General features: G+C 41.0%; 5 protein-coding genes and 1 long non-coding RNA gene across 6 annotated transcripts in view; 5 read left to right on the forward strand and 1 right to left on the reverse strand.

Moving 5' to 3' along the window:
• The first annotated feature begins 1201 nt into the window (after window positions 1-1201).
• SYTL2 (synaptotagmin like 2) lies at window positions 1202-50125 on the forward strand. Its single transcript, XM_065729969.1, has 20 exons — window positions 1202-1275; window positions 11284-11730; window positions 20579-20727; window positions 23530-23665; window positions 28798-28870; window positions 29442-29541; window positions 30461-31321; window positions 32104-35847; window positions 36683-36781; window positions 37726-37779; window positions 39002-39049; window positions 40349-40443; window positions 44021-44140; window positions 45067-45236; window positions 45603-45705; window positions 46090-46260; window positions 46798-46876; window positions 48105-48204; window positions 48554-48759; window positions 49716-50125. The coding sequence occupies exons 2-20, from the start codon at window positions 11630-11632 to the stop codon at window positions 49859-49861; spliced, it is 6555 nt and encodes a 2184-aa protein (XP_065586041.1). The 5' UTR covers window positions 1202-1275; window positions 11284-11629; the 3' UTR covers window positions 49862-50125.
• A 1532-nt stretch (window positions 50126-51657) lies between these two features.
• On the forward strand, window positions 51658-52389 carry CCDC89 (coiled-coil domain containing 89). The gene is given in 1 exon segment (XM_065730373.1): window positions 51658-52389. A coding segment is annotated over 1 exon segment (732 nt).
• A 9135-nt stretch (window positions 52390-61524) lies between these two features.
• CREBZF (CREB/ATF bZIP transcription factor) lies at window positions 61525-62597 on the forward strand. The gene has a single exon (XM_065729967.1). The coding sequence runs from the start codon at window positions 61541-61543 to the stop codon at window positions 62393-62395; it is 855 nt and encodes a 284-aa protein (XP_065586039.1). The 5' UTR covers window positions 61525-61540; the 3' UTR covers window positions 62396-62597.
• Window positions 62598-66269: 3672 nt separating this feature from the next.
• On the reverse strand, window positions 66270-71260 carry LOC136044801 (transmembrane protein 126A-like). Its single transcript, XM_065730328.1, has 4 exons — window positions 71112-71260; window positions 68108-68301; window positions 67299-67413; window positions 66270-66773 (listed from the first exon to the last, which is right to left on the reverse strand). The coding sequence occupies exons 1-4, from the start codon at window positions 71243-71245 to the stop codon at window positions 66569-66571; spliced, it is 648 nt and encodes a 215-aa protein (XP_065586400.1). The 5' UTR covers window positions 71246-71260; the 3' UTR covers window positions 66270-66568.
• A 3271-nt stretch (window positions 71261-74531) lies between these two features.
• DLG2 (discs large MAGUK scaffold protein 2) overlaps window positions 74532-144179 on the forward strand; it is a 1006374-nt gene continuing 936726 nt past the window's right edge. The window contains exons 1-2 of the mRNA XM_065729952.1: window positions 74532-74738; window positions 87215-87346. Of these exons, the coding sequence (XP_065586024.1) occupies window positions 74720-74738; window positions 87215-87346 (151 nt within the window). The 5' untranslated portion in view covers window positions 74532-74719. The remainder of the gene's footprint in view (window positions 74739-87214; window positions 87347-144179) is intronic.
• LOC136044609 (uncharacterized) lies at window positions 113788-130478 on the forward strand. Its single transcript, XR_010621833.1, has 3 exons — window positions 113788-114012; window positions 114225-114354; window positions 129915-130478. It is a non-coding gene; the product is annotated as an uncharacterized LOC136044609 (long non-coding RNA).

A 144179-nucleotide genomic window follows, 5' to 3' on the forward strand; every position in this document is an offset into this window, starting at 1 on the left:
GCATGGGCAGCCCGACACAACCACCAGCCCCGTTTCCATGGGATCCGACACTTTTATCCTCATATCCCTTTGTTTTGCCGCACTCGTTCCTCTCCGAACCACCTCTACCTCTCATTTTCCCCCACCTTTGTCTTCTGAATACCCTACTGTACGTTTTGTGTAATATGAAAATCTGCTCTTAGGTATATAGAGAAAAAAAATGTTTTACTGCATAACCTCACTGTGCAGAAGGATTTAGATGAAAAAAAAAATAAAAATAACAACACACACAGACTTTGGGGCCCAGGAGCTGACTGAAGAGTGAAAATTGAGGGTTGATCACAGAATCATAGGGTGGCTTAGGATGAAAGGGGACCTTTATTAAGATCACTGAGCTCCTGCTTTGGGCAGGGTTGCCACTCACCAGACCAGGCTGCCCGGGGCTCCATCCAACTTTGGACAGCCTGTGTCAGGACCACACCATTTACCTGCAGAGTTGTGTCTGTTTTGGTTTCTAAAGGTGATGTAACAGGTTGTGTCACACTGCAATCAAAAACATGCCAGCGGTCCTAACAGTGCTGGAGACCTTTGCCACCTGGAGCTTCCCAGCAGCAAGGAGCTGCTTTTCCCTATGTTCTAAGTCAGAATTCCTCAATTAAAGAGGAAATTGTTTTGGGCGATGGGTACCAGACCCATCAGTTCCGGCTCCAGCCGGCAGGGGCCAGCCGTGGCACAGCTCCTGCCCCATAAAGGCTCAGTCTCAATACTGCCGTCCCTTTTCCACTTTGGGATTGCTGCTGTGAGAGGAAAAAAAAAAAAAAGAGGCAGCAAACACAATAGAAAAGTACATTACGTGTGCCAAGAGTGTCAGAAGGGTCCCCACTTCTAATTAGTGTACCAAGCTCTGTTTTTCTGTGTGCACTGAGCAGGGCTGCAGCCTGGATTGGAATAAATATTACACTGCATTCAGCTGAATAAACAGGATGTGTGGGTAAGGGAGGCCCTGGAACCCAAATTATTACTGGGAGTAACTGAGCTGTGCGCTTTACCAAGGCCTCCAGTTCACCTGGATGCGCGTTCATGGAAACGAAGCCCTATTAACATCCAGAACTTCAGCATACAGGGCGTGCCCTGCTCCCCCTTGGGGCCGCCCAAGGAGCCGCCCTGCTCTGCGGGACGCGCCGCTGCCATTGGCGCGGCCTGGGGCCGCCTCCCACCGCCGCCGCCCTCGGCTCAGTCTGGCGGCTGGCGGCTGGGATGAGCTGACTCTGTCTTGCTGCTGATCGTTGGGATGGGGTAAGCCGCGGAGAAGGCGGTGGGGTTTGGGAAAGGTCGCTTAAATTTGGGGGCTGACTGTGGAGTGGCTGTGCCAGTACTGCTGAGCGCTGATCGGGCTTAAAGCTGGAGAGTTTATGGCTGTGCAGCGACGTGGAGCTAGCTGATGCCTTGTGGTTAGTGCTGGAGGTTATGGGTCTTGTTGGCATTAGTTCCTGAGCTCAAGGTAAAGTGCATGGAAGTGCTTTCGTCAGAGATACTGGAATAGAAGTGAGAGTGTTATCATAGAATTATAGAATGGCCTGGGTTGAAAAGGACCTCAAAGATCAGCTAGCTTCAACCCCCCTGCCATGGGCAGGGTCGCCAACCACTGGGACCAGGCAGCCCAGAGCCACATCCAGCCTTGCCTTGAATGCCTCCAGGGATGGGGCATCCACAACCTCTCTGGGCAACCTGTTCCAGTGCATCACCACCCTCTGATTGAAAAACTTCATAACATCCAACCTAAATTTCCCATCTTAGTTTAAATCCATTCCATTGTCGTATCATTATCAACCTGTGTAAACAGGTTTATGATATTCATTAATGACTATCTCTTTTGCTTAGTGTTTTGTGCACCTTGCTGCCTCCCCAGAAGAAAGTGGTGTGATCTCATCTGCTTCTGATGCAGTTTGTATTATCTTGGGAAGTAAGCCTTACCCTGGTCTTGCCAACATCTTAGTTATTTTGCAAGATTATTCTTGTTCCATCAGATTTATCTTTTGTTCTGCAGGTTTATTCAGCTTTCACCACACATCTTTCCTGCTTTGCTCTTATCTTGCAAATTTTACTGTTTGCACATTTTCCTGTGTGCAGTTTGGTCAAGTGTACTACAAGTCTCCATCCATTTTCAGCTTTGTATATTTATGCATAGCTACATTTTAAAATACTACTAGTTACAAAAAGCATGTATGTTGTTATAAGTGCTGTATTTTAGTGTGCTTATGTCCAGGTTTAAAGCAAGACATCTTGGTCTACTTTTACCTTTTGGGTGCAGCAGGCCTCTGCTTTGGCTGCATCATTGAATTTTCCAAAGCTGTCACTGGACCTATCTCATGGTAAGAAATCTTCCTCCCAGCATCTCTTAGAGCCCAGGCTAATGTAGTATCAGTTTCACTATCAGGCTTTTAAAAATCTGTGAAACAGGTCATTGTGTTCTTGTTTACCAGTGCTGACAAAGACCAAAATAAAAGTAAATTCTGGGCTGCAAACACACACTACTGGCTCATGTTAAGTTTGTCATCAGCCAGGACCCCTAAGTCTTTCTCAGCAGGGTTTTCAACCCAAACTGTTTTATGATTTTAAGTCCTAGGCAGGAGTCTATCAAAGAACCTAAAGCAGTGAGCCTTTGACCTTCTGTTGTGGCCCTGCTCACACAAAGCTGTCTTTGCAGAATTTGCAGGTTGCCTTTATTCCACCTGGGAATGATTAGAGGACTTCCCTGGAGATTAAGAGACCTGGATGAAAAATGAGTATCTTGAGGTTGATTTTCCTTTCCCTCTGCCCAAGTACAGCTGGATTGCTGTACAGCTGGGAATGCAGGGCTCGTTGAGTGAGAATGAGGGCCTGGAGAGAAAGTTTGGTTTGGTGGCCTGACTGTGAGGGAATAGACCTGGGTTCTTGTTTCTGCTTGCAAGGTTGCAAGATATCTTTAACTGACTTTTAGTTAGATAGCCAATTTAATCCTTGGTAGTGCAATCTTAGGAAGGGTTAAAAGTGAACAAAATGAACCCTTCACAGACTGGCATATATTTGGTAAATGAGGGGATGTGTGTTTGAATCCTCTGGAATTAAATGGTTCTGAGGCTCTGGTTTCCCTCTCTTCTTGAGGGTGTGCCATAGCCACTGGGCAGTGCCTTGCATTGCTATCTTCATAAAGAATGAGCCACTCCTGCAAAAATAAATACCTTTGTTAGGCAGAAGTATTAAACTTCAATCTCCATCCTCACAAACTCCACTCCTTATTTTGCTCACTGTATCTGAGAAACGATTTCAATCACAACCTGCTTCTCCTTTCCCATCCCTGTGCCTTTCAGCAGGATTTGTGTGTCAGATCCCATTTGTACAGTACATCTTGACATTGTACCACATCAGTGCAACTGCAAGCTGCTGCAGAAGCTGTTCCCTGCTTCTCACCTCTCGTGTGGAGCAATTGGATTTCGATCTCACTGTGCCCTTTTAGGTTTCTTGTGCCACGGTGCTGACTGTGCCTGGAACCATTTACCTCGCTCTGGCTATGAGCATTAATGAAATGCCTACCAACCTGGGAAAAGACTGTTCTGCATGCAATTGTTTGCTCTGCTGGGCTGGGCCATCTTGTGAGTGAAGTTTTCATGGCTGATGGACTTCCTGTTATTACTGCAATTTAAGATCACTATTAAGGAGGACTGATATCGCTGCTTGCTGATTTCAGATCTTAGCCAGAATGATTGCGGTAGCAGAAGGAATATTTATATTACACAAATTTCTAGTGCACAGCAATATTTTGAACTAGACGATGAGTGATTTCCATCTTAACAGGGAGCTATAGTAAGCTTCTTTTAATGCACCTATTTAAAAAAAAAAAAGTAGAATGGTAAGGGTTGAAACTGTGTGCTCTCTAAGATTCCTTCCAACCCAAACCATTCTGTGATTCTACAGAATCCTCATTGCAGAACTTAATTCTGGTCCTTCTGACTGCACTCTATTTGCAGGCTGTAGGCTAACTTTTCTTGAACCATTTTTATTTTTAGCTTACCCAGAAGTATCTGACTTTTCTCCCTTCTCTCTCCTTATCTCACTTACTGTTTCCATTCCTTTTCCACTGGCACCTGATTTCTGCTGGTAATTGGGTTCTGTGTAAAAGCCTGCTTTCAGATAGGTGTGTGCCTCAGGACTGCATTAACTGACGCACGTTTTCCTGGGCGCCTTCAGATTACATCAGTTATTAGCTAGGTAATTTTAAGCTAAGAAATGTGCTTGAGTGAGTGTCCGAGGTTTGTGGTTAGTCTGTCATCTCATGAGAAAGGACAGCCAAAGGGCTTGGTTTGTTGGCAGGCTATTTGTACAGTAAATTAGACTAAGCCATAGTTACAAAAAATTGGGTGGCCAAAAAGTTGGGGGCCTGCAGTGTCAAATTAAAGAGTGGTTTAGATGAGTAGGGGTTGGTTTTGAGGCAAGGATGATGTGAAGTGCTGCCATCCTGATTTGGCTCCAGCTCTCTCACCACACTATCCTGTGTACCCTCCTGCAGAGGAAATGTGCTGTCGCCAGCAACCTGAGCAGCAATGCTCTGGTGCCTGAAAGAGACAGCCTGTCAGCCTGAAGGTTCCTAGTTTTACAAACACAGTGAGGGAAAAGCAGTATGTCATAATGCTGTCCTTGCTCAACTAAGGAGCTCTACAGTTGATAGATGAGTGAGAGTAGGAAGAGTCCCTACTTGCAGAGGTCCTCTTGCTTAGGAGGCCTTCTGTGTTAGCAACATTCTGGACTGCACAGTGACTAACAGAAACTGCAGTTCAGTGTTTGTTTTCTTATATAAGAGATTATTTAAGCAGCAAGTAGGAAATGTGTCACTCTTCCCAGCAGCCGTTTGATAGGAGTAATTGTTCATTTGCTGTACTGCTTTGCTTACTTGCAGTCGTCAGCAGTACTGTTTCCAGACCAAGGGTCTACGTATGTGCTAACACAGGAGAGCATGAGATGGGGGAGAGGTAGGTATTGGAGGCTTCAGCAGAGCTACCCTGAAGTTCTCATCTTCTCTCTATTGGAAACCACTTAACTTTGATTTGCCTAAAGCTAAAACTTACTAAAAACAAGAATACATTTTACACCAGTTTTTTTTTAATCACTTTTTTTGATCATCCATATCAATGGAATTAACGTAGAAAACGCATCCTAGGATTTGAATCTGTAGATACAATGGGGAAAAGTTCCAGAGGAGCTGACCATCACATACTGAAGTGTGTCAGATAAGCACATATATGGTCAGAAGATAACTTCCTGCAACATAACCAGTTTGCCTCCAATCTCTTAAATAATGCAAAGTTTTATTCAAATCTGTTTTCAGACAAGGCATAAAAACACTCTGCTGAGCAGTACTTTTTGTGGGTCTGATGCCAGTGCTTGAATAGAGAATGAGACAGTGGTGATAGGAGCCTGTGTCTTGTTAGTCTTCCTGCTCTCCTTTTGGTGGGAGTCTGCTTCCTCTGTAAAGGGAGATGAGAATCACTGTTTACAATAAATAATGCTCTGCCTTCAGAAGTCCTGATGACTGAGCCATTTTCACCATGATATTTCAAGTTCCTTTCCCTGAGAATATATTTGCAATCTTTGGTAAAGAGAATTATCGCCTAGAAGAATGTAGTTCTTGCATATGAATAATTATTCATTCAGACAATATGCTGGTGCGTATGTAGTGGTATGATGTGCAAGGAAACACAACCAGAGCCTCACAATTTATAATGAAATACACACATTATTGTTGTTAACTTGCTGAAATTCCTGTAATTTTCAAGCTGCTTAGTAAGGAACTCAAGATCTTGTGAGTAGTTTTGTACTTCGGACAGTTCAGAATCAATGGCTTGGCATCTGTAGTCAATCTGATGAACAGTGGTCATAGGAAAGGCACCACTTGGTTGAGTTTCTTTTAGGTTCCTCTTTATGAACCTGTTATTCCAGGGACCACATCTGTTTGAAACCACTGGCCTAATCACTGTGTACCATAGCAGGTATAGAGATTCACATTCCCAGTCACTGCTGCCAATATCCAAGTCCTGTGAAAGAAATGGCAAGCTGCCATGCGTTATTAGAGGGATTAGGCTACAGCCAAAACAAATTTCTTTCCTCTTCCAATTTTCAGTTGTTAACTTTTTTCTACTCATCGTTAACATTTGTGCTCTCTCGTTCAAAGTACATTTTGTGTAAACCAGAATATTTGCCTGTCTAATATCAGCAAGGCTGTCAGTAAGACTGTTCTAAGATTGCAGCTACTCTGCAGGATAAAAAACAACAGGACTCTCCTTGGTTCTGATAAGGTTTGTTGCATATCTTCTCTTGTTTCCTCGCTGTGGACACCTTGAACAGTTGCCTGATACTGTAATTGCAGATAAGTAGGTTCTGTTCTTCATCTGTGTATTAATATTGCACAGGAGAGCATGAACGTCTTTAACTGAAATAAAATAAAGCATTTCTGTGTTTGTCAGAGCAACTTTAATATTGCCCTGTTGGATATTCCCTAGATCTGCAAAGGTCCTGGTTCCACCACCAGCTTCCATGTTGCAACCAGCTAGATAAAAACTTTCTTGCCTCCCACTGACTAAACACACGTGTTGCTGGTAAATACTGCTCTTCAGGTTAATCTCTGGGGTTGCTGGAGCTATGATATGCTGTGTACATCTAGCTGTTATCATTTTGAAAAGGCTTTCATAACATCTCGTGAATGAGTGTCTGGATTGGCTACAGATATGCATATCTCACTGGAAGGCCTTTTTTATCCTCTTGAGAATTAAACTGACAACAAGCTGCCTTGAGCGTGTTTAAGCTTAGGCTTTAACATTGCAGGCAGCCATGTTTTAGACTCTTGAATAAAAACTTAAGTTCCTCTTGAGAGTTAATTGGTTTTGTTTCTTCATTACTCTAACCTCACTCTGTAGTCCCCTGAACTTCTGTGCAAATATGTTCATGACTATCTTAGACAGTCTGTGCTCAAGCCAACACTGGCATTTAGTTCAATTAGCTGTTCTTCCTCCAAGAGATTTGCCTCATGTGTTTCAAGAAATTATATTTTCTAAGCCTGATTTATTGTTATTATTTTTAAATACTGTTACTGCCTCATGTGACCTCCTAATGGGAGCCAGTCCTGCAAAGCTCTCGTTGCTCCTTGTGTTTCAAAATAAAGGATTTCCTGAGAATGAGTGCTGAGGACAAACTTAGTTACCTCTCTTCTGAGAGTGAGTTCCCTTGCAAATGCAAATTGTTATGTTGCACAATTCTGTTTATCTTTCTTCCTCAGCTTCCTGTTGCCCTGTATCTGGATTTCCAACTCATCCTAGCTGCTAGTGCTGATATGTTGGAGCTGGGAAGAAATAACATCAGTAAAATGTGTAGCTTGCAAATGCATAAAACCAAGAGCCAAGGTGATACTTGTAACTTCGAGCTTGATTGTATGGAGGTACATACAGCTGCAGGCTGTTGATCAGCCAGGCTGTAAGGGAAGCTGTTCTGCTGGAGGAGTTGGCACAAACAAGGGTGCAGAATTAGGCCAAATTAATGGATGGGCTGTCACCTGCTTTTTCCTGTTAGAAGGTGCTGGCTGCAATACAGATTCTCTCAAGTGAAGCTTTAGGAGCTTAGGCCTAGTGTACAAGGAGCACAGAAAGTAGTTTTGAAATGTAAATCTAAGACATGCCGAGGCTGCTGGTGTAAAAGGAAGCACTGGATTGTATTGGACTGACTGACTGGGGTTTTCCTGCTGGGTTTCTGATCCTGAAGATGAACTTAATGTCAGTCATAACAAACCACGCCAACATCTTCCTTACCACTCCCTCATTATATCCCGTATATACACACTGAGTGAAAATGTAAAAATCCGTGCTATGATTGTGGTATCTCTTAATGTGGCATAATGTTTGGCGTGCAGTATTTGAACTGAGGTTTGTTTTCCAATGTGGGAGAAAGCAGGGGAAAAATAAAGGCTTGTGCAGGGCCAACAAAGCAGTCTTACTGTTACGTGTTCTAGACAAAAGCAAAGCCTCACTGGAAGGCATGGAGACGTACAGCTGCCTGAGGAGGTTTTGAGAAAACTTTACAAGGCACCATTTTTGGATGACTGCCCGACCTGAAGCACTTGGCAGTTGTAAGCAACTTAAAGAGTTGAGGGCGGGGAGAAGAACAGTGCATCTCAGGCCTTATTTTTACTACCGAGGCATAAAAACTTTCATGTGTGAATTACAGAAAGCGTGATTTCAAATTCCTGTTTATTACAGGGAGTAGAAACCTTCTATGAAAAGAAAGATTTTTGGTGTGGTTTCATTTGCATTTTAGGAAAAAAGAATTGTGCCACATGTCCCAGGTCTCACAAGTGCTGGTCTACAACGTAAGATGGCAGATTTTTCTCCAGAGGTCCATCGGTCTGCTGGTTCTATCAGTTCCCATGATTTAATCAGTCTGTTGTGGATCTTTCAGTCTTATTTGAAACAAAGGTCTGAAAGCTTTCTTGACAAAGGAAAATGCTGAGGCCTCTCTGTTTTTTTTCTGGCATGTGCAGGATCTTTAGGAAGAAGTTTATAAAGAAAGAAGAAGAAAATAGAAAGTGGAAGAATTAAACTCTGAGTGATTTGATCAGGTGAATTCAACTGGATAAAGGCATTGATTTATTTTTTGTCTTTGAAATTTGGCTGTAGGTCTCCAGCAAGATCTCCAACTCTAAGCCAACAGTTTTTACCATCAGTGCTTACAATCTCCTGCAGGAAGCCAGCCTTGCAGTAACCTGTGTCAGCAGGTCTCCTGAGGCTTGCAACGTAAATCACACACGCAGAGGTTTTCACCTTCTTTTTGCAGGGGCTGTTTTGCCTTCAGTTTGCCTCTGGCATGGTTCCAGTGATGAAAGACTTGTTATCACAGTACAGACTGTATCACACTTCAGTATACGGATGATGCACATTAAAGGAAGAAAAACTATTGCTAAGTTGTTTTTCCTTAACTGCTCATCCAGTGAGATTAGGACCCAGTTTTTCAGGCACCCAGACATGCTTTAAATGAACCATTATGTTGTTATATTTGCAAAGAAATTGAAGAGGTCTCAGCTGCATCACTTACGTCTAGGCATGTGACCAAACACTAAATGGCACTGCAAACTTAGTTGCAGAATCCAACCTACAGAGTGATGGCATGTGGGAAGGTCAGTCCCAGCGTGCCTTGCTTTGAGCTCCCTTTGGTCTGTTCAGTGAATGCTGCCCAATTGTTCTTTTAGACTTTTGAATTAAACAGGCACAAGGATCACTTGCATGATTTTAATCTTCATTAGGTCACTACAGTGCAAGTAACCTACAAGGCTGTGCTGGTAGATATTCTTTATTAAGAAGAGTAACACCAGTAACATCATCAGCTTCTCTGCTGCCTCTCACTGGATTTGTCACTGAGGATGCTTCTGAGGCTTGCATTGAATTTAGTATTTTGTTTTGTTTTCTCTTGCTTCGTTGTATCAGTGAAGCAGTTACACTGAAGCACTGGAAGACCCTAGTGCCTACATAGCTGACTCTCCTCCTCCAGCCTTGTTCTTCTGAGTTTTTTCAGGAAGACGTTTTTGCCTTTGGCGCTTGGAATTGTCATGTCAGTGATTAGTCCACTGCTTTTTCAGAGAGTACCACGGCCTCTAAAGCAGAGACAAAGCACTTTTTAAAACCACTACTTAAAGATTCAGTTTGGTTTGGATAAAGCAGTGAGATTCATGTTACTGCACAGTTTCTGATTCCATGTATTCAAGACATTTCTGTAGCCATTATTTTGATTTCATTGCATATGTTCTGTAGAGCAGTGATTAAGCCTACGTGGGGATCATATTCCTGACATAATTATATGCTATTACTGGTAACATTCTGTGAGTAAAAGTTAAATTTCTGTCTTATAAACTAAATTGGAGCCTGTGGAAACCATAGATACCCTGAATTTCCTTCCAAAGCTACGGGCTGGTACAAAGGAAGAGAAAATGATTCAAACTTCAGTGTATGTATGGAAACAGTCCCTTCCTCTTGAGCTCAAGTCAGAAGAATAGAGCTATTCTGACTCCAGCCAGCAGCTAATAACTGCTGCTTAAAGGTTTTACTGTAAGAACCTGGCTTTGCAGCCTGGTACTTGATCCTTCAGTGCTGTTAGTTTTGGGTGGGTCAAAAGTCTGTTGTAGAATTCCCATTTGGAAATCTAAAGAAGTAATCTCTTAAAATTGCTTTTTGTTCTGAGATTAATAAATAAGAAATGTTTATGAGCAATAAACATTCTTCTCACAGGCAGGATAAAATCCTTCAGAAAGAGGAGTTGCAGTAACTGGAGATCTTGCTCCTGAAGTCTTCAACTGGAGCATACAAGTTGCTCTGCGTTCCCAGCCTCCTCCCATCTCACTGCTGCAACACGCTTGGCTTGGCAGCCTTCTGATTGCTTCCTTAAGGCTCTTCCTCCAGGGCTTGTGATGGCTGCTGCCTTTCTGATCTCCTGGAAGGAGAGAGGCCTCTTTGAAGACTCAGAGTGGGAAAACAGGTGTGGAGGGCAAGGCTCACCATGTGCTAGGAGTGGAGCGGGGTCTAAAAGTTCAACGGCTTGTCCTTACAGGATAGTCCTTCTGCTTTGCTTGGTTGGTGGCCTGCCAGAAACAAGTGGCCTGGAATGTGCTAATGCAATCACCATAAACCAGCATGGCAAGCTCCTGACTTTTAGCTTAAATGTTAACTGGTTCGTGGTTATTATTTTAGTTTTGTTTTTGTTACTTTTTCTCACTCAGCCTTTTCACTGTGAATCAGGACTGCAAGCAGCAGTGAATTTTTCCTCAGAGATATCTGGCTCTTGCTGATCCATGTATGATAACAGTTGGCACACATTCTTGTGTGCCCTTGTACATAATGTCTGTGCTTGTGACTACATGCTTTTTTTTACTTTAACTGGATACATGCTAGTGTCCTTGATTTTATTTTCTTTTCCTTCCTTCTCTTGTCCAGATTGCTCTGCTGACTTTAGGAGCAACTTAAAATGCACTTATTTTGAAACTGTCATTTAAATGACACTTGGTTCTGCGTTTTAGAGTGTGAGTCACTATTCTGAAAAGCAGTATATTTTCCTGACCACCTTGTTCTAGAGGCCTGTAAAACAGGTTGGACTTGAAGTGACCACTTCACAAAGTGGTTTAATCACACTGAAAAACTTGTTTTTTTTAATTAACAACAACAACAAATAAAGCCTACATGATCTACTTCCCTAATAGTAATGTTACACTTGTTCTTCATTGTGTCTTTTTTTTTTTAGGGAATGTTTTGGTTGCTCCTGAACACTGGATGTGCTGGGTCAAGGAACTGTTACTCCAAGAAGCAGAGCTGAGAGGACAAGTTGAGAAAACATCATGGCAATGGCAAGCAGCAGTGCACCACGTTCCCCATAATCTTTAATCTAAGGAAACATGCACTTACTCAACTGCAACAGCACGATATTTGTGTTTTTTTAAATCACTGATAGTCTCATGGTGCAGCTTTCTCAGTGCCTGCTGAAAGCTTCTGTTCTTTTTCACCTTTAAGAGAGACTATAAGTCTGTGTTCCTCAGCAGGATTTAAGATCTCCCTGGTCCCTTCGCCCCTGCCCACACACACACGACGCGATGATTGACCTGAGCTTCCTAACAGAGGAGGAACAAGAGGCAATAATGAAGGTGCTGCAACGAGATGCAGAGCTTAAAAAAGCTGAAGAAGAGAGAGTCAGGTAAAAAAAACGTGGCACCCTGTGTTGACCGGAGGAGACCTATACAGTTGATATACTGGCTTACATGGAGCACAGGAGTAGAAAAAACAGCTGTGGTTGAGAGCCCTGTATCCCATAGTGTATGTGAATCAGAGACACTTACTCTAGATTTAGTTTAGTTCCTGGATGAAGTGCCCCTGACACACAAATGGTTTATTACTCTTTAGAAAGCTAATTGTTGATTGGGATGTCTACAACTCTTTAAGGGACAAGAACAATTTGAGTGCATCTGAACGGAACTTCTAGATTAGTTTCCTTGGAAATAACTTAGTTTGCCTATGTATCAACACTGAACTGAACCAGTGTGTAATAAGCAGGAGTATTTGCTTCAAGAAATGCACAAGTGCCCCAGATAAACAAAAAACTCAATGTAGATGCAGGCAGCAATATGTCTAAGTGAGGAATTTATCCTTCAAATACATAGAGCATTGGTGCTGTGGTCCACAGGAGGTGCCAACATTATGCTCCATTGCCAAAAGAAGTCCTTGCAGGCCACGGCTAATGTAGAAAATTGCTCCCTGTTTTCTTTGTGGTGTGACACATGGAGCAATGGGTTGCTTGGAACGTTGTATTGTGGAGTGTTCTGTGTGCTGGGAGGTTTCCCTACAGCTACCATTAGGGTAATTGCCATGAATAAGATATGAGCACTGAAAACAGCATTGTCTAGATTACTTGACTTTGAGAAATACATTTACACCACTACACGTAGCAGTTTAGTGGTGGTTTCAGGTAATACAAATAGCTAACTGCTCAACAGCGAGGATTTTTTTTCAGTCAGTCTCAGTAATCAAAATGAGAAGAGTCCAGTAGCAAAAAAGCAATCTTAGATGCTGAAATGTCAAAGTAATGCAAACTGATGTTCATAGCTCTGTGCTGAAGCTGGAGTTTTTCCTCATTGATTCCGTAAAAAGGACCTCAAGGATTTTTTAACAAAAACAAAACAAAAACCAAACATTTGGGAAAAGAATCCTCTTGGGAACAATAAATCCAAAAAGCCACTCTTCGTAGTGGTCTCAAAAATGCTGTCAGCAAGTATTTTTGTCTGTACTGCTTTGCTATTGCCATTTGTAATTGTAGCTCAAGAGGGTGTGGTGGAAAATGCAAAGGATTGCAGGTTGAAGTAGCCTGTAATCAGCATGTTCCTACAACAGAATGTCTCTTCTGGTTTCTGAATATTATAACTTCTGGAAGCTTACATCTGAAACTCATTTTTCTGGGTAGATGTGGCACATGGAGCTTACTTCTTAATTCAGAGTGTTGTAATCTATATATTTTATACATCTCCAGCCAAGGAGATATAATATTTTGAATTCTACAGCATTCTTGCACACCTGGAAAATTCCAAGAGCTGGGATGGAATATCATTATGCAAATATCATACCCTGACAAAGAGTGGTTTGTAGATATTCATAATGGAAGTCTTTTAATGTGATCTTTTTCCCTCTAGAAAGATATTCTGAGGTTTGAAGGGCGTTATAATCTGTTCCCTCTGTGGTGTCTGTGCTGTCTTCCTGGAGTGCTGACAAGCCAGTAACATGACAGAATCCTCTGTAAGCACCTTGTTAGTGGAATTTTACAGATCACCTGAAGGAGTCCCTTCTCTGCTCACAGCTCCTACTACTGTGTGTAGTAAAGCTGTGTCAGTTAGGCTCACCCAACTAGGCAGCCTCTGCAGGCTGTCTGCTTTAAATCCTGATTTGTTGAGTGCTATAAGAGATGTTCACCCCATCCTGCAGCTCCTTTTGTGTTGGTTTGAATCAAGCCAGTAGTCTTAGGAACAGCATCATTTTGGGAACAGCATGCCTGCTTTCCCTCTGAGATCTCATAGGTTCATAGGTTTATAAGGTTGGAAAGGACCTACAAGATCATCTAGTCCAACCATCCTCCTATCACTATCCCTACCCAACTACTAAATCAAATCCCTATGAAGGATTCTATCTCCCCTGAAGGAAAGAGGATATTGGTATTTTCTTCTCATGGGCAAAAGTCATGGGACTTTTTATAAGGGTAGGTAGCGACAGGACACGGGGAAATGGCTTTAAACTGGAAGAGGGTAGATTTAGACCAGATCTGGGGAAGAAATTCTTTACTGTGAGGTTGGTGAGACACTGGAACAGGATGCTCAGTGAGGTTGTGATTGCCCCCGCCCTGGAAGCACTCCAGGATAGGCTGGATGGGGCAGTGAGCAACTTGAGCTAGTGGGAGGTATCCCTGCCTAGAGCAGGAAGGCTGGAACTAGATGATCTTCAAGGTCCTTTCCAACCCAAACCATTCTATGATTCTATGACAAGGGTCATGAAGAAATCTCAGTTTACAAAAGGTTGTGATCCAGCAAAAGCAGTGGACAATTCATCCTCTTTCTTTCCCTTAAGACAAAAAGATACCTCTCTTCACCCCATTAACCCAGGAAGAGATGCACTGTTGCTAAGGAAGGCAGAAATGGCATAAACAGAAGAGCTGAATGATGGTTGATCTATTTATTGCCAGCGTCCTTATTCCTATCCAGGAATTTTTGATATACCCAGTTTCAGCTGAGCATTTCCTAGTGGTAGTTTCAGTCTAGCCCCTAATTAATTCTCCTTACAGCTGCATAGGTTGGAGCTCTGTCTGGAGACAATAACATGGAACAGAAATACGCCTGCATGTGAAGTTTTGGGCTGTGGTTCAGGGACTCTTCTGTGGCAGGATGGTGGGCCCCTGGCACCAGCGTGTCTGCGGCAGAAAGTTGTTGCGGTCGCCTTCGGGACACAGTTCTGCTCTGCAGCTCTCAGCCCTTCCCTCCCCAGCAGAACCTCCTGGGAGCACTGCTGTGGGCTGTGCTTGGGGTCATTTGCTCCTTGTGTAAACTGAAGGAGGCTCGTGATAGGGAAATGTTGGTGTGGAATTGTTTGCGTGGTGGATGGTGACAGTTGTGTGCCAAACCCCTTTAGTACACACACTGGCATGGCAATGGGTATCACTGAGGCAGCTTCAGGGGCCTGATTCTGTTGGGTGTTACATGCACTGACTTTTCTCCTGACCATCAGTTGGAGTGGGTGGCTGTGGAAACCCCTGTGCAAATAGGTTTTTGATTCTGTTCTGCTTTAATAGCCATCCTATTCAGTCACTTAGTGAGACAGTGTTCCTTACATAGTTACTTCCCAGCAGGAAGTGTTCTTCATTTACTTAAGTATTTTAGAGGATGGATTTCCTGTTATTTATGGCAATTTTGAAAGCATGCTTAACAGAGGCAAAGATGTTTTGAACGGGGATACCAGTTCAAGTTTAAAGAGCTGACTGAAGACTGAAGAGTCTAGAAATGCTGTCATACAGCTGCTGTCAAAACTCATCTTCTGTTTCCTGAAAAGAATTACCTGCTTTTTCTATTCTGTCTCTCAAGTACATCTTCCAAACGTTCCAGAAGAATACTAGATCTAGAATAGCTAGATCTTTAAAAAGGCTCACCACCTTTTTTTTTCTTTTTTCCTATAAATTCCTTTACATATATATTTGGACTATTTCATAAAAATTTGCTTATCTGTAAATTACTGGAAAATAACGTGGAAGAGGTGTGAGATGTGTGGCTCACTGGCAACTCCACAGCACAGTTTTTGTGCATCCTTTCCATTCTGTTCTGACCAGTAAACAGAATACGCTTGGTGTATTTGACTGAGGTGTCTTAGACAGCCCAGCATCCTTTCTGATCCATAATGAATTTCTTGGAATGCCTGCTTGGGTTCTGGATCAACACTGTCCTTTGATTTCTCTAAACCTGGACCCAAGGAACTGCTAGCAAAAAAGGGTAAATGGAATTTATTTTGTGTGGTACATGATTTATAACATATTAATTGTAACATGAAGCTTATTTTGAGCTTGACAGCATGACTAACTGTAGGAAAAAAAAGAGTGCTATCTGCAGGTGGCGTGGTAGAAGAGCATGTAAGTATGAAGGAGTTGGTATTCAGTAGACAGTATATATATGGTTCAAATGAAACATGGAGGCAGCAGGCTAATGCACAAGCTGGCATCTTTTGGTTCCAGGTTCTGGTGGATACCATCTTTCAGTTAACAACTGTTACAGCTGTGTACTTTCACTGGTTTGTCTCTAAAATTAATCTTGTCTTAGAAGTGTGTAACTATGCCATTCTGATGCTCCATGTCTGAATTTCTGTGTGTCTTCCCTTTCTGCTTAGAAGTAGATGTTGTTTTGTCTTTTTACTCATAAGGAGTTGTGCTGTTACAGCCTGGTTAGTTTTGCAGGGATTCAAAGGAGAGATGATGATGATGATCAAGATTTTCATCAGAGTACCCATGAGTAGGCCTAACATACCCGAAGTAATGGAAAAGCATGCATGACTACAAACAGAACCTTTTTCTTCTGCTCTTGCCTACTTCTGCCTACACAAAACATCAGCACCTAGAGAGACCCTAAAGGCAAGAATTCGAGGTGTTGCTGAGATACCACGGTGACAGGGATGGGGAAAGGCTGGTTTGCTTTATTCTTATATTTTTGAATAGCCTTCAACCAAAATAAAATTATATTGCACCTGTTACTTAAACCAATCAAATAGTAATAGATTTTAGAAACTTGTGTGTAGCGGCTATGCACAAAGAAAAAAAACATATACCCACTCAGGTCTGCCCATTGTAAGTGTTTCGGGTGTAGTTCTCAAACAAATGCCAGAGCAGACTTTTTTTCTGCACCTTATTGAGGCACGAGCAGACTGAAGTGGCACATTCATGCAGAATGCAGTGCTTACACAGTTCCTTTTGACTTGTAAACCTTTTATGGTGGTTTTTTTTCCCACATCTTCAGAATTGAGTGCATGAGACGCTAACATTAACGAATAATAAAGCTAAATTAAAACTAATAACGTCTTTCTTTAGGCCAGACAAAAACTCTCATTTAATTAAATGCTTCCTATTTGACCACAAAAAGTCCCCAACTCCAAAAATCTCAGGTTAAGCGGTTGATTGAGACATAAGGCAAGAAAAAGTTACAAAGATGTCAGCTGTCCCTTCTTGCAAATTCTGTACTGCTTGGTGACTTGGGCTATGAGTAAGGGGGCAAGGAGAAGGAATAAACAATGCTGAGAAGATCTGGCTGTACAGTATTAGATACAGGTATGCATTACTAGACATGTATATATATATATATATATAAGTAATAAAAAGAAGAAACTTAAGTTATTATCACTTTGCTTTAGGATGCAGTGAGCTCTCATACTGATCTACAAAGTAGAAGATAAACTGTTGTGGATTTGCTGATATAGAGGTTGACACAGACAGATGATATCAGAGCAGATTTCCTGCCTTGAAGGGGTGGTTTAGCCCACTGTCATATGTTTCAGAGATAGGGGGAAACAACTCATTACATATATGATATATGGAGTTTGCTTGCCTGCAGAGTGCCTGGGAGTTGCTTTGCATGCAAGTTCAAAGTAAAGCAATTCTTCAGGTACTTAATAACCAGATTTGGTCAAAAATTTGTCTTGCCATCAAAGATGTTCCTTCTAGACCTAGTGGAAAAAGCCTATTAAGTAATGGGAAAATTCCAGCCTCGCTTTAGAAAAGGATTTTAGGATGAAATTCCTTTTGACTTATGTACCTTCACTTTCTTCATTTTAAAGTTGCTATAGAAGAGACAGGCATTAGCTTGATTATAACTCCAGGCTTTCTCACTCTAAAATCTGCAACACAGGGTAACAGGCATTTTAAGAGACCACTGAGGGACTTCAGAAGAAATGCACGTGTAGTGCAAAGTCATTACTGCATTTTTTCCTCATTGCAAATTTGGCAAACTGAGCCTGCAATCTCAAGCATCATCTGGATGCCAACTTGTTCTTTGATCACCAAGAGAAAAATAAGGTAATGACAACTCGGTTAGTCTTTCCGTGGAATGGGAAGCTGGCTCAGAATCAACTGTTGGCTTTTAGTTCAGTTATGGAGCTGGGAGGCAAACGTAGCAGTGGAAAACCATAGCTGCAGTCTGACTTTTGCACAATTCCTTTCTAGGTAAACCACAACCTAAATCTAATAAATGGCAATGAAATGGGCCCCCGCAGTGCAATCAGTTTGATTTTTAAAGTGCTGAAGTTTGCTCGTAGCAGAGCTTGAGAACTTAAGCAGTGTCATAAAAAGTGTAATTTGTAAACTCAGCAGCTGTTTTTGTAACAAGTCTATGATGTGTTGGTGTGCATAGACTTCTCAGAAAGTTCTTCTTCCTGCCAAGAGCTGAAGCTAACTGTTCTGACAATGAAAACCTGCCTCCTTATTTGTGGTAGATGAATAGCTCTAATGTTTGTTGCTCTTAGTTTCTCAGGAGGCTGGACTGGGAGGCTAAATGATGAGAGGACAACTAAGTCAATCTAATAGAAGCCAAGTGCTTAGGCTACCAAGGCGAGAAAACAAAAATAGATTCATAGGCTGGTTGTGATGAGCTTCCATCAGCTCCTTCAAAATACAAGCTCCATCCACAGGACACATTATTTATGACAAAGGTACTGGGTAAATTGAGAACATGCTTATATTTGGAAGGCCCTTTGAGTTTGTGGAATTAAAAGTATGCTGACTTCCATAGGTAGCAAGCAGGGCTGGGAGCACAGCATCCGATGCTCCTTTCCCACCAAAATAACATGGCAATAGCCACAGGTGACGTGCAGTCAGAAGCTAACAAGCAGGTACGTGGAGAACCCTGGGCTCCTTGTGCAAACCAGCTGCTTCTGTAGCTCTGTTGAGCTGACTTGTGAAGGTCTCCTATCCCACCCTAGTTTTAGTGGATGAATGCCCGGGGTAGAAGGGCTTAATCAGGCAGACAGAAGGCACTGAATGCTTCTCCTGTGACTCAGAACTTTCCCACTTGAGAACCTTCCTTGGTGTGTGTTGTCATACTGCCCTGAAGCACTACCTGGGGTCAGAGCTCTGCAGGCTTGCAGGCTAAGCAAACAGCTGAAGTCCAGGCCCTAACCTTAAGGAGCACGTGACGTGAGAAGGCAAATAATACAAGGGAAAGAAGGTGAAAGGGAAAAGCAGTCATCTGTGTGAAAGCTCTTGCAGGCCTTATTTCCACTACTCCTTCTGTCTTTGTTCATAAGTGGGCTGAGCAGTGACGAGCTGGCTCGTAGCTGAGCAATGTATTTGCTTGAGGACAAGGGGAAGCTACTGCTGTGTTCCTGCTCCAGCTCGGAAGATCTGCAGCTGATGAGAAGTGCCTATTTTGACTCTGAGAAACGCAGAGTTGTAAGCAAGAGGGAGGGCCAAATTTTAAGTTGTCTAGTAATGTCTATAGACTGCTGAATCTTGGCACTGAGAAGGCCAGTGGTGACCTTGACCTGGCAACCTCAACTGTATGTAGCTGGTTCAAGCTGAGGAGCAGTCTGGCACCTGCTTAGGACTATATAAACGCCTTAATGTCTCCGAGTAACTTGTAGATTGCTTTACTTTCTTCATTTGGCTGTGTTTTTAGCTTGTTTGCTGAAGAATCATGAATGGAGAAAGTAGATTAATTCTGACTTTTTTTTTTGTCTTTTTTTCTTTTAAGTACTTTCTAAACCTGTGTAGTAACTTTCCTGGACTGCAGTTTGTCTCCATGCCACGTATAACGCATATGCCTGGTGTGTTACATGCCTAACAAGGAAAGAAAACTATCTCTCAAATTGTTCTCAGATCCTTATTCTGTTAATGCATGGCTCAGATGAGTGGGGTGACACTGCTGCCTTTCTCTTAGGGAAGGCATTCCTTGCGTTTGCATAAGAATGTATTAAAAAGTAGTAGCATCCATCCAGTTCAGTTTTGGAGAGTGTGTGTACAGCAAAGGCATCTTCTGAGCCTCAGAACAGCTCTGGGCTCCATTTTGGCACAGAATTCCTGTGCTGCCCTGCTAGCTTATCTCAGCCTTAACTTTGGGAAAACTGGCCTTTGGAGGTATGAAGAGAAGATCTGTCACTACTGGGCTGCCTTGGCTTGCAGGATGATGGGAGCAAGACATCTTTTTGAAGTTACTTCAACTGATGCTCTGAGGGTTGAACAAATGCAGTGTTAAAGGGACTTAATCTTTCCAATTATGATTTGTAGGTTTACTTCTTCCATAGGTCAGGAAGGCTAAGGTCATCTGCCTTAATAAAATAAGGAGAGTAGCAGGTTATAAGATGGAGACAGCACACTGAGACGCCTTTTTTTTTGACACACTGCACCTCTAAGCACTTCCAGAGTAGAACGCTCCGGAAAAAAACCATCCGGGCTGTAAGAAATGCCAGCATTCAGAGGACAATAAAGCAAATTGCAGAGTAGAAAAGAAGAAAGTACACACTTCGTGTAGCCTTAAGGACAATTGGCTTCGTTTCTGCTATGAAGCTTTGTCTTGGTCATCTTTATAGTTCAGATCAGTGTTCAAGTAGTCTCTGAAGTTAAATTTATGTGTAAGAAGAATACTACTTGTTGCGTTTGTATATTAATGTATGTTACAGTGAAGTGTGCCTTTGTGGCAGACCACTAAGAGTCCATTACTGCTGCATTCAGGCTTTCTCTTTTCTTTTGGACATAATAAATCATAAATACTTTGGTTGAATTTGGTTATTATGTAGTCTGATTTCTGCAAGAGGTGTTTTGCTGAGTCGGTTAAAAAACAGCAAGATGAAGCAGGAGAAAAAATACTAGCTTATATTTCTTAGTACTTTTTGCCACTTCCTTCCCTGTACCTCTTATCTTGCATTCAGTATTGGTATGTTTAAACCACATTTAGCATTTTACTTCACTGACTTTTATACTTTTATTCTGCCCGTTGCAAGTAAGTAAAATGTGAATTTCTCATTTATTTACTTATTCTCCTCAGGCACTTACCAGAAAAAGTCAAAGATGATGTTCAGCTGAAGAATATGAGTGGGCAGTGGTTTTATGAAGCAAAGTCAAAGAGGCATAGAGATAAGATCCACGGAGCAGATATTATTAGAGCTTCCATGAGGAGGAAGCCTGCTACTCTTGGTAAGCATTTGGCTCTTGCTTTGTTTTGGAAAGGCTGGAATGGAGGTGATACTCTTACAACAATGTCAGAAGTTAGTTATGTAGGTGAAATGCAAGAGTGTGTTAGTCTTATGAACAGGAAATGGTTCATAAGAAGGATTTTATATGTAATTTAGAGTGTTGACTTTCCTCTCACCAAGAAGAGCCTGGCTTTGTTGTCTTTACACCCTCCCTTCAGGTTTTTATAGATGTTGATAAAGTTCCTCCAAGCCATCTCTTCTCTAGGCTTAAGATGTGCCAGCTTTCTCAATCCTTCCCACTAGGAGAGATGTTCTAGTCCCTTAGTCATCTTCCTGGCTCTTGTTGGAGTAGGACACAGTATGGGCACAGTATGTGATAACTGTTATCAGGAAGGACCTGCTTGTGGTAATCTGCAGGGCTAAAAGCTCTCTACAGTCCTGGACTCTTACTACATTTTTGAAGCCCTGTAAGTAAACTCAGAACATATAAAGTATCAAACTGAGGATATTTCCTCTTCAGTACAACTTTTCCAGATTTAAGGTGCTCTGTTTGAAATCTCTGAGACTTAATATTTAATATTGTATTTTTAAACATTTATTGGAGAGGGGGAAAAAAAGTGGGCATATTACATGTTTAATATTAGAAGTAAATTTAGTATATCGTTTAGAGAGAAGCAAAACAAAACTGGAGGACGTGAGAGCTGCTGTAGTGGAGCACACCAAATGCTCATCTCCCCAGCATCTGGGTGCCAGGCAGCACGTGTAGACCCTGTGACCAGCACCAGTCTGCAACCATTTGCACCTAAGGATTTTTGCATTAAAGGAGGAATTCCTGGTTTTTGGTTGTGTATGTTTGTGTTTGTTTTCCTATTAATTTGTGCATTAAGTTCCATATGACTTTAAGGCTGATGCTGTTAACATTTACTTTCCTTAGTCTCGAGGCATTTTAGAATGGTTTTTCATGTAAGAGGTGAATGCTTCCTTTCCTGGTTTTGAGCTGATCACCATTAACATTATCCCCCGTAAAGAAAGTGATCAGTCTGTATTCATAGAAGCATATGTGAAATAGCATGCAAGATTTTATAGATCTGTTATAAATCTCTCCAGCATCTGGCTCTCTAATCTGAAGAGTACTGGTTTATTTTTGATGTTCTTTGTATAGGAAGTGATTTATTTCTCAGGCCCATGTCCCCTCTTAACCTCCCATAGTCCTAAATCGTTTCGACTTAAAGGGCAAGAGTTATGTCACCCGTACTAGACTGCACTGAAATTTGTAATCTTAATTTCTTTTTTAAGATCTGTGAAGGAATTTTTGTTCATGTGTGTGCTAGTGAAGCAAGTAAAATACTCCTTGTTGTTGGGGATAGACTACAGCTGCTACATTCTGTAATTTTTAAACTACAATTTAGCATAGTTTTCTTGTAATGAATCCCACTTCATTACACCTTCTCAAATCCTATACTCCCAGATTTGTTTGGGTAACAGCAGTTTACTCACCTTGTGATTACTGTGGGGCAGCTTCTGGATTTTTCACTCAATAAGAAAAGGCCTGAAACAGAATGAAAAAAAATTCACAGGTGGTTAGTGAGCAGTGTTCTTCGGTTTTGGACTTCTGAAGGTTATGAAAGTCAGCTGTAAAGCTCTAGCTACAGTATATAGAAACTCTTACAGGTTAAAGTACTTCTAGATGCATCTTGAAGGAAAATTCAATTCAAAAATTACTTCCAATCTTACTGCTTGAACAAAGGGGCACGCTGTTACACTAAAAACAATGTGCAATTCCTTAGCTTCAGTGACTCATTACATATCATGATAATTTTTGCTTGCATTTATGGATAACAAGAATGAAAATCTTGCTTCTTTTGCACACTAATTTCTAAATTGCTGCAGAAGTACAAAAAAAAGGAGAGGAAATAATGTAACGTTTTGATTCTAAAATGAATTATTGGAATTGGACTCTGTCTCACTTCAAAAAGAAATGTAAGTGTATGAACTTTGCCAAATGAGGTGGAGATTCTGGATTTTATACTTCCCTTCTTCCCATCCTGGGATAATTTTATGCATAAGGGACAGATACCTATTTAAATGAAAATCGTGACCAATTTACTTCTGCAGAAACGGAGTGTCTCACTTGATTTACTGAACTTCAACTTGATTTTCAGTTTTCTGTGCCTTTAGTTTGTTTCCTAGGACACAGAGGTTTTTGGTTTTTTTTTTTCTTTTCTTTTAATGTATATCTAACATCAAGAACAACACGATCATTCTAGTGCTGCCTGCAGACTTTCTGAGGATGCCCTCAATACTTCTGTCCACGTTGCAAATGAAAATGATAAATACAGATCTGAGGGGCACCGCTCCTTGCTGGTTTCCATCTTTTCACATGGCCATTCAACCAATTCCTTATCCACTGAACAGTCCACCAGTCAAATTCCACTCTCTCTCCAGTCTAAAGACAAAAGGGCGTTGTGTGAGGTCATGTCAAAGGCCTTCCAAGTAGATGATGTTTGTTGCTATTCCCTTTACTGCCAATGCTGTCACTCTGTCACAGTAGGATTGCTTTAATTTGTAAAGCAGGTGTTCTTGGAGTAATAATGTGACTTCATTAGAGAAATATGTGAAATTTGTAGTAGTATTAAAATATATCTATATTCTTTACAAGGCACCGGATCGACTTCTGTACCTGATTCAAGTGCAGTGGGCTTCTGAAATAGCTGTAGGACTGAATGTAAATACTTCTGTTTGCTTGTTGTGAAATATTGTGTGAACACTTGGGAGATAACAGTATCTCTCTTTCGTGCCTTAGCTGAAGTGAGTCAGAGCAAATCAAACACAGCAAAGAACAGCTGGGTGAGCAGTGTTAACAAAGAAGACTTTGTGCTGCCAGAGCTACATGGCATTGTGGAACATCAAGAAGAAGAAGAAGTGAAATCTAGTTTGAGGTAAGCTGTCTGCACAGTCACAATTAACACAAGTGTGCCAGGACTGGTTACACATGTTAGCTTTAAGTACCCTTCGAGTATTCTCTTATTGCAGAGGTCATCAAATATTTCCCTGGAATGGCCCAAGGAATCAAATCATATGAGAACCTGACAATTCGTAGTTATACACAATTAGTTGATCTGCATTTGAATGCAGCCATATTTGGTTTACATCTACAAGGAGAAAAATGCCAGTAGTGTGTAGGATGGTCCCACAGTCATTTTCATGACATCATTCTGTTTGACTCCCAGAAATGAGACCAGGACTTTCTGGTTAGAATAGCAGGCTGTGATCTATAATGTCCCCGTATAATATGGGGACAATCACTCTGCCTCTCTTCATCTGATCACTCAATGAGACTAAGCTATTGATTCAGCCTGAATTTTAAGCTTGGATCATACAAGAAATTGTAGATTGGGATATTGTTTTAGGATAGATTTTCCACGTATTCAGTGCACTTGAGACCTCTCAGGCTTTTTTAAGAAGACTGAGCATACTTCACATGGGAAAGAACCAGAACGTTTGGATACTTGAGGAAAAAAATGTAATACTACCAAGAAAAAGAAATCATTCTGTAAGGTAGAGGCTCTGATTAAGAGCTGGATGTTAACAGTCAGCTTGAGTATGACTGAGTGGCTACAGTTGTTGCAGGAAAGCTGGATGAAAAGTGTTAGTTTGTTCTGAACTAAGGAGGATTTTTTTTGTATTCAGTCCCTAGCTCAATTCTGTAAACATCCAAACCAGCTCTGTTTCGTTTTGAAGCATTCTGAATTGACTTCTGACAGTGAGAACTATATTTTCTCTAAAATATTTACGTGTAGTAATTCATTTGGTGTGTTGAGAAGCTTTCAAAAAGGCTGCAGTTAAAAAGGAGAATAGAGATCTCCTAGCTGCAGTGGCAGCAGGTGGATATTAATGTATATGAGCAGCCAGATTCTCAAAATCACTGAGGAAACAAGAAGTAGGTTTTAACAAACGTATCTACTGTTTGTTCTTTTAGTCAACAGAGTGAGGTAAAATCTGGAGCTGCCTTTAGGATGACATTTACTTCTGGTTGTGCCACTGGTTTGTTCTGTGAACTTTCATCTTCTTGTCTGTCTTCTGTGTCCTTCTCTGTACGTCATCTATTTTTTCTTTGCAGCAAGGCTTGTCTCCTACTGTGCACTTGTACAATATCTAGTAGCAGTTCCATCTTTCACTTTCGTGGTCTGCAAAATGGGTACAAACATTCACGATGAACAATACCAAAGATTGATGTAAGTCTTAACAACTCTGGCTTGCTTTACTGTTCTTTCTTAGCCTTTACATTTTGTTATTGGTGAACTCAGAGCCGTTTCTGTCCTATCTGTGTCTGATATTATACTGAAAGGTCAAACACCTTTGGCTAAAAACTTGCCCAAAAATGGAGTTGTACAGTAATGATGATTAAGTTTCTTTTGCACAAGAAAGCACTTAGCTCCCCTCCCAGGTTGGCAGATAACAGTGTTCACTTTTACAGAATGTGGGTAAATTTTTTGTTAGCTTTTATCTTCAGGAGATTTTAGAATTATTTCTTGATGGACAGCAGAAGACAGGCTGCTGTTTAATGCATCTTTTATAGTATTTTGAATGCTCCCTTCCACATAAGGAAAGGAGACAATCCTTTAAAGAAGTACAATGTTACGATGTTCTTCTTACCATTATAGCTCCACAGATCTTTTGACTGATCTAAGAGTAATAAACTTAAATTACTAAGGCATTCTCATTAAAAAAATATCTAGCATAGTGAGGTTTAAGATCATGTAGAAAATGTGTTTGGAATGTGACCAATGCGATTGTGATCTTTAACTTGAAGTGATTTGATGATTTATTTCAGGTCACACCCATGTGAAAAATGATAATTATTGTCCAGGATCCTCTCCTGCCCTTTGCTACAAATTGTTCCATCCAGTGGCCTGGATGCTTTCTTTATGAGTGCTTGTACTCACCAATAGCTGAAGATATTCCCTATAAAGCAAGCTCACACAGTCCAGGATTCACAATCCTGTTGGAAGCACACCTCAGGGAGGAATCTGTAACACATGGGCTGGACACTTCCATTTACTTTGAATAAATACTTGATTAGATGTCTCAGATTATTGGTTACTAAAATGTGAAAAGCTGAAGCAAGCAAATGCAGTAAGATGAAGTGAAGTTCATTGCTTATGGTTTCGGTCAGGCCTATTTCGCTGTAGCTGAAGTTAGTCCATACAATATCGCAGGTGGGAAAGTACAGAAGGTGCCATAAGTTTCTGAAATCCTCCTTTCTGTTCTCTTGATGGTGCACTGATGTGATGTGGCTGTATGCCTCCCAGTAATGGCAGCAGCTGATTGAAATGGAGGGAGAAGAACGATCTTGGGAAATCAGCCATCCTACCTGCTGGGGGCAAACGGCAAGAAGGGACATTTGGTTCAGTCTTTAGGATAGCAGAGCCACAGGGGATTAATTTCTGTTGTCTCATCTTCTTGCAACACAAAAGTCTCAGGATGGCTGAAATTAAGAAGAGGAGATCAAATATTGTACTGGATCTTGGTATTCCATATAGTGCGTTAACAGTGTTCACATGCTACACTGGATTCAGGCTTTTAATACGTTTTTAAGTGCTATTTAAGAGTAAGTCTGTGGTACTTCTTTTTTTTAGGTTTGTTTTTGGTTTCCCCTGCCCCCTTTCTTTCCCTAAGAATGGGCTTCAGATCATCACTGACTTGCAGACTTTGCTTAAGCTAACAGATGCTAACCTCAGGTTTGGAACCAAACATCTGCTGTTCTGGATCCTGTTATTGAACCAAAGCATTTCTAACTAACGTGGATGAAGTTAGTTGAGTTCTGGTAGCTCTGTGTGAGCACAGAGGGTTAAGCAGAGCTCTGAGGCCAGCTCAGTTGCTCTTCTGTCAGAATGCTGCTATGTTAGCTGCAACAGAAATCAGGCCACAACTGTTTTCTTAAAATTAGCATGGGAATCTTCATTTCCACACCCTAAATATTAAAACCCTGTAACAAAGCTATGACCTTCCTTTCTGGGAGGAGGGGTGTATTATATCCCATATTGCTTTCCTTGCTTACCAGAGGTCAATTGTGGGAAGTGCCTCTGGAATTATAACTTTGCACTGAAGGAGTTTTGATGGTGTGACTCAGACTGTCAATATTACCTCAGTTCAGGGATACCATCTGTCTATATGCTGATTCGTGAACAAATGCAGTGTTAAAGGGACTTAATCTTTCCAATTATGATTTGTAGGTTTACTTCTTCCATAGGTCAGGAAATATTGAATAGGTGACAAGTTCCTGTCTGGACCCACCTGTGTCTACATGGAATTTGGATCTGTGCAGTTTTTCACCACTTGTTTGCTGAACTGCACTGTTTCAAGTCCGTAGTCCGGCAGTATTTGTTAGCATGGCTTCATACACTGCCTTAGACTAGCCTTGTGAATGCAGCATATCTAGAAATAGTTTGTTCAACTTTCCCATCTGTACGAGCTGTGCACAAACTCCTCTGTTCAGACCTTGCACTGAGAAACTCAGTTATAGGATCTTGATTTTTTGTTGTCGTTAACTTCCTCCTATTTTCCCCGGCCTTACGCTTTCTTTACAGCAGCACTGTCAGTACATAATAGCAAAATAACACTTCAAGTTTTCTATGGTAGGTGTGAAGTAACATTGCATTAAACTGTTGTGGATTGTGTGTGTTCAGTAATTGTGATAAAAATTATCTCCCTGCCTGTAAGAAAGCAGAGGTAAGGTCCCTTCCAACCCAAGCCATTCTACGAACTTGTAAAACTGAAGGCAGAAGAACCTCTAAGTTTCTTACACCCAGAGTACATAAAAGCATTGTCGTTGTTTAAAAGAAGGAAAGGGTTGAGTCATGTTTGTCCTGTTGAGTAGCAGATGGTCAAGATGACACATTAAGTACAGGAGCACACAGGTGCTCATAAAAACAAAAGCACAAACTCCACCTCAGGAAAACATGTTCTTTAAATATGTGATTTCAGAATTATTATTTTTTTCTTTTTTAAGCTGAGGATAGAAACTGAGGTGCAATGATATTTTTGAAAAGGTATTACAAGTTTTAACATTGAGCTCTATGAGAGCTGTCTGTTTCTTTTCCTGTTTAGGAAGTGGGATGAATAAAACCAAAGTAATATTTCCTACCTGGAAAGTAGTCCTTTTTCCTGCCTTATACTGTTCTTGCACTCATCCCCCAAATTACAAGTGAGTTAATGCTAGGATTTTCTATATAGATATACTGAAAGTGGTTATTAAGAGAAGACCATATTTAAACCCACATCAAAGTTCCACGTCAAAAAAACCAAAACAACAAAAAAACCCAATTTTTCATATCTGGGTAATTTAGATTAACTCAATACATTAACAAAGTTTGAAAGTTTTGGGGAAAAAACTTGCATCTTTTTGCAGTCAGTCATTAACTACGTGTTGATATAATATAGGGGAGGTTTCTTAGGCTCTTTTAATCTCTCCATACTTGAGCTATGCTTAGTCAGAATCACAACAGCTTCATCTGTGAAATCTGTGATTTGATGATATCTTAATCGAAGGAATATTTTGTGAGGTGTTCCTCTGAGGGGATCTCCTGCTGTCTGTGGCATGTCACCTCTTTACTATAGTGGTGTGGGAGTTACCCTGATTTTTCCTTCTTGGACACTTAGCAAAACTCAATCAGATTTAACAGTTTCTTCTACTTCAGTCTCAATCCTAAAAGTAAAGATATAGGACAAGGATAGCTGTGGTAATAGTGATGCTGTTTGGAGAGTGGCTGTATTTACATAAAGCTTGCTTAGAAAATTCTAAAAGATAACAAAAAATGCAATTTTTGTACTGCCAAGTAGAAGTTGCACTGAATTCTTTAACAGGGAAAGAAATTTTTGCAAGGAGATGAAGCAGCAAGAACTATCTCCTTGCTATGAAAGGAGCTTTGCTTCTGAATGCGATGAGAACACCAAATAGCAAAACTTAGCACTAAGAAGCTTTATTTCAGCATGTACAACTGAATATCAGCTTTTTTTAAAGGGTTTGAAGTAATGCCCTGTTTGCTGAAGTTGTTATGTTTCTTTGCAGTTCCAACCCAGTAACCACTTTGTTAGACAAGGCAGACAGAAGATCTGTGAAGGCAGCAGTATCAACAGTAAGGGTAAGACTGGTCTTGAACCTAAAAAATGTAATCTTTTACATCTTGTTATGTTTCTTTGCTTGAGTGGTAATGATAATTTCATAGGAACAAAGATAATAGGCTTGAAAAAAATTTTTTTTTTTTGTTTGGGGGGAGATGATGGAAACCACTAAAATTTCAGTCCTGAAGTGCTGTTATGGCTATGTCAGTGTGTGTCTGTGCTTGACCTTGTTTCCAACTTCTTCAGGCACTGAAGATAAGTGTTACTCTCTTTAATATCTCTAAAGTACAGAAAGAGATTTACTTATTTATTTTTATCTAGCAAGGATTTGGAATTTTCAGCTGTCTTAAGTGGTGTCTTACCTCTGCTGTTGGTAACTTCAGGAAGAACAGGATTAGGCTGTTGCTGGCATTTCTTCTGGTTCTGTGATTCCGATGTATTACATTTCTTGTTATGTATCCAATTTAACAGTGCTTTTCAACACTGCTGACAGAGTAGTGAGGCAGAAGAAATCACTGAACGTTCATTTATTCTGCCAAGAATAAACTGTACAACTTGACTCCAATTATCATGTTCATTCCTTTTTTTTAGCAAAGGAGAAATCCATTTAATTCCACAGTATTGAGTGATAATTTGAATTGTGGAGAATCAGAAAGCAGAAGAGCCATTCTACCTCAACTATCAAATCAGGGTAAATATTAACATGACTGAATTTCTTGGTGGTTGGATATGGAAATTAATTTTACTTCTGTTGCTTCTTATTGTAGGTGAAACAGATTTTGATACCTTAAACTATTCTGTTTCTCAGCTAGTTCATTTCAGACATCATGTAGAACATAAGTAACACTCAGGAAATAACTGTTTCACACATTCCTTTTAAAAGTGTTCTTGTCCTGAATCGCTAGTAGAGAACACAGCAATCCCATATTCAAGGTCAACAGAAGAGTCAAGCCTGTCTTTTTTCTTCTTGTTGTGTTTCCTCAGCCCAATTTATTTTAGAATCACACATTTCCTGTAGAATTTTCTGCAAGCAAGTAGATAAGTGATGATTTATCACAGTACATGCATCTGAATTTGTAATTTACAGGCTTATACATGTCATTTACTCTCATGTATCTGTTATGAAGCTTGCTAATAGAGAAGGGAAATGTGCACATATGGAATTTAAAAAAAGTCTTCATGTCCCTGCTGGGAGGCTGTTCTTGTTTTTTAACTTGTTCCAGGTGAAATTGAAAGGAAACAGTAGTCTACAGAAAAACTTATCTTCTGAACCTGAAAAGATGCTTGCATATTCAAAATCTGCCCCTTCCCTGTCAAGTTTAACCCTTACAGGAATTCTGCTGATCAAAAATTTGATGTGCTTCCTACCTTTGAAATTATTATCTTTTTCCTATTCTAAGAGTATTAATTAACTAGAAGATTTTCACCTGTTAATGTTTCCTGTTAAAAACAAGTAAAATCAACACTTATGTTGAATTTCCTCCTGTGTTTTGCTGCGTTTTTAATCAGTATAATCACTTAATTCTAGATCTGCACTGCATCATACTGCTCTGTTTAGGCAAATGAATTTTGTGTAAAGTCATGATTTCTTCTCTATATACATCTTGCAGAAATTTTGTTACCTTTCGAAGAAAGCCAACCTAAAGCAAACCTACTCAGTGATGAAATGGAGACATCTAAGAAACCTTCTGAAGAACCTGCTGAGGAATCACAGAAAGGACCAGTTAAACGTCCTGTCCCCAGAGCTAGAAAATTAGTTCACAAAGTAACTAATCCTCTGCCACAGGGAGAAGACTTTATTCCAAAACCAGCAAAACGGACCCAGGGTGTTAACGGTGTTGGTACGCTGCCCAGGGGCATTCTGAAGCGCAGTTCAAGTTCCAGCTCCACGGACTCAGAAGTTCGTGCTAATCAGCTGTTAGATGTTCAGAGCAAGAATGGTCCTCCTACCATAACTATTTTAGAAGGGGAAGCTGACAGGAATTCTCTTGTGGAAGAAGCAGAAGATTCCACACAAATTTCATTAGAAAAATTAAAACAAGTGAGGTTCTCTTCTAGCATAGGAAAAGGAAAACATTTGCAAACCCCACAGCTGCATCATGGAAGAGAAACACGAGAGTCTGATTTGTTAAAATCCAGTGAAGTAAAGACTAATGAAGATGATGAGAATAAATCAGATTTTCTTGAGAATAGACAAACTTCCACTGTAAAGCCTCCGGAAATCTATTCCTCATCTCCACAAGTGAAAATGATAGATAGTTTACAAGAAGATATGTCAGCATCCAGTCCTCATGGCACTAATAAATCAGTCTCCCTTGTTAATCAAACACTGCAAACAAAGACTGTTTCTCCTAAGAAACTTGGAACTCCAGAGAAGATCCCCGCCAATATCCTTCCGAAGAACAAAATTGAACAGAATGTTGATCAGATGTGTCAAAATAACTCCAACAAGTCTCTCAAAAACTTTACTGGTAAGAAACTAGTAGGAATGAAGAAGAAAATGCAATAGTGCATCACCCATCTACATTTAAGTTCAAATTGCTAGTATCTAAACACTTAACAACTAAGAAACATAAATGTTAGGAACATGGTGTATTTTGTAGAATTTCTAAAGCACTTGAATTCTAATTCTCTGATGTGTTGAAAATTTTTAGATGATCTTCTGTTGGCATTCTTAATAGATCACTATCAGATCTGAGCCTGGGTGGGTAGGCTTTTTTATTTTGTTTGATGAACGTGACATAATAGCACTTGGATAAGCTTCCTCTATTAAAATTTGGTAGATGTGTCTGGGTGGGAACTGAAGAATTCCTGCTGTACTGCTGTTGACTGTCCTTAGTAGTAATCCAGTTGGAACTTGAGGATTATTCAAGTGACTGAACACAGATATGCCGTTCCTCCCGTTCCACTAAAACCTCCCCCTTCATTAAAGCCATTTTCTTTAGAATATAGATAACCAATCTTATCACCCCTGAAATAATATGACTAATTTTCCAAAGGGAAAAACCCTTTTCCAATAGGATTTTTTTATCACTCTCTTGCATGTGGTATGATTCTTTCCAAAACCACGAGAGAGTTCTTTCATCTACTAAAATTTTCAATAAACAAACAAACAATCCTAAAAAAACCCAAAATGAAACAAACACCAAAACACCCCTGCCCCAATAAAAACAGAAAAGAGATCTTAAAGATTAAAAATTTTTTCAAGTCTTGTGTCTAATTCCTAACTCTGATAAGCTTGTTTATGTCGTAGATGAACATCTGCATTCTGTTGAGTCAAAAACACAAGAACTGTCGGATATAAATTCTGCAGGTCTTCAACAAGGTAAGCCTGATCTTGTTGAGGAACGAGATGCTAAAACCGTTTTCAAACCTGGCAAACATTCTGATGAAATTGTGGAAGTGGCTGATGAATCTGTATCAGAAGCCTTAGACTGGTTTCAAAGAAGTTCCAGTACTGAAGATGGGAAACCCAAATCAGCCAGATCCCATGGCGGGGAACTCAAAGAAGGGAAATTTACAACCAGAACAGTTCTTCCCAAAGAGCACTGTGGAACTAGCATGGATAGAAAAATGCAGGCTAGCGAAGAGTCACCATTTGGAAAGAATAAACAACTGAATGCTATTTCACCCAGCACATTTATTTCAGAAGATACACAGTTGATAAAAGAGAGGAGGAAACCTAAGCAGGGTGAAGAGAATGAGAAGCAAAATGAGAAATCCCTAAGTGAGCTTGACTATACAAGAATTGAAACAAAAGAATCTGATGAAGAAATCAAGCAACAAAATCAAGTAAATGTCTCGAAACATGACGTAAACACATTACCCGCTCACAAATGTGTATTGGAAAAGGCAGTAAGAGCAAAAAGAAGAATTAGGGAGATCAGAGCATTTTGGGAAAGGCATGAATCTATCCCCAGTCATGGAGAGAAAGAAGTTGGTATCCATGCTAATACATCAGGTGGTGGTGCACTGGAAGGGCTCAAAGAAAGTGACAAAGTAAAACCAACTGCACTGCGTTTACCTTATGTGTTAGATGATCAGAGCAAGAATACATTAAGTGCTGAATTAAGATGTGCAATCCAGGCTTCAAAAAACAAACATCAAAAGTCTTCTGAGTTTGGGCCAGGCCATACAGTTAAAAAAACAGAAAGACCACTTCCATATGAGGGTAAATTTAATGAATATACAAAATTGGCGGAAGACAGTAACTTGCAGTCAAGACTTGGTGTCACTTCAGCTTCCCCAGAAATCAAAGATAATAAAGATGGGAAGGAAGCATTTAAAGGAAAAGTCGCTGCTTTTTCCCAACAGAAGTCCAGTTTTCAGATTTTGTCTTTAAAAGAAAAAAATAATGAGGTGTCCAAGAATCGAATTTCAAGTCCTTCACAGTTTCAGAGTCTGAGAAACTTCTGGGATACGGGAGTTATGTTACAAAATAGCAGTGATAGGGGAGATGTTTGTTTGCCAAATAATACTATTCATAATAGTACTTTTATAACCTATGACAGAAAATCAGAGGAAGATAAGGGCAGAGAGAATGTGAGCAAACACGAGTTAAGCCAACAACAAACACAAGCATCTGAGAAAGAAAAAACAGATAAATCAGATTCTGTGGTATGCAAACTGCCTCTGGGATTTCGTACTTCGAGAGGTTTGAGTGTGACACACACCAAAAATAAAGATACTGTCCAGCCAGTCAAAAAGCCGATCGTGTTTCAACCCTTGGAAAAGATAGGTTTTCAAAGATATGAAGGTAAAGAACGTATAGATAATAATGTTCTTTCATCAAAAGAATATCCTCTCAGAGAATCTCAGAGGTACTCTGAGCAAAACCTGCCCAGAGAAATCATTGCATATCAACCTTCTGAATTAGGTGAAGGGATGAAAACATCTGATACTGTGAATAATACAGCACAAACTAATTGTAGTGTAGATGTAACATGCCAGCAAGATACTGGTCTGCCTGAGGATGGTAATGAGATGATAGAAAAGTCTCTTGCCCCCTCCAAGGTCAATGGCTTGAGTTCAGCTCTAGAAAAGCTGGTAAAAGAGGCCTCTGAAACGCCACCTCCTAAACCAAGACATCCAGACAGTACAGGACAGAGGACTGCTGAGATGCAAACTAAAAACACAAAGTATGAGCAAGATGAAGAGTCACTGCAAGAAATCAGTGAGACCATAGAAAAGTTTGTTGTTCCTTCCAAGCTCAGTAGCTTGAGTTCTACTCTAGAGAAGCTGCTGAAGGAGGCTTCTGAAACACCACCTCCAAAACCAAGACGTGTGGGCATGACAGCACAGAGGACTGCTGAGATGGAAGTTAAAAACTGGCAGCATGATGGAGAATCACTGCAAGAAATCAGTGAGACCGTAGAGAAATCTGTTGCCCCTACCACTATCAGTGGCTTGAGTTCAGCTTTAGAAAAGCTGGTAAAGGAAGCCTCTGAAATGCCACCTCCTAAACCAAGATGTACAATACAGAGGACTGCTGAGATGCAAACTAAAAACACAAAGTATGAGCAAGATGAAGAGTCACTGCAAGAAATCAGTGAGACCGTGGAGAAATCTGTTGCCCCTACCACTATCAGTGGCTTGAGTTCAGCTTTAGAAAAGCTGGTAAAGGAAGCCTCTGAAATGCCACCTCCTAAACCAAGATGTACAATACAGAGGACTGCTGAGATGCAAACTAAAAACACAAAGTATGAGCAAGATGAAGAGTCACTGCAAGAAATCAGTGAGACCATAGAGAAGTTTGTTGTTCCTTCTAAGCTCAGTAGCTTGAGTTCTTCTCTAGAGAAGCTGCTGAAGGAGGCTTCTGAAACACCACCTCCAAAACCAAGACGTGTGGGCATGACAGCACAGAGGACTGCTGAGATGGAAATTAAAAACACTGCCTGGCAGCATGATGGAGAATCACTGCAAGAAATCAATGAGATCATCAAGAAGTCTGTTGCCCCCCATAAGGACAATGGCTTGAGTTCTCTAGAGAAGCTGCTGAAGGAGGCTTCTGAAATACCACCTCCTAAACCAAGGCGTGCAGATGGCACAGTGCAGAGGACTGATGATATACAAGTGGAAAATGTGACTTGTCATCACAATATTGAGTTGCTGCAGGAAACTGAGAAGCCCATGGAAACATCTGCACTGTCTGAGGCTAAAAATAAAGTATTGGACATTAATTTGCAGAAGGTACTGAAAGATGTCTGTGAAACACCAGCTTCTACACTAGAAAATATGGATAAAAAAATGCAAGGTAAAATACCAGCTAGCCTTAGTGTGTGTACACCACATCAAGACGAAGATCACCCTCAAGAAATACTAGAAATAATAGAAAAAACTTCTGTTTCAAATAGTGAAAAATTCAAAGAATTCAGTAGCTCATTAGAAAAACTTCTTCAAGAAGCATCTGAAGCTTCGTCTCCGATATCCAAAGCGTTAAATAAACAAGAAAAGTTTGAGAATAGGGTGTTCCCCTCACAAACAGAGACTCTAGTCATGACAGTGTCACAGCCTTACAATAATGCTTTACGTAGCTGTCATAAACAGATGAAGACAGCTGCTAAGAGTGGAGTTCCAGAACAAAATGGCAAAGCTTCAGCAGATGATCTTGCAACTTCTGAAGTATCTGAGCTCCTTAAAATAAATGAGGCTGTTATTAAAAAAGAACAGAGAAACGCACATCCAATAGATCTTCCTCCCTTGCAAGGAGAGACCAATACAGTGATCAAGCCATTCAAGATAAATGAAATAGGAAGGAAAGATGAGAGCGCATCCCTGAATACCTCTGAAGATAATTCACAATTAAAAGAACCATTGAAATTAAGAAGAACGAGCACACCTCTTAAAGATGAGAGCAGTTCTCAGCTAGAAGGATCTCAGTTCAGCCTGGCCTTTCAGCGTGAAGATAATGATGAAGAAGATGGTGACAGCTTGAATTTGGGATCCAGGTTTTCAGATGAAATCTCTGATTACTATTCTGGAACCGGCAGTTCGACTCGTGAGCCATTTCATTTCTAAAATTCATGGTGCTGGGTTGTTGAGCATGGCTGCAGTTTTTCTGGTAGTCAACTTGAATCTTTAACTTGAAACTTTATCTAAAAATCTATGTGATACCTATTTCATAATTGAATGTTTAGGTATTTGTTTTGGAAGGATGAGAAGAACTAAATAAGTCCTTTAATTGGAGACTGATAAATGTGGGATGTTTGGGTAAGCCTTTTTGGCTGTAGGAATTTAGGAGCATGAGTCACTCATATCAGTCTTCATGCTTTTACGCTTTTGCTCCTCCCCTGTGACATTTCTTTCAAATTAATAACACTGTACCACTCAGATACTGATATTTCTTCTAAATACCCTGGATTAAAAGAAGAATTAAAATCAGTGCCTGACTGAGATTGTTCTTTAATTTGACCAGCTAGTCTTTGAAGGTAAATACTCATGGAGTGGCTGGATATTAAGAAAATGCCGATACTTTCTGCTGTTGAATTTAGCATTGCATTGCTGCCTGTTACACAAGAAAATGATCATATAAATGAAGCAAGCTATTTACCAGAACTTTCACTACTTTGTTAAGTTGGCAGCTCTAGTGTGATAGTTTAATATTTTTATTTAAGCTCCTGAGAATTGCTCTGTTTACTTGGAGAATCTGAGAAATCTGTGAAGATTCCAGGACATACCATGTTTGGATTTATTTAATGTTTTCAGTGCATGCTTTTGCTCCAGTGCCTTTGCTCCAGGTCAAAACAGATTCCCAGAAGAAATTGGTGGTCTTTTTTTAAAGTGGCTTGTTTAAATCTGTGTGTGCAGTGTTCATATGTTTTGTCTCGTAACAGGTTCAGAAGAATTAAATCCTGTTTTGATGGCTTTGAAAAGGAGTGCAGATAGGAAAATGCCTTCCAAAAGTCTAGAGGACATTCCATCAGCCACCTCAAGTGAGCACAAAGCTTGTGTGTGTCTCCCATGACCTCTAGTTTGGCTTGAACATGCTTATGCTGTTTTTCCATGCAACTTTGCCAACCAGTATTTTTATCTTACTTTGTTTCTCAATAAGCAGTGTGAAGTTGGTTTTGTAAAACTGAGTTTTGTTTTTTCTCATATGGTTTAGCTTTCAGTTCTTAGTGTTCCTTTTGAAACAACACTGGTCTGTGAAGCAGACATCTTCCAAAAATGCACCGTTAGGCAGTGATGAAGATTCTCTTGAATGGTTAGAAAGTTTTCAGTAGTGAAATTATGGACAACCACCCAAATCAGTAATGAGCTAAAACTGTAGTTCTGACCTGGCTCAAACTAGTAGTCAGTGGAAGTATAAAAAATTGTCTTAGTTTATTAGGTTCACCTCTACTAGCAGTTAAGCTACTAAGCTCACATTAAGAGAATGGAATGAGACAAGATTGTACTTAGAAATCATTCCTGAGCTCTCTCTGTAGCCTCCTAAGATTATTATTATTTATTAGTGTTACAATTCATGTCTGCGTTCGCCCTGCTCCTGTGTTTTCATGTTTACCTCATGTACAATGGGGAAGATGTGAACTGCAGTGTGAAGGTGTGGATTTTGAAAGATGTTGGCTACTGTTGGCAAATTAATCTTCTAAATCTATTTATGCTATTGCTCACTTCTGACTAGTTCCAGGATGTAGGTATGCACTAACACTGTGGTAACAGCATGCTGATAAGGATATGTCAAGATGATACTGCTTCGTGGATGCAGAACTGAAGTAGGTGTTCCGAGTAGAAAACATCTTTTGAATTAGCCATGCCTGTGGCTCTGCTGGTTTTTTTCCTTTTCTTTTTGTCTAATTCTGATTACCACTACAATCTATTTCATTGTACTGAACAGCAAGTTTTCTAACCATTTGTTAATTTTTTTCCTGCACAGATAAAGGAAAAATAAATATTCCAAAGGAAGAATTAGCTCTTAGTGATGAAGATGGTAAATATCTTGTGTGTCTGCATGGAAGTTTGTTTTCCAATATTCTCTGCTAGTGAAAGTCTTGTGAAGCCAAGGGTTATATTATTCTTTGAAATTAGACTAACTTCAGCATGGCTTAAATGCTTTTGTGGAATTTTCTTGTGATGTTTTATTCTTCAGTACTATATTTAGGTTACGTCCTGTGATATATGTACAAACTATGTGCCACCTACCAGCATGTTATTTTGGCCTTTGGTCATTCAGCCTATGAAACAGTTTCTGAAATTATTTAAAGCTTTGAAAGCTAGATTAGTTAAAAATCTGAGTTTAGTTAAATGTTGAATTTCTCTGTTCATCTGCTACATTAGAAAATGCAAAAAAAGAAAAGAAAAAAAGCCCTTCAGAATACATCCATTGAAAAGGATCTCTCTTTGCTGCCTCAATCCAGTGAAGTAGGATTAGTTTAAGAAAAGATTACACTGGATCACGCACTGTAGATAACACTGATCTATTAATGCATTACAGATGCCTTACTGTTAACTTTTTCTGTGTTCCTTTAGAAATTTGAAATCTAAGCAAAACAAAGGCAAACCTGCTTCGAGATCGTGTAAAGTTTAAACATGCTGGAGAACCATTAAATAACATTGAAAGTGCTGGAATACAACACACTTCTTTATTATCTGCTGCAGTGTGGCACAACCGTTTTGAAAACAGTTGTGTAAAGTTGCACTTTTCATGATTTAGACACTTCAAAGCATTTTGAATGTTTATGGTATATGATGTAATAGAATACATGCAATATCCAGTATGTTAACAAGCCTTAAAAACTGTACTTATGTACATAATGTTGCCTTCAGATGGGAAACATTATTGAAAGTGCATGATATATTCAGTATGTAGATGCTTGTCTGAAAAGGGTGGCTTTTTTTAGTTAAATGTGTTGTTAAATACAATTAGTGAAGTTTTGAAAAAATGATAATCCCAACCAAACTGTAACTGTACAGATACAGTAAGGCAAACTCTCTTGAAAATAATATTCATCATTTTGTTTTGCTGAGCTACCCATTCGTGTTCCCTTTATAGTGATTTAGCTCCTAAAAAGAGGAGAACGATGCAGAACATAAAAATTCATGTGGGTCTAGAAAAGTGGAGGCTTTTCACACATAAAACATGTTGATGTTATTTATAAAACTGTAAAACTGTTTGTGCTACTGTTGACTGTTGTCGATGCTGCACTGAGCAGGTCTGAAACCTGATCAGCATCAAGAGAGGAATGAAAATACAGCAGGAAGTGAGTAATAGGACCCTTCAAATTGACAGTGGAAATGTTTCTCCACTGATATTTAAACTAACATATTAACAATCACTTTTCTTTTTAACAACTAACAAGTTACACATTTAGACTAGATTACTGTTGAATGGAGTAACTGTGTCTAATTGCATACTGCCAATAATTGACGTCTTAACCACTACTTGCTTCAGCAGCAAAAGCTTTGGAAACAGCTTAACTCTACGGAAACAATCCCAGCATCTGTGTGGTGTTAAAATGTGGACAACAGGCCCGTGGTCCTGTAGCCAGCTGTCCCATGCCAAAAATTTCTCTGTCGTGGGATATTCGGTATTAGTTTATTTCACAAGGTGTACCTAGTGTGAAGAACTGTAGTACTTAGAGTTTTAGTGTATCATTAAATATGAGTGTGGTTAGAGCATGAAAAATCTGAGAATTGTGAGCTTACAGTGAATCGGATCTTTGAAAGTCTACTTTGTGCAGTGAAATCAATGAAGAACACAGAAGTGCATTTTAGTAAAGGTGTAGCAAAGTTTGAGCACTGGAACAGGCTCCTCAGAGAAGTGATCGTGGTACCAAGGCTACCAGAGTTCAAGAAGCATCTGGACAATGCTTTCAGACATAGGGTGTCTGAAATAGAATTTCTGGTGGTTCTGTGTAGAGCCAGGAGTTGGACTTGGTGATCCATGTGGGTCCCTTCCAACTCAGGATGTTCTAGGACTTTGAATAGATGGGCTGTAAGAAACTGCATCATTGAGATATGCTTTTAGAATTAACTAGGAATTTTTCACACTTGAGACCTTGTTCGAATACAAACATTGTTTGATTTACCCGAAGATTCTTAGTGTCATTAACTGGACTAAAAAATAGAAGAACACTGTTCAGCTGGTAGACCGACTTCTTACCAAGAATATTATGATGACTCTAATGTCAACAATGGTAAGGTTGGTACATGAGTACACTTATCCTTGTTCTAGAAAGAAAAGCTGGAAGGTAAACTGATGACATTTGATCAGAGTTTACTTTCAGCACCAGGATTATCCATCGCTAAGCAACATGAACATTTTATCTTCTGACAGACTTAAGTTTTATGGCCAGAGTTACAGGAGATGTCAAACCAGATCCTTCCTAACAGAACATCTCTGAGTTCTGTGGAAGAAAGCTTACAACTTAGATGTAAGGTTTTCTGTGCATGTGCATGTATTTCATCTGAGGTTGGTTGTTTTTAACCATGCTCTGCTATGGAATCTCTCTCTTCTGATGTTCAAACTTTTTTTTGAATCTTGAATTGCTGCTCTTTAGTCTCCACAGTGCCTTCACAGCCTGATAAGCCATTTTCCAATCCTGAAAAAGTCAAGGGACTGAGCAAGTCAGTGCCATCATTCCTACAGGAAGAGGTATGTAACATATCTTGAAGAACTGTAATTGAAACTTTCATTGCTGTGGCACTGTGTGTTTGCCAAATAGTGCTTTCCAGGTTCTGCCTAGTCAGTTTACTACTTGCTCGTAGCATGTAGTTGTTTGCAGTGTAACAATCAGGATGATCACAAGCAACCTGTAGCTCATTAACCTTTCAGACACTTCAATAACTTTTACTGTACAGCTCTACATAAAGAGTATGTTTTGTCTCTGAGATTGAGTGTTAGTGAATGTTAGCTGTTATTCCCAAAGGCAATTTCTCATCTTAAAATAACAGGTCTTTTATCTTCAGAACATGCATACATGAATATATTTGTTTTGTTGAGAGCCTAAAATGTTTCAGTGAGTTTGTAAGACTGTAAGTAACGGCACCATCTGGTGACCCCTCTCAGAGGGGTAATAGTTGGGATGGAGGTTCGGGTACAATGTGTTTGTAAATCTTTTAAATTATTGTTTAATGTCATTTACTCAGTATGATTTGTAAGAGTGTGGTGTGGGCTATGGAATAAGCTCTGAGGCCATATTCATAGTTCCTAAAATGACACTAAATTTTGAAAATGATAAGCTATTGGAACCTGGTCTGTGCCTTTCAAAACAGCCAGCAGAGAAAGGTGTTGAGTCTGAATTTAAACCAAGCACCAATCTCTCAACATAAATGTCAAAAATAGGTAGCTTTGTAGATAACAGAATAGAATCATTGAATCTGAGAATCACCAGGGTTGGAACAGACCTCCAAGATCATCCAGTCCAACCATCCACCTACCACCAATATTTCCCACTAAACCACATCCCTTAGTGCAACATCTAAACATTTCATGAACACCTCCAGGGACAATGACTCCACCACCTCCCTGGGCAGCCTGTTACAGTGCCTGGCTATTCTTTGGGAGAAGAAAATATTCCTTCTATCAAACCTGAACCTCCCATGCCACAACTTGAGGCCATTCTCTCTCACTCAGTTGCTATTTAAGGGGGAGAAGAGGCCGACCCCCACCTCACCACAGCCTCCTTCTAGGGAGTTTTAGAGAGCTGAGCCTCCTCTTCTTCAGATTAAGCAAACTCAGCCTCTCCCTGTAAGACTTGTGCTCCAGACCCCTTGCAGCTTTGTTTCTGGACACTTCTTTCTTCTTCAGCATGCATGTGAATTTTAATACAAATTGTGAATACAAACAAATGGGTTTTTTTTCTTCTTTTTTTCTGAAAATGTGACTGAAAGGACTGAAGAGGCAGGATCAGGAATACGCTGTACCCTGCCTTCTTCTACTCCTCCCAAGATATGAAACATCCAAAATATGTTGATACGAGTTTAATTAATCTTACCTGAAGCACAGAACTTGAACACAAAGACACATTTAGTGTCTGTGAATTACACCTTGATTTAAAAATGCTCTAAAATTACAGCGTCCTAATGTTCCTCCTGAGAAAAATGCACAGGAAATATTTATAGGGTTATTTTAACACTGTAGCAAGGGCCAACCGAAGGATTAGTATTTCAAAGACTGTATTAGAGTTGGGATACCAAAGAAGAAATGTGTAACTGGGTGACTAAAGGCAATCACTTACAGCATCTGTAAGAAACCAGTTAAAAAGCTTATTCATGTGGGTCATGTCAGTCATGACATTTGTCATGTCAGTCTGACAAATACTGGAAAGCAAAAAGACTGTGTAGAGTTGATTTGACACAGCAGAAAGTGCAAGGATGCTTCCTTCTGCTAGTCTAAGAAATCCAGTACTCAAATCGATTTTTACTGCCCCAGATTTATCTTTAAAAGGTTCTGTAATACTTTCAGTGCTGTGAGTTTCATGACCCAAGACACATGCAAACACACATGCATACACTCATGCACGTATTTTATAAAAGTGTATCTACAGATATATGTATGCAAATATAAAGCGTGTATCTATCAAACCGCATGGACATGTACCATATGCTGGTTCTGCCTTCAAGTTCATTAGCACCTGTGTACACACAGCAAATAAAAAGCATGAAACTGTGAATGCATAACAGAAATCTGATAGATGTAAAAAGCTTAGTAATAAGCATTGTGGACAGCATGTGATTGTAAACTTAACACTCACTACTGTGCACTGGTACGGAATTATTTTAAAAATAATTAATTCTTCTGATAATAAAACACTGTCTAATTAAAAAGGGAGTTATAAAGAAACCAGTGTGTTATCCTTCTACCCAAAGGAGATAACCTAAAAGTTAGGGGTTCTTTATTTGTGAATAGTAACAACATCCTTACGTAACATTTCAAGTTACCTTTTAAAAAATAAGTAAACATCACATGCAGTCACCCCAGTGATTAATAATTCCTTGCCTCTGAACTTCCAGACATTGCAAAACCTCCACAAGATGACTTTACTCCCATTCAGAGAGCATATTTAGCTGATGCAGGACAGGACTGGCAGAGAACAGAACTGGGCTATATAGTCCTATATAGTCCTATAGCTTCTGAAGACTTGCTGCATGGAAAATAGATTAATGGTCTTAGGCAAACTGTATGTCCCTGCTTGACAAGAGGGCTTAGGATTTTCCTGTCGTTTTCAAAGAGTGCATGTAACAGGGCTGATTATCCACGCTGCTTAACTCCCTGCATTTATTTTGACCGGCCCCAAGCACACTGGAATGATTTTCCTTTCAAGGAGCCATGTTTAGAGTAGATGGCAGTCCATGGCCTTGGCCTCAAACCTGGGCAACAATCCTGGTCTGCTTTTACTTAGCAGCATAGCTATAGCTGGAGAAACAACAATCTTGAACGCTTATGGAGACTTACTCAAAAGTGTATATGCTAGATCCTTATTTCTGACGGTATTGATACGTGTAGAAGTTGTTAGTCTGCATTTGTTTGTCGGATATCTATGGCAGTGATTCATCTGCATAAAGGAAGGGCAGAAGCCCAGTAAATTGTTGACATATGGAACACATCAGGGAGATGATGTTTTTTTATAGCAGCTTGCATAGGAAAGCTTATGTGGAAAGAAGCACCAAGTCTTCTGCTCGGTGATGGCACGGAGATGCCATGAGTGGGATTGTGAAGCACACTGCCTGATGGTGACCAAGTAAACCAAAACTGTAGGTTCTCGATGTAAAAGCAGTTCCTTGCTTGCTGTCTTGCAAAATAAGGATCTTTTCAAAAGCCATTTGCTTCATCCAGTGCTGTTTTACTGTGCATGTTACCTTGCAACTAATTGCCTTCAAGAAACTGTAGAATTGATGGTACCCTCTGTGTAACATACAGGGTCTGGTGAAAAACCTGAGCACTGTCACTTGTGTAAGTTTATGCACAGCACAGTGAAGTAGAGAAGTTGAGTTTAATTGTCCCAATAAAATGAACTTTGTACTTTCCATTGCTATTTGAGATTTAAGAAAAAACAAAGCAAAACAAGTTGCATTATTGCTTTAAAAATGTTTTAGTGTACACTGTTAGAAACTTTAAATTCTGTTTTTCACTGAGTCCCAATCTGCATTATTAAAATTGTTTGCTTTTTTCATGTTCCTTGTAACAACAAAGAACGTACACAGACTCTCTTTCTGTGGTGTTTTTGTAGAGTGATGACAGAGAGACAGATACAGCATCAGAAAGCAGTTATTCCCTTGGCAGAATCAAGAAGAGTCCCAGCTCTCTAACCAATCTTAGCGGTTCTTCTGGCATGGCCTCCTTATCCTCTGTATGTACACAAATCCTTGTTTTATTGACACTTCATTTTTTGCTAATCTCTTCAGAATTGTTTTTGCTTCCTTCTTCCTCATATATTTATTTCCCTGGCATCTGCCTCTTTCCTTCCCTCTCTGTGTTCTTTCCATTATGTGAACCCTTGCTTGGAATTGCCTTTAAAAATAAAGATTACTGCTATTTCTTTGTTTTCTAATGGTATTCTGTTTGGGGTCCCACTCTGCAGCATACTCTGTGTACACAAAGAGGCTCTTACCCTACCAGCTCAAAGTTGTAATGAAAGTGGGGAAGAATTTGTATAGAATAAATGCTTAGAAACGGATTAAGGGCTAGAGGAGAAAATAAGGGAAAGAATGAGAATATTGCTGTGTAGGATGAACTAAATAACCAATTTTAAGGAAAAAAAAAGAAAGGAAAAAACAACATACATCTTTTTGTTTCTACCTGTCCAGGGTTTCATTTCCAAGTGTGTTTTCTCTGGCAACTAATTCAGGCACATAAAGACTGTTGATTTCTTTGTTGGTATTTTCAGAAAGTACGTTGTCCTAAAGATGTAGGCTCTGCTTTCTACAAAGATCAGCTGTACATGTAGTATCTCAAGGATATGATCTCACACAACCTCTCAATGTATAACATCCTATCATTTTTTTTTTTTGTTCTACCTCAATGTAATAAACAAGATCTTTGGTTGTTGTTGAAAACTTGGCCTTACGCCTTTTAAGGCTCAGAAATAACATTCTTCCTTTTGCTAACCTGCTTGCTAAGGAACACTTGTCGTAGTGTCTGCTACATTTCATAACTACATCTGAAGGGTCGTAGTTAATTTCTTTGCTGTCTGAATCCTGGATGTAACTTCCGTTCTCTTGAAGCATTTGGTAGAAATGCCAAGCCAGAATATTTTTCTCCTTGTATGTGATACAGGTGAGCGGAAGTTTAATGAGCGTCTACAGTGGAGACTTCGGCAGTGTTGACGTGAAGGGGAACATTCAGTTTGCTATTGATTATGTAGAACAACTGAACGAACTCCACGTTTTTATTTGCCAATGTAAAGACTTGGCAGTTGCAGATGTCAAGAGACAGCGTTCAGACCCGTAAGTACAAGTACAGAGTATTTTTTTCCTAGTGTAACTTTTAAGGCGCAAAAGAGAACTGCATTTTCCTTCCAACAAATACTTGTGAAGTAAACAACCAAGTAAGTGGAGGCTATAACATGCTTTTCATGTCTTGCTACTCTGAACTGAATACAGAATTGCTGTATAAATTGTTACATATCTTAATGTGGGAAGCTCAAACTTCTAAGAATATGAAATTCTATTTCAAATTTTAACTTCAGAGATTAAAAGGAACTTATTTAAGTGGATTTCTTTTACTTTATAAATAAATACTTGTGTATTTTGGAATGGGAAGTCGGAAGGGGTGTTTTCTTCCCCCTGTTAACCAATATGTTTACATTTTAGGTATGTGAAGACCTACCTGCTTCCAGAGAAGTACAAGTTGGGCAAACGGAAGACCTCAGTGAAAAAGAAAACTTTTAATCCAGTCTACAATGAAATACTGCGGGTATATAGCAAACACAGATTAGGCATGAAATACTGTGTGCATAAAGTATGAGAAATTCGAACTTTTCAGATTCAAATGCTCTCAAAAGAGATATTTGTGTTAAGATGGATTGCTCAACAGGTATACTTGTGTTTTTCCACTGATGGTTTCTAGTATACTCTGAATACAGCCTTGAGAACATTGACTGTTGTACAATCCTTGCAAACAAACTCAAGCTACTTAGGATCTTATGATCAAAAGTATATATAAGAAGATATGAGAAATATTAAAATATGAAGAGAGTTTTGTTTTGAAATGAAGTGAGTAGTTACATATGTTATAAACTCAGACTTTTTCTCTAATTGTGTCTCTTTCATTTTCCCCTTCATTTCTCCCTTCTGGCAGTACAAAATTGAGAAAGATCTCCTCAAGAACCAAAGCCTTAATATCTCTGTCTGGCACAATGATACCTTTGGGAGGAATAGCTTCCTTGGTGAAGTGGAGCTGGATTTAGGAACTTGGGACTGGAATGATAAATCCAACAAGCAGATCAACTGGTTTCCACTCAAGCCTAGGGTAGGTTATTAAGGATGAGTTAGCTGTTTTATATTTTCTGCTGTGTATGTGAAAGACCAAATCTTTATTTAGGCTTGATCTGCATCTTCTGTGTTTTTTTCAATGTGAAGAAGTGAGGTGAATATTTGGAAGCGACACATCCTTGTGCCTGTTAATAGATAACTGCTGCTGAGGCTGATTTTTTGATAAGACAAAATATTCCTGCAGAAGTGAGTTTATGAAGTGCACTTTCCATCGCACAAAGAACACGTCTCTTATGTCCCACTTCTAAGTACACAACAATGGAAGAGAAGTGCTCTCAAGGGCTTCTGATCTCTCCCAGGTCTTGTTCACCATTTCAATGGCAGAACTAGGTATCTGAGGCACTGTCAAGTGGTTAAACTTGCCCTAAATCTCTCGTGTGCTCTAAACTGAGGGAAGACTGAAGGAGAAGAAAACAAGAAAAGTTATCACGTACAAGTCAAGCTTGTTTACTGTGCAAAGTTTCACGGGTGTGAACTGCACTGTTTGAGATGTGTGTTTTTTAAAAAATTTCAGACATCAACGATGGCTTTTGAACTAGAAAACAGAGGGGAGATGAAACTAGCCCTGCAGTATGTTCCACAACCTGCTGGAGGTATGCATTGCTTCTTGGAGTTTGGCAGGCATATGGAGTTATAGGAGGGGGCAAGGGGTGGGTTGGGTGGTGTCCTGGTTTTATGAGTATACCATATCATGGCATCACGCAGCAGGGTGGCTGATGCTTAAGCAAAGTGCTGTGTGCACTTTCTGTGTGCTGTGCTTCTAGCAGACACAGCTATTTATTTCACGTAGTTCTGGCTCTGGGAGATTCCAGGTCAGGGGGGGGGAGTTCTCATCTTTTCCAGGAGGCACTGAGGGTCTGCCAGTAAAGACTCAGACTGACTCTCCCGCTTAATTTTGATTCACTTGATTTATTATTCTCAACTGTTGTGTATTATCTCACCTTTCTTTTAATAAAGTTGTTTTTCCTATCTCAATCAACATTTTTTTTCCTCTTCACATAAGAAGTTCCACACAAACGTACATGGGAACTTCTTATTAAGGTAACAGAGCACTGGCACAGCTGCACAGAGAGATGGTGGAGTCTCCTTCTCTGGAGACGTTCCAGACCCACCTGGACTCCTACTTGTGCAGCTTGGGCTAGGGAGCTGCTCTGGCAGGGGGTTGGACTCGATGATCTCTGGAGGTCCCTTCCAACCCCTACAATTCTGTGATTGTGTGATTCCTTTCTCCCCTTCTCCAGATTAACACTTCAAATCGTGACAGGTGTGAAGTAGCTATATAAAATTTTTCATCAAATTCATGTCTTGTTTTTACTTTTTTTTTTCCAAGAGAATTAGGTCACTCTAGCCATTAATTCAGTTTGAGGATCACTTCAGTGTCTTCTACTACCTACAGAAGAAATTATCCGATTGTTGTAGCATTAGATGTTCAATACATTTAATCCAGTCTGTATACTTACATTTTGTTTTCTCTCCAACAGTTTTGGAAATTATGAAATCATCAGACAGTTGCTGTGATTTGTTAAATAAATAATTACAACGCATTACATTCAGCAATAGTGGAAGTAGAAAGGAGCACTGAGTATTCAGAAGGTCGCAGTTTTTAGTTGTATGATCTTTTGGGTTGTTCTTGTCTGACAATTTATAACTGGCTGGGCTGACACTGGAGCTAGGTCAGGTCTTTAATCCAGCCAGCCAATCGATAGGAAGCATATATATTAAGTTCACAGAAGAGCTCATTTGAAAGTGCAAGCAATGGTAAAGCAATGGCTAGGTACCTACAAAGATTAATCAGAGTCAGGATTTTATGTCATTTTACAGGAAAGAAGGCTCTGTCCACTGGAGAGGTCCACATTTGGGTGAAGGAATGCCTTGATCTTCCTCTTCTGAGAGGCAACAGACTCAACTCTTTCATTAAGTGGTGAGAACTGTGGTTGAAGTCATCAAAAATGGTGGTGCAATAATGCCATGGTTGATCATTTCTAATCTTACCTTCTATTTTCTATATTAAATTAAAAACAAGCCCACAAATACTTCATTACTTTCTGATTCTTCTTTATTGTAATGCAAATTGTCCTGCAGGGCTCGTAACTTCAAGACTAAGAATATGACCTTTGATTTCATCTCCATGATGCTGAAGCATTTTATCTTCAGTTGCTTTGTGACATGAGAAAGAGTGTTAATCAGTAGTTTTTGTTTATGGAATACATTTAATGCCAGTTATGCTGTTAACTTGCAGTGCAGACTGACAATATTTTTTCTTTCTGAAGTACGATTCTTCCAGATACCAGCAGAAAAAGCCGCCAGAAAACAAGAACAGTGTCAAAAACTACAAACCCAGTATTCAACCATACCATGGTCTATGATGGTTTTAGACCAGAAGATTTGAAAGAAGCCTGCATAGAACTCACAGTCTGGGATCACAACAAACTTGTCAACCATTTTCTGGGAGGTCTCAGGATAGGCCTTGGCACAGGTACTAGAAATTAACAGATTAATCCTTAATTTATAAAATTCTCAACCCTTTCTACTCTTTTCATTTATTTATTTTTTAATAACAGCCTTCCAGACATTTATTTAATATAGAGTTTCATTTTGTGAGCTATCTATTCTTTGTCACAGATCCTGCCTTGTCAGTCAGCCCTAATACTACTTCCATTTACAAGTTAGAACAGATGTAGTAGAAATAAACCTTGGTCCTTAAATCATACCTGGTCTGGTTTGAAGTACAAGAATATGCTATTCCTGCACCCAGAATCTTGATAACATATCACAAACTTCTGCATGCAAAAGCTAGATAGGTGGTGTAGAATCAGCACTGGGTGGAGATAAAAGGATCAACAGGGAATGCGTCGTAAGAATGAAGACTTTGGATATGGAAACTTATCAATGCAAATACATTTTTTGCAGAAAGGCAGTGTGAGATTAATGGATAGAACTGCATGTTTTTCCCAGTTGCTGTACTTTGTCCCTTTCTGGCCCGAGGAGAGACAATGAATTTACAGTCTTTTAAAGCAAAAGCAAGAAAAAATGTGATTCAGCAGAACAACCTAAAATACAAGGGAGGGCAGTAAGCATCAAACTCAGTCTTAACTACACAAGAACACTTCTCAGTATAAAACCAGTGGGCATATTATTTTAACCTCTCTCAGATGTTAGTTACTGAGATGTTAATCTTTCCCCTTGGGACTGTGACAAAAAGAAGAATAACAAGGAAAAAATACATATATACCTGGAGAAAGATGATGAAGTTTGTGTGCAGAATTGTCATTAACTGCATTTGAAGGAACTGTTCAACTGTAAAAATAATAGAATTAGACCTTGAAAGCACTGTCTAGGGAGGTGAAACTGTTCGAGGAGACAGGCAAATCTGACTGTCAGCTCTCAGCTCTCAGTCATAATAAATGATTAATGTTTCTGACATTTTTCTAGGCAGAAGCTATGGGACTACAGTAGACTGGATGGATTCTACTTCAGATGAATCCGCCCTGTGGGAGAAGATGATAAAGTCACCCAACACATGGGTGGAAGATACACTACCTCTCAGGATGCTAATGGTTGCAAAATTGACAAAATAAGTGCTTTCTAATTGCTAGTGGCAAAAAGAATTCTTGGGAATGGAATTAACAGGTGTGGTGGTGAAGCTTGGAAGGGGAACACAGCAGCTCTTTTGATAGCCTGTGTTCTGTGGCTGTTCTGTTTCTGTGCTATCAAGCATCACTTCGTATTTCAAACCAAACTTCTGCCTGCAGATTTATGGAAATTTAAGGGGCTATTTCTTATTCATTGAAAATACACAGAAGTGGCATCTACAGGTGGCGTTTTGTTCATGCTCCTCAGCATCTGTCTGCAGCTGAGTCCTCATTGTGCTACACTGGATCTCTCCAGCAAGGACTATGCAGAACTAATGTTTTTAGAGTCCCTTCATCTGTAGTTGTACTTTTATATGATATAGAAGTTGCTTCTGTAATGGAATAAACACTACATGAAGTGGAAGTGTTGATAACTTATTCTGCAAGGTGCAGAGGACTGTTAATTCCAGTTTAATAGGAAAAGTTAAGTTCATAAAGTTTGCTTTTTTATTTGTTCATCACCTTGCTCAGACATCGATGTTGCTTTTAAATGCTGAAGGCGTTGGAATCAAACTTCTTCATTAAAGTGCTACTCTAAAGGATCTATAATTTCCAGTCTTAACAATGATTAACGTATGGGGTATTTATTTTGTAATGTGTACTCATTATCTGTGGGTGTATCTATCAGCTTGCTCTGGCAAAAATCGTTTCTCTGTTCTTCAGCGCCACCATTAGGAGAACGCTGGGATTATGGCAGTCCTGGTGTAGAGCTGTGCAGCCTGTGAAACGAGGCAGGAATTTGTCACTTGTAGAAACACATGCCACTAAAGGAAGATAAATGCATAAAATGCAAAGTGTATTACTTTTTTTTTTTTTTTAATAAAGGCAGCCTTAAATTAAATTAAATCTAAATAAGAATTTGTTTATTAAAACTCAGTGCTTTGTTGACTATGCAGTGTGAGTACGATGAAATGCAGGTGGAAAATGCTTCTGAAAATAAATGCACATTTATTTGCTGCAGCTGCAAGGTTCTAGAGGTCAGTACAATCCTGCAACTAAGATTAGGGAGGAAAGAAATGGCTCTTCACAGCTCCAGCTCTGTTGCTTAATTTAATCATAAAAATGTCAATGCTCAGACTCTTTGGTATTTGTTACATGGGTAAAAGGAAAGGTGGTTTTCAGCCTGCTGGGAGCACCCATTCTTTAATCAGCTAGGCAGTCTGGAGATTACAAATGCCAACAGGAGCTGCCAGCCTGCATTGCTTATTGCTCAACTGCTACAGATTCCACTCTGCTCCTCCAGAATCACTACCCATTCAGGGGTGGCTGTCTAAGAATACAAAAGCAAAGTAACTGCTGTACCATTTAAGTACAGACCTGTTGTTCTGAAGAGCAGTAAGCACACTGGCTCATACTTACCAAGAACAATCACTGGCTTCTCCGATATTGATAAGCCTGCACTGAACTGTTGCACCGGCGTTGGATGTGCCATCACTATGGGAACTCAAGAACCAAACAGTGTATATATAAGGACTCCGCAAAAACAGGAATTTTTTGAATGCCCTTGGGAGCATTAGCAGCATTTGTTTGCTAAGAACTACTGTCAGCAACTTCTGGATGAAGGCAGGAGTTTCGGAGTGACCCATTCCTTCTCTCCAGCGTGCTTGTCTTAGAACTGGAGTCCACAGAGGCAGGGAGGGCTGCAGGGCTGCTCTTGGTTTTTGGGATTCCCAGTCCACCAGCTTTGTGCAGTGCTGGGAACGCTTCAAATCTGCTGAATGTCATTCAGAGAACTGATCCCTATGAAATGTTGTTTCGTTGTGTGTGACAGTGTCTCCACGGCCCAGGAGGACAGAGAGGCAGTGATTGCCAACCATACAAGTGATGCAGAGATGGGCAAAGATGCAGAAGATCTGACAGAAGACCTGAAGGCACTCTGTGGCATCCCTGAGGAAAAGAGAGAGAAGGCTCTGCTACGGGCATGCCTGGAAGAGCAGCATCACCTCATCTGTTCCCTGAAGAAAAAAGCAGACGATGCGCAGAAATGCGGCAGGAGCCTGGAGCAGCTCAACGTGGAACTGGAGAAACTGAGGCTAGAGGATGCTGTGAAACTAAAAACCCAGACCCAGTGGATTCAGTACTTGGAAGATTTGGCCAACAACCATGAAAAACTGATCTACTCCAAGGACGAGCACAAGAAACAGAGCACACAGCTGAAGGAGGAAAACCAGCACCTGCGGCAGGAGAAATAAACACTCTTCGGCCAAGCAGCGAAGGACAAGGAGGCAGGAAAACAACTGTGGAAGAAGCTGGAGATGGCAGAAAGAGCAAAATGGAGAGCAGAGGAGTACACTGTCAAAGAAATGGCAGCAAACTATGATCTGAAGGTTCAGGAACTCCAGAAAGAGGTGAGAAGCAGCCAGCAGGCATACAGTGAGCTCTCGCTGCAATGTGATGCTTACAAAAAGCACAGTATGGATTTAGTCTGTAATGCACTATCAGCCTTAAATCCTTCTGCGAGGACTGGTCTGTAGACTTTTATTCTTTTTGTTACAGTTTTTTATAACAGCTCTGTACCATTATACTCAAGCAGGGGTTGTTGAACTAGCCAAACCACATCGTATCTGTAATGGGAAAGATTAGGGGGGAAACTTTAAATATCAATTAGGTTTTATTTGGTCCTATCATCCAAAAAGACAGGGATCTCATTGAAAGAGTCCAGTGGAGGGATACAAAGATGGTACAGGATGCGGAGCACCTCTGCTATGAGAGGCTGAGAGACATGGGGCTGCTCAGCCTTGAAGAAAAGACTCAGAGGGAATCTGATGCGCATATCTAAGGAGCAGGAGGCAAAGGGACGAGGCTGGACTCTTCTCAGCAGTGCGTGGCAACAGTGTTATAAGTAGATTGACGGACTAAGAATCAAGGAGCCAATTATTGAATTTTATTAATCAAAGAGCAAAGAACAAAGAGGCAATGCAGCGCTGGGCGACAGGGGACTCTGCGTTCCACCAACTGTCGCAACAGTTGAACCGATAGCCGATCCTTTTATACAGTCCGTCTTCTGTATTCGTGTCCTTTCATTTCCTCATTGCGGTGTACTCTGCGCATGATCCAGTTGTTGCTAGGGGGTCTTCTTCTGCCTCCTGGTGGTCGCATGGGTTGAAGTAAGTAGTCTTCCTCCATATCTCCTTCTTGACCCCTTCTGGTGGTTTTTCCTTTTATGTTATGTTGTTCATATGAACGAATCTCATTGGTTACTTGCACAATCACTAACCCTTAACCATGTTTGGGCGAGTTCGCGGTTTGCGCAAGCTTTCAGTAAGGCAGGTTTGCGTTTTTGCATGCTAAGCTTATTAACTCTGGACAAACATTCCTACCTCTTTAACAATTTCCCCCCTTTTTCTTTTATTGTTGAATGTTTGTCCTTATAATTCTCCTTCCCTAATTGTGATCATAGGGTGGGTTATTACACTTTCTCCATTTACAACTGCTCTGTCTCCCTCTGTGAAGTCATTTGCGTTAAGATTAACAATTTTGCAGTGTCAAATCGCTTCTTTACCAGTTGCGATAACCATTTAATTATACATGGTCCGAATATTAATCCCAGAATGATTGTAATCAAGGGTCCAGCCAGAGCAGACAGCAAAGTGGTAAGCCATGGTGATACGTTAAACCAACCCTCATACCAGGATTTTCCTATTTCCCTATCCCTTTTTCGTTGTTCCAATCTCTTACGAAGTTCAGCCATGGAGTCTTTAACTATCCCGGTGCGATCAACAAATGAACAACATTCTTCTTGGAGTGCTACGCATAGTCCCCCTTCCTTTAGGAATAGGAGGTCTAATCCTCTTCGATTTTGTACCACCTCTGGTAATGATTTGACTGAAGTTGCCAATTTATCGATTGATTGCTCTGTTCTGTCTAGATCTTCATCCACAGCTTGTTGTAAGCTTCGCATCTCGTTACTTTTAACGAGTGAGGCTATGCTGGTTCCGGCACCCACACCTCCGGCAATCAAGAGGGTTGCTAAAGTAATTGTTGTTATAGACTCTCTTTTCTGTCTGATGAGGCTCCCTTCAAGTTGATACATAACCTCTTCATCAGAGTGATACATTAATCGCGGGATAATTACTACTTGTACACAAAATTCAGATCTATTAAATACCTCTAATGATATACATGGTGTCATTCCGACATCTGAGCATACCCATTTTGCACCTGCTGTGGGGATTAGCCATTTAAATTTTGCATTTGTCTTGTTCACTATTCTATCTTTAGATATTGTGCTACTACAAAGACTCTTATATTGTTTTGGTATGGTTCCAACACACGTTCCTTTCCCTGTGACATACTGGATAGTTAACCCTTGATTATTAGTATTATTATTCCATGGGCATTCAACGGGATTCATTCTATTATCCCACATGGCTTTGCTTGGCTCTCCTACTGCCTCGTAATAAGGTGGTCTAACACTATAGCACAACCAACACTCGTTAGTCAAGTTTGACTGTGTTTGATTCAGGGCGGCATATGCAGCTTGCATAATCCCCCATAGGGGATCACGGAGTGTAGGTGGTGGTGTCCTATACTTTTGACCTGTATAGTTAGTGGTAGCTGTCGATGTAGAAACAACAAGTAGTGGGGTTCTTTCGGTAGAAGGGGGTGGTGCCAAAACTACATTTGGACCTATTGGTAACGGGGGATTATTTGGTGGGTCAGGAGGAATTGCCTCCTTTTTAATAAGGAAATGACCCCCTCGATCTCTTCCAGGCTCCCATAGTCTTATTCCCCATGTCCTTCCAACTAACCACCTCGCATCTGTTAATGTTTGGGGTGATACTTTGATTTCTAGCCCATTACAGTTACCTACAACAACGAACCCGCCGAGGCTATCAAATTTGGGAGGTGTGCAGTTTGGTTTTCCTCCCCAATCAATGGATATATATGGATCGTTTCTCCCTCCTGGTTTAAATCCCAGTGCAATAGTCTCACAGCCCCAATACCCACAATAAAACTCCCCTGGGTAATTACAATAATCTTTTCCAGGGTTTGAGGCCGGACAGGCATAAATTGGTCTCTTATCAAGGCAGGGGTTTGTCTGAATTAAATCACAAGTCCAACAACGAAAGGTGGGTGCCCCTGAGATTGTCACTGATTGGATTATTTTTTGGTCTTCCCACCTGATTAGTGACCATTTAAAGAGTTCATGTGTAATAGTGCTACCTTCACATGTTCCAAATAGCCAAAGGAATATCAGCATTGCATTGGTGGCTTTCCCATTACGGCACCAGGTATCATATTTGTTAAAGTTTGCTCTCATATTTCCAGGGCCCCTCTGGGACAGAAACACCTTGTTTCTGCGGATACCGGGGTAACATCCTCTACAACCTCTATCTCCTCTGCCTCGCCCGTCAACTCGGTTGCTTCGAGCTACGGGGTGTTTCATCTTCTCGGCAGCAAGAGTAGTCTTCAAGAGGGGGATACCCCTTTGTTCTTCCAAGCAGTTTTCCAATTGGTGTGTCTGTGTGTCGGTTGCTGCTTCCCACCCTTGGGGCCCTGCAGCCGACCGTTGTTGCCCTTCAGTAATAACACGGGCTACAATGGGTGGGGGTTCGGCTGAAAAGGTTACTTAACCGGCCAATTTCCCCGGAGTAATCAGTGAAACTCATTCACTTCTCCAGGATGATACCCGCTTCTGCAATGGGTTCGCCACTTAAACACACATATAGCCTACAACTTGGTTTTGGAGTCTTCCTAAAGACCGGTCACCCCTAAAACTATATTACTGCCGTATTCCGTACTTACTCAATGATTCTAAAAGATACAATTTTCATTCCTCCCTATACATAAACACAAATCCCTTTCCCACTCTTAACAATTTTCCGTAAGACATACAAAATTATTGACAAGATTAATGCCATTACAAACCCTATCAAACACTATACAGCAAAAGGCAGGTGTTCAAACCATGCCCCAACCATTTAGCTTCCTCAGGTGAGTCGGAGTTCCTCCACCAGGGGAATTATTTTGGTTTCTTTGGTCGTCCACGGAAGTCCCTGTGGCAAAATAAATCCCCCCCCAGTTTAAGTTTTGTTTATCACGATTTTCTGGACAGCTTTATCTTCAGATCCCCCGCTGGACTAGTAACTTTCCACTCATTGTTGTCTACTGGTCCCTTAATACAGCTGGCGTGCGTCCATCCTTTTTCTGCAGTTCGGACCGCCGTGTTGGTAGTCAAGAGTACCAAAGAGGGTCCCTCCCAACGGGGCTGTAGAGTGGCTTCTTTCCATGATCTTATAAGAACCCAATCTCCTGGCTTAACCTGGTGCAATCTAATATCAAGAGGGGGTCTTTGGGTTATTTGACCTTTCTCCCATAGCTCCTGTCTATATTTCATTAGTTCACTGATATATATATTAATGGTCTTATCTGTGATATTTGGATGACCAATGGGAACTCCTGCATCGTAGGGCATTCCATATAACATTTCGAAGGGAGATATTCCTATATCGGCCCTAGGTTGTGCCCTAATACTTAACAATGCTAAAGGGATACATTTTATCCATGAGAGTTTGGTTTCTAGTGTCAGTTTCGCTAATTGCTTTTTCAGCTCTCCATTCATCCGTTCCACACGTCCCGAGCTTTGGGGATGCCAAGGAGTGTGTTCTTCCCACTTTATTCCCAAGGCTTCCGCCAAGTTCTTTATAATTTTAGATGTAAAATGGGGACCTTGATCAGAGTCAATAACCTCAGTGACCCCGTATCTAGGGATTATCTGCTCTAAAAGGATCTTCGCCACAGTTTGAGCAGTTGCTCTAGAGGTAGGAAAGGCCTCTATAAAATGAGTAAGATGGTCTACAATAACTAAAACATATTTGTAGCGTCCCACTTTGGGAAGTTCTGTAAAGTCAATTTGGACTCGAGAAAATGGTCTTACTGCTAGGGGTCTCCCACCCATAGGTACCCGTTTTTGTACGGCTCTGTTGATCTTCAGGCATGTAGGGCATCCTTGGGTAATTTTCTTTGCTAAGTCGTGAAGACCTATAGCCATATATTTGGTGGCGAAGTGGTCTACCAGACCCTGGCTTCCCCAATGGGTTTGTTTATGTAAGTTAGTTAAGATATTAAAGGCTATCGATTTTGGTAGAACTTCTCTTCCATCTGACAGATACCATTTCCCTTCCTCACTCTTAGTTACTTCCATTTGAGTAAGTTTCTGTTCTTCCTTAGGAGTGAACACGAGGGGTTCTATTCTCGATTCTGTATGTTGCGGTTTATCTTTTGTCAGTACTAATACACGTAACGCAGCTTGTTTAGCCTCTTGGTCTGCTATGTTATTTCCCCGCGTCTTATAGTCAACTCCTTTTTGATGCCCCCTTAAATGTACTACAGCTATTTTAAGCGGTCCTCTTAATGCTTGCAAAACTTCCCTTATCAGTTCCTGGTGTACTAAGTCCTTTCCCTGGGAGTTAATTAGTCCCCTTTCTTCCCAGATTTTTCCAAAAGTATGTACTACTCCATAACTATATTTAGAATCAGTGTATACTGTTCCTGATTTTCCTTTCAGTCTTCTCAAGGCCTGTAGGATTGCATATAGTTCACAGGCTTGTGCTGACCAAGAAGGGCTCAACGGCCCAGATTCTAGTACCCTTAACGTCTTCCCGTCTATCAGTGCATATCCTGATTTCCTCTTTCCGTCAATCACCCTAGAAGACCCATCTACAAAGATTCCTTCTCCTTCATCTAATTCTTCCTCTTCTAGGTCTGGCCTAATCTTTGTCTGGTTCTCAATAGTTTGAAGGCAATTATGCAATAATTGCGATTCCTCGGGTTTGCCATATAGAAATTGTGCAGGATTTTGCAGACTAGTAAGTTCTAGGGTTAAATTTGGCGCTTCTAGCAAAATACCCTCATATTTCAGCAAACGAGAGTCTGAAATCCATTTTTCGGCTTTCTGTTGTAGAACACTCCGAATATTATGGGGAGATAACACCCTTATGTCGCTGTTAAAGGTAATTTTTCTAGCCTCTTCTACTAGTAAAGCGCATCCTACTATTGCCTGTAGGCAAGTGGGCCATCTCCTGCTCACTGGATCCAATAATTTTGAAAAGTACCCTATAGGCTTTTTCTTTCCAGCCCACTCCTGAGTCAAGACTCCATATGCTGTACCATCATCTATATTGACAAACAAATAGAAAGGTCTCTTAAGATCAGGGAGGCTTAAAACCGGGGCATTGACTAGATCTTTTTGTAATGCCTGCCACTTCCTCTCGTCATTTTCACCCCAAGTTATCCGTCCCTCGGGGGTTAATTTTTGATATAAAAATTTTACTTTCTTACTATAATTCTCAATCCATTGCCTACAATATCCCACTAGCCCTAAAATTTGCCTTATTTGTCTTTTACTCTGGGGGGGTGGCAGGGACAATATCCCTCTTATTCTTTCTGGATCTATCTTCTTTTCCCCCTTAGTAATATAGTGACCTAAATACCTGACTTCTTCTTCCACAAACTGTAATTTTGTCTTTGAGACTTTGAGGCCTTTTAACCCTAGAAAATTAAGGAGTTTAACGCTTTCTTCCCTAACCTGTTCCTCCTCTCTTCCCGCGATTAACAAATCATCAACATACTGGATAAGGGTGATTTCTGGAGCTGGTTGATATTCCTGCAAAATCTGTTCTAGGGCCTGCTCAAACAGATTTGGGGATTCGGTAAAGCCCTGTGGTAGTACTGTCCACCTTAGCTGTTGTTTTCTCCCTGTGTCCGGGTCTTCCCATTCAAAGGCGAAATAATCTCGACAAGACTCATCTAGAGGGCAAGCCCAAAATGCATCCTTTAGATCAATTACACTATACCATAAGTTTTCAGGGCCTAATTTACTCAACAGAGTATAGGGATTAGCTACTACAGGAAAGCGAGATATTGTCCTCCTATTTATTTCCCGTAAATCATGTACCAAACGATAGGTACCATTAGGCTTTTTTACTGGCAATATGGGAGTATTGAATGGGGACATGCAGGGTTCCAGTAACCCCTGCTTTATAAGTCTCTCTATTTCTGGCTTTAGACCTCTCCTTCCCTCCAATGAAATGGGATACTGTTTTATTTTTATAGGAATTTCAGGGCCTTTAAGTTTAACCGAGAAAGGAGGTATTTCCAGATGCCCCACACTATCGATTGTATACCATACTTCGGGGTTAATCCTTTCTTCATCTTCCACCTTTAAAGGGCAAAGTTTAATTCTTATTTCCCTGTTCTTTACTTCCAAGCTTATTCCCAGTTCTATAATTAGATCCCATCCCAACAAATTGAATTCAGCTTCTGGTACAATTAAGAAATCTCCCAATCCTAGCTTAGATTCTGTTTCTATTTTTACATTTTTAACGACCCCTACCTTGAAGGGTTCTCCCTTATCTCCTACTACTAAGGCTGTTTCTCTGGACAATTCACATCCAGAGGGTAGTTGTTGTATGGTGGATCTCTCAGCCCCCGAGTCCACTAAAAATTCTATTTCTTCTTGTTGGGGACCTATCTTTAATTTTATCAAGGGCTCACGGTGTTTCTGGGTCCCTAAAAGGTAAAGCCCCTGACCTCCCTAGTCTTTAAACACCTTTTCATCTTGTATCCTACTTCTACAATTTTTCTTTAGGTGACCTTTCTTCCCGCAATAGAAACAAGTCCGTTCTTCCTTTCTTTCCCTTGTTCCTTTGCCCTTCCCCTGACTGAAGGGTTGTTTCTGTAATGGCCGCCTTTCCTGCTTGTCTAGTTCCCGGCTCTCTCTAACCGCGGCCACCATCATCCTAACTTGCCTCTTCTGGTTCTCATCGTCCCTGCGAACATAAACCTTCTGAGCTTCCCTTAATAACTCATCCATTCCCCTGTCCTGCCAATTCTCAATCTTTTCAAGCTTTTTCCGTATATCGTCCCAGGCCTTGGCTACAAATTGCGTTTTTAACAAAGCCTGTCCTAACGGAGTTTCAGTGTCCAATCCTGAATACAGTTGTAGATTCTTTCGTAACCGCTCCAGCCAGTCATTAGGAGACTCCTCTTTCTTCTGTCTTTCGTTAAATGCTTTATTGATATTCTGGCCTCTAGGGACTGCTTCTCTAATTCCTTGTATAACTATACTTCGTAAATCCTGCATATGTATCCGATGATTTGGGTCTTGGTGGTCCCATTGGGGCCTTTGTAGGGGCCATTTTACATCTGCCTGGGGTCCCTGAATATGCTGGGCATCCCAGACCCTCATTCCTGCAGTCCTAATCATATGTTTCTCTTCAGTTGTAAATAAGATGCCTAGAATGGACTGTAACTCATCCCAAGTATATACATTAGGGCCTAGAAATTGGTCTACCCTTTCCGCAACTCCTAATGGGTCTTCCAAAAGCTTACCCATCTCTTTCTTAAATTCCCTAACATCCCCTGAACTTAAAGGTACCGAAATAAACCCCATCTGTGGATTGGGACCCCCCATAGGTACCTCTTGCAGTGGATATAGGTTTTGTTGACGTGTCCTTCTCCTAGTTTGAGAGCCCAAATTAGGGTCCATTTCCTGATTACCTGGGTTATCCTGATTATTTACCTCGGGTTGTGGAGGAGGAGGAGCTATTGGCTGTGGTGGGACATATGGTCGGGGTCCCATAGGGATCTCCTCCTCTTTTCGAGGCTTCTGTTTCTCAGTCTTTATGTCTACTTCTGACAATTTGAAAATCGGGACTCCCGGTCCCCCTGGGCGTGTAACCCAGACAGCCGCATATTCACTCTCTTCCTGACTGAAGGGAGTCTTAGCGTTTACCCAAAAATTTAACCGCTGTTGTACCCAATCTTCACTAGATCCAAATTTCGGCCACCAGACGTCTGGGCCAATCTTTTGATCTCCCCATACTTCTACACAATAATTTATCATCTTTACTTTTATTTCCTGTCCCGGGATAATACCTCCACATTTCTAACAAGAATGCTAGAGGAGAATCCCTTAGGACTGGAGGACGTTTCATGGCTACAGGGGCCTTACTTTTTCCCTGTCCCATCTTCCGGAGTGCCTTCACTCAATTGTGTGCGCGTTCCACTCGCTTCCCCTCGTTCGTGGCTCACGCAGTCGCAGGCAATGAGAACCGCACTACTAGAGGGTCCACACTCGCTTGGGTTAGTCCGAGCTACCGGCCCCCTCTCACACACACACCACCCGTCACACTCCAGGAAACCCGACCCCGACCGAACGGAAAACCCTTGCCGAAATGGCAGTCACTTACGCGTCCCGCGTCTTCGTCCGGACTTTTGTGCACAAAATTTAAGGGCTCGACCGGTCCTTTCTTGCCTTTTTGCTCTTAAATTTCGGATCGTCGGTAGGAGTAAGGCAGGGAATCAAGAGTGGGGCCGCCAGCTCTGGCGGGACGCCTCCCCAACCCTCAGAACCCGGCCACTACTCCTATCCGAGTAACGGCGGCCACCAACTGAAGCATGGGAACTCCTTCACGACAGTGGGCACCCTGAGCTGCGTGGGGCACCCAGGGCAGGGCTGAGGAGCGGTGTGCTTTCAGGTCCGTCCCCCCACAGCCGCTCTCTTCCCGCGCGCGGGCGCATCGCTCCCCCCCCCAATCCCCTCACGTCCGCCGCTTCCCGGCATCCACCGCGGCACCGCCGCTCGCCGCGGCCGCCTCCCCGTTCCCCCCCTCCGCCGCCATGCGGCACAGCCTCACCCAGCTGCTGGCGGCCTCCTCTGGCGGAGCGAGCCCCTCGGGCGCTGCGTGGCCGCTCGCTGGAGCGGGACAGACCCCGAGAGGGCGGGATGGCGGCGGGGAAGGGGATCCGGGACCCAAACAACAGCAGCAGCAGGAGAAGGAGGCGGCCGAAGGCGCGCTGGAGGTGTGGGAGCAAGAGGACTGGTTCCCCGGGCTGGAGCTGGGAGACCTGCTGGAGGCGGCCCGGCCGGACTGGGACGCGGAGCGGAGCGGCTGTTTGTGCGGAGAAGCGGGGCGGGGCCGCAGGCGGCGGAGCGGCGGGGCCGGCAGCAGGCTGAAAGCGGCGGCGGCGGCGCGGCTCAACCGGCTGAAGAAGAAGCAGTACGTGCTGGGGTTGGAGAGCCGCCTGCAGGGCCTGGCTGCCGAGAACCGGCAGCTGCGGGACCGCAACCGCGGCCTCAACCGCCGCCTGCGGGAGCTGGAGCGGGATTGCGGCTACCTGCGGGCCGTGCTGGCCAACCAGAGCGCGCTGGGACAGCTGCTGAGCCGCTTGGCTGGGACGCGGGCCGGCGGGCTGCGCCTGGGCACCAGCCTCTTCAGGGACGCCCTACGCCAGCACCACCACCACCACCAACAACAACAACCGCCCCTCCGGGCCGGCGGCGACAGCGGCGACCACGACTACGCGCTGCCCAGCGCACGGCCGCCCGGCCCGGAGCAGCCGCCGGGCGCTGCTGAGCCCGAGGAGGAGTGGGCGTCCCCCGGCGGGATCTGCCTGCACGTGGAGCGGGATCAGGTGTCGGTGGAGTTCTGCTCCGTGTGCGCTCGGCGAGCGGCAGCCTCCTTCAAAACGTAGGGTCGAGTCCTCGCCGCGTGTGCTGGCGGGGTGCTTCGCCCCGCCGGAGCGTCGCGTCGTGGTGCGGAGGAAAGAAGGAGTTGAAAGTTAACAGCGGTGCTGGGGTGGTTGGTGCTGGGGGAGATGAGGAGGAGGGGAAGCTGTCGCCTTCGGGTGACAGAAGTCTTGAACCGCGGCCCTGCTCGGCGGTGCGGGGAGCCGAGCGCGGTAGTGCCCGCGCACAGACACGCGGAGGTGCCGGCAGAACACACGGTGCCCACGCGAGGCGGGACGGCGTGCGCGGGGCCGCCGTGCAGCTGCCGGTAGAGATAACGCTGACCCAGCCGGGCTTGTGTCAGCTAATGCCTAGCCCGCTTATCCCGACCAGCCGAAAATGCTTGCTTAGAAAACCAAAACCTTCGTTAAGACATCGTCATCGGACGGAAAGTAGTAATGATCGGCAAAAGAAAGCATGCGTATAAAATTGTGCTGCGTCTTGGTTATGCGTTACTATTAAAACCTCTCTGACAGTTTCTCTTTTAGGTGCTTGCCCTGCCAGGCTCCGTTGTGTAGGGGTTAAAGAGCAGTCGTTTCCCACCTCGCAACCTGGTAAGGATCACTATATTCCCATAATGCGGTATCAGACAGCTTGCTTTGCTTGTGCCAGTCTCGTTCATGCGGTGACTGGTCCAGGAGATGGTATCTCTGGTCCCTGGCCTGCTCTGCCGTGATGTTTCTAACTCCTAACTCAGTTGTGGAAAACGTAATCATTCTGATTAGCTGTTTTCTTCTTTTCTAAATCAGTATGCACAGGGTAGCCAGACAATGAGCTGCGTTTTGAATTAAAAGTAAATGCTTTCTGCCATTTGAAATAGGAATTTTCTGTTGAACTACAAGCTGATGAGCTGGAAAAGGGAAAAGATGCTAATGATAGGACGTTGACAGTCTTTTGTCACAGGGGAAGACCCGGAAGTACAAGCAGATTGCTTTTAAATGAAAAATGTGACCTGGTGTCTAGTGTTAGGGATGCACGGTCCCTTTAGAACATCCTTCCCTGCCTTTCTTTAATTCACAGTGCAGAGCTTTTCCTGTTTGAACAGAACTCAAACACTGCTTACATCTGTACAGTGGAACTGTAATGTAGAGAAATCCCTTTTTTACGTAGAGCTCCATCGAGAACTGTGGTTGGCATAATGCAGGGTCGCAAAGTTACTCAGTGTTTTTGCTTTTCACAAGTAATCTCTGTGCCCATGCACACTGAAATTCCTTTGTTACTTCCAGGTAGCTTTAAAGAAACTGCACGTATATGCATGTGCTTAATTTTACTGTAGAGATGTTAATTTAGCTTACTCTTACAGTATCCAGAAATCTGTAACTTCACATATAGTTAAGCACAGTTTGGAGATGAGCAAATACGTATCTTGAGACTAATTAAATGAAAAATTCTTCCTGATTAACTGGGATAGGACGAAAAATTTTGATGACTGGTAGCATGTGTTGTGTGGTAGTAGTATTTCTTCCCATCGCACAGGATGAGCGGGGTTGTTCTTTCACTGTGTCATAATGCTTAGGTGGTTTTTCTGTACGTCAGCTGGGGGAAAAGAAGGACTGTGAAAATGATAATATATGTAAAGTGAGGTTTCACAAAGAATGGATTTCCTTAAGTAAGTCTCGTTTATTAACTTCATTAAGCAAAACAATCTATTTAGTCTTGTTGGAAGTCTTAGTTATTTTGGAAGTCTTGTTTCTTAAAGCCTTAAATTTGGTATTTAAGGCTAAGCAGAAGGGTTTCCCCCCAGCAATTGGAACTGTTGGTACTAGACCTTATCAAGTGTTCCCGGGTACAAAGAGTATTATTTTTCTTTGTGAAACATCACTGTGTGATAAAGTATACGTGTATTTAGCATCCTTGTTTTTCTTTATGCTAAAGTGGATTCAGCTGTGTTGGGGCAGAAGAGACGGGACCAGCTGCTGGCCACATTTCCTGCTTTATTTTAAAAGGTAGTATAAGAAATGAGAATAAAGAGGTAACAGGGCTTTTGCTGTCTTTGTTTAAACAAAAAAACAAAAAGTTGAATGTTGGGATTCAATTAACTGTCATCTGAGATGTTTTTCTGGAGGACAATATCCTATTGAACAGGTTTTCCTCCGGTGTACTCTGAATTCCATCTGTTCAGGGTATGCTGCCAGCACAAGAGAGACTTAAGGTGTGTGTTACTGTGGTGGCATTGGCAGGATAGTTCCAAGGTTCAGTCTTAAACTGTGACCTGCTGTAGTTGGTGGCTTACACCAGGACCTTATCAGATGTGTACTGACTGATACCCAGAGTGGAAACGATGGAGTTAGATTGAGCCTAGGTTGAACCTGCCTAGCACAGGCTTCATAACATGCTTCAGTTTGAATTTTAGTGTGCATGTGGAGAAGGAAAACACTAACGTAGCAAGTATGGGATGTTACAGTGGCATTTCCACAGTTACTTCAGTACAGAAGTTTAAGTTGAATTTGCATTATTTCATTTTGCATCACTGCGAACTAGTAGGAGTCAGGGACTTGCTTCTGATCTCTGTTATGAACCTGCACATCACTCCAGCCATGAAGCTATCCATGAGCTGTGTCTGAGAGTAGCTGATGTTCTGGTACACAAAGTGACATATACATGTGCAAGAACAAGGTCAAGTCTGAGAAAGTAAGTGGCTGCAGGCATTTCTAGTGCCTACTGAATCACATTTAAACCAAATAGAGGGGAGGAAGTTATTTGAAACTAACCAACTGTACCATCTGTATGGTGTATTATTAATGTAGCTTTTTGAAGTGGAAGCCTTGAAATGACTTAATACTTGAAAATATATTGTTAATGTTTCTTTGTAATTATGTGCCATCCAGATGAGAATACGGTATCGTAATAAATTCAGACTTGTTGATCTTTCAGTTGATGGGCTCAGGTGTTTTCTTCATTTTTTTCTTCTCACTGATGCCTTGCTTTAATTGAGTGGCTCATTACACAAATAGGAATTGGAAAGGGGAAAATTCTGCTGCGTGGGTAATCTGTTGGAACACAAAACTGAATGGATCAGCGCATCCTGAAGGAGGGTCCTTGCTCGTCTGTCTTTCAAGTTAAGTTTGGGGTAAATAAGAAAGAACTGGAGATAGAACTGTTCTTCAGCAGTAACTATGCTTTGTATTTTGCTGCTGTTTCCCTTTATTATGTGCATATATTTGATCAGGCCGTGGGCTGGCTCCTCTGTCCTTGCTATCCTTATTAGGTTCTGAAGTTTGATAACTAGCTAATAACGTGCTGACTAGCCATAATGTTCCATCACATTGTTACTTCTATTTTCAACACTAGGGTTAGAGTGTATGAAGTGTTAGAGAGTTCTGAAGGGACAGCATTTGTAAAGCTCCCGAGTGAGCCACGTGCTGCCATAGCCTTTGATTTCTAATTACTCTTAGCTGCACTATTTGTAAAGACCACATTACAGGAATGCACTGGACTTTTGTGCTGAACTGCATGACCATGCTCAATTTTCCAGTTTTTCTTCACCCCAGGGTCACTCGGAGCTTCTTTAGAGTTCAGTAAGAAGCAGTTTCATTCTCAGTCCTCTGATGTTTACAGACAGCACATTAACTTCCCTTCTGTTTTCTGGCTTAGCAGCACCTGGGGGAACACCATCTTACTGCCCACAGAACCTCAAAAGCTAGCAGAGAGTTTCTCTGAGAATCAACAGGATTCTATTTATGGCATTACAACTGTTTCAAGGATGTACGAGTTGCAGAGGATACTCAGATGAGTTGTGTTTAAAGAACACTGTCTAAAGCTGCACCTTGGCAGTAGCAGTCTGTGTTCTTTCACCCGATTGATGTGGGACAGAGAGCTGAAGGAATAACACTGCCTCCGCTCGCAGGCAGGAAGGTGCCAGGAACAGGACTTGATGCAGGGGGACGTGGAATCAGAGCCAAACCTCGAGCGTGCAATAAAAGACTGACTTATTTTTCCCATTTCTAAAGAAAAACACTTTATAGAGATGTTACCAAGGCATACTGTGCCAGGCATGATGAAGAACTTAACTTACATTCAGGTTCAGAATGTCAGTGCAGAGTCTTAATCTTTTTTCTATTAGGTGAAGGGACACCAACCCCCCAACTTCTTTGTTTATTACAGTTTCTTATCCATGGCAAAGAAGAAACTGTTCAGCTTCAGGCTTGTAACTCTTCAGGATCCCTGCTGGGCTTCATCTTCTCCAGAACTTTGACATATATTCCATGATGTTTAGTGGCAAGAAAAACTCCAGTTAGAACTTGTACAAGCACACCAAATCTCATCTTTTTAAAGACAGGCTGAGAAACTGTGAGCCAGAAGCGTAGTAAGTTCTCTTTCCCTGGCAAGGGAGCTGAAGAGTACCTGAAAAACATAAAGAGTGGCAGAAACTGACTTCCCTCCCCCCCAGTTTACTCATCAGTATTGGAATCAATAAGAACACTTTGGGTAGATACTCTCTCCTAAGTTAAGTCCACCTGGTGGTATTGCAGTGCTGAAATCTTTCTCTGGATAAATGCTGTAAAATCACACCTGCCAGGGGCTTTGGGCACTGGGCACTCCTCATCAGCTGCCCAGCCAAACACCACTAAGAAATGCTCACTGCCCTGCGGGATGGGAGCCCCAGTTTAACGTGCCCACCCATATCATGAATAGCTTGTAAGGTTCCAAGCTAAACTCAAGTGCTCTGCAGTACTGTGCATCAGTTTTGTAGATGTTTTTATCCCATTTGGAGGGCTGGAAGCATACCTCTTAGGAACTCCTCCCCGTAATTAGATGACTAGTACAAATCACCTTCCACACAGTAAAAGCCTTCAGGAGGATATTGTGTGCAGACTGAGAACTGGAAATATAATAACTAAATGTAACACACTGCAGATTAATACATACCTGACTGCAAGGCTTCCATTCACAGGGACAGCCATGAAAATAGGGTAGAAACTACCCACAACAGCACCTATTAATCCTCCTCTGACCACAGCACAGACTTGGCAGTCCAGATCACCTGCAGGACAAGCAAAGCATTTCACTGTCAATATCCACATAGCTCTGTCACCTTAACTCGTAAGCTGCATGACACACAGCAATAGGCACAGTGCAGAAATGGCCAAGCTGTGTAGGTATGCAGGATTATTATTATTTTCTTTCCCTTTTTAAAAAGACTCCCTTTTGCAAAATAAAATAATTCCAGCTGTGGTGGTTAAACAACAGTGGGCAGCAAAGCACCAACCACACTGCCCTGGTGCTCCCCTGCTCAGGACGGGAAGAAAATATGATGGAAAGAATGCTCACAGACAGAGAAGGTCTGGGAGATCATTCCCCACTTACCATCGCAGGCCCAACAGACTCAGCACAAGGGGAGATTAATGTAGCAGTGAAGAGTTAAGATTTCTGCATGGTGCCCATGGGTTGCAGGGGAACAGCCTGCTCCACCACCAGCCCCTCCTGGGCTGCAGGGAACAGCTAAAAGTTGGGGAGGTCTAACAGGAAAGAATTCTGTACACGTGAAAACAAACATACCTCTCCCTCCCGCTCATAACGTACACAGCTCACTGCTGCCTGGCATACTGCATAATCTCTTTGAAACCCAGCTTTGCCAATCAAGCTTTTCAAGACCACTGCTCTGCAGAGAGGAACAGCTCCTCCAGTGTTCCACTGTGCACAGAAAGCAAAGGCTTTGAGATAACAACAAATAATACCTGAAAATAAAGGGTCACGCAGGAAAACATCATAAACTGCCACTGTTGAAATAAATGGAATAGCAGCCATTGGCAAAGCAGATACTATGGCAGCCTTTCTGATATTTAGGATCTTCCTGAAGAAATTATTTGCTGTTAAGCCACATAAGCTTGCATTTCCTGCAAGGAAGTACGATCCATGATTACAAAGGTTCCTGTAATAAAATAATAATAATAAAAAGGAAAAGTCTCTTTAGACAATGAGAAACGTAAAACTGCTTTCTTTATTCAGTGCTGCAGTTCATTGCTGAGTACTCACAACAAGAAGCCCAACATACTGCTTTTACAGATCCAGAGCTACTATTTTTCCCATGACAACAGAGGGATGCATTCTGCTGCCACGTTTTTTACATCCAGCTTAGAGCAGGTACCGATGGTGAAATGTATAACACAGTGAGAGATGGCGCTCATTTAATAGCTTGGCAAACACTTCCTGCTGCATTCATCACAGAGTGGAACAGAAACACACACCAGTGTTACAGTCCCAAGGAGCAGTCTGTGATGCATCTCACTTGCAGAGGGAAGTTGTGCTTTCCTTATCATTACACCTGTCACTGGCAGTTGATCAGATTTTCAAACAAGGACACATGCTGCTCACAGTTCAGTTATGCAGGAACCTGGCTGGTCAAACATTGCTCTTAAGAGTGCATTTGTTTGTTTGCTTCAAGAAATGGGCCTATTTGCTTTCCAGATCAGCATTCTCACAACTCTGGATGTCATTTACAGACTGTTCCCAGAGCAAAAGCAGCCTTTCTATTGCTCCATTTACAACCAGGTGTTGTAAAACACACGCGTGCAGATGCATACACGCAGAGCACTGAGATTAAAATTTACCCATGTATTTGAGAATCCAGATTAGAGCACAGCAGCATACACAGGAGGAGCAGATCTCATCAGTTTTACTGATGTAAATAGCTGCATGGCACAGAAGGTAAGAAAGGGAGTGTTGGGAAATGGCTGCAGGAGCAGGGAAGTCACGGTGATATGTACGAGCACAGTTTGCACTGCAGCACAGACTATATGCTCATGGAAAGGTATTAGATGTTGATAGGAGGTCATGATGCTCCTAGGCCAAGTGACAAACAACTCAAAGCGGACATGAACTGCTTCAGCTGAGCAACCCAAGCTGCCAAGACATCTATGGGAAACTTCTGTGATTATGTTATTCACCCTGCTTTCAGTGAAGAAGGCTTCACAGGGTTGCTGATAATTGTAACTATAGGTATTTTTAGAATAAGCTGTCCTTGGTAGTCTAGTCTGTTTAGCTTTCCTTTGGGCTCTGTGTTATGCGCTGGCCACACTGATACGGCGCTCAGGGGAAAGTACACTGTGTGAACCTAGAGAAAAGCAGAAGCAGGAGATGGTCTGTGGCGAGTGGGAGAGGAAAAGTGCACTTTGAACAGGGGACGCCCTGCCAGCACTGCCTTTCACACCCGCCGCCGACGCATTCCTGTTTGGATTTCTTAGGATTAGGATGATATCAAGAGTTACCTCCCTCAGGATGGTTTCTCACTGCTGTTAATTGTTGGGAACTGCTTAAAGTTGTTTTTTCTCTGAGGCTCTCAGCCAATGATTGTGTGCCATTCTCTGTACGCCCCTGTCTTAAACACTATAAGAATAAGGCTGTCCGGGTAATAGAAAAAAAAGCCTGATCATTCATGTATTGAGTCCTGTCGTGCTCCCCGCCCGAGAGCAATCCACTCGGACCCTGATATCCGCAACAGGGAGGACAGAAGAATTCTTTTTGTATGGTTTAATATCAGCTCTCTCATGTCAAAAACATGATCTTTGGTGAACATGAACTATCAATTTGGCTGCAGCATGCTTCCTCTTCCAGCTGTCCAAGGGTCAGGCTGGGTATTTGGAAAAGGCTCTACAACACAGGGCAGTGGGCATGAAGCAGGCTGCCCAGGGAAGGAAGCACAGCTTTGAGCTGTTGGAGATCAAGGAGCATTTAGACAACGTGCTCAGGCACGGAGTTTGGGTGGTCCTGCGTGGAGCCAGGGCTTGGACTCGAACCCAGTGTGCCCCCTCTAAGTCATGACATTCTGCAATTGTATGGGTTTATGACAGCTATTTCTTTCCAAGGCCCAACAATCTCTAGGTGCTGCAGTTCCTATCAAGAGTTACTTGCCTTTCCAAGTTCTCCTGAGGAAGGAGACGTGTTTTAAGTTGTGTACAAGCACAGCAAATCCTACACAGAGCTACAACACTGTAATATGAGGGATAAAGCCTTGGTGTTATCATCTCTCATCTGGATGAGAAGGCTCTGTGTAACTAGCTGTAGTTTGCTTAGCCAGCAATTTAGTTCTATTAGTTTAAAAATCACATGCAAGATATCTATGTGTTGACCAGCTCAGGTCCGGTCTGGCTCTGCAGTGAAATACAACAGTATAAAACACTGGTGTATGTGAGGCCAAGAGCCTATTTAACTATTTCTGTGCTGCACAGTACCCCTGCTGATGAGCCTGGCATATGGCTCTGGCCGATTTCCAAGCACCACCTGGCTACCTTAGCCTCACCTTCCTGAAACAGGGAGCAGCACAGAACGAAGGGCAGAAAGCAGCAGCTTGATGCTCACTCCGTTCTGGCCCTAGGCCACCCCTGCTTGATGCAGGGCACTCCAGCAGGCATGGGTATCTGCCTTACGCTCTCCAGCAGTTCAGTTTCCTAGAAAATGCATGACAGCATGAAGGCTCAGAGCCAGTCAGGGCTAACCACCCATCCCAGAACCTGAAGCACTGAGGAGCACACGCCAGAAACCAACTGAGTAGGATCACTGAGAGATACCCATATCTGAGCATTACAAAACAAGTTTTCTCTTCTGGACAATAAGAAGCTTCTCTGCAATTCAGTGTTTTTGTAAACGTGAGGAAGGTCTTCAATACCAAAGAAAACAGAGACAGAACAGTCTCCAAAAGACTTTAAACATTCAATACAGTTCATTTATTTCACCAGCACTTACTGATCTGATTTAGGAAGCTCATTCAACAACTTGTGCATGATTTCCATCCGCTTCACTCTTTCCAAATATAGTCTTTGCTGAGGAGAATCTAGTTCAAGAAATTCTCTTCCTGTCATTTTGAAGTCCTGGATCATGAGGAACAAACAAAGAAATGTAATCAAAGTTACACACCCCCAGTATGCATCAAAAGAACATTTACATTCCCTTGCTCTACGCAATCAGAAATGCACTTCCTATTTCTCCTGGCAGTTATCAGATGTAAAATCCAGTTCCAGAAGCCTATGATATTTTTGACAGCGTGAACCCTACCAAACTGTATTATTTAGCAGGGGGGAGTGTTGCAGCTGGGGTTTGACAATGGCCTTGAGCCAACTTAAGTGCTCACTCTGATCACCCCCAGACACCAGCTCCACAGCATCTCCAGCCCTGGGGACCAGGCAGCAGCTTGCTGAACTCACACAGCTGGAAAACACCTGGAGGCAATGATGGATGATAGGGAATGACCTCAAGTTGCACCAGAAGAGATTCAGCCTGGATATGAGAAGTTTGTTCTCAGGAAGAGCAGAGAGGCATTGGAACAGACTGCTCAGGGTGGTGGTGGTTACCATCTCTGGAGGTGTTCAAGAAACATGGAGATGCAGCACTGAGGGACATGTTTAGTGGGCATGGTGGGGATGGGTTAGAGACCCATAGAGACCCACCTGAAGTCATCATAAGGATATTTACTCTCTGCTTTTACATGCCATCACAAACTGCTTTTTTAGTGGTGCTCTTAGCCAGAGACACATATCAAGTCAGAAAGCATACAGTTTTTGGCTAGGCATGTTATTTAGTGATTTAAATGCTTTTTTCTTTAGGTATTTTTCCACAATGGATGGTGAATTACCCAAACTTAAGTTGTCTAGTTATAAGTGGCTTACATTTATTTTCTAATTTGAAAGCCATTTCCTAAACTCCAACTACAAAACTGTATCTTATAAATACCTAAAACGTGGGAGTCAAGGGATAGGGCTGGGCTCTTTTCAGTGGTGCCCAGCAATAGGACAAAGGGCAGTGGGCACAAACTAGAACATAGGAAATCCCATATGAAGATGAGGAAGAACTTTGTTGCAGTGAAGGTGACAGAATACAGGAACAGGCTGCCCCAGAGAGGCTGTGGAGAGATTCAAGGCCTGTCTGGATGCCTTCCTGTGCAACCTACTGCAGGGCACCTGCTTTAGGCTTGGATTCGATGACCTCCAAAGGTCCCTTCCAACTCCTGTGATTCCGTGACTCATCTTAGATCGGCATAACACAGTGACAGAACAGCAGTGCTCACCTGGGGTCAGCAGGATCAGCACAAGGTTTGAGGTCTTCCGTTTCTGGGGATTTGGGGCTGAGGACACCCAGATCTGTTTGTGCAGTAAATAAGAAGAAACGTTGCATTAATGACGGATAACTGCCCCCAAGCAGAGCCTCCCCGCCCAGGGGCCCCCAGCAGCCCAGCCACCCACCGCCTTCCCTCTCCACTCCTTAGGTGTCCTCAAACCCCTAGCCCCAGTTCCAGGCCAAGCCCCAAGACTTGACACCCGGCCGCAGAGGGTCCCCAAAGTACCACCACCACCACCACCACCACCACCACCACCACGCTCCCACCCCACAACTCTACCCCAGCCCATACCGCCCGACCTCACCGCTCCGCTCCCTCATCCACTCCCCGTCCCTCCACCGTAACCCCACCCACCTCCAGTCCCCTCCCCCCCCAACTCCGCGGGCGCCACCATCTTGCTCATGATCACGTGACAGGCAGCTTCAAGAGGCCGCCTCTGATTGGGCGTCCACCTGGCGGCGCAGCACGGCGCCATCCGATTGGCTGCTTCGTGTGGCGGGCGGGGGTCAGCGGCCTGCCCGGCGCGCGTTGCTAGGGGGCGGCGGATGGCGGCTGTTCCTCCATGGAGACGGTGCTGAGCGGGACCCTGCAGCCGGCGGCCCGGACGCGGGGACTCCCCCTAGCGGAGCGCGGAGCCTTCCATGGGGGGAGGTGCAGTTCTCGGGGTAACCCGCTGACCCCCTCCCCTCCCCCGACCCCAGCACCGCCGCGGGGCGCTGACTGCGGCCGCCTCCCCTCAGGCCCTGCGCCCGCTCCCGACCCCTCCTCAGCCCCCGCCCGTTCCTCTTCGCTTTCCTCCTCCACTTCGTGCCCGTCCCCATCCAACCCTGCCTGCTGGCCCTGTCCCCCTGCGACGTGAGGGAGATTGCCCTCTTCTTTACACCCACTCTTCCTCTTCTCCCCTATCCATCCCAGCCCTCTCGGTTGCAGAAAGCACCAGACAGTCCCTTTCAGAGCTGGGGAAGGGGTGGGGGGGGAAGGCGAGACAGGCGGATCTCGGTGGTGATGTTCACCCCCCTTCAGTTTCCATCTCCTAAAGAAGACGATGCGGAGCCAAAGCCCAGTGCGTGCATCCCGGCTCCCTGTGCGGGGAGGGAGCGCCCTCGGAGCCTGCCCACCTTTTCCACAGCTTGTTCCAGATGAGGAAAATCGATCCCTGTTTTCTGTCTCTCTTTTTGTTTTTCCAGAAAAAGGGGGAGAAAGAGAGAGAGAGAGGCTCCCGTCGATGCCAACCAGCTGCGCTTCTGAGTGGGGAACTCTGGACTGATCTAATGGCTGGCTCTTTCTTTCAGTAATACTTCATTATCTCCAAAAATGAACCTTTTGTGAAGCTCTTCTCCCAACTCTCCTTTACCCCGCTTTGATGAGGCAGCTGCTGTGCGAGGGAAGAAATGGCACAAAGTAAATGACTCCGGTACAAAGCGATCTGCTTTGCCAAAGTGCCCAGTGTGCAGCACTGTCACTTTAATAATTCCAGGTCAAGGGATTGCTTTCCTCCTTTTCAATCCTCTCTTTTAATACATGGGAGGATCAGAGGGACGTTAAAGACCGTAAGGCTGGGTGGCTTGCAGATAATAAAAATGAAAGTGACTGGCCGGTGATTTCTGTTGGGTAAGAGGGTGATATTGGATGGCTGTTGTCTGGTGAGGAAAAAGGGACCTTCTCAGTCTGCTGTGTAATCGATACATAGCTAGCAAAATCCATTCAAGAATTGAAAGAAGTTTTAACGAGTCACTTTGGATTGCTTTTTGTCTTGCTCCTTATTTGGATTATTTGGGAGTTTTTGTCCTGCAAATAATATGTTCTTGAACGTGTACAGGTGGAGTGTTAAGACAGCTGCCTAGAGATGGACTGTGCCTTAATTGTATTACATAAAATCTTTTAATTTTCAAACTTTGCTGCCGGAAGAGGAGTTACAATAGAGTTTTGTATTGTCAAGGAGCATTTTCTCTTGTATTTTTATAAAATCAAATATATTTTAAAGAAATTGAAAGCTTCTCTTAAACAATCAAAAAGCTTTTTTTCCCCCTTTTTTTCTTATTTGTGGGAAACATCGGAAATCCAATACAAGAAAAAAAACAAAACAGCAAGTATTGCTAGAAATGAAGACTGAAGCTGCATTCCCTAACTGAACTGTAACAGTGTTTTGCACTAGATAGCCAGTTCCTGATCTCGCAGTGCTCCGTCATTAATACCTGTAAATAAGTGCTTGCAACCAGATTCAGAAGTAGGAAGAAGAATGCCAGTCAAGAAGAAAGGTGGGCTATGTAGCTTCCTATCTCATTTTGCATCTCCTTTGTGTTAGATTATTGATTTATTCTACTTATAATTTGAAATTAAACTGGGGAATTGAAACTGTTTTTTCTTCTGCTCTGAGAATGGGAGAAAAATCTGTCCACTTACAATAGGGATGTTTAAATGTCATGGTTTTAAATTTGTCCTGTCAAATCTGGCCTTAAGTTTTTATTTTTGTAAATATCAGCCGTCAGAGATGTTGAACAGGCACCAGGAGGAGAGCTTGGTGTTTGGTGCTGTGAGAAACGAAGCCTCTCTTACAAACACTGATGAATTTTAAGCTCATGGCTTTAGACTATTATCTGTTCTTTATGTGTTTGGCAGGTAAAGATCAGCCATCAGTAGCAGGGTCCACAAATAACCAAACAAGATTTCAGTGCTATTTTTAAATAAAAGTTCCAAAGTTGTGTTTTGAAGATGATTTGAATGTGGGCTTATTTATTTATTTATTTATTATTAAATTAATTTTGGTTTGCATTTCTTAATCCAATATAAAAGTAATGTTATCTGTGATTGTAGTATGTTGTGAAATCTGCAATCATAATGAGTATAAAGCAGCTTTGGAAAATGTTTCCAGTGTTCAGACAAGAATTGGGGCTAATTCTTACTCTGAAAGCACTTGTAGACCTTGGGTTTTGTCTGGTTCCCTGCAAACGTGGCACCTGTTTAAAGTTTCAGAAGGTGCCAGTAGAATAAATTGCAAGTGAGCCTTTCCTATGCAGCTCAGCTCTCCAGATGTCCTTGGATTTGATGCATCCTGAGTCTAACACAAAAGTGGGGGGGAAGGAACAAGAAGTGAACGTTTGGCAACAGGACAGGGTGTGTAGTCAATGTGATTTCTCATTCTTTTCCATATAGGTAATATAACCTCAGTGTTAGTTTATATGTTAACATCTACTGTGTAAGTAATAAAACACATGATTGTTGGCACTATTTTCAAACTAAAAATAATAAATGAGATGTTGTGATTCTGTTTCAATAGATGATGATGCAGAAACAGATATTCTAATCTGAATGGATCGTTGTCATTCATAGAATTAGAAATCTATGTAATAATGATGGGAACGTATATGGAGGAGTATCACCCTTAATAATTCATACTGCTGTGCTGTAAACACATTGCCCCAGTGTACTGTGAGGGCTTGCCTACTATAATGTTTACAGATGGAGAGGTATGACTGCCTTCTTGGTTATTATGTTAACTTTGAAACAGGTGATTGCCACTGAGGATGTCTCTGTGCCGGATGTGGAGCTGTATTTCAGTTTCAGAATAGTTGCTGCAGGATTTTTGGGGGTGAAATTGCAGGAAGTCCTTTATGCAGGACATTAGATTGGTAATCTAATCTGGCCTTAAAAATCGGTGCATTTCCTGTTTATTTCTAGTCAGTCTGTTTCAGTCTGAATGGACATCAAGGCTTTGATTTCTCCTTCTAGCATAGAATCACAGGATGGCTTGTGTTGGCCATGCAGTTCCAACCCCCTGCCCAGTGAGAATACATACTTAGACAGCTATTACATACCATTTTTAGAGACACTGGCGGCTTCTGAAAGACTTTGTATTATCACATCAGTGTACTGAAGTTGCCAGTGTAATTGTATTTGAGTATTACAAATGTATTTAAGCATATAAATTGCAGGGTTAAAAATGTTAGTGAATCAGCAGCTTTACTATTACTTTATATGATGTTATTTATGGCACTTCTGGGAAAAATTAATTTATGGACGGACTTAGTCTTTGCAGTAGACTTTCAAAATGTAATTAAAAGCTTTCTGGCAACTTGAAACACACTATCATTTAAAACAAAAAACAACCAAAACTAATGAAGTGTCTGCTTCTGTTACAAGAAATCCATATAATTCCTATGGCCAAAGGAGACTGAGTGTGTTTTCCCTCCATGTTTTCTTTCTTCCCATTTGTTTGCTACATGCTTTTGCCAGTACTTTCTGTCCAACTTGTTTCTGCCTTCTGCTGATGATTTATTTTCCCTTTCTGGTCATAAGTATTTCTGAGTTCACATCTTCTGTCTTCCTCACTCGTGCCATCTGTAGAAATCTCAGTGGCACACTTGCTTCTGGGCTGTGCAAAATCGTGCACTGCAGTAGCAGCGGTAAGAACAGCATCATCCCATTCAGAACTTCTCTGTGTGATGCTATTGTGAATTTGATGGAAATATTCTCCTAAAATTAGTAGTCCTGGCCTGTTTAGGCAGGAAAAATGGTTTAATTTAAAAAAATAAATATATAATCTAGACAGATTGCCTGATGTGCTGCAATGGCATGCTTTTTCTCAGCTTTCTCTGGAGGGAAACAAGGCTCTGTGTTCCCAAGAACACTGACCGAGTTGGAATGCTTGCTGCCAACCTCAGGGGGGGAAAAAGGAACAGGAAAAAAACCGAAGAGTCTGGAGAGTGAAGCACCCTGAGGGTGTTGAATGTGCTCCCTCTAGATAAGGGATGAGGTGTTGTAGGGATACGTGCGCTGCTGTTAGTGATTTGAGCTTAGGCTGTTCTCTTTCACAGTGACAGAAAGAGCGAAGTACAACTATGCTTCTCTGTGAAGCAGAGACTGCATTCCAGTCTTGAACCCTGCTTGCAGTTGACATGGGCGTGGCAGGGAGCCCCACACAGATTCATTTAGGTTAGAAAAGACCTCTGTGTTCATCAACCCATCCCCACCATGCCCACTAATGCGTGTCCCTTGGTGCCACATCTCTGAAAGAGTGGTCGGGTGCTGGAACAGTCTGCCCAGGGAGGTGGTGGAGTCACCGTCCCTGGAGGTGTTCAAGAAACGTTTAGATGTTGTACTGAGGGACGTGGATTAGTGGGGAAATGTTGGACGTAGGTGGACAGTTGGACTGGATGATCTTGGAGGTCTTTTCCAGCCTTAGTGATTCTGTGTTTCTGTCTCCATGGTTCTTCAGCACCTCCATGGACAATGGCTCTGCCACCTCCCTGGCCAATCTCTTCCAACGCCTCACCACTCTTTCAGAGAAGGAATTCTTCCTAACATCCAAACTGAACCTCCCCTGGCTCAACTTAAGGCCATTACCTTTCCTCCTGTCACTGTTAAATGGGAGCAGAGGCTGACCCCCACTTCACCACCACCTCCTTTCAGAACTTTAAGGTCTCCCCTGAGCTTCCTCTTCTCCAGACTTAACCTCTAGATGCTTGGCTGTACACAGAAAGGTGTTCTGGTTCTTTTTGGCCTGGAATTATTTCTTTTTCATCATACCCCTTGTATAAGGAAATACTTTCAAGAACATCTTAAAGCGACCAACAAGAAGACTTAAGAAGCATTGATCTGATCCCATGTGGACTACAACAGCCATTTAGGATCTGATAGATATGCTTTAGGAAATGCTGATTATACAGCGGTAATGCCAATTGTGTCTGGTCTGTGGAAAGGAAGGGGGGTAAGGACAACTGAGCAGGAATTCTTAAAACAGAATATATTATGGGTCAGGAAATTCAGCTTCTGTTAACCTACTGGAGTTCTTTGTGTGCTATGTTTCTTGTTAAATAACTAAATTTAGAATTGTAACTTTTGGTGCTCAGAAGTGTTATTGAACTGCAGGCTCCATACAGCCCCCTAAGCAGGAAATCCAGGAGGTGTTGAAGTAGGGGATTTTTGTTTCCCTTCTAGTAAGCCCTACAGGCTGTTTGTCATATCAGTTGCTGAAGAAACATTCTCAAATAAATACATGGCTAAAAAGCCTCATTTTTTCATCTTAGTTATTGCAATGAATTGATGGGGATCTGTGCAAAGGTGAAGGCTAGCTCTACAGCCTGGGAAAAGAATTTTCCAAGAGAGGAATGTGTAACAGAAAATTGCTACCTAAAGTTTGTTTTTCTGTTCCCACAGACAGTAGAGGGAACTCAGGGTGAGCACACTAGCTGATGTGGCTCAGTGAGATGATGTCTTAGCCTCTCCTTTAAATTATAGTGGGAGGGAAAAAAAAAAATCTCATTTTCTAAGGTCTTTATGAGAGCTGGCGTGTGTTCTGTGAGTGCTATAAATTAACAGCATTCATTATTTCTGTGGGGAAAAGTGTTATAAATTGTTGTACTGTTAGTCACTAGAATTGGAAGCAACCATACTGTTGATAGAGACAAGAAGCAGCTGTGCATCCACTCCTCAATTCCCATTAAATGCATATTGCATTCAGTGGAAGCAGTGATATCTTGCATGATAAGCATTTTTTTCCCCCTCTCAGCCTCCCTTCTTTCCTTCTGAATTTGTTGCAGATGGCAAAGTTAGATGTCAGAGCGTGACCACGGGGGGAAAAGGCTAAATTCATACCTGGTTTCCAAATGTGATTAAGGGGATTTTGGAGTCCCTTTTTCAGCAAAATGAGAATTACTGCCTTAGCCAGTTTTCTGTATTTTGGTGAGATCCCAACAAGTTCTTGTTCCTTACAGGTATTTCAGGTCTCTTTCACTGCTGTACCTAGTTTCATTTGCTGTAAATTAAAACAATGCCAAGCAGTAGCTTTGTAAAAACAAAGATCATGTTTTCTCTTGCCATATCCACCCCAGAAATAGTCAGCAAGGATCAAGGACTGCCTTGACCTGATGGGTGGTGACAGTACTAACCAGCATCACTGCACCATAGCAGAGTAATCCCAGTCTCCTTCCAGTTGAGTTCCCAGTCTTGTGCACTACACTTGTGCATTTGCAGATGGAAGTGTGCTTAGTTGTGCTCTTAAAGAAAGCACAAGGAACCCAAACATATTTACAGACTTAACTGTCAAACATTCTAAATGAAGTCTCCTGTTGTTGCCACATGCTTTGTTTGTCAGCTCAGATAACTCTGATACAAAGGTTCTTGAATGAAAAACTGCAGAGTGGTTCTGGGTAAATGTGAGTTCATACTGTGTGTTTTGGTAATAAATAAAAGCACAGTGTCATCCCATTCTATTCCACTTTATGTCAGTGTTACTGGGTTAGATCTGAATTTTCTTAATTCCACATTGTTTTCTTTCCTGTGAAACAGTACTTTTGTTGTATGAGTTTGGAAGTGCTTTATTCCAGAACAGATGCCTTTCTGTTCGCTTTTTGCCTCATTCCAGTTCTCACATTTAAGTTCGATTTTGAATGTTCTTTTAAAGCAAAAACACACAGCAGCTGTGTGGTGTAACTCCTGGTTTTCCCTCTTACAGCCATACATCAAGTTCCAGTAGCCTTGTGTATGACATACAACTAGATTGTAAGCTCTCCAAGCAGGGCTCTTGATTTTCTCTCCATGACTGCTAAGCTTTGTCAAGTTGCCTTTATTCTACTGCATCAGTAAGAGCTTTTCATTACATGTTACGTTATTTTGGGGGTGTGTGGCCTCATTTTCATTCTGCCTTCATATTTGCATCATTGATTTTTACACCCGGATTTGAACATTGTCACACTTGAAAGGCAGAAACAAGAAGCTCAGGTGAAGCTAATTACACTTGCTGGGTTTTTCTAATCCTAGAAGAGTTTCAGGGCCCTGTTCCCTTTAGGAGCTGAGACACTAACAATCTGTGTAGCCAGGATGAGAAATGTGAGAAAACATCACCCACAAACAGACCCTACATTGCCTTCTATGTAGCTAAGAAGCTCGCTAGGAAATAGAATGTCCCCAGTGGGATCAGCAGCTGATATCAGCACAGCAAAACCCTTCAGCTGCCCTATCAGCTGCTGAAACCTTCTGCACTCCCTAAAAAGAAGTGACATAGTAGGCACCAAGTCCCAGAAGCCAATAGTGAGGAATAAGTGGACTCTTTCTTGTTATGAAGGTGATACAGGAGATGAACAGATTTTGCGCCAAATATTGTGGTTTTGGTGTTTTTTTTGAGAGAGATTTGGTTGTAGTTTACAGGACGAGGTGAAGTAGGGGAGGGATGTGAGTGGGATTGCAGGGTAAGAGATTCCCATCTGCTCAGACAGAACTGGGGGCACTAGGAACACAGCTTTGGTTGCAAGGTGCTTTCTCTTCAGCAGAAATGCAGGAGAAAAGTCTGGTTTTGAGTTGAGCCAACCTGATCTTTATATAGTTATCCTGTTCCTTGTGTAAGCACGTTGAGTTGAGTTTAAAGGACTATATTTAAAACTTAAAAAAAAAAGGTGAAGGTAGTGATTAAATAGAACAGATGTATGGTTACGTGTTGTAAAACCAAGAGTGAAGGTACTCAGGCAACAAGCTTACACTGCAGCTAACCAGCACTGAAAACTGCATTTTTTTCTTAAAGACCCCAAAACTCTGATTCCTAACAAACATGCAGAAAAAACAACAACAACAACAAACTAATAGGAACTCAAGCATTCTTTTATTTCATTTGTGTTTGTGCTGTGTTTCATAAAGCTGAGAGTCCTGTTCAGCTTCACCCACCAGTCTGCGTTCTGTGGCATTCCTTGGTCTTCGGTCAGGGTTTAGAAACTGCACTTTAAGGTAGATTTAATTCCAGAAGAGAGAATAAGAGGCTTTGGAAATGTAAACCATATACCAAAGTTGCAAGGATTGGAATTGGTTAGTCTGGAAAGGAGACTGAGCAGAGGAGGAATGTGACAAGTCATGCTGTGTAGAGCATTCTATAAAGGGAGTGATGGTTTGTTTTTCACACTGGCATCTGGAGGACAAGAAGTTGTCCCAAATTACAATAATAAAAAAAAAAGATGGAAATTATACAGGAATATATATATATATACAGGAATATATACATATATATGTATCAGTTGAACCTTTAAGTGCTGAAATTAGTTGCTGTGGACTTTGCAGGCTTTTAGCAGTGAAGTTAGGTCCTGCCCAGCAGGGAGGTAAATAGAAAAGTCCTAATGGGGCTCCTCCAGGCTCTGTGTATCTGTAATTTCCTTTTCTCAGAGCACCCAGCTGACAGATCGCAGTGGAATCCATACCCTTCTCAGCAATCTTACTTGCAGAGCGTTTAGCCCTGCTCCTTGCACCGTTTTCACAAATCAGTATTCTGGAAGAAGAGGCTGCTGTGCAATTTCTGCCATTTGATTGCTGCCTTTTGCACTGACTCTTTGGAACACGGAGACCTGCAGGAACACAACTGCATGTTAACACAGCGCAGTGCAGACCTCTTTTGAGTCCAATCTCACTTGGTGTTTGGATGATTTAGAGTATTTGTGCACGCATGTTGCTTTGTTCTGTAAAACGTGCTGTTGTACTTGCACAGCCGTCCTTCCTGCTGAATATCTGAGCCATTTCTTGCCTGCTAAAAGCATCAAGGTCTGGAGTAATACCACTTCACAACTGCTCTTACATTGATGTTTTGCAGGAAGGCAGAGAATTCACAAAGGCTAAGGTTAATTTCAGAAGGTTACACTTCTTTCTACAGTTAATGGAGAGCATGTGGTTTCTCAGCAGGGTTATCCAAAGCAAAAACTTAACTTTACATCTCATTCCTTGAGAGAGAGTCTCTCCACTGACTGATAGTCTATCTTCATTGCCCTGTGGCAGCCAACCCTGGCTGCTCTGCTTCTTAGAAGCTGAAACCACCACAATATTCCAGCCTGATAATCATTTACATGATTAACCCCTTTCTTCCGTCCCCTTCATTTCCCTAGTAGGACAGTAGGTGGGTTTACTTGCCATGCATCCTCTCAAGAGCAGTTGTTCTTTAACCCTTTTGCTTGTTAGCTGGGAGTGCTCAGCACACTCGGTGTTAGCATTTCTCAGATCTGTCATGTCTTACGTTTCCTTGAGGTTGCATGGTGTCTTTCCTTGAGAGTTTATTAAAGACCTGTTGCAGCTGTGAAGGGACAGAGCTCTTGCTGTTGTGAGCAGAGATGAAGAAGGGTAAATGAGTGGCTGATGGATGAAGCTTGGATCAGACCCAGGGCAGGTCATCTGGAAATTAAAAGAAAATACGGCATGCCCTCCCTTTGATCTGTGAGAACTCATTGCAAAATGGTGTGGTTTCTAGAGCACAGTATCGGATTGAGATCTCAGAGTGACAGAGGCAAGGGAACAGTGTTTGCTCAGACCTCTGGCTGTTCTGTCAGCACTCATCTGAAGTAAGGTTTGGATTCCAAAGTAAAAGTAGTTTTGGAGACCCTTTTCATTTAAAGTTACTGAAGTTCACTGAGAATATTTCCTTGCACTCTTTCTTGGTGCTCTGATTACATTTCTCACTTCTATTTTGGCTGCTGCCTTTTTCCTCCCCCATTCTTCATGCCTTTTCCAGCTTTAGTGCCCTACATTTTCCCAATACAGATTCTCCAAAGGCTGGAAAGAGTCTCTTGAAATATGCAGGCATGTTTTTCTTTAAAAAGTCACCTATGCTAAGGACTTTGCAAGTCATAGATAATTAAAATCCCTTTTTGGGAAAGAGAGAGGATACAAAAACAAAAAATTGAAGTAAAAAAAACCTTTATTTTATCAGCCGAGCAAGGGTTAGACTTCAACTAGTCTTCATCACCTCTCCCTGAGAAAATTATAATGATTTTTAATTATTTTTAGCCAACAGTGTTTTACCCCTAGAATCTTAGTTTGGGATTTGAATCCTAGTTTGTAGAGTCATAGAATCGCTGAATATCCTGAGGTGGAAGGGACCCATGAGGAGTCCAGCCACTGGCTCCATGTGAAGCTGGCCAAAATTCAACTTGTATTTGATGCCAATAAGGGGAAAGACATGCAAATCTGATCCTAAACTTACCAAGAGACTATCTTAGATTCTGAGCAAATCTGGTGCTCTCTGGGTACCAGTGGTCACTTGATGCTGCTTGGTGATGCAGGGTTGTTTTAACTGACTGCAATCTCTGGCATGTACAGGGCAGAATTTTACAGTTCCTACTAAGTCTGGCATCATATTTGCTTTTATTTTCTCTCCATTTTTTCAACTATCTTGTTTCATAGCAGGGATTGGAAGGCAGCAGCAGCTCCCATGAGATTTGTGGGTATTGAAAGCACAGCAGTTTTTACTAAAATAATGATTGATGTTGGCTAGTATGCTGTCATTATGGTTTTGTGGTGGTCAGGAGGATGTACAAGGGCTTGAAAACAGGAGCATAACATCTTGAATTAAGTGGGGCTTCTGCCTTCTCTTTTTTGAGTCGTCATTGTTCAGCATACCCTGGTTTGAGCTTTGAGAACGGAGTTTCTCAACCACTGGTTCTGAATCAGTTTTCTCTTTCTCATGTAGTTTCAATTAAACACGTTAATCAAATATTTTCCTATTTAATTAGTGGAATACATAGGTAGTCCTAAATTAGCTTCAAAAAGAGCTAGAGCTGTTCAGGCTGGAGGAGAGAAGGCTCCAGGGAGGCCTGAGAGTGGCTTTTCTGTATACGGAGGGGGCTGTAAGAAAGAGCAGGACAGACTGTAGCATCATATGTGGTGGTAGGACAAGAGGAGATGGTTTCAAACAAAAAGAGGGAAGATTTAGATCGGATGTGAGGAAGTGGGTTTCTACAGTGAGGGTGGTGGTGAGGCAAAAGAACAGGCTGCCCGGAGAGGTGGAGGTTCCCCCATCACCAGAGGCACTCAGGGTCAGGCTGGATGAGTCTCTGATCACCCGATGGAGCTGTAGGTGTCCTTGTGCACTGCAGGAGCTGTGGGGGATTAGGGAGAGGTTCTGCCCCAGAGGGTGGTGGGCATGGAACGGGCTGCCCAGGACAGTGGGCACGGCCCCAAGCTGCTGGAGCTCAGGGAGCATTGGGACACCGTGCTCAGACACTGGGTTTGGATTTTGGGTGGTTCTTTGCAGATCCAGGAGTTGGACTCGATGGCCCTTGTGGGTCCCTACTAACGAAGGATACTCTGTGATTCTGTGCCAGGCATTTCCAAGCACACCATGGAGCTTGTTCCCCTGTGGTGCTGCAGTTGAGGGGTTTACCAAGGTAAAGAGCTTTTATAATAACACCATTTGTGTGCTTTTTTTTTTTTTTTTTTTTTTTTTGATGAGCAGCTGTGTGGTGTCCTCACAAACACGCTGGCAGTATGCACCTGCACCATGCAAGCACCTAACTCACTTTCAGTGTACAAAATTCCATTGAGGTTTTCAGTCCCCTAAACACTAATTTACCCAGAAATGAAGTGCCCACCTGTTACATTATCAGTGAACAAACTGAAACTCAATTTTTTCTTTATCTCCTTGCCTGCATGGACTTTCAGTGGTTCTAAAATCAAGCTGTAAATAGCAAGAGCATTGCAAAGACTCTGAAAGAAATGAGAAGATAAAGGAAATGTCTAATTCCAAAACATGATCAGCATTACATGTGGCATACAGACCTCAGATATCAACCCTGAGGTGTAGCTAAGGTAGAATTGATTTTTTACATCATTCCATCAAAGTAAATGATAAAGAAAATTAATTGCAGAATTTCCTTTCTTGTATTTAATGTTTGTGACATTCAGTCTTTCGTATTAGCTTACAATTTAAAAGCAGTGCTTTAAGAAACAATTTTCTGTTGGTGAGAAGTTCATCTCCTGATGTATAATACACCTTGCTCTATATTTGCTTCCACATATGGCTTCATTTCTTGTTGATGATATCCTTGGAAAACTCTGTAAGTTACACTGAAACTTGGGTTGTATTGGGTTGAATGTGTGAGTCCAGAAGACAGTGGGCATTCAGATCCCATTTTGATTGGATTTAGATGAAAATATAGCATACGTATGTGTACAGGATGTAGACTAGATACATGTAGTGTACATACTAAATATTTCATCGGTGTACAGATTAAATGACAGCCATCATGGAAAGGTTGGACACGCTGTTCTGAGTGTAAAAGTAAAAAGAGGTAAAAATAGCAGAGCTTGTATGCAGAATTACTTCTGGGATATCCCAACCATACCCCACTTGGACCACAGCTTTGTTTTGGGGCCATGCTTTTGATTTGGATAGCACTTGACCAGTGGGTTGGTTTGGTTTGTCAGTTTTGCTATCTGCTTCTTTCAGTGTCTCTGCTTATGAACGGTTTTGTGTGTTGCTTCCTTCACCCCACAAGCTCCAGCCTGGCAAGGACTGTGTGTAATGCAGCACCCTGGGGAGAAAGCAGTTGTGCACAGTGGCTTGATCTAGCTTAGGGAGAACTGATCTCCTTTGTGTGTTGTATTCAGCAGGAAAAACAACTTTGTTGGGTGATTCATGGTGGGATCCTAGCCCAGATGTTCTGAACTGGCCTTTCAAAGAGTTGATTTTTCTCTGTACATTGTAAGTAGGCCCTAAGCTCACTGACTGCTTTAGGTTAAAGCCAGGCAGTTGCCAAACCCTTGCCTCCCTCATGGAAGCTCTTGTAGGAAGAAGGGATCCTGGAGATCTCAAGGTGGGATTGCAGCAGGGATCTGTGAGCCCCTTGTGGTAAGAATGTATACCCTTATCAGACATAAGGGATGTGTTTGTATGAATTTATATATAATTACAATTAAAAATATTCATTTAACTCCCATACCTTTTCTTCATTGTATTCTTCATTTCTCTGATAAAATGCCTGTGATCAGACAGATTTCTGTGAGGTGAGAACAAATTGCACCTTCTTAAACATTCATCATTCATTAAATATTTCTTTTTTTCTAGTTGGAGAATGGTATCAACTCACACAATTGAAGTTATGTCTCTTCCCATACTGTGAACTCATTCAGTTGTCACACCACAAGACCCACACTACAAGGATCACATTCAAGATCCTTGTCCAGAGCTACCAATTTTTATGTAAAGAAGTTTGTTTTCAGATATTTAGAAAAAAAAAAAGAAGATAAAAACAACCTATTTTGCCAGAACTTCATTGAGATTAATCTTTATTGTGTATGTGTAAAATGATAATGTTTGGATTTTATACAATTTTGTGTCGCTTGTGCTCTTGGCAAACAGCAATACAAAGACAATAGCAGCAAGGAGAGAGCTGTGTTTTCCTGGACTCCTACAGAAGGCTGGATTGCTACACTTGAGCCAATACATGAATGCAAGTCTGCTATCAAAGTCTCTTTTTTTACCAAAGAGGTAGATAGCAATTACATGTATTGAGGGAACAAAAATAGCCCTCTTGGACACCTGCCTTTCAGATACACATTTGCTATTTAGAGAACAGAGAATCGAATGCTTCAGATGCCAAGCAGAGACTTTCATGTCTTCTCTGAATATGTTTTAAGGCCAGTTTTCCTGAACAAATATCCATAATGGTTATTGCCTACAATAATGTAGCTTCTGCAAATTGTGATTTGGTTCAGAACCCATAACTTCCAGCTGGTTTTGGATAAATGAAAGTTAAACACTTGTTGTAGACGTTATTCAAAAGATATATAGCGTTCTTCCTGTTTTTGTGCTGGGTTATTCTCTTCATTTTGCTTATGTTGTAACGCTCATAGCATGCACCTTATGCAAAACTATTTGGTGTGAATGTTCCTTGTATGTGTGAACAATGCCTTTAGAAGTGAGCTCAGTATCTGGGCATTTAGATACTTCCCTGAATCGATAAAAACTGTCTTTGTACGTGTTCATTTTTAGATACTGACCGAGCTCTAGTGCTGCTGGAAGAATATTGCAAAAAACTGCGGAAGCCAGAAGAGCAACAACTGAAAAAAGCCATCAGGAAGGTGATGGGCATCTTTAAGAGCAGCTTGTTTCAGGCACTTCTAGGTAGGTACTAATATTTAATGCTACCTGTGTGCTCTTGAAGGCCAGACCTATGTCAGACATAGTAGCTTTCCTCTTATGTTCATATTTCATTTGGCAACAGCATGTTGAGACGATCCTTCCAGGGAATCTGTGAGGAAACTCATTGTCCTGGTATTTCAAAAGTATCACCTTGTTAATTGTAAAGGAAAGTGCAACAAAAAGTTGATGCAAGATAGAGTATTGAATGGTTATTCCTAAACCTTGCCACTTCCCTTTGTTTAATGGAAAATGTTGATGTTCATGCAAACTTGAATGTGAATCTGCATCTCCCTGCAGGTAAATGGATATGGTTCCATAGATTTTGCTGGTGCAAAATGTTATCTAAAATCTTTATGTCTTTTGCGTTATATTTTTATGAAAAGTGTCAGTCAGAGAAGCTAAGAAATTAGAAAAGAAAATTGCTCAAAATCACAGTGAAGCTTTGGCTGAATGTTCCCATCTGTGACAATGTTCAAATAGACAAGTTTTGTTCCATTTATTGAGGGTCCCTCTTTCACCTCGTAGAAGACATCCTAAGCTCAAATGGAGCAGTTGGTGTGTTGGAGCTTTATGTAAAATAACTTCCTTGAGTTCTAATAATGCTTTCATGGTCATGAGCTTACCTGTGTGGCTGTAGCATCCCTACTGTATCTTCTAACACGAGTGCATGTGCAGCCAGTCCTGCCATGCGATGATAATAGCTGTATCATCCTTGCTCTACCTCCCTTTTCCCTCTTACTCACATTGCATTGTCTCCTCAGTTTTTTATTCCTTCACAAAAATGTGTAATTTTTGTGCAGGTTCAGTAGAGGGGAGGATTTCTTAACACAAATGACAGCTGTTGAACCACATCTCAATTGAAGTTTTGGTTGTTTGAACTCAGACTACCAACTGTGCACGTAGCAGAGCTACAAAGTGCAGTTATGGAAAAAAATGGTTATATATCATAAAAGAAGCAGCACGTCAATATCATGCTGTGTCTGTGAACATGAAGGAGGTCTGGGAAGAATTTTATTAATTTATTTAGAGAATTTATGAAAAATACGTGTTACCAGACTCCAACATTTCTTATAAACTGAGTTATAACTGACACTATTTTAGTTGTATTTTCTCTCATCTTCTATAAAGAATTTAACTTTATTTTATAAACACTACGTAGCTGTAATTTTGTATTATTTAAAAAAATCAGTACATTCGTACTACAGTGCTATTTATTTAGTGATTAACACAACTGAACCAAAAAAGAGAACTATTTCCATAAAGATAACTATGATATAAAACCATGTATTGATAACAAGTCCCATGAGCATTGTTAGCTGTGCATCTACTTTTGCAACACTTTGAATTAATCCTTCAAAGTGTTGTAGCAACACGTGCTTTATATGTGGCTGCACTGCAATACTTCTAGTGTATTATATCTGCCAGAAATGACTAGATGACTGTAGCTACTGAAGGTTGCATCTAAAGACCAAAGAAAATATTTCTATTGCCCTTACAACTGATTGAGGAATACAGTGGTATGAAATTGAGATATAATTTTAATTTTAGACCTTTGGATGCCTTTTCCTTGTTGTCAAATATTTGTTTTTATAGAAGAGATTTGAAAATTGCAGAACGTGTTTGAAGTTTCTCATGATTACGTTTGGTTTGCTGTTTGGTTGGTCTAGATTCTAGAATAACATGAAAGTGTGGCCTCTCCTCAGTATTTTAATCGTGGATGATGAATGTTATTACACAATCAGTAATGATGTTGTTACATAATCTTTCTTAAAACAACAAAAAAAACCCACAACACTTCCATTACATCTGTTTTAGCTTCCTGTCGTAGTTTCTTCCATTTACCTCTTAATCAGACAATACAAAGAAATACTGAAATCAAAGCTCTTGGTCTCATTTTAATTGCTCTATGACTAAAGTACATTTCCTTTTATATTTACAGAATGTCTTGACAGCGTCCATTCTTGAGTTTCTAATCATAATTAGATATAATTTCCAGAGTTTGATTGTTCAACACTTTCCAAAGCTTGATCTCATCTATATAATGGTCTAACGTCTGGTTTTATTGGGAATTCAGTGACCTTTTGAGTATTTAGGTTGTAATTGTTATAAAAAAAAACACACAATTTCTTTACAGAAATGTTAACTTGGATACATAATGTCCAGTCCTACCAGCCATAAAGTGAGTATTATTTAAAGTTAAAAATTCAGTTCCTGTAGGTCTTTCAGCTTCAGTAGAACTGTTTCCTTTACAAATGGATTCAGCTATTGTAACCATCCCTGTCCTTTACACATGCATACAGCTCTGGTTAGCTTCCAAAATTCTTTACTGATCTGTAGGATATCTTTGAATATTTCAAGAACCAAAAATGAGAAATAAATAGAGGTAGTTTTCATATCTGAGCACCTAAGTTGACATGTTGTCCGCCTCCTTTTGTTCTGAAATTTCTGCTTGTGTGATTTGATTCTACCAACCATGTTTGAAATTGGGCTCTCATTGTGCGTTTTTTTTTTTTTAATCTTCCATGTGTTTAAGAAATGCCAATTACTGAATTTATGAGTAACATGGAAAAAGTAAGGATTCAATGTTATTTCTGAATGCCTTCTATGAATTGACAGCAAAGATGGAAGTAAAATGTGTTTCACAAAAGGATTATTGATGGATTGTTCTTTTGCATTTTAATTTGGGTTCAAAGCATCTCCTTCTCCCTTTAGGCCGTTCTTGTTGCTAGACTTCTTGTTAGCGTTGCCGTGTTGAGTTACAGCTGAATTAGATGCCAAGAGGCACATTTTCAAAGTGAGGTGGAGTTGCAGCCTCTGGAGCCCTGTTATACTCAAGTGGCCCAAATGCAATTCTTTGAAAATCCAGTCAATCCAAATTGTTTTCACCAAAAAGATTGTACTAATCCTTCTACGCATGACAAGAAGAGGAGTTACGGTTCTGTTGTTCTTCTGAGCTCATAAGAATTTTGACTTTTTAGCTATGAAGCGTTAAATTCATGGGATCCTCTCAAATTCTAGCATGTGTTGTTGTGATGGGAACATTTATTTTTTCAGTAATCCTCTAAGGAAAAGGAAATGAAACCTACAAAAGTCCAAATGCATAATTTGTTAGGACTGTCTCCTTCTGTGGCACCTTGAAGACCCAGAGATTCAAAAAAAAAAAAAAGAAAACAAGGGAAGAGAGTAATAACAAACATCTGGACATGTCAGAACTACAAAACAGTTTTTTTCTAGTTCTGTACCTTATGAAAAAAACATGGTTTAGTATAATGTTATTTCTAAAATCCTCTGCTATATATATGCCTAGTCTTCATTTCATTAAGAAAAGTGCATCATTTGACAGCTTAGGGGGCTGTTCTGGGAAATGAGAATGGGATGAAAGAGGGTTATGTCAGAGTTGTTTTTTGGGGGGCTTGGTTTTTTGTTTTTGTTTTGTTTTGTTTTTTGCTAGATGCATCTCTATAAAACATCATTTTGTTTCTAGCAGGAATTAAAGTGCCACAAATAGCTGTAATCATCTTAGGCAGTATTAGGTACAAACTAATCTCGATAGTTTTTTCTAAAATTCGGATAAACCCAATCTGTAGAGGATGACGTATTTCCTCAGGTCTTTTAAACCAAGTCTTATGCAAGCATGAGAAAAAAAGATAACTTTGCCAGAATTTTAAATTGTCACATTTTCAAATGCAGTCTGCATTATCTTTTTTTTTTCTTTTTTAATAGTATTGTACCATTTCTGCAAATTGTTCTGTTGTAAAACTGCCTGTGTTAGAAGTTCCTGTAGTAAACACTACTGGGAGGATTACATAATTTGCTGATCATCTGTTACACAGTCTGTATTTAGAATCTTAGGATATAGTTTTATAGTTTTAGTAAACATTTTTCTTTACCCCACACAGTTCACCTATAAATAAGCCCTTTTATAACCATCTGCACTGAAAGATCCACAATGTCTTTTAAACCAGGTTATAAAGGAAGAGAGATTACTCCTCTGTATTCATGCACTGTTTTTCTATAAAAATTTTGTGTACATTTAGTGGCAGTATAACTTAACAGTCATATATTAGTATCCAAACTTCCAAGAATCTTTATCACGTGATCCTCTGCATTACTAGAGAGTGATACAATGTGGGAGGAAGACAATGGACTTCACACCAACTCTTAAGAGTCATAATCCGAAGACATTTTATTCCAAACATGAACAGTATATATAGACAGCTCTTGGATTGGGCCATGTCAGTCAAGTGGCTTCTTCTGATTCGTCGCTTCGCTCTTCCTTGTTCATTCTCATTGGTCCCACTCTTCTCCACCTCTCCAGACTACACAGTCCCATCTGCCTTTTCGCCAAGTGGCTCTTGACCTTTATCTGACCTCAGTGGTTGCATCTTCTAATCCCATATAGTCTTCTAATCTGCCACAATACAGGACAAATGGGTTGTATAAGGAGTACATAAGATGTAGACATTTATTACTTTAAGAGGCCCTAAGCAAGTGCCAGTTTGCTTTAATTATTTGGGGATGTTTTAATCTAGTAAGATACATATCAATAAAAAATTACAATAGCCATTGATGAAGACAAATATTCAGTACAGCGAGCATGAGGAAGGCAGAGTATGGTTTCCAATGGCTTTGCCTTAGTTTGATTGACTTTGATGTCGAAAAAGCTGTGGGTGGTGGCTGAAATTCACTTTGGACATTCACTGGAGCTGATTTCTCTGTATGCTACCCATTAAGTGCCTGCTCTAGGGAAGCATAAGACAACCTGTTCTATTGATCAGGATAACTCTTTTCATGCCTTACGTTAAAATTTTTACCAATCTTTCTCAATCTGCAGAAGGAACCATGTCTCAGCACTTACTGCTGTGTCAGTGTTTTAGGGGCATAGGAGGTGTTATGTGAACTGCTGTACTGGGAGAATTTTCAGTAGGAAAGAATAACTGGGTGGTATCTGGTACCTGCCAGGCTCGCTCTCAGTAGATGTTTTTATCCTGCTTATGTGCTCAGCATGTTTAGATACTTACACTGCTCTTGAATGTAAGGTCACTGATCCCATATGTCATTGTTCTTGAGACTTAATCCCAGTGAGCTGGTTTGGGGTCATATCAAGCTATTTCACCTCTTGTAATGACACTGAATTCCTGAGGAGGTAATCCACCCCAGCCAAGTCTGCATCTGGCCCAGGGACATTAGGCAGTTTTCTTTCCAAGGGCCTGAATCCAGCATTCACTAAGGCAGCAGAAAAACTCCCACTGACTCCGCCTGCCTTGGATCACGCTTTGGAGCAATTCCTTCACTTCAGAGATTTATATTCAGACCTTTCCTGATTGAGAAATAAAGATTCTTCTCTAGCTGTATCTAAAAATATTGAAACTCTCTCAGACTATTACAGTTGTTGAGGAGCACAAAATACGTGCAGAAACCCTTCACTCTGTCACATTTGAGAAGCACTCAAATGACATCTTTGACAATGGGGAAGCCTGTTATTACTTCTCATAGAGTCCTACTTTCCCAATCTGGCATCTTTCTTTGTTGCAGCATAAATTAGAACAGAACAGAAATTGAAATTCAAGAGCAGCTTTTGTTTTGCCTGAAGACAGCTGCAGCTGCTTTTATTCTTGAAATCCAATTCTCTTAGTAAGCAAATTTCTGCTTTCTCTCTGAAGATATAAAGGTAGCAGCATTAGATCTTTGGGTTCATTTGAAGTCTTGTGATTTTTCTCTTATGAGCTGGGGTTGTACCTCAGCCAGCTGATAGGACCAACCTTTGCAGTTCTCCAACAAAAATCTGGTAACACGTGTGAGTTATTTATTCCAAAGAAAAAAAAAAAGGCAGATCTAATGTACCGAGTTTCCTATGCATCATGTCCCAGTGTCATCCCACAGTGGTGAAATTTCTCATGAAGTATCTTCATTTTTCTCCTCACCCTCCCCACCCTTGCTGAGTCTTTTGGTGAATTGAGTTCTTCAGTGAAAAAGCTCTCCCTCAGGAATCCCAGACCCTGGAGGTTAGTGAGAGGGTCTGGGGAATGGGAGACTTTCCTTTAGTCAGGGAAGAGGTGGTCTGTGAGTGCCTAGGCAATGCTAATGTTCATAAATCATGGGACCCGATGGGGTGCATCCATGAGTGCTGAGGGAGCTGGCGGAGGTGATTGCTGAACTGCTCTCTATCATCTTTGAGGGGTCTTGGAGAATGGGGGATGTGTCTGATGACTGGAGGATAGCCAATGTCACTCCGGTCTTTAGAAAGGGCAAGAAGGAGGATCCTGGTAATTATAGGCCAGTCAGCCTCACCTCTGTCCCTGGAAAGGTGATGTGCAGCATCTACCCTATGGGCTTAACACTCCAGGGATGGTGACTCCACCACCTCCCTGGGCAGCCTGTGCCAATAATCCACCACTCTTTCTGAGAAGAAATTCTTCCTAACATCCAACCTGAGTCTTTACAAGTTGAGAAGAAGGAGAAGATGCTTGAGGAGGACGCTACGTGATTTCTCCTAGGCTTCCTTTCCAACAAAGGTTGTACCTGTCAATCTTTTGAGGTCCCTTCTGAGCTGAACTGTTCTATGAGTCTATAAATATATCTGCGAAGGCATGGTGCTTGTCCTTGCTAGCCAACACAGAGATATGAACAGTCCAGAGAGAATCTTCCCTAACAAGTCCTGAATGTTGAAGTAATTTTTTTATTCTCTGCCTCTGTGTGAATATACATTTGGGAAGATGTGGGAATCCCGTATGGATACTTCAAAGCATTTTTTGCTTGAAAGACTGTAAGCATTAAAAGACTGTGAATTACTGAACCCAAAAGTGAAGCTCTGATACCTCTGGTGGGAATCTTGATTGAAATCTCATCCTTGCTGCTGATTTCTTCTATAAAGAATTGAACGAAACTTTGGATTTAAATGCTGATGTACTCGAATTCTGCCCAAATCTGTATTTTCACTCAGCCTATCTGTGTACAGGAAGAAACTGATTACAGCACTGATACAACCTAGGTAATACATAATCACTTGTAATCCTAACGTAACCCTCTGCTCATGTTTTGCTGCCTTTTAACCAAAGAGTGGTAGCATTTACATTTCAACCAAGGAATTTAGGAGCTTTGTGGACTTTTCTCATTTGAAATGCAAAACCATTCGTAAGATGAGTCTTTAATATGAGCAATGTGGTAATTATTGAGCTTGTTAGTTTTCAATATCCAGCAAGGAATAAAAGCTGTTTTTGTTCCTGTAGTGCTGTTTTTTGTTGTTGTTTTCTTTTCTTTCCATTTTTTAAGTGTGTCCTGGCTATAGGGATTGCATGTGTACTTAGAATTAATAAAATGCAGCTGCAGCAGCTGTTGTTGCATGGCTGCTGTCCCAGTGTGGAGCTTGTCTATTTCTTTGTGTTAAGTCAGAATTCCCCTTTACTATTGGTTTGTGACATGAACAAGAGACAAATCATTAAGAGATGCATTTTGATAATCTGGTTTTATTTTGAATAATTTATTCTTTCTTTCAACCTGTAGGAATAGAAGGGGATAATGAGATAGATGATTTTTTCTTACGTTAAATAAAGACTGGATTTTTATCGTACTAATGTAGTTTGTTCATCCACTAATAAAATGGAAGGAAATAATCTGGAGCAGGCTGTTCCATCAGTAATCCTAATGTTTACTTTTGTCAGGAGAGCTGTTTCCCCCCCCCCCCCCCCCCTTACCCACCCCACCCCCGCCCTCTAATGTTTTGGTCTCTGGAGTAATATTAGGCTAGTTTGTGGTGTCATGTTTATTAATTTTCATCAAGATACAACTTTTTAAGAAGCTACAAGGTAATTTTTGAACCATAGAGGCACTTTAGTCTTGGAGAGTGGTACACCTCATAGCTGTTTAAGGTGTCTTAGGTGAGCCAAGTTTGTTTCCTGGTGCCTCTGCTGTGACTAATGGAGTTCCAATACTCTGTTTTTTTCAGCCTTGTCTGTGAGAAGCTTCCAGTGCCATGGAACTCAATGAGAAGCTCTGATTTAAGTGAATTAAGATATTTAAGTGCAGTTGAGATGGAACACTGAATAGTAAGAAATTAGTTCATCCTATACATTTATATATTCTTATCTATCTATCTATCTATACATACATAAATACATACATACATAATACACACATATATAGTAACTGGTATCTGTGGATATAATATTTCTCTGAAACTTCTACTGTAGTTTGCTCAGGTATTATTCCTTACTTTGGGGATTTGGGGAATATTAAAATATGTTTTGACAAGAAATACTGCAGAATGTGTTTTTCATTCCCATTATGTGTTTATTCTGCCATGGAGAGGTCCATTTTCTGAAACTGCATTTCGGCTCTGTCAGCCTGATCTACCGCCAAGATGGCTCAGATCTTGTCAAAGAAGTGTAAACGACATTCTTTGGTCTAAATCTGTTCTTTACTATCTCCATTTTGTCACCACTGGTGAGTGGTTTTGAATTTCTGCTGATGTATTTTATTAAGGCAATATTATATCATTTCAGGCTGCCCAGGGAGGTGGTGGAGTCACCATCCCTGGAGATGTTCAAGAACAGTGGAGATGTGGCACATTGGGACAGGATTTCATGGGCAATATTGGTGGTAGGTGGATGGTTGGACGAGATGATCTTAGAGGTCTTTTCCAACCTTAATGATTCTATGAAAGATAGAGTCTGTTATCTTGGTTCAATCCCTCTAAATGCAGTGTGATACTTTTTATTTTTTTTCCACTTATATTGTGTTCCTTCAGAAATCCAGCTTTGCTTAGCAGGTAGACAAGGTAGTGCTCAGCTTTTGAGCCAGCATTCAATCCATTAATTTCTCATCATTATTTACTGTGCTATAGAGATGGTACCAAAGCCATGAGAAACAGAAGGAAGAACATATATTTATTTTAGAAGCCTGATTGGAGGTGTTCTGTATATTTATATGATACTTAGTATGTTTGACCCCAGCTCCACCTGCAGCAAGGAGTATCATTATTCCAGCAATACTGTCCTGATGTCTCAGTTTGGGTACTTTAAACATGAGGATCATCTGATGTGTGATTGTTATGGAAAAAAATAGTGTGAATTCCCCATCATCACTGAGACTGCAACAGTCAGAGGTAGGATCTAATTCTCTGGGGTAGCATTTAATGCTCTTAAGCAAAAGAACCTTTGAGAAATCTTATCCTTCTCAGCCTTTCAGCCCCTGTGACAAATGGTGCTAAGGTTGGTCAGACAGAATCCCCAAGGTGGGCCTATTTGGTATATTGAATGGGTATGTTGAATTTTTATTGTGGTTTGAGAACAAAGAGAAAAATAGGATATGATCATGTACTTAAATTTTATTTGTGACACTTTCTTTGGAGAATTACCTTCACAACCATATCAGTTTTTTGAAGCTAACTTTACTTTCTGAATTCTTAGACTGTAGATTGTAAACACTACCCAGATTCCATCATGAGTTTATCAATAACATAGAATTGCTTTATGGAGTTATTTTTACTCTCTAGTGTTGAACTGATAAAACTGCAACTTCATCCTTACTCCTTTAACCTCTGTCTAAAACACAAGACTGCTCTGTTTTTATTCTCTTCATTGATTCATATTCAACCTGCCTTCAGAGGATTTACTTTCTAAGGAATTTTGGTATGGTAGACTGTGATTCTCATGTCTGCTTAGGCTTTTTTTTCCTTGTAAGCAAATTATGTTTTAAATTCTGTAAACACAGAGTTGAAAGAAATGAATACACTTGGAAAAAAGCAAATTTTCTCTTTAGAAGGTAGTCACTAAAGTTAGAGTGACATCTTGTGGTAACACTGATTTCAAATGTACTTATCGGCATTAATTTGTTCACAGAAAACATTGTTTTTTCTTTCAAAATGTTGTAGTTTACTTAACAGAAATTTATAATGACTTTCAAGTATTACCAGAACTCTTGTGAGATCAGAGAAAACATTCTTGAAATGTATAAGGTCTTACAGATATGCTTTTCAATTAAGTTTATCCCACGAATACTCATGAGTTCATAGAATCACGGAATGGCCTGGGTTGAAAAGGACCTCAAAGATCATCCAGTTTCAACCCCCCTACCATGTGCAGTGTCACCAGCCACTAGAGCAGGCTGCCCAGAGCCACATCCAGCCTTGCCTTGAATGCTTCCAGGGATGGGGCATCCACAACCTCCCTGGGCAACCTGTTCCAGTGCATCACCACCCTCTGAGTGAAAAACTTCCTCCTAACATCCCACCTAAATCTCTCCTGTCTTGGTTTAAAACCATTCCCCCTTGTCCTATTGCTATCAACCCACATAAACAGAGTTCCCAGTGACCTGAAATTTTTTTTGCAATGCTCTTCTGACTGTTAGGTACTATCACTTTGGAACTGCTCAACTTCTTTGTGTTTGTTCAGTAGCTGTCAAAGTAGCAACAGCCTTATAATACTGATATATCTAATTCCAATGGAAAATGCATAGAAGAGCAAATACTGATAATGACAAGCAGAGCTTTACTGCTGAATTAGCAAATTTGCTTAGCTTTAGGTAAACGTAAACATTCCAGGAAATTAGCGTGGAAGATTTGCTAATGGAGAAACGAATAAGTCCATTTAAGATCCATACTGCAGACTCTGATGAACCAGGTGTTGGAAATCGCAGAATTACAGAACTGTAGGGGTTGGAAGGGACCTCTGGGGATCATTGATCCCTACCTCCTGCTAAAGCAGGTTTCCTACAGTAGGTTACACAGGAAGGTGTCCAGGAGGGTTTTGAATATATCTCCAGAGAAGACTCCACAGCCTCTCTAGGCACTCACTCTCATAGTAAAGAAGCTTTTCCTCATATTTGTATGTAACTTCCTATGTTCCAGTTTTTTTGCCCATTGTTCTTTGTTCTGTTGCTAGGCACAACCAAATGAGCCTGGCCCCATCCTCTTGGCACCAAACCTTTTGTTTTTTTTTTCTAACTGCTGATAAGATCCCCTCTCAGTCTTCTCTTCCCCAGGCTGAACAGTCCCCAGTCTCTCAGTCTTTTCTCATAAGGGAGATGCTCCTGTCCTCTCATCATCTTTGTGGCCCTCCACTGGACTCTTTCCAGCAGTTCCTTGTCTTTTTTGAACTGAAGAACCCAGAACTGGACACAATGGCCTCACCAGGGCAGAGGAGAGAGGGAGGATGACCACCCTCGACCTGCTGGCCACACTTTTTTTAATGTACTGCAGGATCTCACTGGCCTTCTTGGACACAAGGGCACACTGCTGGCTCATGGTCACCCTGCTGTCCACTGGGACACCCAGGTCCTTCACTGCAGAGCTCCTTTCCAGCAAGTCTGCCCCTAACCTATACTGGTGCATGAGATTATTACTCCCCGGGTTTAAGATTATGCACTTACCCTTGTTGAACCTCATCAGGTTCCTCCCATCCCAATTGTCCAGTCTGTCTAGGTCTTGTTGGATGGCAGCACAGCCTTCAGGTGTGTCATTTAGTTTTTTTAGAAGAATTTTGATCACAGGGAGACTACCAGTGCTGGGCAAAGGATTCATATGATTTGCTGGCTATGTTAAAGGTTTTTAGCTTCATGGTGAAACATGCAAGGAACATTAGGCCTTGGAAGTCCAAACCAATGACCATCTGGTGACCTCATTTATTAATTTAATGGAAAATTAAAGACATGATGTGTTCAATTAAGATGAACATTTGGTTTGCCAGCCAGAATTGTTTCTGGTTAATGACTAAACCCAAGTTAAGCTGTTAATATAATCCTGATACTGGAATTGGAAGCACTAATGTAGATTTGGTGTAAAACTAAGCAAGTAATCTGGATAGACCATCAGAATAGGCCAGCTGGTAAATTCCTCAAATACAGTTTAGTAAGAGCATATAGAAATTGTATGTGAAGTAGTCCAAGTGCCTGAAGGACATACTTACTAGAGTGATTCTCTGGAGATTTCCTCAGCAAAATACCTATTAAATTTCCTTATCCATTCCAAACAAGAACATTGAAAGAGTGAAGAAATCTGTAGGTACACTTAGCTACTAAAATTTTGTTTATCTTGTTTCAATGCCCTCTCTTTTTATCACAGAAAAAAATGTTTTCTATTGTTTCATGATAAAGGAAAATTATGGGCTCTTTGTCATTGATTTCTGCTGCATAGACAGCAATGTCCCTGCCTCAGTTTTTGAGTGGCTTCTTGGTGAATTTTGCTGTTATTAATGTGAATTGTCTCTAACAGTTTTTATCCGTCAAAATGAGAACTTCTTCCTCATGCTGTAACACTCAGAAGTTAAGTAGAGGGTGACCAGTAAGACTGGAAAGAGTTTTCCCCAAAATGTATGTCATGAGGCTGTGATGGACAAACCATGGTTTCTCCCGAAGCAGTGCATCCCAGGCTATGAAACACCCACTGAAGTTCAAGAAACATTTGAACAATGCTCTCAGATGTATGGTTTGTTTTTTTGGTGGCTTTGAGTCACATCTATGGCTATTCACCTTTGATATAACCACCGAGAGAAACAGGACAGAAAACCCTGAGCTAGATGGGGAGCGTCACACCTGAGTGCAGTACCCTATACTGTGTGAGATGTGTTGAGAATAAGGTATCAGACCCGGACAGTGTTTGGGTGAAAGGAAGAGCTTGTTTATTGAGTCCTCTGGATTTCAACCAGACAGTTATAAGAATCACACAATCACAGAATAGTTTTGGTTGGAAAGGACCTTAAAGCCCACCCAGTTCCAACCTCCCTCTTGTGGGCTGTTGCCACCCACCAGCTGGCGTCCTGTTACAAGTGGTGTCCCCCAAGGGTCAGTTTTGGGGCCCATCTTGTTTAATATCTTTATTGATGACCTAGACGAGGGAATTGAGTGTACCCTCAGTAAGTTTGGAGATGACACCAAGTTGGGAGGATGTGTCAAACTGCCTGAGGGTAGGGAGGCCCTTCAGAAGGATTTGGATAGGCTGAACAGCTGGGCTGAGCTCAATGGGATGAGGTTCAATAAGACCAAGTGCCGGGTCCTGCACTTTGGCCACAATAACCCCATGCAATGCTATAGGCTTGGGGCAGAATGGCTTGAAGAATGTAGAGAGGAAAAGGACCTGGGGGTGTTGGTTGATGCTCGGCTCAACATGAGCCGGCAGTGTGCCCAGGTGGCCAAGAAGGCCAACAGCATCCTGGCCTGTATTAGAAATAGTGTAGCCAGCAGGAGCAGGGAGGTGATCATCCCCCTGTACTCAGCTCTGGTACGGCCGCACCTCGAGTACTGTGTTCAGTTTTGGGCCCCTCACTACAAGAAGGACATTGAGGCCCTGGAGCGTGTTCAGAGAAGGGCAACAAAACTGGTGAGGGGTCTGGAGCACAAGTCTTATGAGGAGCGGCTGAGGGAGCTGGGATTGTTTAGTCTGGAGAAGAGGAGGCTCAGAGGAGACCTTATTGCACTCTACCACTTCCTGAAGGGGGGTTGTGGTGAGGAGGGGGTGGGCCTCTTCTCCCTGATAAATAATGACAGGACGAGAGGGAATGGCCACAAGTTGCACCGGGGAAGATTTAGATTAGACCTGAGGAAACATTTTTTCTCTGAAAGAGTGGTCAGGCACTGGAATGGCCTGCCTAGGGAGGTGGTTGAGGCACCATCCCTAGCGCTGTTCAAGAAGCGTTCAGATGAGGTGCTAAGGGATTTGATTTAGTAGTTGGGTAGGGATAGTGATAGGAGGATGGTTGGACTAGATGATCTTATAGGTCCTTTCCAACCTTATGAACCTATGAACCTATGAACCAGATCAGACTGCCCAGGGCCCATCCAACCTGGCCTTGAGCATCTCCAAGGGTGGGGCACCACAGCTTCTCTGGACAGCCTGTGCCAGGACCTCACTATCCTTCAAGTAAAGAATTTTTTCTTTCAGTCTTCTTTCTACTCTCTTTCAGTGTAAAGCCATTACCCCATTCATGTCATCTTTCAGCAATACAAAGCCAAAATCTTGTATTGTTGTGATCACCTAAGTCCCCTCACTCATTTTCTCAGAGTAAAAGCAGGATTCTGCCAGTTCTGGCCTGGATTTTGTGCTGGTATTCCTCTCTGCAGCTCAGGAGTGACAAGCTGCCTGCAAAATCCTCCTGTCTTATTAAAAGCCACAGCAAATTTAAATTTAAAACAGAGGTGGCCGAAGGAGAACTAAATCATCCACAAAGTTTGAGGGCTATTGCTGTAAGTAATCACTTTCTACCAGTGCAAATCCCTCTTGGTTTTACTTTGGATTAACTTCTCCTTACTTCTTCTTTAAAACACTTGATTAATATTCATGTGTGTTGTTAAACAGCTGCTGCGTCCCACTCAAGAACGGAAAGAGGGAATGCATTCCAGCAGCAAATGGAGATACTTAAATATATCCCTTTCCTACTTCAAAGCAGCAGTATGGGAGTTAATTAATATTTATCAAATGCAGCACAATCCTTGGATAGGAGGTACTGTAGTTGTGCACAGCCTTATTTGTTTTTTTAGAGCTCATTTCCCTGGCCGTTTTGACCAGTTGAGGGATCACACAATCTGTTTGTAACACTGACTTGATATCTCATGCCATCTTTAAATAATCAGGATGGTCTTTCCAAAAGTATAATTGCAGGTGTAGGTGCTCACCCTGAGAAAAATACTCCTCACTTAATTAGCATTTTGCATTAGTTGGCAGTGTGAAAAAGCAGGATTAACACAATGCAACATAGAGTAACCTTGTTAGATTTTATTACATTTTATGCTTAGTGATTGATTATTATTAGAAAGGCTAAATCTTTTGCTTGTCATGTAATCATAGCAAGGTGTTTATGAATGGGAACTCCAGCTGCTTTTCTGTTTGGAATGAAATTAGATGAGGAATTAAAAGGTCCTTTTATACTGCTAATTTTTCCCCATAACATAGACTATATAAGACATTCTAAAATGGGTATGTTATATTAGGTCAATGTGAGAAATGTGGATGATCTCCAGAGAAGTGCCTCTTCATCTTGTAGAGTAGTTTCACAGCCCATCTCTGGAATACAGAAATACTACTATCCCCATTTAATCAAAATAGGCTTAAGATGTCTTTGCATATCATGGTCCCTAGCCCAGAATCTGGCTATAGTTCATTGCCTCCATTTTGACCACTAAGTAGCTTCTAGTACGTGTGTTTGATAAAAATGAGATGACTAATGTCCATGCCATGACAGCAGCCCCTAGGGAGTTCTATACTTCTGTCATGCCCTTTGGCTTTGCTGGGACCTTGTATTTACAGATTGCAAAATCCAGCTGGTCTGAACAAAGGCTTTAGTGACTGAAGACCTCACAGGAGCTTTTGACTGAAAGAGAAGTGCAACTGAGGAATCTATTGTAGTAGGCCAAAACTTACATCATACCATGAGATCACCCAGTATTAGGCTGTCAGGCCCAAGTAAAAATGGAAAGCTTTGTCTGAGTTCATTCTCTTCTGAGACATTGAGAATTCAGAGGCAGTCAAGGACTTATTCTTGTTAAGTTTTGTTATCCACACTGTGATAGGTGGGATAGGCTATCTACCTAGAGCAGGAGTAGGGCAGAAAATGGAGGCTGACTATTAGAAATTGGAAGATAATTTAGGTGAGGAGGATAAGCTGTTATTAGTGTAGACATGATCAATAAATATGTAGTCCTGTATTTTTACACTGTTATAAGTTTTCTTTTTACAAACCTGGCGATTATTCTCTTACAAGTATACATGAGTGTGGAGCTGCCACCTATGAGACTTTTCACTGCCAACCTTGCTTTGTGTGGTACTTGCTCATAATATGAAATATGAGTAATTGTGATTGAATAAAACAGCTTCATGGACTCTAACTCAACAATTAGAATAAACACACAACAACACAAGTTCTAATGGGAATTCAAAATAAAAAACTGATATGCTATTAGATGTCTACAAACTTGCTACTATCCTAATAATCTTTGAGTGAGAATTCACCAATTTTGTTTAATTTCATATTATGTGAGCTAGCCTATAAGCAAAGAGGTAAGCCCAGATGACTTGTAAACTACAGTTGTGTATTATTCAGGGACTGAAAGAAGATACAGGGTGAGTTCAGTCCACATAATTTGCACCTTAATTAATTCAGCCTTGGGAATGAGCCCTCCAAATATGAGGGTCTGACTCTCCTTGGCAACAGAAAGAGGTAGTGTCTGTGAAAGCAAGGTAACCTATTTACCTGAGCTAAAATGTGTGCTATGAACTAAGGAAAAGCTTAGCAATAACAACAGCAAACGTAAGTGAGTGTGTGAAAAATGAGTGAAAAAAAGACTACAGCTATATTTGCTTTAAAAAAAAATCTATTTTTGGGTGGAGCTGACATTGTTTCTCAAGTATCTTTATCCTAAATATCTTTGCTTCTGAAGAAGAAACCACTGAGTTGGAGTTCGGAGGTTATATCATAGATTCATAGATTCATAGATACATTAGGTTGGAAAGGACCTACAAGATCATCTAGTCCAACCATCCTACTATCACCATCCCTACCCAACTATTAAATCAAATCCCTTAGCACCTCATCTAAACGCTTCTTGAACAGCGCTAGGGATGGTGCCTCAACCACCTCCCTAGGCAGGCCATTCCAGTGCCTGACCACTCTTTCAGAGAAAAATCATTGAATCAAAGAACTGTTTGAGTTGGAAGGGACCTTTAAAGATGATCTAGTCCAACTCCCCTCCAATGAACAAGGACACCTACAGCTTGATCAGGTTACTTAGAGCCCTGTCCATACTGATCTTGAATGTCATCAAGGACAGGGCATCCACCACCTCTCTGGACAACCCATTCCAGTGCCTCACCATCCTTATTATAAAAAACTTCTTCCTTATACCCAATCTAAATCTCCCCTCTTTTAGTTTGAAACCATTTCCCTTCATCCTATCACAACAGACACTGCTTTGGAGTCTCTCCTTCTTTGTTATAGCCCTTCCATCAGATAATTTAGACACAGAATCATGGAATCAATAAGGCTGGAAAAGACCTCCCAGATCTAGTCCAACTGCCCACCTGCCACCAATAATTCCCCACTAAACCATGTCCCTTAGTACAACACCTAAACACTTGAACTTCTCTAGGGGTGGTGACTCAAGCACCTTCCTGGGCAGCCATTTCCAGTGCCTGACCACTCTCTTGGAGAAGAAATTTTTCAATGCTCAACTCCAGACTGAACAACCTCAGCCTGTCAAAGGCCTTGCTGAAGTCCAGAGAGGTGACGTCAGTGGCTCTTCACTTGTCCACTGACAGAGTTATGCCATCATAAAAAGTGACATTGGTCAGACAGGACCTGCCCTTGGTGAAGCCATGCTCATTATCCCTTATTACCATATTTGTAATTATATGTGCAAGCAATACACACAATTGCTAGGACTGAACAGATGGATCACAAATGCAGTAGAAGCTGCAGTCAACAAATTCTCAATAGTTTGCTTCAGGTGTGGTTGCATGACAATGTCACTGCAAGGCAAGCAAGTATATGAAGTTACACTTTTACAAGTTAATTAATTGCCCATGTGCATACTCTCACTGTCCAATAAACCTCTCTTTGAGAATACACTGATGGCTGAACTCTATTTGGAAATGTTGTTAATAATGTACTAACATGGAAATGGGAATGTTTCCACATAATCTTCTACACTGTAAAATTGCTGGGGTGGTTTTGGACAAGGTTTTGTTTTTTCTGACTAGCATTCTCCCAAAAAATTCACCATCCAAGCATCATCCCCATAACTCAGTGGATGTGGCTGCTCTGTTCTGAAGTTTTAGAAAGTATTAGAACATGAATCCAAGCTTGATACTAGAAGATGGTCCCAAGCATGTTTCTTTCACATGGCATAGCTTGTGTGATGAGGATATTACAAGAGATCTCACTGGGTATGTATTTTCAGAATGCACCTTCATACACTTAACTCAGAAATTGCAAATTGTCCTCACTGATCTTATTCGAGTTTATAATTGTTCAAAAAATCTAAATCCTGAGATAAAATTTAACATTAGTGGATCCAAGTGGTTCCAAGTGACCACTGGCTTGTTTGCCCTGTGGACTGAGATGATTGTGCCATTTGTGAATAATGTGAAACGAGGCTCATATACTCTCAGTACTTTGGGAAATCCAAAGGATTCAGAAAGAAAAAATGAATCTTATAAAACTAATGGACTGTGGTGAGTGGAAAGTTTAGTGTAACCATGAACATGGTCACATTCACCAATGTTAAACACATTCACCATGAGGAGTCTCTCTGGATTGCTCTGACCATAGTCACACCTCTCCTTTACTCTTCTCAGATGAGAGGAGATGACAGTGAATGGCGTATCTTTAGAATTAGAACCTGATCTTAACTGAAACTCGTTTTGTACCTCCCTTGGAATGTAAAAATCATCATTTGCTCTAAAAAAAATGACATATTTTCTGATTGTATTTCCTCCACTGATTCAAGAACAAAAATATTTTCAGTAGAGATTCTCAACATGCCATTCAAAAGTTTAACATCTAAATATGCAGAATTTTACAGGTAATGTTTGCATTCTATGGCATTTTGGTGATCTTTCCCTTGCTTATTTGCTTTGTTGAGAACAAACATGAAAACTGTCTTTTCCACAGCACCTGCTCCCTTAGAAAACTTGAACTATTTTAAGGAATTAACAACTTCCTACCCCAGACGGCAGTAAAAGTCCACTTTGTCACAGCAATATCACAGTGATGAATGTTCAAGGGCAAAGCTTTGATTAATGACAGCTGCAGTTTGGATTTCACTGATGGTGATTTTATACCTCCTTCCAGACAGCTGCACACTTATGGCAAGTATCTAACTAGACATATTTATTATGCCAGTTTAGTTAAATGCTCATATAAATTAAGCATATGCATACGTGCATAATTTGCATAGGCTGCACATGATCGTATTGTATGAATTAGGCTTCTAAGAGAAGAATGTCCATAATGCAGCTGAGATACTCCCATTTTGTCAAATTAGGGAGATCTGTGCTTAGGTTCCATAGAGGGGAAATCCCAGCCTGAAATGAGTCTTTGGGGTGAAGGAGAGGGGCAGTTTTCCTCTATTCAGGAGCACAAAATATCATTAATGCTGATAAGTTGTTCAGTGTTTTCATATGCCCTTTCAAAATGCAGAACATAGATTTTAGAGAAACAAGAAATCCAGGGGTAAGTCATGCTCACACAGCTGCTGTGGCCCAGTTTCTCACTCTTCTTTCTTAGATCAGTGACCAATGGGAATTATCTTTAGACCATCACTGTCATTTTAATATATGTTAAGATTAATTCATGTTTTACATTCACTGCAGTACATAGATAAGACATTACTAAATTGCATTAGAATATAGCTTAAATCTTCACTGGTTATCATAAATCACTTTTGTTCTACTTGACATTTTGGATCAGTGTGGTGGATTTGACCCAGTGGTGGATGCCCCATCCCTGGAGACACTCAAATCAGACTGCATGGAGCTCTGAGCACCTGATGGAGCTCTAGGTGTCCCTGTTCATTGCAGGTGAGTTGGACTAGGTGACCTTTAATGGTCCCTTCCAACTCAAACGATTCTATGATTGCATGATTCTGTGATTTTCTCATATAGAAAACATCCTCTGTTTTATGCATATGACAGAATTGAATGTATTATGGTTGGTTATACAGCTCAGGACAGATAGCACAGAGCACCATGTCTTTTCTGTGCTCTTTCCCTTGACCAAGCAGGGTTTCCATCCCTAAGCTGAACAGCCATGTTTGTCTCCTCCTTGATCCAGGTGGTTATCTTAATGCTGCCTGCAGCACAAATACCTGACTTCAGAATTAATGTCTCACGTAAGTTATGACTGACAGGTAAGGACCAAAGAGAAAGCACTAAGGCATGTGGCTCAAAGACTCATTTCTTGTTTAGGGACTGGAGTTGTAGGGTAGTAAACTCCTACCAGGTGGTGCTAGAGACACTGCTGCCGACAAGCAGGTTTCGTGAGTCAGGCTTAGTCCCCTGCTCCACCATCCTCATCCATTTCAGAAAAATCAGTGTCATTTCTCCCTTTTTTCTTTTATATAATATTAAATGCATTCTCTTCACAAGCTAATAACCCAACATTTGTGGTAGTGTCTAAAATGAAAGCTTGTGGAGAAATATTTTCTTTCCTATTGTTTATTATTTTTCCCCTTTTATACTCTGTGTACATTATACTGTGCTCTTCAGGACAAGCAGTTATTGCAGCTGATGCACTTTTGGGGGTTACTCTTGAGGGGAACATTTGTAGCACACGATTTTGACTTTCTCGATGAGATATGGGAACAATGGGTAAGACTTGTCAGCAGGTGGCACCATTAAGCTAAGTTGTATTCCAGCTAGCGCATGCAATGAGATCTATATTCAAAAGGAATTTAATCGAAAGATTGCTCTCCTCACCTTTCTTCAGATCCTGATTCAGTACACGAGACAGAATGGAGCAAATGTTCTTCTGTCCAATGGCACGTTTCAAATTATTCCAGTGTTTTAATCTGGTGTATTTACCGCACTTTGTGCATGGTGAATAAACAGCATGCCTATATTACTCCATAAAACACCATCCTGCTCATGCATTTTGCATCATGCTTCCCACTTGCTGCATAAAAATGCTACACTTTCCCCAGTAATTTTAGTTATCCCCAGCAGAGCTAGGAAATTCACACATGGAATCGTGTGTCCAAATATTGTATTTTTTTAAGTATATCCTATGAACCCGAGCAATAAGAAATCAATTTTTCTTGGTTAGTAGTGAATGACTGAGCAATAAGCTGAGCACATTGGAGCACAGGTGCTGCTTCCCATTTCTATTTGTTATTCAGCAGCGGTGGTGGTGGCCCTTCTGTGTCAGAAATGCAGCAGCTGATTTTTGGCATGCATGGGATGATATAGCTGTCCTCTGAAGCAAAGAACAGAAGTCTTACAGTAGCAAGCACTTAGACAGCTTGAGTCAAAAAGCAAAGCTTCTTTTGGTAGAATAAATTGTATTTATGTATTGTATAATCCTATAGGGTAGCAGTGTCATGGTATTTTTCTAACAAATCACACAATCATACAATGTCTTGGGTTGGAAGGGACCTCAAAGATCATCTTGTTCCAACCCTCTGCTATGGACTGTGTTGCCCCTGGATCAGTCACTAGATCAGGCTGCCCAGAGCCCTGTCCAATCTGGCCTTGAGCACCTCCAGGAATGGGGCACCCACCTCTCTGCACAACCTGTTCCAGCACCTCACCTCTCTCTGAGTGAAGGATCTCCCCTCTTTTAGTTTAAAACTATTCCCCCTTATCCTATCACTATCCATCTGTGTAAAAAATTGATTTCCCTCCTGCTGATAAGCTCTAACAACAAATGGTGCTATTATCCCAACGAGAGGATTCTAGGCTGACTCTTGGGAAACAACAAATTCTTGTTCTTCTTTTGATCAGGTATTAAAGAAGTAGAAACCAGCTCCTAGTTCTTTCTGAATGTGCTGGAATATTCAGTCAGCAGTGGCACTATTAGCCATTTATGGGGCTCTCAAAAGCATGGTTGAAGAGTGCAGCCTCTAGATCCTGCTTAGATAATGAAAGTAAGCAAGAAAACAAATTTATACTTAAAAAGTGTTTCATTAACTTTTTTATTATAATAAAACTATTTAATGAGTATTGCTCATGTACACTGTGAATTGTAAGGTCATATTAGTACAATAGGCTAATTATGTTCAAATGTATTCTCTGATTTCTTGGCTATTTCTGGGGCCTTACTAGATGAGATTGTATTGTACTAAATTGCAAATCCTGTAATTTAAGCCATATATTTGGTGTATGGCTTATTTCCTCGTCCTTGCTTGCTTCTCTGGTCAGCCATGAAAGTCAATGATTTTGCAGTCTTTGTGTCAGCCTCAAGTTGTATTTGTCTGGGTCCTTGGAGATACTCAAAACCTAGCCAGGAATGGCCCTCTCATTAACCCCACTTGAGCTGGCTGGAGTAGAGGGTCCTCTGAGGTCCTTTCCAATCTCAATTACTCCATGATTATGTAATTCTCTGTCAGGAAAAAAAAAAAAAAAAAAGGTCTTGGCAAACAGAAGTTATGAATTTCTCAAGATAAGCCTGTGAAACTCCCAGTGTGGAAACTGCAGAATTGCTCTCAGGTAGACTCCTTGCTCATAAAGATAAGGGCAATATTCAGAGTGTTTGGAAAGAATAATTGGTTCTATAGAGATTTGTGCTACCATGCAGTTTTTTACTGACATCTGCTCATTAAAACACAATAGATAATGTAAACGCCTATTTATCTTCATTTCTTAATGAAGTAGAAAATGCACATTCTTATATAGCAAATACGAAGTAGAAAGGTTCCGTGATACAATATCTTAAGGAAAAAAAGTGCCATTGACCATTTTGCAAAATATATTGCCATCTATAAAAAAATCCCATGTGTACGTATGTACCTTTCTTATTTACAGTGTGGTGACTCAGTGGGCATTTTAAATAGCAGTAATAATAATTTTATTACAGTGAGGGTCGAAGAGTAAAGCTGAGGCAGGGTTTATAAGTTAGAGCAAGATCAGGCAAGTTTTTATGAGACTTAGGGAAGGCAATGCCTAAAATAATGCCTCTTGTATTGTTTTGTGTAAAAATGGCAGTCACAGACTGCGACATTATCAAATGCATCTTTGGTCCAAATGATGCTATATTGTTTTTCACCATTTGAAGGATCCAAATGGTGTATCAGGTAACAGAAGTATCACTCCTGAGTCATTGCAGTGTATTTCTCTATGCTTTTCCAGTTTCTTTTGCTTAAATAGAGACATGAACAGGGTAACAAAAGGGAAATGGATCTGATGTGTAGATAAAAATATTTATATAAGATGGTACCCTTGGCACTAACTTCACTGGCACCAAAATAACTCACAGTGCTGGAACCCATTTCTTTTCACTGTGTTTTTTTCTTTTTTCTTTTTTCTTTTTTTCCATTTAATTGGGCTTGGTTTTCTTGTTTTTCTTTTTTATTCCCTGCAGTCAGTAGCAGGTCATTGATTTCGTATGGGGCATTCTCTGGAATTCCAGCAAGTACCCCAAGGACCCAAATATCTTCTTGGGTGTGATGCTGCAGGCAGCTGCCTCTGCTTACAACTGATTCTGTTCCTGACAGCATTAAATTATTGTGGTTTTTCTTCCCTGAAAATCTTCACTGAAACTGAAATTGTTGCACAAGCCCTGATATGTTAGTTAAAGAAACATCAGTTCTGACAGCACAAGTGTTTTCTGGCTTAAGACAGATGAAGCAGTGAATTAAGCACAGTACAAATTTTTGCTTGTTTTCTCACAAAAACAGAGCTCATGAATCTTATTGGCAGGGCATATGCTGTTCTGATTCTCCTTTGTTTCTCATAACATTAATTACTTTTTATTTCACTGACCAATTTTAACCATTTTACACACAAAAAAGTCACCCAGAGTTCTCTTGAAAGAGTACTGCCATTGACCTCATTTTACAGGTAGAGTTATAATTTCAGTTTAAAAGGACCTTAAAGCTCATCCAGTTCCAACTCCCTGCCATGGGCTAATTGCCCCCCACCAGCTCAGGCTGCCCAGGACCCATCCAACCTGTCCTTGAGCACCTTCAGGGATGGGGCAGCCAGAACTCTCTGGGCAGCTGTCTGACTGAAGAATTTCTTCTTAATGCCTAATCTAAATATCCCCTCTTTTTATTTAAAGGCTTCTTCTTGTCTTGTCACTACAGCACCTGACAAAGCATCCCTCCCCCAGCTTCCTGGTATGGCCCTTTAAGTACTCGAAGGCCACAGTAAGGTCTCCCCATATGCACCTCTTCTCTAAGCTGAAGAAACCCAGCTCACTCATTCTTTCCTCATAAAAGAGGTACTCCAGCCCTCTGATCATCACGCCCTTCTTCTGGAGCTGCTCCAACATCTCCACATCCTTCCTTTTCTGGGTGCCCCAGAACTGGACACAATACTCTGGATGAGTCCTCGCAAAGGCAGAACAGAAGGGGACAATCCCCCTCCTCTCCCTGCTACCGCCCTCTGTTGATGCAGCCCCAGATATTATTGGCCTCCTGGGCTGCAGCTGCGCACTGCTGGCTCGTATCCATCTTCTTGGCCAACAGTAAGTCCTTCTCCATAGGGCTGCTCTCAATCCATCTCAAACAACAGAAGCACTGGGCCTTTCTGGCTCATATTTTTCTGTTTTCTTAATCCTCTCCTTCATACGTCTTCCCATAGTCATTCCCAATCCATATGTGAACACTGCTGTGTCCATCCACTGGGTGACATCAGTTAACTTCCCCAGCAGTATTCCCTGATCAAGTGGTTGGCAGCCTTGTCCAAGGCAGGGTGTTGGAGCTTGATGATCCTTTACATGCCTTCCAACCTAAGCCATTCTGTGACTGTATGATTCTATTGCTTGGTATTTCAGCCCCTCTTCTGACTGTGTCACTGTGCCAACCAGGGAAGCATTTTATGTGCACTTTTACTTCGTATTGTATACTAGAGGGTTATACCTCCATGCTGGTGGGTTATTGTAACACTGAAGGAGAGGGAGCCCTGTGAAGATTTTAGATTTTTTCAGAGTCTTATGGGAATATATAAAGGCATTTTATATATTGCTGAGCTAAGCAGTAGCTAGCAAATAGTTTCCTGTTTGAGGGAATGGAGATGTATGTACCTACTTTATTTCAATGTGTGTTACTCACTAAGTTACGAAGGGAATAGCACAGGTTTTCCATTCTGCCTCTTTTGAAATTACAATTTTCATTAATCTCTTTTGGCTATGTTAACTAACCCAGCTTCACTGACATTGATCCACTACTCCACACTGTTTCTACATAAGATAAAATGTGAGTGCTTCTCATTATGTTTGTTGATACTGTTGATATTAATGTACAGTATGAATTTTGCTGTGAATGCATCTGCTTTATTTAATCTGCTTCACATCAGAAGTTTCTGGAAGAGCAAAATCCTTGAATTTACTCTGGTGTCTCTGTGACTCCAGTGCCCTTGCATCATCAACTTGCTGTGATTCTTAATCTATTAAGAGCCAAAGCAAATTATAAAGGTACACTGATCACCCAGCTGCCTGTGGAAGCATATTTCCATGGAGGTAGCTAAAGGAGCTTTCACAAAATGTGAATGACAATCCAGCAGAGGCAAGCTCTGAAGATGTGGAAGTGGGTGGGCACAGAGATGCTGGACCACGTTTTCAAACAATCCCAAGTAAATCTATGCATGTAATCTCTCAAAGAACTGTGTTATCCTTAAGGAAATTAGTCATTTTTTTTAGTGTTGGGAAACAAAATTCCAAGTCATTTAAGAGACTACAGCACTGTTTTCCGTGTGGTTACAGAGCACTGACCATGCACTGAGATAAAAGCAGCAAAGCAAAGTCAGTCTTCATTCTTTGGTGTTGAACCCCTGAAAGCTGTGCCGTGGCTGCCCGCCCATGACCCTCCTGATGCCATCTGATGTTATTCTGACCAAGACAAATGTTCTACCATCCTTCAGCTGTCAGCTTGTGAGATGGAATAGCCAACGCGTTGTATTTATTGAGACAGATTCTTTACAGCCAGAGGTTGTTTGCTAACCTCTCAGACAGGATGCCTGCTTCTCATCTGGTCTCTACTCCATTTGATTTGTTTTACTTGTAACCCTACTATGAATTAAAACTTCCCTGGTTTTAGCTCTGAATCACTTGGATACACAAATCTTTCTGGGGTTGGTTCACGGGGAAGACCAACACCGAAACTAAAAATTAATTAAATTGGTGTAGGTGTCTGTCTCTGCGTGGGACAGGCATCATGCTGTGTGTGAGTATGAATGAGGGGGAGGTAGGCATTTCTAATGGAATAGGTTCCTCTCCGAATTGGATTCGTTAGCATAATCATAATTGTGATGCTTTGCTTGCCATACAGGTAGTAAGTGAACAATTCCATAGAAACATGGTGGCAACGATCAGCTCTGTACATCTGTGGATGTTTTCTGTGCATTGTATTTATTTGATTGCTTTCTTTCTCAGTCTTCTCCTCCCCCAATACATCTGTACTGAAGACATTTTATTTGGCCAATTTGGTCAACGCAAACATATAAAATGACAGATTTTTCTATGTGGTTGATTAATTCTATTATTCAGAAGTCATATTCGAAGGAAATATGTCACACATCTCTGATTTTAAAGATGTCTTTATCTGAAACACTCATAATTCTTCACTGAAAACCTAGATGAAAGTAAATAAACAGAATAGAAAAATCATTGTTAATAAGAGACACTATTGCTCTTCTCTTGTTGTCTACTTCTGGAAATTGACTATATTAGTATTTAAGTAAGGCTAAAAGACACGAGATCAGGAAGGAAATCAGACATCCCAAATCCACTCTTACATTAACAGAATAATATCCTGAAAGGGAAATCATGCCAATAGCTGCATCTGTGCTTTTTGCAAGCCGGTGATTAAAAAAAAGCAAAAGAAATCTCTTCATTTTCAAGATAGCTTCACAAAGAAAGCAACCAGACATGGAACCATCTCCCACACTTCACTGCCAGCGGCTGTTGCATGCGATGTCCTTGGATGCCCAAAAGATTAGGCAGTATGATCCACCTGGCCCAAGTAACAGGGACCAAAGGCATTTCTCCATCTACAAAGTTAAGCTCCTGGTAAGTGTATCCTTTTACTAAGTCTCACAATATTTTCATAATGAATAATAGTAGAGCCTTTTTTTTTTTTTGTAATTATGCTGAAGTACAATGTTTACATCTGCCAGTTGTTATGAATTTGGTAAATAGTAGAAAGGCTATAACAGAAATAAGATATGTTCTTGAAGACTATGTATCATGAGAAGTTGATATTTCTTTCTTTTCTTTTTCAGCTCTCTGAAAATGAAGAAGACAAACTGAAAGTTTTGCTCTGCACAAATTAATAGGGACCTCTGGCTCTTGAGGGGACAAAATTTTGAATGAGTCCTCTCATGTGACAATGCATTAAGAGCAACAAAAAAGGTATCATTTTAAGATTATTTAATGTTCTCATTATGAATGTAGAATATATGCAAGTAAGAACTGTACATTCCAGATTTTATCATTATTCAGAACTCTGTTAAAACAAACAAACAAACAAAAACCAAATAACAACAAAAACAACAAAAAAAACCCATCAAAAGCAAAAAAAAGGTTTAATTTCTGAGTCAAGAGCTCAATTTTTTCTCCAATCTACAATATTTTCTTCTGCAATATTTCTATTCATTTAATCAAATGGTATTCTTGGTACTGCAAAAATATTTTGCCTCTCTCTTGAGGGAAAACCACGTCTTCTCCCAATTACTAAATCTCTATTATAGTTTGTTTGCAGCAGAAAGTCAGAAATCAGATGAAGTTTCAGCATCTCAGTGGTCAGTCATGACCAGAATGGGCGAAGAATAAGGTCATGTTCTGACAGCTGAAAAGTCAGCTAATTGTCAGCCTCAGCATGTGAAATATCAACTCTAATACCTGAAACCAAACAAAGATTTTGCACTTCATTAGAGTGAAATTTCTGTTCATGTTTTGGTCTGGTTCCACAGACATTATATGCAAGTCTAGATTTGTAGTGGCACATAGTCAAAGTCTCTTGTCCAGCTGGATACCACATGCCTTTCTTGAATTCAAAGAATTATTACACTGGATCATTAAACTTCTAATTTATCAGTCATTACACCTGAGGAAAGTATTTGCCTCTCTTGGTGATATGTCTTTTTCTGTATTTCTTAATACAGAATTAATAACTGCCAAGTCTTATCTCCCCTTAAGAAAAAAAAAATGTTTTTCTTTTTCTTTTACAATGAAAAACTGTCATCTTTAATACATTGTAATCAACACTGAAGGTTACGTTTGATTACATTTTGATTCAGAATTACTAAGGATATTTGACACCAAAGGGTTTTCTCTAGAGACAGGAGAAGATAAAATAGTCTTTGCTGGACTCTTGTTGCTGAATTCTCACAGTATTTCTATTTTTTATGGCCAGGAAACAGGGGTGCCTGTGCTGACACCTATGTGAAGGTTTTTAGCAAGGTTCAGCAGCTGCTTCTTAAGTTCTTCTACATCCTTTCTGAAGTGTAAAGCTGTCATTTTTGTGTGTATCTCTGTGTTTGCACGTTTGTACCTTTGCTAGTGTCTCAGTCGAATTTCAGTTCAAACTGGGTTGACATAAGTGGACGTGGACATGAAGCATGCGCCCTTTAGATTGCTTCTGATGATCTTGCTTACCTCTAGATGTGGAATTTTATCAGTTTGAAAGGGTTTCATTGCTCTGTGCAGAGGAATTAGTCTGTGCAAGAAAGGGGTCGAATTCTCAGTAATGAAAAAGAGGCACATAACGTTAATTCAGAAGATTTCAGGGGCATAGCTAGAAAGTCAAAGTAAAGTTGACATAACCTAAAAATAGGACTGGGATCCATGGATATTGGAAAGGTGTGTGGTGCAAGAATCCCTAGGGACACTCTTACAAAGCTTGTGTAGGACTTCTGGTTTAGTTGTGCTCCACAGTGCCTTCTTACATGTCAGGTAGCTTTCCTGCTACCATATCATGATAAGGTACTTGTTTCCTTCCTAAAGCACTTGTACCCTGGGAGAAGAATAAAACTGGTTACTAAGACCAAATGGATTGTATAGAAATAAATATTTCAACAGACAGAAGAAATAAAGAACAGTCTTACTTTTCTTACCCATAGTTAAATCAGAAAGGTCTCTGTCTCCCTTTATCTTGCAGACTTGCTCTAAATGCTTTCTTGATGCATACCTTTTAAGGAATTATTTTCTCTATGCTTGTCCTACATTTCAGGTTACATGCATCAAAGGGAACCTAGCCTTGGCAAAATGTGTTACCTTAACAGAGTTGAACATTAGCAAGTCCCTCAAAGAATCTAAGTGGGTTTAATATTTATCCTCAAAGTATGTACTTCTTCTTTTCCCTTCTAGAATCATTGATTCATAGAATGGTTTGGGTTGGAAGGGACCTTTAAGATAACCTAGTTCCAATAGGCAGGGACACTTCTCACTAGACCAGGTTGTTTAAAGTCCCATCCAGCTTGGCTTTGAATGCCTTCAGGGAAGGGACAGTATTCATAATTAATATATTTTCAGTTATTTAGCAACAAATAAGGTGTCCTAATATGTTAGACCAAGTATCATCTCTTAAAGTACACTAAGTCTTCAACTCTTCAATTCCCAACTGCTGGGATAGTAATTAAACAATGTATATAGAAACACAGAACTAAGCCTTGCTAAGTTTATTCTTCTGTAATGGCACTAACAGGCAGGGGTAGGATTGGGAGAGGTTTGTGAGAAGTAAAGAGGTGAGAGAATAAAGAGGGAGAGGAAGAACTTAGAAAATGAAGCATGGGGTAAAGGTAGAGGAAATGGCCTGAAGAAACTGAATTTAAAATAAGACAACTGGGGAGAGGAAAATATGCCTCGTCAAGAAAGGAAAGGAAGAGGGAGAAGGGTAAGGGAGAGGGGAAGTAATAGATCATAGAAAGTAAATTAGAAAAAGTGACAAGATTAAAACTTGATGACTTGATCAAAACTTGAAGATGATGGACAAAGAAAAGGAAATGTGTAAGTGGAAGGAGGGCATGAAAGCATATCCATACAGAACATCTCAGTTTAGATGATTTACCTTATGCATATTTTTCCCATTTTTATCTGAAATGAAGCAGAATTTAATAAAGTAAACACTGAGAGTGTAGAGAGACTCCATGTATGCATGTACACATCCTCATATATATATATATATATGTATATAGACACATTTCTGTGTGTAAATGGTCTAACTACCTATGAATAGAATTAATAACGGTGGACAGTAAAGACAAAGAGGATCTTCCTACCACAGTGTGAGATTTACTAGTGACTGATGGATTTTGAACTCATAATGATTTAATGTCTGTTCCAGAATTTGGAATTCTGCAGGGACCTCTAAGCTAGTTGTCTAAAGAACATTTTATCATATGTGGAAAGAAATAACCTCCTTAAAGTTGTGAATTATCTAACCTCCTCCATCCTCTTGCTGAGGTGAATCCTGTCATAGAAGTGTCTATTTCTCTCCACCGCATAAAAATTTTATCTAGACTAGTAACTCAGTGATAGACTGCTACACTATAGAAGTCTTTCCTGCAGGTGACATGAGTCTTGTTTGAAAGATGTACCCTTAATACAAATTCTGTATTAACCAGTTGCACATGAATATGCAACTTTTTCATTACAATTGTTACTTATTGAGAGTGTTAAAAGGAAATATTATCTTCTTCTCCCATGAGATGCTGTTCTTGACTTCCCTTCTACCTTTCTTTTAGCGTGGAAGAGTTATTAGGGATTCCCAGCTCAATTTAAAGGAGAGCTGCTACAGGGAAACTACTGGAGATGTCTAGAATAGTATTATTCCCTTGATGGTTAATAGCATTCTGGAAGATATTAGATATGCCCATCTGCTTGATTGCAGCTGCTTCCAAAGCCAGTTATGCAAGTCCCATAAGCCCCTGAATTAAGAGGGACTGTTCTTGCTCAGGGAAAAAAATAAATTAATTAAAAATACAGGAATATTATCCTGGCTATAGTTGTCTTGGGGATCTTTATAGTTTTGTGTGCTTGAATGATAATCTGCCTTAGGTATTGCCAGAAGCTGACTAAGATATATCAGTTTCCCCAGAGAATCTGAATGGGAAGTGTCTCCTGGGAACACCATCTGACATCCTGACACAGTCTTTGAGGGGGGTTACCCTCAATAAGAGTTACCTCTTCTCCAGGTTACTAATGATAGAATGAGAAGTAATGGCCTTACATTGCACCAGGGGAGGTTCAGGATGGATATTAGGAAGAATTTCTTCTCAGAAAGACTGGTGAGGCATTGGAACAGGCTGCCAGGGAGGTGGTGGAGTCACCATCCCAGGAGGTGTACGAGAAATGTGTAGATGTGGCACTGAGGGACATGGTTTAGTGGGCATAATGGGGATGGATCAATGGTTGGATTGGTGATCTTGGTGTTCTTTACCAATCTTAATGATTCTATGATTCTAATCTGACTGAGCTGCTGGATGTCTAGGAAGGTCAATGACAGAAAGAAAAATGTGCAGGGGTACAGATTGGTTCCCCAAACAAAAGGACAGAGAGAAGTGCGAACAAAACTATATGTTACATGTTTTGATTATTTTTGCTACTGATCACAACATTCAACCCATCAGCAATAAATGTGTTTACTAGGTACAAAACCAAAGGAAAGCCAAAGCTCTGTACTTGCTTGTGATGAGTTCTATGGGTAAATCCTGCTATTTTCTACTTCTGCTTACCTGTAATGCATTACTTCAGAGATGTTACTCGTTGTGGTAGATGAAATGCATTTGGGAGATATGCAGTTTAAGAGAGGTTGTTTACAACTGCAGGAAGAATCTGACTGTAGTTCTCTCACAAGATTTCTTCAAGCCAGTGTTATCTTTTGTTACTCATACTGAGTAGCTGCAACATTCACAGACAAGGGAATGAAACAGGCTGTCCCCTTCTTCTTCATTAATATCAATGTCATACAGAGTCGGATAACTGCAATAAGTTTGCTTACACATTTCCCTGTTTGTCATCTTGGACTCTACAACAAACCTTAAGAGAAGTAAATCCTTGAAATGCATGCTTCAGCTTCCCTAACTGCAAAATGGAAACCACGATACCTGTCCACCACAGGCAGAATTCTGAGGGTTGACTACTTACCTGTCTCTGTACCTCTCAGAAACTGTAAGGAATTTTTTATCCATAGTGACATTTTGGATAATTTTTTTGGAACTATAAGAAGGTTAGAAACCCCTGTTTGAGACAGGACAGTGACAGTGACAGTGACAGTGACAGCTTATGCTGCAGGAACTTTTGGGGGTATGGGAAAAAATATTGTAGAACTGGAGTGCTAAATTGGAAAAGCCCATTTTGTGAACAGGTGAATAACTTCAGAACTGTTTCTCAGCTTGAAGCAATAGAAAAAGCAGGAGCATTCAAAAGAATAATGTCCAGGGTGTTGACATGAATTTTGTTCATATTCATGAGGACAAAATAAAATGCTTTGTGTCAAAATTGTGAAAACATTCTGTTTTATTTTATATGTTTTATGTAAATGTATGGAAAATATCCAGAAAATTGTAGTGTATTCAGTACATCATTCAAGGAAGACAAGGGAAGAGAAAACAGACAGGATTCTTAACAAGTCTGTGTGCTTTGAAATATAACTGGAAATCACAGAATCATAGATTGATAGAATCATAGAATGGATTAGGTTGGAAGGAACCTTTAAGATCATCTAGTTCCAACTCCACTTCTGTGGGCATAAACACCTCCCACTAGACCAGGTTGCTCATAGCCCCATCCAGTCTGGCCTTGAGCACCTCTAGAGAGGAGGCACCCATAGCTTCTCTGGGCAACCTGTTTCATTGTCTCACCACCCTCAAGTGAAGAATGTCTCCTTTATATCTAGTCTTCATCTACCCTCTTCCAGTTTATAGCCATTACCTCTCATCCTATCACTACATGTCCTTGTAAACAGTTCCTCCCCAGCTTTTTTGTAGGCCACCTTCAGATACTGGAAGACTGCTAGAAAGTCCCTGCAGAGCTTTCTCTTCTCCAGGCTGAAGAGCCTCAGCTCTCTCAGCTTGTCCTCTAATCATCTTCGTGGCCTTTCACCGAATCTGCTCCAACAACTCAATGTCCTTCTTATGTTGGGGGCCCCAGACTGGATTCAGTACTCCAGGTGGGGTCTTGCAAGAGCAGAGTAGAGGGGCAGAATCACCTCTCTCAACCTGCTGGCCACCCTTCTAGAGAATTTGAAAAATTGCAGAACAATATCTAACAGATAGCCAATTCTATTTTGAATCACACGGCAAAATTTCAATGACATTTTCACTAAATACACTGATTTTCACAATGTTCTAGTTCGAATTTCATCTGTTTTATCAGAACTAGTAAAAACTGCACATCCTTTCAGTTTTCAAGCTATTTGTTAGCACTGATTGCCTTTTTATCTTTTAAGGGTTTTTTTTTTTGTATTTTTTTTAGTTGATTATACATTTTCCCTGATCCAGTCATAATCAAATGTACCGTTTGTGCTTAGAGAATGGGTGCCATGTACAGAGGCAGAATTCTGGACAAATTCTTCTTTACTGCTAATGAAACACGCAGTTCTTCTTGGATTGGAATCCCTCATCCCAAATCCTGCAGTTTCTCATATGCTTTTGTGACTGTCTGTATTGATAACTTGATGTGATCATAAGCTCCCACTAAACTTTTAGCTTGGATCTCTGCTCACTTCCTGTGGACATTACCCCCTCCCTTAGATATGTGACCCACTTATCAACTGAAAAAACAGCCAGCTGCAGTTCCATGGCTTTCTGTAACTTTGGTTAAGCATAACCTTGATAGTTTTGGGTGGGATCTACTTGATATAGTTGGAATGGCTTATCTGACTCTGTATTGGTGGGAGTAATCTCAAAGTCAACTCTACGGGTCAATCTAAATATAGCTGTAAGATTTGATATACTTATTTTCAGTGCAAGCATCTTTGAGCTGATGTTTTCACTGTTTGTAGCTGGAAATAAGGGAACAAATTCTTTGCTCCTCTTACAGTGATACGAATGTAGAGCAACTTAACCAACTACTCAGTTTCTCATCACAGGTAACACTGCAGTCTGCATTAGGTTATTATGTAGTGTCACCTGCTCATGTGGTATGCACTACACTCTTCTCAGCAAATATTCAACATCTTGAGGGATCGGAGCTTTCCTAATTTCTCCTTTTATGCGTGTGTATAATAGAATCATCATAGAATTGTTTGAGTTAGAAGGAATCCATAAAGATCAACCAGTTCAGCTTCCCTGCAATGAACAGGGACACCTACAACTAGATCAGGTTGCTCAGAGTCTGATCCATCCTGACCTTGAGTGTCTCTAGTGATGGGGCATCCACCACCTCTCTGGGCAACCTATTCTCGTGCTTCACCACTCTTATCCAATCTATATGTTGCTGAAAGTTTCAAATACATGAGATCTTGACATTTCTTTTTATCATTTAGAGGACAGTAAAAATCTAAAAATGCTTTCATTATATTATTAAAGATAATTAAGCATCTTATTCTTTCAGAAATTCTGCTCACACATGCATGAGCCACATAAGGAGGCAAAGCTCCTTCCAAGCCAGTTGACGTATTTTTGTTCTGCTATTTAATTTTGCTTTCTATCATCACTTTTCTTCCCTTCATCCATCCCTCACCTTTATTGAGACTTATACTTACAATTCTGAATGTATCCTTCTGTACATTATAAGTAGCTGAGTGGCCATGTTCTCACTCTTCAAATGTCCTTCAATAATATACTGTGTTTGCATTCTCCTTGTGCTATTCATTTCATTCACAGCAAAATGAAAGAAATACATGGAGCCTGTGCCTGCACCAGCACCTTCCTCGAGAGATCTTGTAACACAGTGATAAAATTTGTGTGGGTTGATTTGATTTACCCCTTTATTTTCTTCTGAAAGCAATTGAAAACACTATTAACCGCTATTTAAGATATCAACATTTCCCATACTTACCATGCAATAGCAACCTGCTATGGTTTTCCTCTGTATTCAGTATTTGAAGTATGTTTTTTGAGTGAAGTAGCTACTATTTGGCAAACGTTGACTTTTGAACACTTCTTGTGTTATCTACCCTGAGCCAGAGCTGATCATCACTGCCTACCAGTGCCTTAATTTGAATTGCATTAGACAGCTTATAATGATTCTCTAGTTAGTAGCAAAAATGCTGCTATTAGTAGGCACATTCCATTGCTTCTTGAAGTTTTCTTCAATCATACATGTTATTTAAAGGTGTCCTTCAAGGTTGTGTTTAAACATAAGATTTATGTGCCCCATCATCTTTTAGTGAAGCTCTGGAACAGGTTGCCCAGAGAGGAAATGCAGCAGATAGGGAAGGCTGTTTGCCTATGGAACTCACTTTGGAGTGAGCCAGCAGCAAAGATGAGACTTAATTAAGCTCAAAAATTGGCATAAAACCTCTAGTTTGCCCATCTAGAAGTTTACAGAAAGCAGAGGATAGAATTACCATACTAAATGTTCTGAAATAGTTTCAGTAACTTGGGTGAGGCAGAGAGATGAACTCTGTGTTCACTCTAGGCCAAACAAATGGATCAGCTTTTCAGTACTTCATCTCACTTGACAACTTATTTGATTGCAAAGTGGTCTCTGAGGCAGCTGCTAAATAACTAAACTATATGGTAACTACATAATATATATAAGTATATAATAACTAATAAGCTGAAAAAAATCTCACCATACCTGGAGCATCTGGAAGCAGTGGTGGCATGACTCCACAAATGGGTCAACTACAAACTTGGTCAGTTATTAGCTAACCTACCTGATTCTTCATAACTGTCTGAAAAACCCTGTAGAGCCAGTTTTGCACATTTGCTGATACTTTGCTCTTCCATCTTTTGTTATGGTGAAAAACTTTGGTACAAAATAGGAGTTTTAGGCCAGATGCCTAAAAATACAGAGGTCCCTAATGCCACTGATTTCAATTTAACTCAAGTGGATGTGTGAACTGAAGTCTTGATATCTTACAAATCTGTAGCTTCCAGATGCCTTTGCCTTATAATAAATCATGATGTTCTATATGTTGACTCACAGCAACCTCATGGGAACTAGGTGCAGACTGACAAAATTGTTTAGGTGCTTGTATCAGCAGGAGGGCACCTACTAGGATCTATGAAATGTCTTTGCACACACTGACTTCTGGGTGAAGTTGAATTTCTAAAGTTTACAAATGCTTTGACTAGCCATATCAATTGCATATTTATGTGCCTTTGAAAATGTGGCCCGAGGATTTTTCGTGTAGCAGGAGTTATAAATCTCTTCATTCCTAGATTCTCATGTGTTTCTATAATAGTAAATAGTGCAGGGCCCTCCAGTTCGTTCCAAGCAGCTATCAGACCCTGTTCTGCCTTGTGGCTTGGATCATCAGTATAAAGCAAGTCAGATTTGGCTATGTAAAACATGTACAAAGAAAATCAGCTCTAAATGTAGTTTGTTATGCCAGTTAAGAAAACTTAACTGGCTGATTTTTGTTTTTGGAAGCTCAGAAGAGCTGCTGGAACATTATCTGCTCTAATCATGTGGATACAAAGAAAGTAAAAAATGCTGTTTCTGGGACAAGTAGATGAGATTTTTGATTTAATAGTGTTTGCTACTCACTGCATAGGACAGCCAGTCAGAGGTCTGGCTGGGGAACAGCTAGTGAGGGCAGAATAAATCTCTTCGATTAAAAATGGTGCCACTGGTCAGAAGAATTTTTTAAGCAACCTAAGCATTTCTCTTAAGCATTCTAACGGTGTTAGAAGAATATTCCTAGGGAAACTTATCCCGTGGTTTCATTTATCATTCTTTTTCCCTAGATTTCCTGGAAGGAGATCGGTTTTCTGAAGACCATGTTCAGCCAGGCTCCGTTTAGTCATTTTCTCAGTAACTGCTATGCTATTAGCAACTATGGCAAATGTTTCCTCTACTGGATTTTCACTGTTATCAAATCCTTGCAGAATTACACTTTTGCATATATTCACAGATCACAGAATTGAAGGGGTTGGAAGGGACCTCTGGAGATCATCAACTGCAACTCCCCAATAAAACAAATTCCCTAGGGCATGTTGCATAGGAGAGCATCTATGATGTTTTGAATGTCTCCAGAGAAGGAAACAACCTCTCTGGGCAGCCTGTTCCAGTCTGTCACCCTCACAGTAACAAGGAATATCTTCATGTTCACATGAAACTTCCTTAGTTCCAGTCTGTGCATGTTGCCCCTTGTTCTGTCACTGGGCACCACTGCATAGAGCCTGTTCCTGTCCCAGTCATCAGATATTTATAAGCATTGATGAGATCCCCTGTAAGTCTTGTCATTAAATTACTTTCATGTATGTTTGGAGTAGAGCAGAGTAGGATACGATAGGATATAGTGGAATGGAATGGAATAGTTCAGTTGGAATGGACCTTCAAAGACCATCTGCTTCAACTGCTTGACCTCTTCAGGTCTAACCAAACATTAAAACATATTCTTGAGGGCATCATCCAGATGCCTCTTGAACACTGACAGATGTGGGGCATCAATCACCTTACTAGGAAGCCTGTTCCAGTGTTTGAACCATTCTCAGAGCTAATAAGTTTTTCCTAATGTTCAGACTGAGTCTGCCCCAGTGCAGCTCTGTGCCAACCCACATGTCCTGTCATTGGTTCCCAGTGAGAAGAAATCAATGCCTCCCTTTGCATTTCCATTCCTCAGGAAGTTGCATATCAGTGTTTTTTGCAGTATTACATATTGTCTGTAAAGTATAATTTCCATATTCTACTTCACTGTGCATTACTTGATGGGTATTATTATTAGATGAGGATTGTTGGCTGTTACTGCTTTTCTCTAAACGATTCAGCTTTAGTCTTAAGTTTTGATGTTGTGTGAGCCCTGTTCTGCCCAAAACTCAGTAAACCAAAATAACTGCTCCCATTCTTGTGAGGTCTGCACCACAATGCACTTTCAGAGGTATTATTTCAGCCGTGTGTGTGTGTATGTGTGTGCATATTCTGTGTTGCTCTGTCACCCAATGGCCTTGCTCTATTGCTAGGTAGACTTGGGGTTAAAAATAAGTGAATAATGGCAGGCTTTATTTTTTCTTTTTCTTCCTTCCTTCCTTCCTTCCTTCCTTCCTTCCTTCCTTCCTTCCTTCCTTCCTTCCTTCCTTCCTTCCTTCCTTCCTTCCTTCCTTCCTTCCTTCCTTCCTTCCTTCCTTCCTTCCTTCCTTCCTTCCTTCCTTCCTTCCTTCCTTCCTTCCTTCCTTCCTTCCTTCCTTCCTTCCGTCCTTCCGTCCTTCCTTCCTTCCTTCCTTCCTTCCTTCCTTCCTTCCTTCCTTCCTTCCTTCCTTCCTTCCTTCCTTCCTTCCTTCCTTCCTTCCTTCCTTCCTTCCTTCCTTCCTTCCTTCCTTCCTTCCTTTCCTTCCTTTCCTTCCTTTCCTTCCTTTCCTTCCTTTCCTTCCTTTCCTTCCTTTCCTTCCTTTCCTTCCTTTCCTTCCTTTCCTTCCTTTCCTTCCTTTCCTTCCTTTCCTTCCTTTCCTTCCTTTCCTTCCTTTCCTTCCTTTCCTTCCTTTCCTTCCTTTCCTTCCTTTCCTTCCTTTCCTTCCTTTCCTTCCTTTCCTTCCTTTCCTTCCTTTCCTTCCTTTCCTTCCTTTCCTTCCTTTCCTTCCTTTCCTTTCCTTTCCTTCCTTTCCTTCCTTTCCTTCCTTTCCTTCCTTTCCTTCCTTTCCTTCCTTTCTTTCCTTTCTTTCCTTTCTTTCTTTCCTTTCTTTCTTTCCTTTCTTTCCTTTCTTTCCTTTCTCTCTTTCTTTCTTTCCTTTCTCTCTTTTTCTTTTTTTATAGAAAAATAAATATGGTTAAATGTTAGCTCTCTCTAGAGTCATCTGCTGCCATCAGATGCTCAAGTGAAGTACTCAGTAAGCCTGAACAGAGCTGTCCACGTGTATTTTGAGAGCAAAGCTGGCCCATTTTCTCCCTTTGTTCTTGCTCGCTGTCTGTCAGCCTCTCTTCATTTGATGACTTCTAAAAATTTAATTAATGTACGGGTGACTTGTCTTTCAGATCATCTATGAAAAAATATTATGTCCCTAGGAACATCTGAGTTCATTCACATAGCTGCACTATTTTTATATTCTTCTGTATAGAGCTTCTCAATTTTGTGCTAGATCATCTAGTGACTCTTTGGTCAAAGTCTATGGGTATCTATATGCTTGTTGCAAGTTCTTCCAATTATTCTACACATTTTCTCTGCTGAAATGTCAAGTTTAAAGTACACCCACTGCCTTCCTATCCTTCCCTCTGCCTTGGAAATTTGGCTCAGAAAAGCAGCATCTGTCAGTCGATTCAATTGGAGGTGAAGTGCCAAGAACTTGCAAAGTCTACTGTTGCACAGCAGAGTGCTCACAGCATGCAGCCTTGAGCAGGACTCCTCTGCTCTGAGCTAAACTTTAAGGAGGCTGAGGCTGGACTGGTAATGTGCAGATATGGTTTTGTCCTTTTACTTAATTACATTCATGTTTTGAGTCCTGTAGTGAATATGAGCTTGACTGGTGACAGTAGTCAAAGAGCTGAAAAGCTCTCATTTGTGTCTCCATCTACAAAGCTGCACCTGCAGAGGCATCTATACAGCACCTTCTTCTGTTTCAGCACTGCGTGAAAGGAACAAATCCTCTTTCAAAAGAGAAGCTTTAAGAGATGTTTCTCTTGTTTAAATTGGGGTTTCAAAGAAACAGCTATTTAGTAGAGATATTGTGAAGATTAAGTAGTTAAATATTTAAGGATATTTGTAAACATCTGTAATTATGTTCACTGAGTGCAGCTGAAATGGTTTTCTTGATACAAACCTGAAGCAGAGTGGTATTTACCTTCTTACAAAGCCTTCACTGCTCCTGCTGTACTGTAGAGATACATGTTCCTGGCCTTTTCCATTTTCCTTCAATTATTTTGACCTATGTAGAATGATTTCTGTTAAATATTTCTTAGCTCCTGCCTGTTAGACTTATCAATTTGTCAGTGATTACTCTGAAAGACATTTTATTTTAATTAACTGTATGTTGCTTTATATACATTGACACTCCAGTTCACACTCCAGCTCTGTGTTAGTCTTTGCTTTTTTCAGCTTGCTTAAGCCAAATTGTTTACTTGAACTTTCTGGAGCAATGATTATCAATATGCACGTGGGTCAGGAGTTTTTGATGTGCTCTCTGGAGGTATATTTGCAATTGAAGTCTCTCCACAAGCCAGAAGTCTCAAGCTTTGCATTTCATACTTCTTCAGTTTTGCAACTTTTAATCTTTCCTTTTTCCCATCTCAAAGCAGAGTACAAACATACATTTTTTTTTTGCCTCCGACCGTTGGATGATTTATTAATGTGTGCCCCATGGTATCTTTTTTTCTGGTCCCTCCTAAACAGATTGCAGATACAGTTCAGTGTGAGATTTTCAGCTATGAGATTATCTTGTAACTGTATCTGACCACAGCTCTTTCAGTGTCTCTCATCGCATGAAGCCTTGTGCTAATTTCTTTCCTATGTTGCACTTTGCTTTTTCTTTCCTTTTACATTTCCTGATAGCAACCGCATACTCAACTCCTTCATTTGGACTTTACTTTGAAATCCACCTTCCAGGTGTCTGTCTTCTACTTTTGTTCAGTAAAAGTTGTTACTTCAGGGTCTTCTTCCTCCCCTTCTCTGTATGAAATCAGAGAATTCTCTTTCTTTTTTTTTTTGGAAATTCAACTGCAACTTTGTAAGATGAAGTGGTACATCTCACCTTCATTACATCCTATTCACTCCTTTAGAAAGGACTTCATGCAAAATTGTCATCTTCGCAGAAATAGAGCAACCTATTCCAGGAAGCATTATTCGTTTTGCTTTCATTTTTCACTTATTATTTACTTACTGCTCTGGCACCGTGCTACACTTCTTGAACACTTACTGAAACAGCAATAGGGTTTAAAAGACTGCCAAATGTAGGTTTTTCTATTGCACTGATTAGAAAAGAAAAGGTAAGATACATATTCCCTCAGGGTTGTTCTGCATAATCTCTGAAATTATCATGAACTCATAGCCACGAGTCAAAGAAACTGTCATATGATGACTTTCCAATGACTGACTTGTAATTTTTAATTGTTTGATGTCCACACCACTGAATCAAAATGGGCAATAATTGGTAACTCTATTAGAAAATGCAGACAGAGAAACCAAATATGAAATTGTCTTGTAAACTGGTCTGCTGTTCCCAATCTTTTTCTCTTAATCACTAATGGACATCAGTAAAGCAGAGTAGGGAAACTATATGTTCTGTGACAAAACAAGATTAATAGTAGAATTTGTTCTTGAGTTTTAAAATACTGAGAAAGTAAGTACATTTGTATCATGGGATAACAACAGCAGGGTAATGAGAAACGGACAGAGATAGGAGAAAACGACATTGAGAGTTTTAGGCTTCTTATTACCATGCAAAAGAAGAATGAAAAAGCATTCTTGAAAAAAAATCTTTCTGTTACTTGTCAGTGCCTGATTTTAGGTGGAGCTGTTGCTCAGGGAAGACTTGCTGTTCAGTTTAATGTGATTTTCCTTTTTCTCATTGGTTTGATTAGCTTTCAGTTCTTACAGTCCTTAGATGAATGATATGTGGAATAAAAGCCATGTAGTCTTATAATTGCTAAATTTTCACCTGTAATATGTTCATCAGTTTGGCACTTAGATTTTACTTCTGATGCTGTCTTATGTTGTTAGATTGGAATCAACTTAGAATCTGAGCATGCTTGATGCTAATTGGTGCTTTCCAGTAATAAAATGTTGATTAATAAGTTCTTTTTGATGCTAATCTGGCCAAGGATTGTTTCCACATCCACAGGATCTTTGGCTGTTCTTATGATACTGTGGGATGCTCTGCTTATATGAGTTGGTCTGGAAGAAAACAGTTGGATTTGTTGTACAGGTTACTATAATTATAGAAAGGAATTGCTATCAGACAGGTTGGTTTGACAGTTTTTACAAAAGGCAGTCATGCTGGGGTCACCCAGTCTTCTCCTAATTGAGATATATCAGATTATCAAACCAAGTGTTGAGTTTGCATGTTGAGATTGCTACAGATGTGTGGAACAACATTGCATCTGGACTTTCATTCATCTTTAGTCAAAGTCACTCTTGGAGCTTGCTTAAGCTCTTAGGAGCTCAGAGAAACAGATCATGTTCTCTCCTCCATCATTCAGACATCTGTATCCTGTGATATATAAAAACAAGCTCCAGTTTAGGAGGCAGAGAAAAGACAGTTCTAATCCTTCTCCACCATTAAAGGGGTGCAGGTAAACTTAAGAAAAGCAATGGTCCTGCAGTCTTCTTTTCCAGCATGTAGGATTTTCCCATCATACGGCACCATTCCTGATGTTTCATGCTTGTGAATGATCTGATGCTTTAGCATGGCAATGGGCAGACAGAGAGAAGGATATTCTTATAAGAGCTGCTACAAAATGGCTGAAATCTTCCTTTACTAGCTTGTGAGCATTAATCTTTCCTCAGTCAAGTTCCTAATCTTTAATGAGTAGCTTTGGATATGGTCAGCATGCAAGGGTGACAGACTGGTTCAGCAGTCCCTGAAGTTGTCTTTGAAGCAAACTCAGACTCTTTTCTAGCCACATTTTGAACTGCTATGTTACCAAGTCTCATTCCCATTCTCATGTACTGCACTGACATAGTTTTGCCCCAGATAGGGATTCACAAGCAATAGTTCACATAGCAATAGTCAAGAGGAATTCAGCACCTTGTGTGTGTAGTTGCCATGGACAGACAATGCAACATTTTGGTAAGGTTTTCTGTTTAGCATCATTTATACATTCAGTTCCTAAAGAATGGCTTTTATTTACTTAATAGAATAAAGTATTATGGTTAATCTTGATGTACTTATCATATTCATTCTTTGACATATTCTCTCTGATATTTTTCACAGTTCAACTTCAGCTGTCAGCCTGCACCATAGGACTCTTCTCAGCCACCTCTGTTTGCTGCATCACTTGCACAGTGGCACTTTTCAACTCCCAGAAGAGCTCAATACTTCTGTTATGAAGAATGTGGACATAAAGACCAACCTTTATGTTTGTGTCCCTGAGTTGCTTTCACTTGAGGAAAAAGCTATCTACTATTGAGTAATGTCCTGAAACATAATTCAGAAGCAGAAGCAGCAGAAAAAAAAATCCTAAAGTGGGGGAGAGACATACTTCTGGAACATTACTCACTGGAATTGTGGTGCTATGTAGAAGCTGCTATTGATGTGACATAGCTCATGTGATGGAGTACAAGTGGACATTCTTCAACAATTCAGCTCCATCTACCCTACAGTCAAAGTCATCACTATTCTCTTACTAGGGCACATTTTCAGGGAATCACTCAGGAGGTGCTTTCCCAGTCCTAAATTCTTTTCAGATACATATTTCTTCAGGAGTGAAAGCAGGAGACAGTGTAGTCCACGAGTTGCTGTGAAGGTGTTAAAACAACACTCCTCACTTTTAAGGGACTCATGGTGGTGTGCGGGAATCTAATTAATTTCTCACCACTGATGATTTTCCACTTCATTGTGGACATTGTTCTGTTTGTATGTAGGTATACAAATTTGCTGTTTTGAATGCATAGTGTTGGAAGTCACAGTCATTTTATCTACCAGCTGTTGCTTTAAAAGAAGAAATGTTTTATACTGTTACTATCAAAAGATTGTGAGAAATATGATTTCTTGAGTTAAAACGTACTTGAAAAATGTTGAACATTTGTTAATAAATTAAAAAAATAAATAAAAAAAAATAAAACCACACACACAAAAGACCAGAAGAGTGTCAGTCTGTGAATTAATTCTTTTCTCATGAGCACCAAAGAGGAACTTGCTGTGGTGTTTCTCTTGAAGCAAATATTGAATCACAGGTCTTAGGAACTGACTTGCACAGTAAATGGATGGATGCTTTGAGCATGTCTGCACACACTTAGCTTCTTCCAAGTTGAATGTCCAGTCTGAAATGAAGGAGATTCTATATGTGACTGTTACAACAGCTGCCTACATGCTCACATTAGAAGGAAAACAAGTCTGCTGTTATCTCTGTGGCCAAACCACAACACTGAAACCTTCATGTGAAACCTTCATGTGCTCTTGTTCCCAGTGTTGCAGGTGCTGGAGCAGGAGCCTTTAACTCCTAGTTTCGGTTCTCAGTTTTCCTCCTGACTTATTTTGAGACCTCAGCAAGGCAGGTAACTGCTGTGTGCTGTTTTCCATCTGCCATAAGAGGTGGATAACATCTATTTTATTAGCATACTGTGGGAATTCATCCAGTGATGCTTGCACACTACTTTGCAATTTTTTTTGCTTAAGGCAGCAGTAGTATTTCTTCCAATTCCAAATTCACCTGTGCTGCAAGGTAAGTAGGAGCTTCTTAAGATCACTATTACATCCTGACAGTGGTTATTTATCACCTGCCTGAGATACAGGTGAAGGTGTTGTCTTAATAACATGCATGCCTAGAAGAATAACTCTTGCAACTGTGCCAGAAAGTAGAAGGGTGTATGAATTCCATGTATTTCTATTCGGATTTTCATAAAAGTTAAAGCTTAGAGATGAAACTTGCTTTATTTTTACTCAGATATGAAAGGAAGACCTGCAATAAGCTGCTGCATGTAGTGAGATGGGCTGTCCTGTGTCTAAAGAAACGGAGCTGCTTGGTTTCATCTCATACAATAGCAATTGTTTTGGTTATTGCAATAAGGGAAGGAAAGAACTTAGAAACTACCCAACGTAAAAGGAAATTGGGAAAATAAGAATGTCATTATTTCTGTCCATTATAGCAACAAGAGGGTCAGCACTGTAGCATCTGAGTAAGACCTTGACCTCAAGATTTGTACATTAGCAATGTGGGATAACAGCTGTGGGAATTTGACATGATACATTGCTTTGTTCTTTACAGAGAAGTTCCATTAGATGTTCCCAGTCAAGGGTGTGAAGGGATTTTGCCTGTAGTTATAAAATTCATAAGATGATAAATCATAATCTGTTTGCAAAGGCCATTTATTTCTGAGCATTAAAGTTGAAATAGTTGATGTGATTAATCTCTCCAGTCTTACTTCTACTCCTAAGAATAGTAAGGTACCTTAAGCAACCCTGTCCACCTCATACATAGGCTCAGTCCTTTCCTGTGTGATAAAGGTTTTAGATTCCTAACATGTTCTTTCTCTGGTGAAGTGGATGGAGGGCAGCAATCACTGTTATTTGAATTACTGTGCTCAAAATACTGTTCATGGGCAAAAAGAAAGCACACATATGCAGCTAAAGTGAAGAGTTCATTGTTACTGTAACTGAAATCTGAAGAGCATAACTACGCAAGATTTAACTGTTTCCAGAAGAAAAAAACAAACAACACCAAAACAACAGTTAAAATAGTATGTATAAAGTTCTTATAACTCCCCCTTTTCATGGTGTAACACTCACTCTTCCTCTGTTTCTTTGGGTTCTATGGTTGGCAGTTGCATACTGGTAGTGCGTGTGTGCAATCTTATGACAAATCATCAGCATCTGCAGTTCTTTGCTGGGAGGAATATGATGCTTCTGTTGGTGGCTTCTTCTTCCTCCCTCCAGTATCCACTTGGGGTTATTTTTAGATATTTACTAGCACGCTTTTATACCTTCACTCTTTCTTCATTGGTTTGCAGCTCCAGGTTATTTCTAAATTATTTGTACATTTTATTTATATTAAATGTTATTTCTTTGTCATCCTTGTTTCTCCTAGAGGCCTGTTTGTCCAGCTTCAGGTCTGCATTTTCTTTAGTTGACCACTGATGACTTGTTTATAGCAATGAGGTCTCCAGTGCCAACTTGTGCCACAGTCCTTATCACCCTCTGCCTGGGCTACTCTATGCCAAGTTCAGTATCTCCACTTCTCAGGACTTTTGCTGTTGTGCCAGGCCTTGAAAAAAGAAGACTCAGAGGGGATCTGATCCACATCTATAAATATCTAAGGAGTAGGAGGCAAATGGACGAGACTGGACTCTTCTCAGCAGTGTGTGGTGATAGGATGAGGGGAAATAGCCACAAACTGATGCATAAGAAATTCCACACAAATGTGCATGGGAATTACCAGTTAATGAAAATGCTGTGATAGCAAAAACAAGTTAAAGCAAATTGGCTAGCAAGCCAACACAAGTTCAGTAAGAGCTAATGACAAGGTTCAATCCTGAGGCCTTGAAAACTCATTGCAGATCTAATGGCCTGTTACCAGCAATAGCAGTAATACAGAGCTAGATAACTGTGGGTCAACCAAAACTCTGGGAGGCTGGGATCATAGAATCATAGAATCATAGGGGTTGGAAGGGACCTCAAGAGACCATCGAGTCCAACCCCCCTGCCAAAGCAGGTTCCCTACACCAGGTCACACAGGTAGGCGTCCAGGTGGGTCTTGATTATCTCCAGAGATAAATCTGTCCTATCTTTTCTTTAGAGAACAGAAGCCATAAGTTTTGTCATAATGGGACAAAACAGTTTTTTTTCTATGTCTGATCTAAGTCTTGACCTGTCAAAGATGCCTACAAACTCTGTGAAGTTTGGTAGCTGGGTAGAGACAAGAGATCAGAACCATACATTTGTATCTACTATGTCTTTCCCTGCTAGCAGTTCAGGGATATGGCAGAGAGCAAGCATTACTGCGGGAGAAAATGCGATGACAATATGCAATAGAAGTTGGAATTGCTGGTTTTGATGTTGTCTCCTCTGCAGGAAACCAGGTGCTGCACTGAGATGCTTCTTTCAGTACTACCACTCATTTTTGAGCCACACTGAGGCTGCATTTCATTCATTTCTAGATGCTCTGTGACTTCCACATTTGCTTTTCTTTTTCATGATCCATGTTAGTCTTAATTTTTCTGTTTCCATGTTGGACCTACTGTCCACTCTGCTGAAACTATCAAGTTTTCTTGACCAGAAGAGGTACATATAGAAGAGGTACATATACCTATTTTGTGTATGTCAGTGTACAGAGCACAGCAGATAACACTGCCACATATTGGCACTGTGAGAGGTGCGTGAATACACAGTTGGCATTTTGGAGACTATTAAATAGTAGTATTATTTGGCACAGATGTGATGATCATCATAGGAAAGCTCTAAACTTGGGACCTGGATTCCATATTCAATATAATAACCTCTGTCTATGTTAAAGACCATTTATGGTTAAAGTTTCCACAGGTGTCCAGGCTTGTGGGCTGTTTCTTTAAGCCTATGGCATTTTAAGCTCTACAAGAAAATTGAAGTTTACAGGCAAATTCATTCTGAGAGCTGGCATTAAAGGAAATGTTAGGACATTTAAAAATGTATGTATTTTACAGGAAGGGTAACTGACAGGTCAACTATGCAGTTCTTCTACCTGACAGCGATTTCCCTTTGATTAGTTTAAGCTTTCCAAAATAAAATGTCCTGTAACATAAGATAAGGCATGTCTGAGTTGTTTAGTTTTAGTGTATATGGGACAGAGAATGGAAAGTGGGTTTAAATTTGGAAAAGATCAAGCTTGTGGAATTATTAATATCCTTCTTGTTATTTCTCAGCAAGCCATTCCAATGATCTCTGTTTCCATGGACAACTGCCATTGAGTCTAAATCCTCTAAATGCTAATAGAGAAACAAGTTTCTAAATACTCGTAGCTTTGAGAACTAACAAATGCTTTTCCTCCCCTCTCAGTCTCCTCATCTACATTTATAAAAGCCTTTTCGTGATTTGTGGCAAGTTCTACCCATGCAATGGGATTTTTGCCAGTAACTCCAAAAGGAACTTGATTAAGTCCATGGGAACTGTTTATACAAACTCCATCAGAGTTGCTCCTTCTGGCCCTCTGTTCTATAAATTCCCAATTCGAGTTAATAGATTTATAAAACAGAAGGCCACAAGAGACCATTAGCTCATCTGGTCTGATGGCCCATACATCACAAGAAATTGCATTTTATGTGGTACTCTTTACCAATCCCAGCAGTGTTTATGTTTGGATAAAGCTATTTGCCAAAAAGTCATTCAGTCTTGGCCTCAATATGTAAAGGTAGGGAGAATCAGCAACTTCTGCATCATTGCTTTCTTGGTTAATTTCTTTCCTTGTTAAATGCATGTCTTATTTCTGATTTGAAGTTGCTAAGGTTACATGTTCCAGACTGCTTCTTGCTACGCTTTTCTCTGGCAAATCAGAATTCATGAATATCCAGGTTACTGTCACTGTGCATCTTATCAAGGAAAAGTAGAAGGCCAGAGGAGAGAGGCACAGAAAAGCAGACATTTAAACAATAATATCTGTCCAAGTGCCTCTTGGTGATGCATTTCTTTGACTCAAGTTGTTTTGCTCTCATTCAGTGGTTGCTCTAGCAAACCTGGGAAAGCTGCCCTACCAGTGCAAGTTAGATGAATCCAGCCATGGCTTCTCCTTGGCCAGTGAAGTACCCAACAAGACATAACAGTTCCAGGTGCTTTGAGTTACACAGCTAGAGGTTCATTTGCAGAACAAAAAAAAAAAAAACCACCAAAAATCTACTATTTGCCTTACTCCTGTGACTTGAATGGTTTTACGGATCATTTCAGTTTTATTTCTTCAATATACAGATCAGTTTTTAACAAGTTTTCCTTTTACTTCTCTAAAGATAAGTCACTGGACGTGCTCAGGATTGGATAATGACTTAGCATTTAGTCCATCCAGACTATATGGTCATCTGCTTGTCTTTGCTCTCCTACTTAAAAGTCACCATCCCAGTACATTGATTTTTGCTTTGAGTTGTCTTGAGTTTATTTTCATGAAATATTTGTTAATGTGTGTGGGAGGTAGCACTAAATTATCACACAATTTTCTTCCCAGGAGGAAATACATTAAAATCAGTGCAACAGCGTGGGTTTGAGAAATTCAGGTATCTTGAACAGGATCATGTTGGCCTTTGTAGTCTTCCCTCCTGCTGTTCCTAAAATAAATGTCTTTCACATATGAAGTAACTCAGAATTCTTCAGAAGAACTGAATTACTTATCATGTAGTATTACAAATAAAGAAAAAATTATTTACCGCCTGAAAATTTAGAGGTATGTCGAAAATTAATGGTTGACATTGTATCAGTTCTTGAAATAAGTGAATAAAAATACATGTGGAGAGTAAAACCTTTTACATAGATTTATAAAAGTGGGAAGACAACTGCAGAGAAAAACAAAACAGGAAAGTAGGAGAGGAGCATAACTATCTATAAGAGATAAACTGAGCTATATAGACATTCCTTTCAATATCATAAGTTCATAAGTTCATAACAAATGAATGAATAAGGTTTATCAAAGTTATTAAGTTATCAAATGAATGAATAAGGAACTTTTAAAGTAATTACCTAATTTGATTTTGTATTATTTTTCTTTATTCTATATTCATGCATTGGGTGCAAGAGTGATATCATTCGCAATACTGCAGTATGATTTTGCTGTTCTTCAGTGTGAATATGGATTGCTGAGTAAACCTGATCTTGGAAACTGATACTTATCATTCTGATCTATAGAAGATGTACCTCTGTATAAGAGCTGTATTTGTCTTATTGGCAATATCATCTCATATAAGAACTCAGGAGCTGCTGAATCAATGCAGTGTCCTATGCAGTTCAGACCTGTACTTAAAAATCAAACAAATAATATTCAGAAAGATTTGTAGCTGTTTTTTTTTAAATATTTTAAATTGCTTTATTTTATTTTTTATTTTATTTTATTTTTATTGCTTTACTGAACCAATATCTTTGTTTTAAATGTATCTGGTGACAATAAGCTCCATAATCCAATTCTGCTCTATGGAGAATTTTTTTTCCTCCATTTTGGAAGTGCCCATTTTCATTTGCATTGACTGTACCTCCAGTAGGTTAATGTGAGTTGCAAGAATCTTACAAAAGGTTTATCCTGCAGAGAATAGAATAAATTTTAAACTTAAGTTTCCAAGGGAACAGGAACTTGAATAAGTCATGAACCCATGGCACTGATATGACCTTTGGAGATTTTTGCCCTCAGTGCAACTGTTCTTTGCAGAACAAAATTGGTAGAAGGTTCCCTTCTCTGTAACTGTGAAATGAGAGTATTGACTCTTCTCTGGGATATTCCTCTTTCTGGAGTCAAACAGAAGGTTCTGTTTATGCACAGTCTGCTAGCAGAAGGATGAAGATGTTCTCAAGTCTGGTTCTTTTTTGAGGACCAACCACTTAGGAGATTTTATACTGGCTGAAAGCCCTGGATCATTTCTGGAGAAACCGAGATAAAATGACTCAATCAGCCTTAATGCATGCTGTGCTGGGGGGCTCTGAAGAAAGCTAACGCACATTCCCATCCACTCCCTTCTGCTAGCACTTGAGCGTGGGTAACTCAAGCAGTTGTTCTTGTTGCCAGTCCAGTGGAAAGGTAATCAGGGAAGGGAAGAAGTAGAGAGGGAAAGGAAAGGGGAAAGGGAAGAATACGAATTAGAATGGGAATGGGAAAAGGAGTCATTTGGTTTTGTGTTTTGTTTCGTGTACTTTTTCATGTATCTCATTATTTCCTCCCCTCCAGAGATGCATGGCCCAAATGTTTTCAACTCCTCCCTTCAGCCTTGTGGTCCTTCTATGAATCTTTTCTCTCTAGTTCTCCTATGTTCCTCTTGAGAGCAAGTGATCAGGGCTGCACACAGTGTTCCAGAGGAGAGAGAAACAGCAATTTATGTAAGGACACTATAACACCTGTGGTAGTGTTCAGAGTGTGTAACATCTGCACCCAAAGGACTGTGTCCCCAAGAAGTTCTCAGGACTTAATGATGCAGTTGAAACATTGCCTGCTTAAATGTGTCGTAGCTCACAGCTGAAAAGCAGCATTTCTATGAGTATTACCTCTTCACATCTCTTTACTTTCTCATAGCTATCATGGGTATGCAGATGGGAAAAGTCTCCTGCTTGATTCTCAAGTCCTCACTCCTGTCATCTCCTTGCCATGGTCCTTTGGCCCTGCCCCATGGCTACCACAGGGTAGTCCTTCTTCAGCTAGCCTAAAATGACTGGGGAGCAGATACCTGTCTCCATGTGCCATCCACTGCATGTCACTGAATTAATTGGGTTCTATACTCATTCCAACTGTAGCCCATATCCAAAGAATCTCTTTTAATTATTATTATGTAGAACGACAATTTTTCAAGGTGAGAGCCATCCACTGTATTTCAGATATGCACTTCAGAATGACAGGAGTTATGCTTTTGAAGTGCCTCTCTTGGACACATCCACACTTCAGATGTCTGCATTGTGTAAGATGAATCCTGCCCTGACTCACAGCCTCTGTCTGAGTTCTAACCCTAATCCCTTCTCTGCTCCTTACAGACTGTGAATCTTTCTACCCAGCTCCAATGCTAAAGCATATTGATTTTTGTTGGGCATATCAAACATAACTCAGATACAAATAAATGATTAAAGATGACCTCACATATTTTGCTTCTACCTTCTGTTAACAATGACATCAGGAAAAAGAGGAAAATGGCCATTGCTTACCCTCCTTACATTCACTTCACAAGTGGCATTTGTAGATTACATCAGCCTTCCCCTTTTGCGTTTCACTTTTTAACTGGCTATAGCTCCCCTCAGCCTTCTCTGCTCTGGCCTAAATATTATCAAGAGATCTCATCTGCTCCTCATATGTCTTGCCCTCCAGAACCTTCCTCATCTTCATGGCCCTCTTCTGGATGCTCTCTATTAGTTTTATGTCTTTATATTGTGGCACCTGGAACTGCACACAGTACTCAAGTCTAGGCTGCACCAACGCAGAGCAGAACAGGACAATCCCTTCCTTTGTCTGGCCAGCAGTTCTGGATCTGATGCACCCCAGGGTACGGTTTGTTCTTTTTGCTGCCAGGGCACTCTGTTGACTCAGATTCAACTTGTTGTCGACCAGAAACTCCAGATTCCTTTCCTTGGAGCTACTTCCAGCCACTCGTCCCCCAGCTATGTGTACACTCGAGATTGCCCCATACCATGTGCAGAGTCTTGTCCTTGCTCTTGTTAAGCTTCACACGGTGATTTCCCAGCCTTTTCTCTGCCTCTGGGAGAGCCAACAGTTCCTATCAAATTAGTGTTGACTGCAAACTTAGTATACATTCAAGTCCTGTATTCAAGTCATTTATGAAAACATGGAAGAGAACTGTCCCTAAATGATGCCCCGTGGAACCACCCTAGGCTGCTGGCCTGATGTAACCTCATTTACTATAACTCTTTGTACCTGATCTGTCAGCCAATTGTTCACTCATCATGTTATGTATTTATCTAGCTGTATGCTGGACATTTCATCAGAATGTTGTGAGAAACTTCATTGAAAGTTTTTCTGAAATCTGTAGAGATTACTTTTCTTGGTTTGCTTTAATCCTCTCAGAGTACAGGTCCTTCCCAGCACAAGAAGGATGAGGAGCTGTTGGAGTGGGTGCAGAGGAGGGACATAAAGATAGATGACCAGAGGGCTGGAGCACCTCTCCTATGAAAAAAGGTTGAGGTAGCTGGGCTTGTTCAGCTTGGAGAAGACTCCAGACGGACCTCATTGTGGCCTTCCAGTACTTGAAAGGAGCTTATGAACAGGAGGGAGACTAACTTTTTACTCAATCTGACAGTGATAGGATAAGGAGAATGGCTTTAACCAAAAAGAGAGAAGATTTAGATTAAATAATAGAAATCAGATTTCTCAGGCATGGTTAGGCACTGGCACAGGCCGCCCAGGGAAGCTGTGGTTACCCCATCCTTGGAGGTGTTCAAAGGCCAGGTTGGATGGGGAACCTGGGAGGCCTGATCTAGTACGTGATGTAATGGTTGGTAACCCTGCCTCCTGAAGGGGGGTTGGAACTTCAGAATCTGACTTACTGTACCAAAACCGAAAGAAATCTCTGCAAAATTTAATCAGTAATCTTTCTGTGAGAAATCCAGATATACCTCCTACAGCTTCATGAAGGCAGCAGTACTCAATGGGAAGCTTTGGCATTACTTGTGATTGTGTGTGTTATTCTAGCATGGGGATGGCTGGCGGCTTCCACACTGGGATGAAGTGAGATTTCAGAAAAAAAAATAGATACAGGTTTAATACCTGGTTCTTGGAATTAATGTTGCACTTTGAGGATTTCAATTTTATGACTTTTCTGATCTGCATTTTTATTTATGCTATTCTGAATACAATGCAGTCTGGTCAATCCTGAAAGCAACTGTGTTCTCTGGATAGAAAAGGTACAGAGCAAGACTGAAAACATATAGATTGCCCTTGAAATTGGTACATCCAGCCAGTCCATCTAAGCATAGAAAGTCAGTACTGATGGGAGTTACATAGTAATGTGAAGATCAGAAAACACCTGTGCCATCATTGACTCCTGAAGGAGGTTGTATAGAAATAGTGAATCATTACAGGCAAAAAAAAATCTCACACAGGAGAGTTTTTTATTAATTAAATAGCAAAACCTAGGAAGAAATTTTTTACTCAGAGGGTGGCGAGACCCTGGCAGAGGCTGCCTAGAGAAGCTATGGATGCCCCATCCTTGGAGGCATTCAGGGCCAAGTTGAATGGGCCCTGAGCAGCTTGAGTTGGTGGGTGCAACCAGCCCACAGCAGGTGGGTTGGAACTAAACTGTCTTTAAGATCCCCTCCAACCTAAGCCAATTTATGATTCTATGAGAAACAAGTTCAGGTGTTTTTTTGGCCCCATGCAGACAACGTAAGAGAATATCCATAGCTGGGAGGAAGAGGAGCAGATGCTATGAGGCAGCTCTGCTTCCCCTGCATGGATGGGCTGGCATCAATGGGAGGGAGAGGGACCCTCCACTCTAATTCTTTGCTTCCCTGCAGCATGCCAACAAGAAACAAATAGCAAGTACAGAGGGTAAAATAATTTGCCATATACATGCTAACAGATGCCTCTCACATGGGAACAAATTGTCAGCTTCAAGTCCCAGTGTGTTCCTCAGCTGACTTTCTGCTTGGGGTTTGCTGTATCCCTAAATGAGCAGAGGATGCTGCCTTGTAAGGAGCCAGGAAGATTAACAAGGGTGAAAGCAGCAGAAGGGGAGGTAAAGGTTAGAAATAGGGAATAATATTAGCAGAAAAGATCCAACTTGGAAAATGCAGTCTCATACATCTAAGGAAAAATAATCTGAGACTCAGCTGTTCTGCAGGAGAGAGATACTTAGGGAGCACTAGAAATGAAAAAAAAAGCCCCTAGAGATAGCAGTGGGAAACCAATTAGATGTGGGCTTGTATTGGCAGTAAAGAGTGTAATTTTGGGGCTACACACAGAGGGATAAGCATTATCTTCCAGGGAGGTGATGATCCAGCTGTAGATGGCACAGGTGGAGCAGTGTCTCTGGCTTGAGTTTATCAAGGGCAGACTGACACAGATGAATTGGAGGGATTTCAGAGGAAAGTGCCATTAAAATGGAAAGGGCTGAAGAAATTTCTTTTTTTTTTAATAGAAAAAAAAGATTACAAATGTATTTTCTATGGTTTGGTAGTGGTTCAAGTGGGAAAGAATAACATTCTAGAAAAACCTGAAGGCAGCAAATAGAAAGAAGGAAAAAACTATTTTGGGTAGCAGAAGACCACAAATGTAGGAGTAAAGGTGTAAATGGTAAAAATGACCAATGAGATCATAAGTAAGAAGCACTTGATGGAGAAATGTTCCCAGGAAGAAAGTGTCAGATACCCATTGTGGGCATGGATCTGACCTCCTGGGAAGCTCTGCTCTTAAACATCTTCCTTGTCTTACTGTTTGTGCATTCTTGCTTCCTTCTACAAGTATGGGTCCACCTCTCTTCTTCAGTGTCTTCCAGAGTATGTCTGACTAATGAGAGGATGTAGAGAACAAAGTTGCCCTCCTGCTGAAGCTCCTTCTCATTCCTTTTCTTCTCCTTGCTCCTGGGTCAGACTCTTATGATTTTGACACTATGACACTTCTGCTGCTGCTGAAGAGAGCAATCCTTGCCCTTTGCCCCTTGTGCTCTCTCTCTTGGTCATGCTGAACCCCACAGAGGTCCCCTTGTTTTCCTGTCATCAGCTTGCTTCATCCTTTTAGAAGGAACAAGCAGAAAAAGAGGTCTTGTTTCCTGAAGTCTTCACCCTGAGAAGAGCTGTGTATCTCCCACACCCTTTAAACAAGGGTAAGGGCTCCTTTTCCTCCCCTTGATGCTGAGTGCCTGTGAGATTTGTTACATGTCTATGGAGATTTTCCACTTGTTTCTATGGATACTGCGACATCTTCTTTGATTGCAACTTTTATAGAGGGATTAATAGGAGTGTATGGCCTTTTCCTTCAGCTCAGTGTCTCAGCTCTAGCACAGTGTAGTAAGCTGGGGTCATTAACATCTGATAGCTGCACAGGGACCTTTGTACAATTCAGTAATTAGTATTCTTCACTGGTACCAAAAACACAGAGAACAGTATAGAAGCACTAGAGAGAAGAGTAAATTAGTACCACAGACAAGTCAATGTGCTGTGTGTCAATGAATGGCAACCCACCCATCTCTGCGGTGACACGCTCACTGGGCTCTGTTCCTCTTTTCCTTTCAGTGTTATTTTATAAACAAAACAAACAAACAAACAAACAAACAATTCCCCACCCAAACTAGGATTTAACAATGTGGCTGTGGTCTTGTGGGGGGCTCTGAGGTAAAGCTGGTTGTGGCAATGTGTTTATTTCTCAGAAATATGGGCTGGCATTGGGGTCTCAGTACCAGCAATTAAATCCAGCCCTGTTTGGAAAGAAGTTGCTAGGACTGCACCCTAAATGGGAATGCAGCACTGCAAAGCCCAACGTGTTCATCAGCAGCAGTAAGGAAGTACATAAGGAAAGTATGACATAGGAAATGATCAGAAGACAGTTATCAGCAGAAAAACAAACAAACAAAACACCACTGGGGTATATATAATGTTTTTTTTTTCTTGAGAAGCTGTTACCAAGCCGCTGCCTAACGGAACATTTCACTCATCAAATCTGCGGGGTGGAATTTGTCTCTTAAATTTCTGCTGTGAGACACAACCCATAAGGCCTGAATGAACTGCACAGTTATTTTAAAGCATTAAATGTTGAAGATCAGAGAGTCACCTCCAAGGATGGAGCATCCACAGATGCTGAGGGCAGCCTGTGTCACTGCCTCACCTTCCTCACAGTGAAGTTTCTTCTTTATGTCTAATCTACTCATGGCTGTTCTTGCTGATGTCTTTAATCAGCAGCTAAGGGTTTGCAGTTCAGTCATTTTCTGCTGCATGTTGGGAACAGGCTGTGGAGAGCGGGTGTGTTTTGGAAGGCATCATATTAAGTGTTCTTGGCAAACTTGCAGCACAGCAGGTCCTAACTCATGTATTGATATGGCGTAGACCTTTGGTCAGCTTTGTTGAATGGGATTTATTGCAGATTGATTAGGATTCCCCTTCCCTTCCCTTCCCTTCCCTTCCCTTCCCTTCCCTTCCCTTCCCTTCCCTTCCCTTCCCTTCCCTTCCCTTCCCTTCCCTTCCCTTCCCTTCCCTTCCCTTCCCTTCCCTTCCCTTCCCTTCCCTTCCCTTCCCTTCCCTTCCCTTCCCTTCCCTTCCCTTCCCTTCCCTTCCCTTCCCTTCCCTTCCCTTCCCTTCCCTTCCCTTCCCTTCCCTTCCCTTCCCTTCCCTTCCCTTCCCTTCCCTTCCCTTCCCTTCCCTTCCCTTCCCTTCCCTTCCCTTCCCTTCCCTTCCCTTCCCTTCCCTTCCCTTCCCTTCCCTTCCCTTCCCTTCCCTTCCCTTCCCTTCCCTTCCCCATATCAGAACAGGAAATGTCTTATATCACCAGTGATACCACAGTGACCTGCTGCAGACTGAAATCTCTCCTGCGCATAAGCAGAGACCCTCAGCTGCAGGAGATGCTGTGTTCCTTGCTTGCAGGCTGCCAATAGCAACCATCTCCTCAGGGGAAGTGCATGCAGCCTGCTTTCAGCTTGTAAGTGCAGCATCTAACAGTTGATTAATGAAGAGAAGGGAAAAGGGGAGTGCTTGGAGATGGATATGCTCTGGAAAATTTTACCCAGACTTCTGGACCTCTAAAAAGCATGATGTTATCCAAATCATTTAAAGGTTTTAACTCTGTGATCTGTAATGATGGATAATAAACTTTCATTAAATCAACAAGAAACCTTACCATTGCAACAGCAAATACATATTTCCTTAGGAACATGATTTTTTGTAACATGAAGTGTATTT

Source organism: Cyrtonyx montezumae, unplaced genomic scaffold (genome assembly GCF_038088225.1).
Source record: "Cyrtonyx montezumae isolate F1298 unplaced genomic scaffold, pur_monq_1.0 scaffold_12, whole genome shotgun sequence".
Classification (NCBI taxonomy): domain Eukaryota; kingdom Metazoa; phylum Chordata; class Aves; order Galliformes; family Odontophoridae; genus Cyrtonyx; species Cyrtonyx montezumae.

What these genes read in the sequence shown, in the direction of transcription:
- SYTL2 (XM_065729969.1), top strand. Translation starts at nt 11,630, where the DNA reads ATGATTGACCTGAGCTTCCTAACAGAGGAGGAACAAGAGGCAATAATG. An exon ending in GTCTCTCAAAAACTTTACTG is followed by an intron (nt 31,322 to 32,103) that starts GTAAGAAACTAG and finishes TTTATGTCGTAG; the next exon opens with ATGAACATCTGCATTCTGTT. An exon ending in AGCTCTTAGTGATGAAGATG is followed by an intron (nt 37,780 to 39,001) that starts GTAAATATCTTG and finishes TGCACTGAGCAG; the next exon opens with GTCTGAAACCTGATCAGCAT.
- CREBZF (XM_065729967.1), top strand. Translation starts at nt 61,541, where the DNA reads ATGCGGCACAGCCTCACCCAGCTGCTGGCGGCCTCCTCTGGCGGAGCG.
- LOC136044801 (XM_065730328.1), bottom strand. Translation starts at nt 71,245, where the DNA reads ATGATCCAGGACTTCAAAATGACAGGAAGAGAATTTCTTGAACTAGAT. An exon ending in GAGCTTCCTAAATCAGATCA is followed by an intron (nt 68,302 to 71,111) that starts GTAAGTGCTGGT and finishes ATTTTATTACAG; the next exon opens with GAACCTTTGTAATCATGGAT. An exon ending in GCGTGACCCTTTATTTTCAG is followed by an intron (nt 67,414 to 68,107) that starts GTATTATTTGTT and finishes CTTGTCCTGCAG; the next exon opens with GTGATCTGGACTGCCAAGTC.